The following is a 142,875-nucleotide window of genomic DNA, read 5'->3' as shown; positions in this document are numbered from 1 at the left end:
TCTTTAAAGCTTTCTCTCCACAGTCTATCGCCTTTTAGGCCTCCCTGCTCTTTAGAGACACTGAAAACCAGTTATAAGTCTCTCAAACCAAGTACTCCACACTTGATGGGATGGTGTCATTGGAAGCCTGACTTATAGCAAGCTGGAGAGTGCCACACACAGTGAACAAAAACCAGATCTATGAAGCCATACTACTCTTTCAGCACTTTATGGAGCCCATCTCAAATCCCAGTCATAACAGAGGCATTGTCAGTCCCTATCCCCTGGAGTTTCTCTTTTTTAAGACAACACTTCTCGAAAAAGGCCACAACAGCATTGGCTATAGATCTGGCATTTCCTCTTCAAGTATGGTACTAGAACACCATTAATCATTTCTGTGCGCTGTGTCTTGTGCTTTCTGAAGTGGGTAGCAGCAGTGGAGTATGAGAAAGCAGATCTACATGCTTCTCAAATAGGATCACATCCAAGCATAGAACAGTATTATTAGCGATAGCTAATGCCATGTTGACCCCAGCCTTTTTTGAGTCAATTCATTTGACCATAAATGGCAACTGCTTTTGAGTATGTTACTGAGTTGTCATGTTTTTGTTTTTTTTTTACATCACGAAGTGTGGCATAGAAATCAGACTTACAATACAGGCGGTATGCCCGTATATCATCTCCAATAAACGGCCTCAACAAGCCTTTGAATTCAGCATTTTAATTCCCACTACTTTCAGTATTTTGAGCTAACCAGCTAGATGTTTAGCTTTTGTCACATAGAGGTACACGCACAGTGAGCAAGGCTGACTAAGTGACTGAGGCTGTATAAGTCAAATGCTTAGCGAAGGCTTTACATGATTAATTTTCAGTCAGAAAATGAAGAGAGGTGAACATCTTCTGTCCTGACTGCAGCTAAGAGGGACTGAGCAATGACCGTGCTGTCTGAGTGCTTTAGGACGGGGGAGGAGCAGAAGAATGATAAATGCTTTTACATGTCAGTCTCAAAAAGTCTCTAACAACACTAGAAAAAGTCGCTAGATTTGTTGTTTGTTGTTGTTGGTTGCTTTTTAAAAAAAGACTCACGAGTGGGGTTGGAATACTCAAAGTTGTGAAGTTGACAACACTGGATTCAACACTGGCTTCTTACTTAACTGGTCATACATAGTCACTGCAAAACTGATCATCTATAGATTTGTTAATAGAAGTCAAGCAAAGTGCATCCACTCAATGAAAAATGTTGTACGCACCATGCAGGAATCTGGGCAGACGTGTATAGGGGTCCGTAATCCATTACAGTGGATGGATCTATGTTCTATGATCTTGTTCCTTGGCAGTGAGATTCAGTTTATGATCATTCTTGGCAATGTACAATTCTTCACATTTTCCATCTTTCCTTTTCTCCACCAAATTTCACAATTTTGACCAACATTTTATCCTAACTAAACCAAAGCTAAACAGGGAACAATGGTGGCAAGGGAAAATAGCAAGAGAGCATTCCCCATAAGATGACACTCCGATCCCAAAAACAATATACCTTCACATTCTCTATTCCAAATGGACCGTAAACAAAGGATGGAAACACTCACCATGACATTCCCACCAAAATATTTTTTTGTGACTACTTTGAAGACTAAGACATAAAGAGACAGACAGCAGAAACTCCAGTCATGTAACAACTTGTTTGCTTAACAGGCTATCACGTCGCCCTGCCCGTTGAACATCCTTAATGGAGTCATAACTTTCTACAACGTCCAACAGTGAACAAAGGCAACCAGAGACTCTACTCCTCTTTACACTGCTGCCTTACAAGACCTCTTCTACCTGTCTATCCCACTGACTGAAGTGTCCTCTGACTTGCCTGAATTAATTATCTACATAAGGCCAGGCCTAGTGCAGCTGTGTCAGCATTTTATGAGCATGTCGAGATCTGCAGATTTTAGCATGTTTGGTTTATAGGCCTGCATGTATGCTGACAGTCCTGTCAAGGAACTAGAGAGCAGAGATGTGTGATCAGCTGCCTCTCTGGAATAGCTCTCATACTACAGAAAAGCTCAGAAATGCTCACTTTGGGGTGGCTAGGAATTTACAAACGTACAGAAATAGATTGTTGTTGCAGCTGGAAAATGGCAGCTAATATCTGAGACTTCATACATCAACTAAATGAGCATGTTAGTTTTACTCATTGTACAATAAAAAATGCATCTGTTCCTGATAAGACTATGATTCAGTGCCCTTCGCCGTTTGCAGTATCAGACAGATGCACTGTGTCGTAGTATAGCAAATAACAAATAACATATAACAAAATAACATACTTTTCTTTTTTTTTTTGATGCGTTGTCTCAATTTTTGAAAGTTCCTTCCCCAGTGTGCTCCTGCTGTTTTCTGCATGTTTAATGTATCAGTCATTCAGGTGGGGAGTGACTGGTATGGCATTGTCTTTTAGAAGCGAAGAACTCTCTTTTCCAACTGCTCCACCACGTGTAACTGAAACTGACATGTCTTTCAATACATGGAGGAAATATGTTATTGGAAGAGACATATCTTATTCTCCAGAACTTTACATCACACACAATCTTGGCCAAGTGCTCTGATCTGTATCCCTCTGTGGGCAAAGGGGAGGGGAGGGCTGCACACATACGTGTGTTAGTGTGTATTAAATAAATAAGTCTAAAGCAAATCGATTAACACAGAAGAATGGAACTTCTCTCAAGGAACTGATTTTAGGATGGATATGCTGTGTAAGACTATTGCTGTATTGCACATGCCGATGTTGTATCCATCAAATACATTCAAAGAATTCAAAGGTCACTTTGTAGAAAGCTGTTAGCTTTGTATAACTTATTTATGTTTTGGGATTTTAAGAAATATGAGAAAAATTCTAACATGAACAGAATAAAAGGAAGGGCAACAAATTATGCTATACTTGTAAAATTATAACCATAGGCAGAGTAACTAAAAGCAGAGCAACCGTCTTTGTTGCATGAAACAACACACACGTGCAGAGGGCCTGCGGCCACTCTTGTTTGGGCATCGCTAGCCTTGGGCTCTGAATCGAACGTGGATAACATCTGGACCGTGGCCCAAGCTGCTGTAGGGCAGGCGGGTGAAGCAGGCACAAAATGAGAGGACAACAGTCCTGGAGGCGAGGCACCACTTGGATCTACACACAGAGGGTTTCAGCCCACGATGTTTGAACAAAAGTAATTCAGTAAATGCAAACAGGCTTTTATTACAGGCACATCTGTGCTGGAATGTATTAGAGCTCTTGTGGATGTTCTCTCGCTGTGATCATCTTGCTTAGATGTGTTCTTTCTGGCCTGGTTAGTGTGAATTTATCTTGGACCAGCATGATACATGTGAACAAAGGCTGGAATTTTTTAACTTGATTTTGGCTCTGTCCAAGGCCTCAGGTCGCTATCTTTTTCTCTCACACACCCGCACACACATACACAACAGTTTTCATTCTCACTCCTGGTCTCTCTGGCTCCCATGTGGCCCTTCATCCCTTTGTTGGAGTATGTACAACTGTTGAGAGAGTGCCAAACTGGGCTGAGGCTGAGATGCTGATACAGTAGAAACCGGAGTTATTCCTTTAATGAGTACACACATGCACACACGCTTTCGACTGCTTGGCTATTAGGCACGAAGAACAGGAGGAAAACTATTTGAAAGTGAATTTTATATTTCCGGTCATGGAGCTCTGCCTGAGAGTGGCAGCCAAGCAGAAGCACAAGCAGTGCACACACACACACATACACACAGACACCTCACACACCTCACTGTTTCAACTCCAGTTGCTCTCGCACCCAGCATGGATGATCAAAAGAGGCCAACGGCTGCCGACCATTATGCCAATGACACTTTGAGTAAGAGTCCAGAGAGCGCAGCGACATGACAGCCATTAGGGATTGAAAGTGGGACTTTAAAGGAGGGCTGAAGGATAACTGTCAGTGCAGAATCAAAGGCTGAAAATGAAATCTTCATAATGTATTGCAGTGAAAAATTCCTACTCTAGCTGTCTCTCTAAACTCCTCACTCAAAAGTATCCCATACACAGATACATCATTCAACTCTCCAAAAAGATATGAAACAGCAGGAACAAAGGGTTGATGAGGGTAGTTCAGAGACTGGCACGCTGGTAAATGAAAGTGAACAGAGGTGTGAGCCATTGTGCGGGTGGTAGACAGATAGATCATTAAGGACTGGACTGGGTTACACTCAGAACAGAGGACTACAAGCAGACAACTCTAGCACTGCACCTCTGTTTTCCCCAGCTTAGATCCAGCTGACAAACGTGATTGAGTCAGTATGGCAGCACAATTGAAGCTAATAGATAACACCGTGACAGTTAGACGGAGGACTCAAACTTTTTTTTAAAGTGCCGGCAGAAGCTTTATCACCATGTGTCAAAAATACAGCTCAATGTGTTCAAATTTCATAGAAAATTTAAAAATCAATAAACTGGCATCGGTAAAACTCTCTGTCCTCCACCTTTGATTTGTCCACTCATTGTAGAAATTGACTAAACAGAGGGCAGCTTTGTGTGTTTTCAGCTGAAATCAAGGTCTGCTGCTGGCACTGACCAAACACTCTGCTGCTCTCTCAGCTTGGCAGAAAACTGCCTCTAATGTGTCTCTCTGTCGCATAATCAGGGATTTCACATTATCTTTGATCTGGGAGAACCCTCACTGATGGAGGAACTCTCCAACACTACCACACACACAGACACACACAGACCCCCCCCCCCCCCCCCCCCCTTGGATCTCTGATCTCCCTCCAATTAATGATGTCAAATGAGTGTGTTTACAGGCTCATTAGATTACTGCTGCAGAAGTAGAGCGCCGCCCTGCATCATCCAACACACACGCACCCACACATGCATCCAGACCAAGATTTGCTCTGTCTTGACACAGTCCTTGGAGGGAAGCCTGATGGCAAAGCTCTAAAGTACTAGTGCCATCATAGTGATAACTGTGGCTCTGGGTGGTAACTGAGCCATGGTCGCACATCCACACACATTTAGATACATTTATGCCACACATACTAAATGCTCAAACCAGCTGGACCACTTTGGATGCTGTTCAGTGTCGGGTAGGTTGCAACCAAACAAATCCCCTTAAGAACTCCAAAAGCTCAGAGGCACAGGCTTGGCCAAGGCCTGGAGACAAACTGACAGGTGTAGGACTCTTAAACAAATCCCAAAATACAGAAAAGGAAGCATGTTTATGAAGAGTTGCATGACAGAAAAGACATGAGAATGTGAGGAAAAGCAGCAGAGCTTATCTACTCCACCCGGCAATTTTTCATTTATCCACCAATTAGTTTTGCCTTTACAACTACTTGTTATCATACAAGGCAGCTACTACCCTTTAAAAAGACCTCATGTGTGGAATTGTGTATGCCATGCAGACTGGGTTCAAAACTTCTCCACTGCCCCCTACTGGGATGGAGTCCACCCTCACCCCCCAACTGAGAGCACCGCAGGCTCACATTCTCACCTTCGCTCTCCATAAGGAGTTCGCTCAGACCCTTGCTTTTCAACCAGAGGTAATTATGACACTAATGAGAAGAGTGCAAATCAGATGGTTACATGTGGACAGGAAGACAACTTTGACATGCTGCTTCAATTACAGAACAGTCTGCCTTTGTAGAGCCCAAAGACGAAAGGGTTTGAGAGAAGTTAAGAGGATGAGAGAGAGCAAAGGGGGGAGGGGGCATATACGGCCTCTCTAATTCATATTTAATATTTGCATCTGTGTTTCACAGCACCTAGCAGGCCACCAGTCATGCAATCATCTACTTAATTAGGTAGTAATGATTGTTAATGCATGAATCATGTTGCAGCAGCACTTCAGAGTTTCAAAAAAAAAAAGAAAAGAAAATACAGAAAATGCAACAAATGTGCAAAGTATTCAAAGAAAAGGCTCTCGTTTTTCAGCAAAAATGTATTGCTACATGTTGAGTTATCCAAGGTTGCACTGGACACATTCATCTAAAACCTCTGGTAGTTCTCTCCTTGGGTGAACTCGACAAAAGACAGCATTTCCTGACTGTCTGTGTGACATGGTGACCTCAGCTGGAGTGACATAACCTGTGGAAGAGAGTGCTGGCTCAGCAAACGCAGCTGTAAACAGTCACTCAAAACATCACTACACTCACATGCCTCGAGGAAAACACACAAACAGACACACACACACCATGAAGTGACACTGACAGTGACAAATGCTTCTTTCAGATATAACACTCAGCCGGTCTAGAGTTGCACACATTGTGGGAGAGGCATACAAACAGGGAATGACTGGCATACACACACGCGCACACACACACAACAGTTCTGGCTGGCACATTACTATTCTACTGAGGTTTAGCAGCACCTCCCTCTCATCCCATTGGGAATTCAATAAACAGAAAAATCTCTGCATTTTTCACACACATAATTTTCCTCTCCTGCTGCCTTGCATTTGCCAGTTTTCTCCCTCAAATTTCCCAATCCTGTTTAGGAAAAAAAAACTACTGGTCCTCACAGGCGAGATCACATTAGAGCCATTTTATCTGAGGCTCTTTTCTTCTTTTTTTTTTTTTTTGGCCTGTATGTTTAAGCCCAGGCATCTTTTTTCTATCCTCTAGTCCTCTCTTATCTCGTTACACACTCTTCAGGCTTTGTGGTTAAATTATGTATTAAGGTCAATGTCAAAACACGGAAGATGTGTAATCTGCAGGGAGTTTCCTTTTATTCATTATTACAGTGAAGGCTGAGCACAACTGTCAGCCAGCCAGGGTTGTGCTCAGCATGGAGGCTTATGAGCTCAGCGGGGCCCTACCAAGCCTCTCTCCCTCACTCTCCTCTCCCCTTTTCTGGCTCACCCTAGACTTTTCCTCTGCACACACCCTCTTCATCCTCTTCCTTCTACTCCTCCTTCTCTTGGACAGACCCCTGACAGATTTACACAGCTAACCTGTCTCACTTTGGGATCTCTCGCCTCTACAGCACCAATCTGAGAGCTGTCATGTGCACCTATATGCCAATGTCATAAATGCGAAGGAGAAAAATGTGTTTGCCAGAAAACCAAGAGAAAAGAGAATGAAAAGCAGGAGCAAATGGAAAGGAAGGAATGTTTGCAAATAAGAGCATTTCATCCCATTGCCTTGTAGTTTAGGGAATTTCTGTAATCTGGAATCATGTTAGGACACAGCAATGATAAGTCCTCTTCTTATGCTTATATTGTATTCACACTTGGGCATGAGAGACAAGGAACAAGAAAGGCAATGAAGAGAAAAACAGAGCGAAGCAGAGAGGAAGGTTTTTTTTCTTTTTCTTTTTTTATTCAAGGTAAACTAACATTATTTGTTGGCAAGACAATCATCTCCTTGCATGCTTCTGTCCCCTACAGGGATTTAGATATCTGGTGCTTACACCTTTTCTCTCCTGTCTCACAACAGCTGAACACTTGACCCCTTGTTTTCTCAATTGCTGTCAGTCAATGTCAAAGCAGTGCCAGATATGTACTGACAGCTGTGACACGACCAGCTTTGAGCACTCTGGATGCCTTTAACCTTACCAGGTTTGTGATCTCTTCCATTAAATGCTCACAGGGGCAGGAAACAGTTTGATGAATCAGTCCAGCTTTGTTCCAGCCGGTGTAATTATCTTTCGATTAGATTAATTCAGTTAGGCCTCAGCCGCATTTACAATACTAACAGCATTCCTGGGAGGCGACCACTCTATCATGTTAACCATTACACAATTATGTCTGTAAGTGATAATAACTGCTGCTATTATCAACCGCGTGACATGGAAAGACTCATAAATAAACATAAACAAAGGCAGATGCATGAGAAAAAACAAGAACATACAAATATATTTAGATACATATATGTATATATTTGATTTAAAATGGGAGGAAAGCTCAGAGAAGTTGAAAGAAAAGGCAAAAATCTTAAAGGAGGAGGGAGGAAAATACGAAGCAAGGCTATCACCCTTTTTTTCACTGATGGGGTAAATGATAGTGAAAGGTTATCACCCAGACAGTATAGCAAAGAGGCCAAGGTCAGCTTTTTTCATATAAAAAAAAATGTTCTCTTCTTCAACCTGCTTCCTTTTTCTCTCTCTTCCTGCAGCCTCTCTCCTGGTGGTTACATCGCCTCTCTCTAAGTTCATGTGTTGTGTGTAGGAAAATGCCTCCTGACTGGTGGGCCTAATTACTGGCTCTTCACTGACCCACGCCAGGCCAAGGCCTCGTCAGAACACTGATTCAACATGAGCCCCATACCGGCCGGCACCTCACACTAATGAATGCTAATGAATAATTATCACTTGCTGGCTGGCGTTTCGGCCCACTGCAGGGACACATGTTAGCACAGCCGCTTGAAGAGCTGTAGGAGAGGTGTGGAGGCCCTTACCCTCAGTACAGACAGCTCAGCCAGAGAACGAGGCTATGCAGGAATATGAACGACTCCCTAAAGGGATGCAGAGGAAGTGTACAAACCCTCAAGGTTAAGCAAAAGTAACACTTAGCTGAGTGGAGTGCGCTGACCCTTGTGCAGACTGTTTTGATTGCTATGACCTGTGCACAGCACAGAGAGCAAGCTGTGGCAGGTGATATGGGTTTTCAAGAAGCTTGCAGACTGTAACAGCTTGTTTGGTGATGGTGAAACAAGTCAACTGAAGGGTTGTGTCAACCATCAGAGTAATATAAACCTCTCCTCTGCCTTCTGCTGCTGTACTATAGGAAATCTATATTTCATATGACTGAGAGAAGCTGGTTATTAAATTTCAATCAGTGACAAAGTGACGTGTAAACAGATTGGAAACCTATGACCTCAAGTCGACAATTAAAAATCATTCCAACTACCTGTGTTGGTAAATTATCTATTGATAATCTTTACATTGCTGGGAGGATGGAAACATATGAGTAATTGATAAGTGTAGACAAAATTGTCAATAACTATTTGTACAACTATTTCATGTGAGAACAGGATATTCTCTTCAACAGATCAGTGTTCAGAAATGCACCACCTGTAATTTTCCTGATGGGGCATCGATTTACAGCATGCCTGTTGCGTGGTGATAAAAGTACAACTTGCAGGTTGTCTTATTATTGTCTAATTATACTATATTTTGTTGAAATATGTGTTTGAAAAGTTAGTTATCAATCTGATGTATTAGGGAGACATAAGCAGAGATATTTAGAAGCATTCTGACGAATGCTTTTTATTTCTATCAATGAGTCATTATGTCACGTCTCTGCTTCTACAAAGTGAACAGTATAGGGGACAGTGAAGTTTGTGTAGTTGTATTAAAGTTAGTGGGTCTTTTTTGCGATTTAACTCACAATAAATATTTTGTTAGTTAAAAACTCCAGCCTTTTGGGACACAGAATCTGCAGTTTTCCTGAACCATTAAAGTTAAAGAGCTAGCATTCTTGTCTGTATGCATTTTGACCAAGTGAACGGACGGGTCTTAATTCACATCTCCATAACAACAAATGCAACCATGTGTGGCACTCATTTTAGATCGGAGACTTATGTATCTGGTGATATTACAGAGCCCCAAAGTTGTGTGAGATTTATGGCAGATAGCTGTTCACTTTGTTCAGCTGCTTCTATCGTACAGTCTCTATTGGCATCTGATCCTTGAGCATCGGGCTCTGTTTTTGGTCATTTTTAATTCTTTAATAGTAAATCACTCACATTAATAAAATAAATTCACTCACTGCCCCTGCAATGTTTCTGACTCTATTTGTCCAATGAAAAGGTTTCCAAGTGTGGCACAAACACACTTTATTGTCAAAAGTATTCACTCACCCATCTGAATAATTAAATTTGGGTGTTCCAGTCATTCATGTCATCAGTTTTTCATGGCCACAGGTGTTTAAATTCAAGCGCCTAGGCATGCAGACTGCTTCTACAAACATTTGAGAAAGAATGGGTCACTCTCAGGAGCTCAGTGAATTCCAGCATGGTACCATGATAGGATACCACCTGTGCAACAAGTCTAGTAGAGAAATTTCCTCGCTACTAAATATTCCACAGTCAACTGTCAGTGGTATTATAACAAAGTGGAAGCAATTGGGGACGACAGCAACTCAGCCACGAAGTGGTAGGCCACGTAAAATGACAGAGTGGGGTCAGCAGATGTTGAAGATCATAGTGCACAGAGGTTGCCAACTTTCTGCAAAGTCAATCAATATAGACCTCCAAACTTCATGTGGCCTTCAGATTGGCTCAAGAACAGTGTGTAGAGAGCTTCATGGAACAGGTTTCCATGACCGAGCAGCTGCATCCAAACCATACATCACCAAGTGCATACAACGAGTCGGATGCAGTGGTGTAAAGCACGCCGCCACTGGACTCTACAGCAGAGACACATTCTCTGGAGTGAAAAAGTCTGGGTTTGGCAGTTGCCAGGAGAACGGTACTTATCTGACTGCACTGTGCCAAGTGTAAAGTTTGGTGGAGGGGGGATTATGGTGTGGGGTTGTTTTTCAGGAGCTGGGCTTAGCCCCTTAGCTCCAGTGAAATTAACTCTGAATGCTCCAGCATACCAAGAGATTTTGGACAATTTCATGGTTCCCACACGGTGGAAACATTTTGGGAATGGCCCCTTCCTGTTCCAACATGACCAGCGCACCAGTTCACAAAGCAAGGTCCATAAAGACGTGGATTGCATACAGTTTTGATTAGGTGGAGATAGAAGTGAACTTGTTTTAGTTGCTCAAGTCCTACCCTGCACTAGTGATAAGTGTAATAACACAAAACCCTTTTCAGATATGAGATACATAACATAAATGGCTCCATCAATCTGTTAAAGCGACAGCATTGAATCATTTCTCTGTTGATGTTCCTCGTGTCTTTATTCAGACATTCAGGCACTTTAATAAGACTGTTCAAGAGATTCACATTCTGCTATATTTGTTATTTAAGCAAGATTAAACTGTGAATTAAATTATGTAATATATAAAACATATTTTTAGAAGCAGTTGAACAGTCAGTAGTGTGCTCATTTGGGTTTAATAACACTACAGAAACTGTGTAGTTGTCAATTTAAAAAACAAAAAGTGATGTTTTGCTTCACCTAATGACACTGTCTCTGCACAGTCACGGCTGTTTAGTGGATGAAAAGATGCTGCGCCACACAAAACTCTGGGAGTCCTCACAGAATAACAAGTTTTTTCATCACATGTCTTGCTATAAAAATTCATATGATTCATAACAAGCATGATGTTTTGTAGTATGTAAGAGGACTTGATAATGTTGTCACGTGATATGACAGAGTGCAGAAGCTTTAGTTATAGCTCAAACACTTTTAAATATTTCTTTTTCTCATTCATTTGGCTCAGATACTGTGAAAAACAACACAGTACTGCAGCTAATCATCGTAAGTAAAACCACAAAATAGGAACATTTGGACAGCGCTATTATTTGTTGACTTGATAATGCAACTTAGACCAAAACTAATGCAGCCAAAATGGTATGGAACCTAACATTCAAAAGTCCTCAGATCTATTGCTCAGATAAACAGACAAATATGGACTCTGATCCTAGCCCTCTCTTTGTAGTTGTATAAGTCTAGTAGTCTAGTTTAAATGAAGAATCCAGTTTATTAAGAGGATGACAACAGAACTCCACTCACTCTTACATAGACAATATAGTGTAGATAGTATAGTATAGCCTGCACATGCTGCCAGACCACCTCGATAACATGAGGAAATACAAGGCAAAAAGATGTATGTAACATGGCAGGTATGGAATATTCTCTTTAAGAATTCTCCAAAGTGTCCCCTTCTCAACAGAACCCAAGGCTTTTCAGATTAGCCTTTGAGTTTTGGAGCTGACTGAATCAGAGGATGTTTTTCAGATGGATGTTAAAAAATATATAAATAAAAGGTTTATAAATTATGTTTTACTGTGTTCCTTTTCCTTGAAGAAACAAGTTAGTGCCTAAGCACTGTGTTTTTGTAGTGTCATTTAAGAATCTGAGTGGTTCACAAAACAAAGAAAAATCAACAAAAAAAATCAAGAATATTAGTGTTTTAATAATCTACTGTAAATGCAGAATGTTAGACAAACGATCCGTTTTATTTAGCCAGTTTTCAGCATTTATATCAGATTTACCATTATCCTTATGTGACTTCATACATACTAAAACAAGATCTACAATCGGCTGAAATAATTTAAAAGATTTATTTTAGCACCAAATGATGTAAACATCCATAGGAAGTAGCAGTGAATTTAACTACCATTATATTTCTGAAGTTAATTCACAGTCACAGCAGTGAAATGCCTATGTGCCATATTAGACTACACCCTAACACTGAGTGTGGGAGTGTGTATGTATGTGCAGGAGAGTGCGCATGATGCTGGATTCCCCCTTGTGAGGAAATGTAAAACTTCTTGGTGTGTTATTTTTCTCCCCACCGTTTGTTCTTTTGATCTGTGTGTACATTATCTCCAGCTCTTTGAATTTCAATTCCTCTGTCATGTAAGCTCTTTTCATCACTGCCGTCGGTTGCAGCTCTAATAATATTCAACTTTTAGGTCACAGTGGAATGCTAATTAGACTGCTATTTTAATTAATATGTCCCTGCAGGTTTCCATATCAATTCAGTTTTAACACTGTATTGTGCACTTTGAGCCAATAAATTAAAATGAATCCTCAAAATAAAGCCACTTCAAAAAAGGAAGGATTTTAAGGTGTACAGGAGAAGCACTTGATTGAACTGTGTTTACATAAATTGCTTATTGTTGCCTAATAAACTGTGTGATATTAACCATATTTGGAGGGAAATCTGAAACAATTTTAATAGGTCACAGTAGATGTGTCTTTCTTCTACTAATAAATCCATACATGACTCTGCTCAGAAGATAAAAGGCTCAACTTAGGTGGTTATTTTCAAGGGCAGTAGAGTGTTAAGTGTGCTTTAGACAGAGCAAGATAAGTGCAGGTGCTGCAGTACTACAGACTGTGTGTGTACATATGTGTGTGTGCGCTGCGGGTGGCATTTAAAGACTTAAAAGTGCTTCGCTTTCCATCAGAGTGTCATTTGTCTGTCAGCATTTCTGTGTGAGTGCACGTGCATGCACACGTATCTGTGTGTGCATGTCGCTGTGGATTCTCAAATGGTCATTCTGTCCTACAGCTCAGTGTGTCCCATTCATCATGTTGAGAGGGTAGGAGAGGCCTGGGATATGAGCCCCGCTGTATTCCTCTCATAATCAAAGGTCATATTGGAGACCAGTGTTCAAATTGCTTTACTTCACTGCAGAGAACGCACACACATAAATTAGTTGTCATGCCAAAATGGTGCCATACTAAATATGTTGCATACGTCATATGAATTGTGCTGTAACACCAGCACCAAAACAAGCAATCTTACAAATGACTGGTTATATTTTTATCCTCAAGTTCTCATTCTTATTTGTATTTTTCTAACTTCATTGTTCAAACTAGCAAATATTATGATTAAATGCAGGTGTTTGTCTGACTTTGTGCACCTCAGATATGATCTTACCAAGAGAAAAATCTTTCCCGACCACATTCACCAACCCATACTTTCTGCAGAGCCTCCTTAAGAAACAGTAGACCAAGTCTTTGCAAGCTAACCAAAATTTATATTCATAGATAAGGAGGGTGGGGGCTATTTGGATGTTTATTATACTTTAAAATGAAGTGATCCGCATTTCGCTGCCTGCGAGGTAATTAATGTGGGGAAATCTTGAATTAAAGATGTAAATCCTGACACTTTGGCAGGGGGGCCGGTAAGGGACAGTGGTCTCCAAGGTCTAGATTATTCTTAGCGTATACCAATTAACACCATGTATCTTCTTTTATGTTCACTTCAATTAAGAGCCTTTACAATTTTTAAGTTCTTTTCTTCTCAGTAGTTAGAGAATGTCAGTGAGACTGATCAAAGGCATTAGCTGCCGTCCGCGCACCATAGGTAATGCTGTTTTGCATAAAGAAATCTGCATATTGCTCAGAAGGTTTTCATTTCATTTTGCATGAATTACAGAGCCAGAGTTGCTGTAGTAGATGGAAATGGTGAGGTGGGATCCTACACCTTTACACAAACCTCAGAATGTATTCTTCGTTGAATCATCAAACTTGGTCAAATGTTAGAGGATTTTTGTGTCACTGTGACAATATTTAGATGAAACAGACCAACACCAGTTGAATGCATCAGCTGTTTTTAGCCTCCTGTTGTTGTGAATGTGAAACAGACAGGTTTATGCAAGACTTCTGTTTAGAAGCTAAGCTGTAACTGTTCAAATCTGTACGTAGCAATGTTAGTACCAAATAAGTCCATCTCCTAAAGTAATCATTCCCTGATTTATTTGGGGGATTTTGCATACCAGTGTCACAAAATGCACAGTTTTTTTCCCCTAAATAGTCACCTTTAATAGGCCTGCAAATCATCCCCACTAGTAATAGCATTCTCTTCCACTTAGCAGACTTTTTTAATTTGCTTTTACAGCTTTTTGTATCCCTCTTTCTTTGCATTACCTAGTTTTTAGCCTCAAGACCTACGTCTTTGTTCAGAGGAGGATTCAATGAGAAATTACATTATACATTCAGCATTGGGACCTTTCACATTTTGTTCAAATAATTCAGTAAAAACTGATGCTTGCGCATGTAAAGTGGGTGTATTTTTCACCTGTATAGAGTTTTTCTCGTACCTCTTTAAACCACCGTGGAAAAATACAGGAAAAAAACAAACAACCTGTTCAGTTGTGATAATCACTACTACTTAATTCAATTACACTGTCAATGAAACCAATTACACTGCTACCAATAAATCAATGAGAAAATGAACTGACCGACTATGAGAAATATATCCATCCAGTGCTTGTCTGTATTATTTCATTGATGCTCCTCCAAAGGTTGTCCTAGAGATATTGAATGATCTTTAAGCGAAGTGCTGACATCATAATAAAAGGCCACCACGAACTGGCCGGCTGTGCGGTTTGGGAGCTTCAGGCTAAAGAAACGAACGGCCTCTGAAGGAGGAAGAAGAAAGGCAATCTTCAAAGTCAATACAGTCAAGTGGTCTATGTGGTTGCATTTATTACACATAATGAAACTACAAATAGCCTCTTATACAAAGCCTACACTGCGGATACACAAATGGCACTACAGTCAGAACAATTATATGACAATTGGAATGATAAATAATGTGTTTGGTGGTATCTTTTGACTTTAAAATCACCCCTGACTCGCTACAATCTGTCAGTATACTTTAAGTTTTTCTTTTTGAAAAAATAAATTCTAGACATGTGGAATATATATCTATATATATAGATATATATATATATCTATATATATATATATATATATACACATATCAAATCTGACATTACAGAGTTTATTTTTAAACATATTCAAATACACTTTCACCTCAGAGTGTGTGCATCTGTACCTGACTTTTCTGATGACAGTGTATTCACTTCATTGATCATGTCTTCATAAAAAAAAAAAGGAAAAAAAAGAAAAGGTTGGAAAATTCAAACATCAAAACAGTAATTTGGGTGCACTTGTGTGTACTCATAACCCAAGTGTCTCAAAGCATTATTAACAAAAATCTTTTGCTCAGCTTTGCATTTCTGAGGCCAATAAAATCAGCATGAGGAGGCTGTAACAGTTCAGCACCAGGCATGCACAGCACAGACAGCCATCTAGTGTTGAAAATGAGCAGATGCATGAATCCAGGGAGGGGAAAGGTACTTTACACTATATACTGTTTATCTCTCTATTTAGTTTTAAGGGCTACAAATAAGGGATATTTTAGTTGCAGTAGATAAACAGGAAAGTCTAACAATGAACTAACAAAGGCTGGATTAAGCATCAAGTTATTTGTTGTGTGACATCATTACACCCACAAACTGGGGGAAAAAAGATGCTTGTGCACCTTTTGTACTCTGGAACCAGGCACAGGAGGTACATTAATGGTCAGAACTTGTTTTTTCAGCCCACACAGCATACAATGCACCCTGGTTTAGCCTAATAGCTAGCCCACTGTGAGAGCTTAACCTCTCCCAGGGACACTACAGAAATAACAAGGCATCAGCTTCTGGAGACTGTATCCGCCTCTTTTACCAGAAACCTGTCTTTACTGTTACCTTTTACACCCATTTGAATAACAACAGCATAAAATGTCGTTTTTGTTCATGTATGCAACCGAAATACACAAAATTTATAAACAAATGCGTGCTTCTGTGTGCACATTGGGAGCATGAATATGTATTTTGCTGAGCGTTAAAAAAAAGGCACAAAGGGAGGCCCAACCTGTTGTCGACTCAGCCCCTTTTTTCCCTGCTGTGAAAACCCTGCTCTCTTAATAATCACACATCATTATGACAATAGATGTTAGGCAAAACACATAAACCAGAAAAGCAGACAGAAGTACAAGCAGGCAAACACATAAATACTGCACAACATGCATATCGCAGACTCCTTCACCACATAATGTGAACAGAGTCTGCTCAGTTCTGCTTGAGATATTTAGCAGTTTATCCCCTCACTCTCACTGCTGCTGCAAATGTCTCCGTCTCTGTATTCATGTACATACAAGCCTGCTCCCACAGACTTATCATCTAATTGCTTTTCATTGATCCTGTCCGATCAGGTGCTTAATGTTCATCCTTTTCCAGCATTGTCTCTTGAGGACTTCTGCCATTCGGAATCTAAGAATGAAACATCTGTTTCATTGCTCATAAAGCACCCACACACAAGAAGACAAGACAGCAGAGAATTGTTTTCATACTGTTTGAAAAGGTTCCCCCCAAAATAAACTCTATGAGGGGAACATTTGCTTATGTGTCTATGTGCTCACACATTCTCTCATGAAACAAGATATCTCCTGGCCTTTTGTCAGTTCTCATGCAGAAGGGATGAAAAAATATATGTTCATTTTGAACTTTGGTTATTTTTTATTGCATTATGGATTGGCAGCTAAACAAAGAAGTTTTCTTACCACAAGACGAGCAAAGACTGCGTGTCTTGAACAAGAGAGAATATTATAAGAAGTCTGCTTATTTTGGATGAAAGACAGAGAAGCTCATCCCGTAAGGTGAAACAGATCAAGGATTTGGGACAGGAAGTCCAAGCTCCTTCTGAAGATTAAATCATGTCAGCCTCAGAAGTGAAGGCCGATGTCTGTTGGCAGGCACCAAGCTGGACTTCTAGAGGGTATTACAATTTGTATGACTATCAATGGACAGCACATAATTCTAAATATATATTTTCTTTCTTTTGGTAATACCTTAAACCTGGACGACAGCCACAAGCACACTTAAAGACACATGCACAAAATGTATCCGTCTCAGAGGAGATGTATCGCAGCTTTGGTTTAACATGCAGGCCAGTTCTTGGTGGTATCAGATCAGAGGAGAGTTTTAAATCAGACACAGCCACTGATGCAGACAGAAAAGACCATCTTTGGCGCACATTAAGAGAACGCTTTCCTTCCACTCAAGATCACAAGTTTTTTCTGTGCTATTGGGTAAGATTCAACTGTCTTGCGATGCCCATTAAAAATATTAACTTTAAAGGTGAAGAGATTTTTTTTCTCCCAATTGTGGGCTCGGGTTTCTTTGAATGTAATGGCCTAATTACAGCAACTTAGTGTATTACTATTATACTCTTGCATCTCTGGAGAGATGGTTGTTTCAGATCATTGTTGAGGTCTTTTACAAAAACAAAATCTGCCATTAATACTAGATATCGTTCCAAAAGTGACTAAATTAAATGTTACGGTACAAAACAGAATGATATTTCAGTCACTTAGATCACATTTTCTTTATTTTATCTATTTTTTGCTGAGCGTCTAAGGAGACAGTGTGTTTTACAGTAAAAAAAAAAAAAAACACAATCAAGCCCTCTACAGCATGGAGTAAAAACAACCCATTTACACTCTGATTTGTCATGTAGGTTAGTGATAAAAAATCCAAGATGCTTTATTATCTATTTACTTCACTTCTTGTATATTCTAACTGTTGTGCATATATGGCATAAGGAGGCAATCATCTCTTCTGCTGCCTTCTCCCTTCGGGCCTTCTCCTGTGCATTATTCAGTCTTATCCTGAAGTAACAGCCGTCCTCTACGCTCAGACAAGCCGACCACTAACACGCCACACTAATGTGATGTAAAAATGAATGATGAAATTCAAGGAGGCCAAATGAAAGAGGAATCAATGTGTGTTTCTGTGCGCACGTATGTATGTGTGCGAGAAAACGTTGGCCTTGGTGTAAGGTTGTCTATGTGTATTCAAAGGTGAGGCCTTGGGTGATGGAGAATAGGATTCCCTTACCTACTATAAGTACAGAGGAGGATAAAAGCCAGCTGTAATGACCTTGGTATAATGAAGGCCTCGCTGATTTCCATGATTTTTCTTGCTTTCATGCCTAGAATCTGTTATTCCACATGAGGGGCAAGAAGGGAAAAGAGGGAGCTTTGTCTGCAGCTGACAACATTTGTCCAGAATCGAACACAAACTCTTGTTCCCATGTTCAAGTCATTATGTAAACGATTATTATCTTGAGGCAAATTAATAGATGAAACACATTTTTCCCTCATGGGCTGGTGGTTTTTTTTTTGTTATTGTTTTTTTCTAGGTGACCAATTTACTTGCAATTTTCTCAATTCGTGAAGTTATTTAGAAAGTGATGTAATGGTTGTTTCTTTTTTATCTTCAAACCAAAGGCAGCACGTTGTCTAGGGCTGCTCAGCTAATATGGCACAACGAAATGAAAGGCTTCAAAAGAGCTTTTCCACTTGGAGCTGAAGTAGTGCTGTGGCCGACCTCCAAGTATGATTAGAACGCTGTAAACACAACAATCGAAAATAATAAACAACGCGTAATTGGTGTGATCCTCTGATCCAACCAAATCTTTCTTGATTTGCTATGAATTATGAGCATTATGGCCTTCTGAGGATATCAAAAAGCTCCTTCTCCATCTTGAAGGGGCCTGTTTCATTATAAGAGAAACGGAGGCCAACGCTGGAAAATGATGTTCAGTACACTAATGAGAAAAACTGGCATGAGCTCACCTCTAATTCCTGTTGACTGTGTGCCTAATATCAGATGATCATACTTGAGCTAATTGTTTATGTGCATGTATGTGCCTCAGAGAGACAGAATGAGAAAGGTGGCACTACAGCATACCAGGTGAAGTGCGCCCTCTACAGGCAGCTGTCATTTACTTTACATTCCTGTGCAGCACCTAGTACTAGTTGCAAATAAATGTGGCAGTTTTCAAAACCACATCAATGTTATAAGTTATACACCAAATCTAATATATGAGTAAGATCATATATAATCCTTGCATCTAAAATGAGTGTCATATAGCCTCATATATCACACTAATATGTGAGTCTATTTCATGCCTAAATAGAAATGCAGCTTTCTTGCTTAAGCTCTCCAGCTCGATACATGGCACCTCTTTCATTAATATGTGATGAAAGAAAAAATCTCTAAAGACACCAATAGGCAGAGGCATTGTTTCTCTTTTAAAGTCATCTCAGATGGAAGGAGCAAATTTCAGAGCCTTAGCAGAGAGTCTAATGAAAGAAGTCTCCTCCTCCACGGCTCCATTTTGCACAGCGTATTAGGAATTTAAATGTTGACTGAAGACAGTTTGATTCGCAGTCTGTGATTTTCTTGAGGAATAAAACGGTGTAGCGTGTTTACAGTGCAGCCATGAAAGAGCTATGAGAAGGCTCATCACTTCCCGATGCCATTTTGGGAGGCGGAATATGAGGTTCGCACCACAGTTCATTTGAAAGCCATATCAAAAAGAGAATGTTTAAGAGCAAAATCAAAGGGATTTATGGTCAAAAACATCACTAGACTAGAAACATCCTTGTAAGATTATATGCTTTGTGCTAACAGCTGTTTCAACAATGTTTGGCTATTATTGGAAATAAAACAGGCAGTGTGCACAATGGGCAGCTGCACAAGAACTAAAGTGATGTTTTAGGACTTTCATAGTACCTCTGCTAGCTTGGGTATATTACATGCAGGTAATATTAGTCTTTTTCTTTAACGCCCACAGATGTGCAATGATAAAGGTGCATAAAATCATCTTTTAAGATGTTGTGAGGCTAGGTAGAAAATATCTACTCATGGGACAACTTTTTGAGTTGGGAGGAAGGAGGAAAATCTATACTTCTGGTTTAAAAGAAGATAATCTTAGAACAGAAATGGCCGATATTTCAACTCTACCTGCAAACCAAGTCAAATATATTCATACAAATCAATGAGTAAATCTATATAACATCTAAATAAATCTGCATTTGGACTTTTAAAGTGAAGACATTTTGTTTAATGACAGGTGTAACATGGCAAGTTAACTCCTCTACAATCCGAAAATACTAATGAATAAATAACAACATTCAAATATGTTTTCTGAAACTAATACTGAATCATAGTTAAGTGTATGGGTGATGCGATGTTGGTGTTTTTTTTCACCTGAAGCAACTACAGTCATGTTTTCCACATGTATGTAGTCCTGAATGCTAACTCGTGACCATGACTCGCTGAAAAAAGGTACAGCACTGTCCATATCAATTCTACTTTTTATACATACACACTAGCACACTCTCTAATACTACATATAAACACTCTGTTGCTCTTTTTCAACCCATTGGAACCTTTGTTTACACAGTATTAAAAAAGACCTAACCATTCTGTCATTATATTGTCATGGAAATTGCATTATGAGGAGAACATTTAGATGATTAGTTATTGCAGTCGTTATGAAGATAAGCACATAAATTGCTTATGTATAAATAGACAAATTAGATGAAGAGATTTTATTACACAACTCTTCATTTGTCATGTGTTTCAAAAGGGATTAATCAACCTACAAATGATGAAAAAATACTGATCCCTTTTAGATATCATTTGTACAATTCAAAAGAAGTAACATAACGACGCTCTGTCAAAGGTTCTTTTAAGAGGAACACGTAAAAAACCATAAAACTTTAATGGCATCTTAACATGGTCCATATAACTTTCCACAATGAAAAGTCATTTTTTACCTTTTTATGAGCAAATGTTTTTAGCTCACTTTATGTGCAACATATATTAAGATGACATATATGAATTCAAAACCACAAAAGAAGGAAAATATCAAATCAAATCCATTCTGCATATCATCTGGGAAATCTGTTCAAACTATTTAGGTAATTCTGGAAAATCTGGAACAGATGTAGAACTCATTTGTTTGTCAGACTGTGGTTTGTTCTTATCTCTAACTCACAAAAATGTAAGAAAATTGTCTGCTTGAACAGAGGTTGAAAGACCAGTTCAGACAGAGGTGGCAAAAGCAACTCAAGCAAATGTCACCGTGTGATCTTGAGGTTGAAGTTGAACTGGAAAAGTACCTATTAGAGGTACAGACATGAAATAGTTTTAGCAACACCAAAATCCCCAGATAAAGGTCTGGAATAGACTCAGAGGATCTATAATATCTGCAAAAGTAACCAGCATGGAGAAAAATAATTGTAATTACAAGTGTAATTAATGAATACAATTTCCTTTATTTAATTCACAGAACTTCAATTTAAGCCATCCACATCCTTAATGTCTTTTTACCCTTGAATGGGCCTAAAGTTATTCATTCCTGAAAAACGCTTTGCTTATAATTTATGTAGCACCTCAACCCATTGAAAATCAGTAACGTGAACCAAAAAAAAAAAAATTTAAGAAAGAAAGACAAAACTTTCTAAACATACTAAATTAAACAAATAAAAAAAATCTATCGCCTATTCTAACATGTGGATATATGGTCGAAATAAATCTTAACAACGCATAACTACAGCACAACACTTTCAACTTTATTCACTTTCCTTATTAGAGCAGATTGCTTATCGTCTACTTCACAGAGCACCATATAGCATAGCTGACAGCAGTAAAGGGGAGCTGCACACATGAACTCCTCACTAACACTTTCCTACGCTAACCAGCTGTCCCCCTGTGGATTCAGCCTCAGCCAAACCTTTGAAATGTCCTTCAAGGCGTGAAAAACAGCATGCACACTGCTTTGGGTAAAATCCTATTTGTACACTATAATTACACTTTGAAAAGTTGCAAAGTTTAAAGTTTCGAGACCTTCACTTTTTCTCTTCTCATTTCGGATATTGATTGGGCTGTAAAACGCATGTACTGTAAAGCCGGCAGAACAAAGAGGTTTCTCATTACACGCTTCGCCTCAACTTTGAATGTTTCAGATTTGATTTAGTTGTGTTGTCAGGGGACACAATCAGAAGAATGCAGTCAATAATTTTCACAACAGTGGAACCACTGTTAATCTGCTCTTAAGAACAGGGCTTGAGGCACTTTGAATGTGGTTATTAATGAGACAGAGGTTTGGAGTGATGGGTGTCCCTCATGTCTTTCATGTTGAACATAAAGAGAAACATCTGTAAACCCCATGACAGGCAATTTTGATAAGTTTGCTTTGGTGTGCTTTGGTCTTTCTCAAACATTTTTTGTTCTGAATTATCTTCCAAAACGCATCCTTCACGACATACCTGCGATAACGTGAATAAAAATGGGCAGATTAGTGATACATAGTTGCAAAGGGAAAAAAAGATAATACTGTGGAAAAAAACATTGACAGCTATAATTTGTCACTGCCAAATGGTAACAGATAGGTCAATACAAAATTTGTTGTGTAATTACCCAGCAACATTGTACACAGAAACAAACAGTAATGAAGTTGTTGGTTTTGGTTGCGATGCCTATGCAAGGGGACATAATTCCAAGAGAAATTTGTTTTTGCACCATTAAACCAGAAGTCATTATCATAGCTACTCAAGTGCAACTAAAATATGCCTCTTTATGTCTTCAAAATGCATTAAATAAAGATAACGGCGATTTAAGTCTGGTTACAGGCCTTGAAAAAAATGTCCTGCTGAAATCTATCAACACCATGCCTTTTTTTCTTACAATGGGTGTCAAATGACATACCAATTATTTAGACTGACCTTTACTTATGTTGCTCGCTTTCTGCAGAGAATATAACGAGGGAGCCACGGTGTCTCAGACCACTCCTCCTTAAAGTAATCAATAAGGATATCCAAGTCCACACACAAGAGCCACTTTGAGGAAAAGGGCAAGAATGGAAAAGAGCACACATATTAAGCACAGATGTGTCATTGCAAGTAATGTAAAGAGGGTCTGGATTAAGTTCGTAAAAGGGATATATTGAAAACACAAAACTTGTTACTTAGAAATGAGCAGTGCAGAGATTACCAGCTTTTATTTGGAGTTTGCATAGCCTAAAGCTAACGAGTCATTTTTCAGTTGCACTTGAGCAGCTATTATAATGACTTCTGGTTCTAATGGTGCAAAAGCAATTTCTCTTGGAATTATGTCCCCTTCCATAGAATTAAATGCAAATGTGAGGAATTCAAGGACAGGATCTCGTATCAGCTTTAAAAACATTTTGATTATAATGATAATTAAACTTAACAACTTTTAATAAAGAAAAGTTTTTTGTTTACTTTTTTCTGGCTGGAAATGAAGAAACGTTTGAAATGTTGGGTTTTTAATGTTACTTGTCCGTGAAGACAATGCAGTGTCACTATGTTGGAAATTACCTCTGCAAATATATTTTACCGCAAACTGCAGAATCAGGGCATGATAAGAAACCAGCTGGTCCTTACCAGGTCTTGAAATTAGATCAATACAACCATAGATTAATAAAAACAAATCATACTGTACACCCAAGAACCCCTTTCAGCAGCAACAGCTAGTAATTGTTTTCTCTGTGGCGTTATCGGTCTCTCACATGATTGTGGAGTAATTTTGGCCCACTCCTCTTTTCAGTGTTGATTCAGTTCACTGAGTTCTGTGGGCATTAATGCACAGGTCTCTTAAAGTCTTGCCAAAGCACTGGACTTAGATTGTGACACTGCAACAATTATTTTTTTTTTTTATCATTATTTCTAGCCATTCTGTCAAAGATTTGCTGCTGTGTTTGGTCTCATTGTTCTGTTGCATGGCCCATTTTCAGCCAAAATTTAGCTGTTGGACAGCTGGCCTCACATTTGACTCTAGAAAACTTTGATATAAAGAGTTCATGGTGGACTCATGACTGCAAGGTGTTCAGGTTTTATGTGCTTGCTAAACAAGACCAAATCATGGGCCCTCTACCACCATGCTCGATAGTTGGCATGAGGCATTTGTGCTGACATACTGTGTTTGATTTTCTCCAAGCGTGTGTGCATTATGACCAAACATCTCCACTTTGGTCTCATCTGTTCAAAGAAAATTGTTCCAAAAGGTTTGTTAAGACACAACTTTACAAATCTAAGCTGTGCTGCATTCGTTCAGTTTTGTGCGGTTTCTCTGTGCATTGTAAGGTCTGATCTTGGGGTGAACTTGTTGGAACGTCTACTCCTGGGAAGATTGGCAATGTCTTGAATGTTTCCCACTTGTGAATAATCTATCTCACTGTAGAATGATGGACTTCCAATCGTTTGGAAATTACCTTATAACCCCAATCGGATTAAGGGGCAGCAACAATTACTTCTCTAAGATCACTGATGATGTATTTCCTTTTGGTATTGTGTGAACACACACCTGAATGTCCCAGCCTGTCACACCTTACATACAATAGACACCAATATATTATGTTCTATCAATGCATGTCTCGATGTGTCAGATTTTGCAGAAATAATGTGAATATTCGTCATGTTCAATGCATTGCATCACATAACATAACAAATTTACATTCAAAACTTAACAGTACTACACTTCAACGGGGGGCTTCATCATTAAATTACACTATCATAAGACACACTAAGAAACAAAAACGGTATAATTCATGGCAAGGATTTCGAATCATCTTTAAAAACATTTTGCTTAAACTAAGAATCAAACTGAACAACTTTTAGAATTTTGAATTGTAGGCCTTTTAATATTACTATCATTAATATTACTATCAGTGAGACAACCCAGTGTCGATGTGTGTAAAAATGACCTCTACAAACGTATTTTACCACTGAGTATTGTGGAGTGTTTAATGATGATAACTGAATAATAGTACAAGATGGTCGAAGGTGGTTCTATCAAAAGAAATGTGTGATATTACTATTAATATAATATTCTCACAGGACAGACCTCGTCGAAAATCTCGCGATAGCATTGTGTGGTTACCAGGGGAACGCGAGCTTAAAAAGTTGTCTGCTCTGTTTTGACTGAAAAATGAGCAGTGTTGCCAAAGCGTTATTTTGGGCAATAAAGTGATTCAAACATCCGTGCAGCAGCGTCGCTTATGAAAGAAGAGTAATGTCGTGAGAGACTAACGTATTTGGAACTTCCGTCCGCTCGCTGCAAGGTTGGTATTTTAGTTTTAGATGTAGTATTAGCCTGCTAACGCCAACTAGCTAACATAGTCGTTTTTAGCTAGCGTGGACATTACCAGCTCTATTGACACTGCGTACTCTTTCATATATAGCGAGACCATTTTGAAGTGATGTTACTTCAGAACATATTGACTTATTGCTATGTTGTGTTTGACAGTAGGTTTTAAATTACCAACTTACAACCGGAATGTGGTGGGTTCGTGTATATTTTCGCCTGTGAGCTAAGGGATTGACGTTTCGCGCTAAAAATTCAATAATGCCAATGAGTGCTTGATATATAGTCCAAGCACAATCCTAAAGCTAAACTAAAACCGAGCTAGTGCTAGTGTCATTTTCTATTAAACAATAGCTGTATTCATAATAATACTGTATTAATTCATAATACTGTGTATTGATGTTTGTTTTTCCTGTGGAGACAGAGGCAGGGAGGCGTGCCGTGATGTTGATGCAGTTTTTATTCCCACACAGGTACGCGTGTCAAAGAGGTATTAATCAGAAAAATGCCGTCACCACAAGTCCTCCAACCAGTTCTTAAAAAGAAGGTGGATGAGCTGTTTCTCAACTGGCTGAGTGATCCTGGAACCCAGTCAGTACTCAAAGATTATCTTGACCTGATCAAAAATGGACAGTATTTGAGTGGTAAAGACGCCCAAGATAAACGGTCATTAAGCTTCAATGAGAACAACAATGTGGCATCTCAGAAGAACTTGGTAGAGAAAAAACCTGCGCCCCTCGGTACCCCCTCCAGCCCACCATCTAACAGTACCCTGCCCTCTCGCAGCAGTAGTAATACCAGAGTGACAGGACCCAATGGCAGACTACTGCGGAGGTCTGTCAGCACAAAGAAGGTATGTTACCTATGAAGTACTAAGTTTTAAAACTAACACTGAATACAAAGTTTTGCTAACATGTATCCAAATTGGTCATAATTCTTGAACACCTGGTCCAAACAATAATATATCAGTTGTATATGTTTAGACAAGATTTCAATTCTCAACATGTCATGCCACAGGGTTTTTATCCATGTTTGCTTGTAATAACACAAAAAAACAGGTGTTTCTTGTTCTTGTTTTTTATCCTGAAGCCACCTGAGGTACTTATGACATCAGGGTGCTTCGCAAAACTCATTGTCGCACCTGTCTGTGTTTGGTTGAAAATATCAACACTATAATTTCAGTTGTAGGTATTGAGGGTGCAACAATTCACATGATTGTATGGAGTGGAACTGCTTATAGATTCTTGAGACCAATCACAGATATATTGAGTCATGGAATAATCAGTCAGTTGATTGTTATTTGAAACATAGTCTGCATCACCGGCTGATTATTTCACAAGGCACATTAGCAATGAATGCCTGAAAACCTTCTTTTGAACAATTATTTATTATTTAGCTTTTTTTTATATAAGTACAATGCTGACAGAGTGCTGAACAGATTTACTTAAACTGCCTAAATGCTGACATGACAATGACCGTTAAATGTTCATTCAAGTCATTCAGTATTGTTTCTCTTGTGTTATTTTATCAGATACAAAAAAATAAAGAAAAAAAAACATTGCATGATATCAGCTGTCCTGTTCAGTAAAATATTGACACCAGCCATTGCAAATCTTTTTCAGCTGACCACTAACCAATGCTGATGTTGAACATAAAAAAAAGAACAAAAACAAAAGATTACAATTCACAGCTGAAAAAGCATAGTGGTGTCTCTGCTTCTAAATTATATTTAAGCTAGTTTTTATTTATGTTCTTTTACAGTATATGTTTACTGTGAAAAGGTCTAAAAGCAAAACTGCTGTGAGATAATATATTGACATTAAGGATTGCTTGTCTCGTCTCACATTTAGTGTGATTGCACAATCTGATTTAATTTAGTTTTGTTATTTTTGCTTAACCCCTCGCTTTTGTTGAGGTTCTTTGATATTGACTTATATCACCCATGTTGACTGTTTTTCGAATGATTTTAATCTCTTACACTTTGCAGTAGTGTGTCCTCTGGTGTCTTTACTTGCCCTGGCTGGCCACAAGAGGCTGCTGATAACTCTACAACATCAACGATATTAAGAAGCTGTCCACTCTGCATAGTCCTAGTTGGGTCTTCATGTCTGTAGGCAGATGTCGTTGCTTTTAGTCAAATACTTTCCAAATGTTCAGGCCGCACCCACAAATTAGTGTGTTATGAGAGGTGGAAGCGTCTGAACCGAGCCTATCCCTGGTACTCTAGTTTCTGCCTTAACTTGTGTATTTTAGATTTTATCATCTATTTCCAGAATTATGACTGTGCTCTCCTGAGATAAATAGTAATTTATTTGGACTGGTTAAAATATGGAAGAGATATACCTGTGCAAAACAATTCAAAGCAGCAAAATGTTTTGCATGTTTGCTTAAAGACTCCCTCTTGTATTAGATTATGGAATTTGGTGAGCGTGACGGCAGTGAAACTGCTCGACAGCTGGGTGTCTGTTCTGTTCCAGACACCACCTTCTACATGTTGTTAGCATGCTAAAGATGGGTATTAGAAGAAATTCAAGCAGTTGATGTGACCGCTGCTGTCTATATGTTGGACTACCAAGGCAGAAAGAACAGTTCAGGGGCATTGTAAACCTGTAAAACTCTATAAGGACTTGAATTAGGTCTTACTACACATGGAGCAACGCATTTATGTTTTAATATCTGGGTGTTTTTTATTATTATTTTGTTATGCATATAACTACCTTTAAGCTTTGGCCAATAAGTATGTACATTAGCTTGTTGACATTTGTTTACGAATCATTATATGCCAGATTTGTATTGTTTACAAGCAGAATCACAGAAGAGCCCAAAACAGAGAATAAAACTGAGAATACTGAATAATCCATCTTACAAAATCAAAATGCATGTATTACTTTAAACAAATTGTCCACTCCCTCTCTTCCATTAGTCTGAGGCAAACATGGCTAATTAAAATCAATCAAAGTTAAACATCCGTTCCAGTCAGACATTTCAGGTCATTGTCCAAACATAGTTTAGACAAGGCTGCCAATAGCAGCCTAATGGAAGATAAAGATGTAGTTTAACCAGCTTTGTTATACGTGTTTATTTCAGATTCAGTGTTTCTGAACTATAGTGATCAGTATATTATGAGTCCTTATGATGAGTAAGTATGAAGTTGACTCATGACTGTATATTTTCTTTGGTTAAATCTTTGTCCCTTTCCTATCAGTAACCTTTGCCCCTAATGTCCTCTCACCACAGATTAATATAAAGCTGCTGCTGGACAGCTTGTGTATTCTGCTGTGATGTGTCAGGCCATGAGACCACACTGTGTCACTCAATATTAAAGGGATTGTGAGGTTGTATGAATGTAATACTTCTATTTTAAGACAACAAAATGAATTCCTGTATACAGATGCATTCTTGAAAGGATTACTCAAAAATTCAATTTATGTCACACTGATGCAGCATGGAACAGCTGGTCTGACTTTGACATCAGACACTGATATAGATAGCCTTGTTTCCCTTGTGTTGGCATTAGATACCCATAACTCTGGCAGTGAGATGAGGTGTGGCAGCACATTCATCCTCTCCCTAATTTACTTTGAAACTGCCTCTATTAGATGCTGCTCATTGTCAGGATATGTGGTCGTAGATTGTTTATTTAAACTATGTACTGTAAATATTAGCTCTCCGTGAATGCTTGGCTTTCCTTTCGGCTGTGTAGCTCAATACATAAAATTGCCTCAGTGTTGTGAGTTCAGTAGGTCATATACAAAGACCCAAAAGTTTTAAATATACTGTACTAAAAATAAGTTTTCTTTGAGGTTTTTATTTTGTCTTCTGTACTCTCCTTCAGCATTTAGGATAACAGATTTCTTAAGATGTCTTTTTATAACATGCTTGGTTGTGCTCAGCAACATAGAAGCTATTTGAAGCAGGGGGTCTGAGGTCATGTTATCGGTTGCCTGACCTGTCAGAGAACCAGGTGTTAAAACTGTTTCCCGCAAGTGCTTTTATTTTGGAGTCTTAGTCACTTGTGCTTTGAGAGTGTACAATTGCAAACTTGTTTTTCACCAGTGAGTTGATTTACATTGTACATTTATTGATCCATGCCAAAGCAGAATAACTAAGAATAGAGATAAGATATCTGAAGAAAACTACATATACATCCACATAATACTTAACAAGTAGTGAAGTATTTTGTACCTGCAGCAATTATATTTACTTATCCAGACCCTTTGCTCTACTTGTCTTGCCATATGAGCTCCATAGTTTGTAAACAAGCATTCTAGAGTTTGACTCTCCCATTGCATTATTACTTTTATGCAAGCCAGTTGATCAGCTTACATAATGTTCTACACGTTGGTCCTCCCTGCAACCACCATGTTATCAGTGAATCAGACCTATTTTTGGCACAATATCACATAATATCCAAAATCCTTGTCTAAGATTTTGAATCGTTAGGATTTTAACTGAAGCTTTTTGGATTTTACATATTCTTACTCATGCTTGTGATTCTGCTGTGGCTCCATCTAAGGGGTGGTTTGAGTTACATCTGTTTTAAATGTAGAATTAATTTCCCTGTTCAGTCACGATAATAATGTTGAAACTGAAGCCGGCATTTGCGGGACACCATATATGCTGTTATTGACAGTTTGGGGAAGTGCTTTAGGGATTAATCAGATTGCACTCGTCGCCATGTAATGTATTTTTCCCTCACTGTGGATTCCGGGTCTATATGTTGTCCCTGGAATGGAACTACAACGGTGGCTGTGTGTACTTGAGATTTCTGGTGTGCATGTAAACGTAGAACAGAAAAGTGTGATGAAAAATGGCAAGTAGCCAAAAAAATTCCTCATCTTAAAAGGAAAAAAAAAAGTTTTTTACATTTGCTTTAGGTGGTTTGTAAGTGTCTTATTAGCATTTTCCCTTTGTTACATTCCTAAGTTTGCTCAAAATTCACTTGATTGTAGCATGACTAGTGTTAAATACCTTGTCAGCTGAAGTTCAAGTAAAATATAGTATAACCAACTTGTCATCTGACTAATATTCACTAACCTCAGACGTTGTGTTTCATAATCTCGTTTGTTACGCAATGAAGTGAACATGTCCAGGCACATGTTTGTGTACAAATTAGATTTACTGTAGAAGTTTACAGATTAGAAACTATCCACAGTCATTCTGAGTTCTCATGTTTTTGTTGTTAGTGACCCACCAATCTGTGGACATTGGCTCTTAAGCAGCTCGTCTGACTGATAGCTGCTTGTTGTTTTGGACAACATACCTTCAGTGGCCTTTAGATGATTTAGTTTGTGATAATGCTTGCTGGAGCTCGCCCATTGTGGTTATTTAAAAAGCACACACTTGATACAGTCCCATAGGAGGCTTCTACTCAGAACCTGTGCACTGTGGCTGCTGTTTACCCACTTCAATCTGTATATGAAAACATCAGTGCAGGTATTTTTTTACATAAATAAACATCATACTGTGATCCCTGCTGCGTTGTGATGCCTCTGTTTATGGAACACTGTTCAGATTTTCCCTTCTCAGACATAAAAATGGACTGAACAGAACTGAGAGTTAATGGCTTCATGTGGTTTTCATCAATAACAGTGGAACATAGAAAAGCTATGTTCCACTGTTATTAATGTGCATGAACGTAATGCAGCCCATGTGAAAGCCTTCATATAAACAGCTTATCAAGCATGTGCAGTGTCCTGTGTGGTGGACAACAGGAACTGGATGTGAACAGAAACAACTCAGGTCTTCTAAAAAGTACCACGGATGTGCTATTAGTTTATTATTACAATAACAATGTCGTTTACAGATCAAGGTTTATTTATGTAGTCTTCCAATGTGAACATCGCTGTGGCCTTTCAGATTAATTGTCATCACATCGGTAGGCAGAATGGGATTGGGCTTTCCCTGTGTATGGTCTGTGCTATGAAGACGGATCAAAGCATCTTTGGAGAATTGATGTAATTGCCGTCAATCCAGGCCACAACCGGAAGTGGATGTTTGTTTGAGGGCTAAGGATGCACTCTTGTTTTCACAGATCTAGTCTCTTGGATATCCCACACAGAATTTGGTGGTGCTTTTAATAGGCGCAGACAGGTTCAGTAATCATTCTTTGAATTCCCCCTCGCCCACCCCCCCACCCCCCTTTCTCTCTATTGCCCATCAACTATAATAAGACATGGAATGGCTGGCAGCCCAAGCTTGCAGAGAGAAGGCAAACAAAGATCACCATAAGATGGGATGCAAAATTGTTTAAAATATGTATGTCTTATAGCTGTGTACGTATCATCCAGTGGCAAGATCTCGACTCATATGGTTAAATAGTCAGACCTTGGTTGTTCTCTTCACCTATGCTTCATTTGTTTCATTTGTTTGACTTATGTATTTATTATTTGGGGCGTTTTTGAAAACTGATTTAGGCTGACTTAGTCCAAAATAATGTCTTATCTCATTTGTGTTACATCTCCTGTCCAAAATAAGGTTGTTCAGTTATCAGGACTCATTCATCCCACAACCAAACTTTCTCTGAAGTAGTCAGTTGTGTGGGAGTTTCTCTGAAAATATGTTGATGAACATGAGCAGTGTGTCATTGTGGTCGTGAGATGCATCCTTCAGCTGAACTATATCTGCTACAAGCAGCAACAACAGGTCCGTCTCTTTACATAACCTTCCATGAGCACTGAGGAATGCAAACTGGAAAGGGCAGATCCACCACTCACACCCCTCCCATCCCACACAGACAGCAAGTGAGTCCCACACACATGCACCAAGTCACTCCTTATCTCCCCAGCAGCTTTGAAGCAAGGGCTTCCTGACCCTTCAGTATGCATGTGTGTGTGTGTATGTTGGGTAGAGACTGGGACAGAGCAGCAGGCAAAGCTGAGATTGTGCGACCAGATCTGGAATGGGAGGGAGAGTCGCAGTAGCAGCTGCTCCCTTGCATTAAGAGGCTCTCACTGACAGAGGACAATCATAGGGACATACTCACAGAGGACCTCCACTGCTTCCACTGCCTTTTTACTTGCAGTGCCAATTGCAAGTGGTTTATACGATCAAGAGGACAACACTGGACAGAGTGTTGTTTTCGTGTATATGAGTGCTCCATCCTGTTTGGAGTAAGGATGAGGATGAGGGAGCTGTCTCTGCGCCAGGATCCTGACCTGAGGAAGGAGCTGGCACTGCTGGCACGTGGATGTGACTTTGTTCTGCCTTCTCGGTTCAAGAAGAGGCTCAGAGCTTTCCAACAAGGACAGGCAGGTGTTTGTATGAGTATACCCTCTGCAGCACAGGCTTTACTGGCACATCGGCCATGGCCTGATAATGTTGACAACGATATGCAGGCTTCCTGTCTTCCTGTCATAACTGTACAATAGCTGTTAAAGCAGGAAGAAATGAGCAGTTCTCTTACTTGCAAATTTAAAAGGCGCTTACAAGTGTGATTGTTATGCTGTCAGGAGTACCTTTGCGATGCTTCGCTTACAAGATATTTCTAACTGTAATCAGATCTACTGGATGTTTTGTCTTGTTTTTCCACATTATGCTCAGCTGCTGTGCTGTCCTCTTCCAGACCACATCATTGTGAGTGTGCAAAATGTCATGTGGCTTAACAGTTGTGCTCAAGAGCTCTGCAAGCATGAAGTGAGAGAGGGGACAGTGCAAGGCAACGGGAGATGTTTATGTCCTTTTATAGCCATGACTGATACCAACACACAACATGGAAGAGCAGATGATCAGCAGCATTTGTTCATAATCAGGATGAAATGAGCAGAAATTACAGCAAGGCATTTTCAGTTGGTGTTGAAACACATGCACCTGGGAAGATTTGCTCACTGTTTGTCCAGCTCTTTAAAGTTATTGTTGGGAGTTTTATTGATGCAGATTTGATGTTAAATGTAGGCTTGATCAAATGAACAATATTTTTGGACGACCAAAACATTGACCGATATTTTTAAATGGACACAGTGTGGGTGTGTTTGTATTGTTTATGCAAGGCCACACAGAATGATTCATATAGCATTTCCTGAGCTATGTAAATGGTATTTGGATACAAGATCATAACTGAGAGCAACACATGTTCTACAAAACACACAGTGGAGATTTTATCAATGAATATGGTCTCTTCGTAGCATTTCCAAGGTTACGGTCGTCAGATTTTTGTCAAACTCCTGACATATAGAAGGTTTGTACTTTGTAATGTCATCCTTTACAGACAGTTGAGATTTAGAAAATATATATATTTTATTCCTTTATCCAGAAATAATTCCTACATGAACAGAAAAAGCTGCTGTGCCTCCTGTCTGCAGTTGGATTTGAACACACTATTTTACATCCACCACATGCCTGCTGTAATTCTATTACTAGGTCTGTTGACAGCTACTGTTTGCCTGTAATCTGGCTGGTCGTTTAAACCTAGTCACGGTGGCTCTTCTCACTTCATTATATGTATTACTTTTTGTTTATTAAGAACTCTCATTTCTTGCCTCTTAATAAACGTTGAGTACCAAAGGTAAAGCTCGTCAAGAATTGATTTAGGTTATTATATCATCCCTCCTCAGGTGAATGCAGTCATTAAGACACATGTTTAGGCTTGTACTTGATCCAGTCAGTATACTTTCAGGCGTATGAATAACAGACAAGTGGTGTTGTGTAATACCGGTAGTCATGCTGCTGGTAATATGCACTTGATGATAATAATATGATTTGGGAAAAAACATTAAAAGCAAAACACATCTGGTGTAATTGTTTTTTATACAGCTTCTAGTTCCTTACTGCCTGGTTTCAATGCAACATTTAATTGCCAATAGTCAAAACAAAGATGAATTGGTGTGACGGCAATGTTTTATCTTTTCAAGTCTACATATATTTTGAGAATGTAGTCATTGTGAATTGCATAATGAAAATCAGATATTCTGAATTCTAATTCTAAATCAAAACTTTTTTTGTCTTAATTTGAACAAATATGTATTTTGAACTAACTGTTAATTACCCCAGTTACTAAAAATGCGTGTACTATCTTTATCTTGCCATATGTCGTGTTGTTTATAGCCGCGGTTCTCAAACTGTGGAACATGTGCCACTGGTGGAATGCAAGTTCCCCGCAGTGGTACGCAGAAGAAGTCATTCAGGTTCAACTAACAGCTTTCTGTTTAGGATAAACGGTGAAATGTGTCGTGTTGGTATACATTTAAGATTCTTGATGTTCTTGCTCGCTGTGTGTGGACAGAGACTTTATTGAAAGTTTGGTTAAAAAAAAAACTTTTTAACATCAGTAACTGCCGAGTTAAATATTTTCTCAGGTGGTTCAGTGGTTCAGAGCTGTGTGCAGTTACATCACAGATGATGCTGTTAACAACCTTTATGTCAGCTGCTGATACAGTATAATCCTCATCCAGAAAGAACTTAAAACTTCAAGTCATTTGCCTTTAAAAGGATAAAGATTGAGTAGTACTGTCTGCACATTACCACTTTGCCAGTCTTCTATTATTGTGCTCTATATAGTCTTAAACTGTTTAACCGTTAAACTGTTTGGATGATAATTTGTTAATCAATCCATTAGCAAGTTGTTAATATTACTTTGTCGGTCATGGTTTTTCAACAACTCTGCACATTTTAATGAAAGTTGGCACATTCAAATCTATTTAAGTTACTATCAGATGGGAATGTGAGTTACGAAGTGTCTATTACAGATAAATGGATAATGATTATGAGTGCTGAGTCGTCCCAACTCTTTGCTGATGAGCGTTTGGGCTGCTCAGAGATACGGTTACACGAGGACCAGCAGCGATGTAGTTTGTGTTAAGGCGAGCCTCAGCAAATGTTGGAACACTTGAGCTGTTGGGTGTTAGCATGAGTGGCTAACAGTTTATGTCTCTGTTTGTCTCAGGCGCAGGTTAGGACGGAGGAGCCAGTCACCACTGCACTGAGTGAAAGCATTCCCAAGTTTTACTTCCCACAGGGCCGGCCCCACGCCAACCTCAACGTCGACAGCCTCATTTCCAAAATTGAGAAAATATTTGCCCAATTCCCAAATGAAAGGGCCACCATTGAGGACATGGGGCAAGTCGCCAAGGTGAGAATGTGACTTAAAGCATGGTGGTTCAGCGGCCAACCAGCAAATTATTTTCATTAGTGCCATTTAGCTCCGGACTTTACAAATGTTTGCTGATTTTTTTTAAAACCTCGTGGAAAATATTATTTCCGTGTCGCTGAGGAATGGGAGCAGTGGCCTGAGGGGAGCCTATGAACAATGACAGCTAGGTTTACTTGGGGAAAGTCTTTGAATTATATATTTATGGCTTGTTTTTTTTGTCACTTGTATTTCTGAAGTTTATGTTACTATGGGATGATTTCACTTTTGTATTCTCTATGTCCTCACCACTCTTATTCACAACTTATACACAACTTATTTCTCCTTTCTCCTTAGGCCTGCGAGTGTCCACTCTACTGGAAAGTACCATTGTTCTGCTTAGCTGGAGGCGACAGGACGGGCTTCGTGTCCGTTCACAAGTTTGTGGCTATGTGGAGAAAGTAAGACAATGGCTGCTTTCATTCTCCCTAAACCATCGCTACATTCACTCACAGCCAAATGCCTCATACAGTGTCCTCTGAACAATGATGACCACTCGCTGGGGAACACGCACTGCATGCAGCTCTCTTCTGTGATGACACTTTCTTTTTCACTCCAAACGAAATCATTGCCTTCATAAACACCACAAGGGAGCGTCACTGTGCTTATGCTACATAGCATCTAAATGAAAACGTCAGTTCAGCATCTTTTTGTTTAAAACTGAAAGAAATGCCATAAATCTTTCATAATGGTGGCTGTGTGCTGAGTGATGTTGCAAGCAGTAGACATGGTCTTGTATTAATGTGTGATTCTCCAGAGATTTGGACAGACCTGGCCTTTGACATGAGCCCATGACTGAGCCATTCTTAGATGAGCGGCCTCAACAGACGCTTACATTACTTCTGCATCGCAACCATAACACCCCGTGCCTATAGTCATCCGGCACCAATTCAGAATCCTAATTTTTGAATGCATTATATCTGCACTTGCAGTTTTTAGTGTAGCCATATAAAACTTGAAAGAATGATTTAAAAAAATGGTCGAGGGAACATGAGAGCCAAAGTGGGAGCAACCTTGCAACCATCTGTTCTCTCTTTTCTTCCCCAGAACTCTGCAGACCTGTCACGATGATGCCTCTAAATTTGTGCACCTCTTGGCCAAGCCTGGCTGTAATTACCTGGAACAAGACGACTTTATTCCATTCCTGCAGGTACTGGCTGCAGCACACCCAGGGAGAGAGCTGGAGTTGGCTGTGTGGGGTGGTAAAATTGTACTAACTTGGGTGGTGCAAACCGGGCTTGATTTTTGGACCGCTCTGCTGAGGCAGTGCTTTTTGATGTGGCAGAGGACTAATTCAGGGACAGTGCTATAAGTCAGAAATATAGTGGAGGGGGTGTACTAAAGGAAGATTCCCCTGAAGCAGTATATATGCTCAGCAGATGTTAACTGAGGGGAAATGGAGATAAAAAATGTGTGTCTTGAGTTATAAACAAATCACAGTACCAAAATGATAGCGGAAAACATTAGAGCCATGGTTATTTGTTTTTAAGATGTTTTTTTTTTTTTTTTGTGAATTAGTGGAAATTTGTACCATGCGGACCGCTGTGGTGGCTGTTTGTGTTCACATTCCAGCTGACGAGCTATTTCTGTGCCACACTGGCCCTGCCCCACACCTGATTCATTTTCATGCTGGCAGGCACTTTCAGTCTGAGATGAAAACCTGTTAGCATACCAGCAGAGATGCTTTGTGGCACACGCTGTTTAATTTGTATGGTTCCACTCAGCAAACTGCCTTTGACTGTTTTGATGAATGAAAGGCGGATTGCTGTGGAGTAGATTTGACTGTCTCCGCCTGTTTCCTGTGCCCTGTGATTTATGTGTTTCTCTATGATTTAATTTCTCACAGTGAGAGTCAAAGAGGCACGACGGCTGCCCCGAAATAAGGCCTTTTAATTTCATTGCCGCCTTCGCGTTTATGTCAACAATTCTTCCCTCGGTAGCAGGCAAGGAAGTAGAATAAAGGTAATCCTGGAGGAGTTTCATAGCAGGAAATAAAGCCACAGTTGATTTAGAATAAAGAACAACTTCCTTTGACTTCATGGCATAAAAAAGGAGATTACAGTAGTCACTAACAGATGTCTTTTTGTTTGTCCTTTCTACTTGTTATTCAACCAAAAACGGCATCTCAAAACCAGTTGACCCAGTGTTTTTGTTTTGTTTTTTTATTTTGAAGAAATATTTAAATGGATTTACATCTCCCAGTAAGACCTGGAGTATTTTCTTTGCAAAGCACAATTTTAAAAAGCATGCAATGGCACAAAATATGTACAGTAGACAGTCACTTGCGACTTCTGATGTTTAAATTAGATTTATATTCCCACTCTGACAGCGACGGGTTCTGTCTTCCAGGAAAGAAAGACAGATGTGGATTGTTATTTAGCTCGTCTCTGAAAGTAACTGTAGAATTTAACTGAATGTATCTATCTGTGAGAGTGGTAGTCGTAAAACCTCATGGGTTGATTGTTCCTTTTGATGTGGAGTAAAGACAAAGTGATCTGACTTTATGTTTCCAGGATGTGGTGAACTCACATGCAGGCCTGGCCTTTCTGAAAGAGGCACCGGACTTTCACTCACGATACATCACCACGGTATGCTATCATAACACATATGAGAGCACTTTACAAGCAATAAAACCTTCAAATGGTACAGGTTAAGACTTGTCTGGGATTTTTTCCTTTTTTCTTTTATTTCATTTTACAAGACAACCTTGTTGATTGTTTTTCAGGTGATTCAAAGGATATTTTACAATGTGAACCGGTCATGGACTGGGAAAATAACATGTTCTGAGCTCAGGAAAAGTAATTTCCTTCAGGTAAATCGTCCTATTCTCTCTTTACTAACTTTAGTGCTACATTACCAGCCTGTCTACAGGTCCCCAAATCTTCTAAGATGTCTTCAATTCTACTATTAAGAAATGCCATTTTTGACAATGTCAGTAAAAACATTCTTCTTTTGCAGCGCATTCAGAAAGTTAAAGATAAAAAGATGCTTACATTTATGCTTAGCCAGTCTCAGTTTATAAGTTAAATATATGTATTGGATATTTCTGAGATTGTTAACTGGCTTCCTGCTGGCAGAATGTGGCATTGCTGGACCAGGAGGAAGACGTGAACCAGCTGACGGAATACTTCTCCTATGAACATTTTTACGTGATCTACTGCAAGTTCTGGGAGCTGGACACTGATCATGACCTCTACATAGACCAGAATGACCTGACACGGCACAATGACCAAGGTGCGGAAATGCACAGCACTTGTTTATTATTTCATCTATTTCAGCATCGTGTCAATACAGGGTGGAAAATGACTCTCGAAGGACTCAAGACAAATTAACTTTTCTTTTTTTCCAGTTGACTGAACCTACATGTTACAGGAAAGTTTGTAAATCTTATCTGCACATGGTTCGCTCCTTAGATATAGCCAAGAAAAGGATCCGTCTCCGACACAGCCTCCCCTCACTCCACGCCACATGTTTTCAGTTGATGGTTTGTGAGTGAGGCTGGGGAAATCCGACTCAAGATCAATAAGAGAGCAGCACATATTCTCTGCTCCAGTGACGTCTCGTCTGGAACAATTTCTACCACCATGTGGTCAAAATGGTGACCGGGGGATTTATAGCATTGTCAAAAAGAGCTACGCTAGCTGGTTTGGATTTACTGTCTGAGAATTGGATTGCGTGTGTTGCCCGGTAACTGAGAGAGCTGGGTTGTAATTGACCACTTTGCTGTGTGTTTTTCAGCCATTTCGCAGAAAATGATCGAGAGAATATTCTCAGGAACAGTAACGAGGTCAGTTGGAAGATTTTGTTTGGGTTTCAAAAGATTGAAGTTTAATCCAAACGAGCAGTTTTAATTTAGGTTTTTGTGATTTATTCCAACAGGGACAGACGGGTGTATAAGGAGGGAAGACTGAGTTATGCTGACTTTGTGTGGTTTCTCATCTCAGAGGAAGACAAGAAGACTGACACCAGGTAGCTTGATATCCACATAATCTGATCCAGTTTCCTTTTCTGTAGAGTTCTTAAGTCTTTGTTAAACTCTTTCTCTTTGTACAGTATAGAGTACTGGTTCCGCTGTATGGACTTGAATGGCGACGGGGTGCTCAGCATGTACGAGCTGGAGTACTTCTATGAAGAGCAGTGTCAGAAACTGGAGGCCATGGCCATCGAGCCCCTTCCCTTCGAGGACTGCCTCTGCCAAATGCTCGACCTCGTCAAGCCTGAGGTTGAAGGTCAGACCTGTTTCACATTTATACTCTCAGCACAGTGTGGCAATTTCCACTTTTTCCGGAGTCTCAGTTGCAGACACACAGGCACATTTTCAGGGCAGATCATTGATCATTGGCTGAGGGAACAGTTATAGACGAGAGGACTGACTGGGCTGCCTGCGGCCAGCTGCTGGTGTCATCCACACTGTCAACAGATTCCCTCCTACACTTAACTCTTCTACTGTGTTATTTATGTGAAACTAGTTCTTGGTGGGGGTATGCATGTTTAGTATTGATGGCCCCTGCAAGAATGTGACCCTCAGCCAGCCTGATATTGTGTGTTGCACAAGTGGAGCTGTGTAACATAACATATTATATGAGATGTAATAACTTCTCCACAGTGCTTCTCCCGAACAGAAAGGAAATGGCACAACTGTACAATTTTAACAGATTTAAAGGACTTTTTAAATTTTATTTAAGGAATTTAAGTTGCAATTTTTACATTTGATGAGTTTGAAGACGTTTTCATAAATTCAGAGGATATCTTATGTTATATCTGATGCCGGTTAGATATGCCATGTCCACAGCAGAAGACGAGAGTGCAACAATAAACGTCACTAAAGGGGATCAACTCTATCCCTTGGTCAGTTGACTCGCATCAAATGGAAGAGACTATATACTGAAATATGACATTTTTGCCAGCTGATCTAACGCTAACTGTGTAAAGTCATTCTGTCTATCAAAAGTTTTTTTTTCTGTTACATAAACAGCAGAAAGGAACATTCTTATTCCTGCAAAGATACGTACACCGTGGCAATTAATTTCTTACATATATATTTCATACTTTACTTCTACAATACACTTATTTCTCAGTTTAAGGGGAAGCTCTCCTGCCTTTACAATAACCCACAGGTAGAGCCTCCTATTGAACACTCTATTGTGTACGCTCAGATTTTACAGCCAAACAGTTCTAACCCACCAGAGTACAGACTCTTGTCCTGTGGTGTCTGGTTCTGGGACGTTGGCAGTGAATACTTTTAAGTCCTTTAGGTTGTGGGGTTCAACTGATAGAGCTTGTTTCAAAGCATCCCACACGTTTTACGCCAATTAATCGTCTACTAAGAATTATTAGTGGCGGCAGTCGTAAGATTTGGCATGTTGTTAACAAATCGATCTAATTGGATCGTTAGGCAGCAGAGACAAAGAGACTAACTGGTGTTAAGCCAAAAAATGAATCCATGCAGCAAGACTTCTGAAACCGTTTTAAAAATGGAATTCTCTGTTACAAAGTAAGTGTGCGTTTGAGAACTTTAGTGACTTTTTCATCCCGTGCAGGAAAGATCACTCTGCGAGACCTCAAGAGGTGCAAGTTGTCCCATATCTTCTTTGACACGTTCTTCAACATTGAAAAGTACTTGGACCACGAGCAGAGGGACCCCTTCTCTGTTATAAGGGTGAGAAAGATCAAATCCGGATAGGACGACGCCGTGTACGAAGCAGTGTCACATTCATTTTTACTGTCAGAGGTCAAGCCGACCGTGTAACTTGTCATGTTTTCTAAGGAGGCGGAGACGGACGGCCAGGAGGTCTCGGACTGGGAGAAATACGCCGCAGAGGAGTATGATATACTCGTGGCTGAGGAGGCTGCCAACGATCAGTGTAACGATGTGTAAGTACAGCATTATTCATGGGTCTGTCGGAAGTAGCTGCAGCTAGTTGAAAGTATTGTTTTCACACACTCCTCCACCATCAGCTGGCAGCCTTATCTTATCTCCTTATCTCAGATTATTCTGTCCTTATCTTTGTTGTACATTAATTAGATATTAACTTTTGAACATTTATCAGTAAACAGAAGGGTTTCTCAGTAGTTTTAACTTTCTCACCTCTGGTTGGCTGAACGCACACATGCCAGTCAGTTCCATTTAGCAGGTATTCATACAGCTTGCTTTTGGGTTCATATTTCAAATTCTGAGTTTTCATTTTAATTCTGTTACATTTGATAAATGAGGGCTTTAATTACAGTGTTATCTAGAATGATGACAAATATCTACCATAAGTATTTGTTATTTAAAAACCAACATTGTGTGTTTTTCTGATGTGAAAGCATCTGATTTTATTTCTAATTCCGTGTATGATTCCGTGTATGATTTTGTAGGATTTTTTTTTTGATTCAGCAGACATTTTGACATGTTTGATGATGCCGGTTTGGTACAAAGTTTACATGCGTATACATAACAATGTTCAAGGAGTTTAGATGAAGTCGAGCTGATTTAAATTTTCTGCCAAAGTGGACAGTCTCCGTAGCGACTGGCAGAGCTTGATGCCTTATTGCTTCAAGGATAAAGTGGAGATGCCGAGCCTAGTGAGAGTGAGTCGGTGATAAATGAGGCTGATGATGACAGGCATGTTGTGTGGCGGTTTTAGGAACACCACCGACTTCTAAAGACAGGCTGCCGCCCAGATCAGGTAAGACACACAGGGTACAAGCAGGGATAAGTGTCTCCTCCTCCTCCTCCTCCTCCTCCTCCTCCTCCTCCTCACTGGGCAAGTCTAGTCTTAAACCCACTCCAAGCTTCTACCCACTCCAATCTGAACACACGGTTGACAGAAGGTTGCCGTTTGTCATGAGAGAACGGTGTCCCGTGTAGGTGACCATGTCTTAGAGCTGGGAGTTTGTTTCTGAACCAGACGCCTTCTGTTTTTATCCTTCCTTTCTTTTCTCTCTTAAAAACAGATCAACAAAAGCTCCTCTCCTGCCCAGTATCTGTCCAAGCCTTCTTGTCGTGCTTGTGTCCTTTCCCGTCACACTGGCTTGTTAGAAAACCTCATCTGTTCAGAAAAAGTGGTTTGATGTGTCGGGCGATACATTTATTTGCTCTCTTGCCAAGAATTAAGACGAGATGGACTGAAATAAGAAATGTCCGCTTCAAGCGTCACCTTTAAAGCTGGGTTATTTACACCATATGGCTTGTTTGTTGAGTCGCAGTATAAAAAAAAATGGATTTCTTGGCCTGGTCTTGTCCATTTCCTGCCAGTTAAACAGCAGAAACTATATATTTTTTTATAGTTATTAGTCAGATTTTGTTACCTCTTGATGGAGCCAGGCTGACCCTCGTCTGCTGGAAGTTTTTATTCTCAATAAAACTTTTGGCAAGAAGGCAAATGTGTGTTTTCCAGCTATCTGTGATGCATGGTTGTCCTGGGGCACAGTCACCCACTGTATTACTCTTGCCTATGTTGAAATGTGTTGAACACAGTTTAAAATGTGTTTTGCTGTTGGTCTTAATGCAGTATCAACAGGTCGTGATGCACATTTTTGTCTCTGTGGACGTTATTCTTGCACATTCTGGCTGGTGCAAACTTGTTCTTCCAAAGAAAGATGGATGACATGAGCTACAGCTCTTATTTGGTGTAAATATGTCTTTCTTGTAAAATTGCCTTTTTGTTATTGGTTTCTTTTGACCGATTTAGAAACTTTTCTCTCCAAAGAAAAGAACCGGGTTTTATTCCCCGTTACTTTAATCCGAACATCCTTTGTCGCCAGTATAAACGGACTACTGTTTTCTAACATTGTGAATGTATCCGTTCAACTCATGAACTCTTCTCCTTGTGTCTGTTTAGGTACGATAATCCGCTGAGCCCTTTAGGGCAGCACATCTCCAGCGAGCTGGGTCTGACAAAGAGACACTTCTTTGAGATCCCCAGTCCGCACTGCAACCTGGACGAATACGATTATGAAGATGACTTTGAGTGACGCCTGATGCCGTGGCGCTTGTCACAAACCTGCCGAGCACCTTCTTCTCCCAGACGCAGAAGTCGACACGTGCAGCTGTGTTAGTGGCTGAATCGCATCAAAAGATTGGGGTTTGCTCCTGTCCTGTGCAGCAGGACACACTTTACCAAAATACAGTAATCACAAAACCAGAAGATGCAGTCAAAGCACCGGTGGAGTCAAATTTTCTGTGAAAAGCTGCAGAAACGGACGAGTGATTCTTCAGCACTCGACCAGATGTTCCATTTTCACTATTAACAGCTGACTTCACGACGTCACAAGCAGCATGTGTAAGATCTTTCGCTCTCACATGTTAACAAGCTGTTTTCTGCATGTTATCTTTTCTGTCAATAATGTTCAGGGCGGGTTTCATTTCATCTGAACATTGGTGTTGCGCAACCACGCTCACATGAGCCAAAAATCGCATTAGGAACACATTGGAGCTCCCTGAATTGTTGGACAGAAACCATGTTGATTTAATTCAGGGATCAAACTTATTGGCTAATGTTACATTCCAGTGATCATATCAAACGGTTTCCTATGAGGCAGTAAATGTATAAATGGTTTGTTGAAAAGTCAGATCATGCTGTAAATGCCAAACAAGCCGCCGTCGTCTTCTGTACACAAGCACACACACACACACACACACACACACACACACACACACACACACACACACACACACACACACACACACACACACACACACACACACACACACACACACACACACACACACACACACACACACACACACACACACACAACACAAGCACACGGTTCAGACAGCCACACAGCGTGTATTGTACAGGTCTGTATTCATTATGACTGTCATGTATGTGTGAGATGGGTTTATAAATTATTAGAGATGAATTTATAAAGTACTGTACATATTTATTTTGAGCTTGCTGTGTAAATGAGGTGTTTTAGACATTTTTCTATGTTACAGAGTACTTTAATTGTATGTACTTTGACAGAACAAATGGAACGTTTGCTTTTCTTTAAATTAATAATAAAGCTTTGGGTAATGGAGCAAAGGAAACGGTAATGTACATCTGATCGTTTGATACTTTCTGAACACATGAAGTGATGTCATCCACATACTTTATTTAGAGTAAGATGAGCGCAAAATTTTTATTTTTAAAAAAAGTTGTACAAAATGCATACTTGGTGTTAAAGACTGAGGGGAAGAAAACAAAAAGCACAGCAGAGAATTCTTGAATCAGAGTGTAACCCAAAATGTGAATGAAGAGAAATGTCCTCCGATTCAAGTACAATTTACAGTACAGCTGAATGTTTTTAAAAAAGAAAAATGTATACACATATCAATACAAATGGTCCTTAATTTAAATTCAGGGTGAGCAATGAAAACCTGATAAAAGCCATTATTTATGAGGACAAAAACATCTTGTGGAACTGACTTTCAGTCAAATCCTCAACCAGAGGTTTAACACTATTTCAGTCAGTCCACTTTTGTAAAGAGATATTTAAAAAAAAAAAAAGGATAAACAGAACATAAATTATGAGTTTCAGTAATCTGACAGCCTGAGGTTTAAAGAAAAAAAAAAAGTATCGCTTGTTGGAGTGAGGAGAACGTTGTTTGTTTTCTTTAGTGTCCTTTGAACTCAGATACCTGATTATTTACATTTAGCGGGCGTTTTGCCCAGAGCAACATTCAAGCTTATCTACAGTAAGAAACCCTGCATTTAATGCCGAATCTATTTAAATCTGATAAAAAAATAAAATAAAATACAATCAATATTACTGCTGCTCGTTAGATAAATGCAAATGATATTCTGCACAGTTTTTATCATCCACTACAGAGTCTTCCAGGTTGTGAAAGCTGGGACAGTTTCTGTTTAAAGAAACCTGGCTTAGGAGTTTAGCTTTCCCAAAGTCTAAACACGTCTCCTGAAAATGTTATAACCTCAAAAAGCAGATCGTATTTTATTTCTATTCCAATCAGAAACAGCACGGCAAAAATAACAGGTTAAAACTGGAATAAATAGTGCTTTTGTCGGGGACTGCTTTCAGCTGCAGACTAAAACACTTTCGGTAGACTCAAGTATTTTTGGCAACAGGAAGGTGCTCGTGCGTCTCTTTTGTACATGATGCAGCTCTGTATGATTAGCCAGTTGGCCAATATTTAAATAATAGCTGGTTTTGGTCGTGGCATGGACTAAATAAATCGCCTTTATCCCTTAGGATGTCCTCCTAATAGCATAAAATACTGCATGTTCAAGAAATTCAGCAAATCGGGGTAATGTCAGCTGAATGTCAGCACTTCTGAAAGGAGAAGACACTGGTACAGATGCCCAGTTCGGTTTTGTCCACACAGGAGAACTGATTCACTCCAACCTCCTCGTACTTACAGCTCAACCTCCACAGTGCCATCATCTGGCTCGTTGCTGATGCTGAGGACAGATTCCTCAACGGTGAGGCTTTTTGCAGGAGGCTCCGGAGGGACGGAGAATAGATCCACATCACCTGTCTTCTGATGACTGAGGAGGTGAGGTTGTTACAAGAATCAAAAGTTGGATCAGGAAGTCTATAAAAGTCTATAAAACGTATACACGAAAGCACTCACCTGGGACTGATGCTCGGCCTGTGAACTTTACTAACTTTTGGGTCAACGGCACTGAATGGACAGGGAGACTTGCTTCCTGTTAAAAAATAAAAGCATACGCTCCTGGTGGAGATGACACTTGGTGAGTTTGTGCTTGACTGAGTTGTGAAGTGCCATACCTTCCAGTTTTTGCTTGGAGAAGGGAGAGCGATTGTGCAGGTAGGGCCTCCTGTCTGAGCTTACGTACGATACAGCGTCCTCCGCTTCACCCACAGCCAATAAAGACGCACGATAGTAGATAAGAGGCTGCCAGCACTCCTCCCTGAGGTTAATTATGTGCTCGGCAGTGTGCTTCTGCAGGTAGGCGAGACTACACATGCACAAGGAGAGTTTCGGAAATGTTAAAAGTTAATATTTCTGTTAGTTTCCAAACTCGCCCGTTGCTTACGCCACTTACACTGTCTTCTTGTCTGGTTTAAGCAGCTTGCTGGAGAACTCGCTGAGGATGGTCAGGTAGGAGAGGTACGGCGGTGTCGCCGTGTCTGGAGTCTGACTGAATTCTTGGAACACAAACTCTATGCCGTTCCTAAACGCATCAAGAAAAGAACTTCAGGAACAAAAGATTTGCCAAAACACTAATCAAAGTACTTGAGGTACGACGGCTCTTGCCGACCTGTGGATCATAACCACGCATTCACGAAATTTGACAAGGTCCCCGAAGGTAAGGGCGAATCGCCTGGCCAGCTCTTTGATGCTGGTGAACGTCTGGACGCCTGGGTGAGCCCTCCCGCCACTCTCTTGCTCCCGTTTAAGCCGTACAAACAGCTGGAGAGAGCAGAGAAAAACTCATCAGCCCTATGCTGACCCGTGACGGTGTGTGGCTGAATTTTCCATTTACCTGCTGCAAACTGAGCACCAACGAACGAGCACTCTCGATTTTGTCTATCTGCCTGGTCCTGTACATCGTCTCTTTGATGATGTCTCCAAAGTCATTGTGATACTGGAGACAAAGGGAAGAAATGACACATGACGCTCCATCTACACATGTCTGCAGGAATGAATAAGCAACTTCCATGATTTCTTGTACAGCGTTTGTGGCTGGTTTTGAAAATCCAGACTGTATAAAAATATCCAAACAGAAAACCTTTTTATCCTGTTTCTCAAATTGCAACTAAAACTCTTGTGCCAAGAAGATATGAAAAACTTCTGCGTCCTCACTCTTAAATACGTATAAAAGATAAATTATACAAATATAAGAAAGAAGCTGAGGGGTTTTGTTGTTTTGTTTTAGCAAAGTTCATGTTTAGTGTTGTGACAAATATAGCACAAGAAAGGCACAGCGTCAGCTAAGTTTCCTATTGTTTCTAAGCTTCTGGCTACAGAAAATATGTTTGTTTGGACGGCACATTGTATTCACGTTTGCTCTGAGGCTGTATGCACAGACCCTGAAATACCCTGAATTGAACTTTAGGATCAGCCTCTAAAATCCTGTCCCAGTCCATATTTCCTCCTCTTGCCAAAATGCTAAAAATCTGTCCACTGAAAGTAAAAAAAACTAAAAAAAAACCACATTTTTTAAAAATTAAAACCCATATAGAACCCATATACCCATATAAAACTCACAGCATATGACTCTATAAAATAAACACACACTACTGATACTGAATGTGTTTGGAAGCATTATAATTCCTTGACTTTTTTCAGATTGGCCAAAGCGAGGGTGTCGGATTTTGAGGGGAAATCCGATTTTGGCACAATACTTGCTTATGAATAAGCAGTTTTTGCAAACAGCAACGCAATTCACTTAGTCTCAGCAAGGGCTACCTTCTGCCTCCTTTCCCTGTCTCCATCTGTTCCCTTCTGCTGTAGATTTGGAAAAATTTTACCAACCAAAACAAAAAGTAACCAGGCGACAATATCTGTAGGCAGAGGTCTCAGTGTTTCTAATCTTTATACTAAGCTAAGCTAGCAAGCCACTTACTAAAACATCTTTATTTGAACTATGTTCATTTCTAATTTTTTACTAACGCTCATAACCATGATCTCCTTCCTTGTCACACGCATTACTATAAAGGTTTATTCTGCTGTAGAACATAAATATAAGTGAAACAAGGCTTCAATGTAACGGCTGCAGCGTACCAGTGACAGTCTCAAAAAACAGCCCCAGTTTTATCAAACCAAATGCACCACCTTGCTGAGTGGGACTGGTCAGGGCTTGGTGATCTAAAAGTAGGTCCACTGAACATTGTACCATATTCAGGCTGAAGAGTAAAAAGAGTCAAAGATGGGCAGCTGCAGAAAGACAAGCAGTGGAGTTAAAGGTGGGGCTAAATGCACATTCATACATCAAATAATGCAAAGGTGTTGGGTCGCACATAAGCCGTTATCATTAACATGAAATTCTGATGAATGCAGACTATGTTCAAAGGTAATTTTCATTCATTGTTTTTTGTCAATCTGTGAAAAAAAAAACAATTAAGTTTTGTTTAGTCAAAAATGTGACAAATTGTCACAAATTTTATGACCAACTGGAGTTTTTATGATGATGTGGAAAAACTGGGAAATTAAATAAAATGTCAAACCAGCCTCTTCATATCTAATTTATGGAAATAAAGAGATCTATTTCTGTAAAGATGGTATTTTGAATAGTTGCTGTCATGTGGTTTTCCAAAGAAAACTTAAGTACTAAAAACTGATGTATCAGAAAAATAGGTTTTGAGAACAATTGTCTAGATTATCTAAGAAATAAAAAATATCAATTCATGTTTAGCTTTTTTCATGTTTGAAATATTTCAAACTAGACTTTTATAAGAATAATCAGATTGGATACAAGTGCGGTGTTTACCCTCTTAATGAGCTCTCAGTGGGACAGCAAATAAGTGCAGTTCCATAAGGTGCCAGATTCCAGCTTTATGGAGTTAACCTTTACCTTCATGTAGTACATGAAGACCTCTGCTGCCATGCTCATCTCAAGAACTCCATGTACAATCAGCTTGCAGAAAGCCGCAAGCATATTTCTCCTTCTGTGAAGGTCCTCCAGCCTCTCCCCTTCAGAGTTTTCACTGACTGAGGGAGCGGGATGCAGCCGAGCCATGTCATTGGATGTTGAAAGAGGGCAGAAAAGGGGGTGAGGCAAGAAGGGTGATTAATCACAAGAAATCAAACAACAGAAAGAAAAGAACAAAGCTGACGCCGGACGGAGTGTTTTAGTTAGTTTCAGGACAATGGCTTTAGCAGGTGGAAATCAAAGATAACATCAGACTGGAGTTATGATTGTGACAGCATGTGGCTTCAATCTTTCACAAGGCTAATAAAAAAAAAAAGCTCCGAGGTGAGCCAGAGTTAATGGAATTTTCTCACGGAAAGAGATTGCCCTGATTTTATGATTTAACTCAGTGCCCTTGCCCTCCGAGTGATCTCTGATCCTGCAGCTAATAGAAAACTCCATCTACGTATCAAAATCGTTACCAGGCAAATCCAATAAAACAATATCTTTTTATTACATGTTCAAAAACCAATAATCCCGTATTGTATTTGGTTGAACATTTAAGAGATTCCCACCAGGACAGTTATTGACTTCGCTGGACTCACTCTCCCATATTTGGATGTAATAAGTCTATGAGCATAGAAGCTATTGAAAAGATAATAAAAATGTTTTAGTTACAGTGAATGAATTTGTAAGTTTACCTGCAGGACTTTGCAAAGAGAACCCCCCCCCCCACACACACACACACACAATTCCCACATGTCAGTCTTTTTTTCCTCATTACAAAACAGACAGGGGCACACAGCCGTCATCAGTTTACAAGCTGCATCACTTTGCATAACAAAGTCAAACACGTTTCCATACAAATTACTCAACCTGTTTCAGTCTGAAGAAATTAACAGGGCTTCCTTTGTAATTGAGGGTCAATTGTCAGGTCAGGTTGGAAATCAGAACACATTTACAGTCACCAGGCACTTCTGTAGTGACTTATTAAGCCAAATGCGTGGCCGTGCATTTAATATCTGCATGTTTTTACCACAGCGAGCTGCTGCATGGATGTAGTGCTTCACTCAGAGCAGAGTGACAGTGCCATCTACTGTGGAGCCCTACAATGTTTATTCTAGCAGAGGAAATTTCCAGGAGTGGGAATTATCTTTGGGTACCTTCACTTTGCTTTTCATGCTACTTTACTTTTCTGCAGTTCTAAGGGAAATGTTCCACTTCCCTCTAAGACCTCTTAAGATCTAACAAGCAAAGGAACGATTGAGCTTGCATAAAATAAAGCACTTGTTTCATGGTACTTTGTGGCTTTTTGCCCTTCCTTAGTTCTCCTGGTCATGTTTCAGATGACGATAGGAAACTAAGCGGTTCCACAACAAAAATGCTTTGGTCTCAGATGCTTTCATTTAATATTCAATAATCTAATACGTTTCTCCATAACAAGAAATGTAATCAGATTTCTCTCCCAAGCTGAAAAACCTGTTAAGTTCAACTACCGTACACAGGGTGTCTCTACTTCTCTGAACAGTGAGGCTTCAATTTCTACTTGTCAAGCTGCACAGTAGCTTGTCTTTGGATTCGCTTTCAAACTCCTTGTGATTTTGGATAATCGTGTTCATAGATACACAACTTCAGCTCAGATTTAAACTGAACATAGAGAGAGTTGTGTACGGTCTCTGAACACACAGCAAACAACCAAAAATCATTTTAGCGTGATGGGAAAGTTAATTCTTGCAACTTTCTGTAGATTAAGATCTGCACTAATGTTCAACTGATAAAATGATAAATGGGGGAAAAAAAGCTGAAGTCTCACCCCTGCTTTGGCTGTCACAATCTGGACCGACAAAGACGTGTGTGCATACAAAGGTCAGCAGCGCCCTCTGCAGTTTGGGACTGGGTGTGTACAGCAGCGGACCAAAGGAGGTAGGATCCCACACGTGCAGCTGGTACGAATGAGCCGTCAGGACGTCACAAACGCCCAGAAAAGCCTAACGTGGAGCAATGACAGGAGGTTGGGGAGAGTCTGAAAGGAAGAAGAATATTCAGCTGCTGCTTCTTGTCGTACCCGATTCATCACGTTGTGGTCGCAGTGGGAGAGATAGTGATGACTCCTCTCACAGAAGAGACGCAGCTGGAGCCTCTGAGCCACAGCCTTCTCCTAAACGGGGAAAACAGTCCTTTCAGTGCACTGTGCCATCGACAAATGTGTCAATTATTTTATGCAAACTCTTTCTAGAAGAGTAAGAAATTAGAAAATACAGTAAGATGAGGTCTGTTTTTGTGGTTCTTTTTCTCTTCTATATCATCTTTTTGATTTAATTCTTACATCTATTTTCTGTTGTGCTACAATTTTCATCAGCTGAAATGAATGTGCAACTAAAGAAGGAATCTCAATTACATTTATTTTCATTTCATGTGATAATTCTCCTGTGATCATCTCACCACAAAGCAAACAGAACCAACTAAATGTGCAAAAAGGAATTCTCTGCATAATCAACAAGGGAATACATATAATGCTTTCTATGATAAATGTAGCGAATTATCTTTACTTTTACTTATCTTTTCCTTTTTTTATATAACTTTAACTTTACTTGACTGTGGTTGAGTTTTTTTTTCCCCTGCAGTTTAAATTGTCCCAATAACAGGAGGGAACATCATTTAAAGTCAGTTGCAACGGGAACGTAAAGAAAACAAGAAAACTGCTTGTTTATACATCCGGCGTGTGGAAACAGCAGCTTACACAAACTCTATATTCAACCTGCAGAAGTAAGTGAAATTAAGTATGTGGTGAATGCGAGTTGCTCTGCTGAAGGTTCACAGGGTATTAGTGCCTAAATCCCCTGAGTTACAGAACCTTCCCAGATATCTGCGTCACCCCCGAAAAAAAGAAGCGGATGCAACTCACTCTGCTGGTCAGATTTTCACTGCTCGTGTTGAGAGACCAGAGTATGATGAAGGACATGCACTGCAGTGCCTCCTCCAGCACCTGTAGACGAAAGCAGAAAAAAAGACTAAAGGAACTGAGACATGTTCGATGAAAAGTTAAGTGGCGACATGTGATCATTTAACAGGCAGTGACTGTACCTCGGGTGGCGCTCCTCCCTGGCTTCTCTCCACTGACAGCAGAGGAGACAGCAGGTCAAACAGACTCCACTGACTGAGGTCATGACAGCTAACGCAACATAGAGAGAAACATGTACAGCACTTACTGTAAATAAAAATCAGTGGCACAATGCTGTGGGCTCGCAGAGCATTGAGAAAAAATGGAAAATCTTACTTGTGGAAAGCGCTGAGCCTCTTTAGTGTTGCTACAGTTTCTCTCATCTTTTCCTCATCAGCAGAGAAACTCTCACCCTTCAGATGAGAACAAGATCTAATACATTATCTGGTTTAAAAAGATTACTTAATGTTTCTTACACTTCCTGGCAAAAAGGAAAAAGTCACACAATCTAATATTTAACTGGCCCACATTAGCTTTTTATTATGGCTCGTGTTCACTTTGGCAAATAATGCTCTGTCCAGAGCTGCATTATTTTTTCCCCAAAATCTTGTATTGATGAGAGGTGAACTGATCCATACAGAATAAAAAAATAATTCTTCTGCCCATACATTGTAGTAGCCCCTCACCGTGACTGAGTCACCCAGCAGTTCTGTTAGTCGGTCCACCCACCGCTGAACCAGAGAGTCTCTGGCAGCTCTGGCTGTGGAGCACCAGGCTGCCTCCTCACCACACAGACTGAGGTATGAGCGGGCCGCTGCCTCCAGAACTGCAGGGCCCGAGTGGAGGTCCAAAACAGCTGCCATCTCTGCCATCAGACTGGAAATCACCTGCAGAAATCAAATCCAATGTTTTACTTTGTTTTTTTAGTCCACATTATCTATCATCTAAGGACAATAAATCAACAAGAAGATTGATTAACTGCTACAGATAGTAAGGTTGGGATACTTTTCATCATCGAGTGGATAGTAGGGATATTTCACCATTAATTTCACCATGACTACAGACAAAAAAAAAGAAAATCTACACCACTATGACAGAGCTCACTAATTATCTACAACAATATACCATAATTACTCATTTTAAGAAATGATTCCATAGTAAAACAGACAAATACTGTATTAGTCTATGTGTATTCAGGTCATTTAATCTTTAACTTCATTATTACCATTATTGATACATTTAATTTCAAAATACCTGATGAGTGAATAGATTAAGTGATGCAATATTTCCCAAAGAGACTAACTCTGCAGCAGAGAGGTCTATAATCAACCATTTCATTTCAGCACTCACAACTACAACAGCTGATCATATCTCAGTTTAAAGATTTAATGACCAACACACTTCACTGTAACACTGTGCTAATGATGCTAAACTTAACAACTTCTTTTTGTAATTTGTGCAAACTGAAAGGCAGCAGTGCAGACCTGTGTGTCTTCAGCCTTTGGACAGTCTGGGAGGAAGTACTGAGGAATCCTCATCAGGGAGGCAACAATGTCACAGCTACATGAAAACTGCTCCAACATCATCAAAGCACAGATATCATCATCATAGTTAACTGTGCAGCACAGAAATTTAAGTACATAATCAGCATGGCTTATGTACCAACTGTTGTGTAGAATAAATACCTTGGAGAGTAACTTAGGAAGCACCATGACGAGATGCTCAGTGAGCTTGAGACAGTCATCACTCTGAATTTTCTTTTCTCTGGCGTTCATTACCTGGAAAACACAGTTTATGTGGTACATTTCTATTGAAATACTCTGCTGTCATCAGGTTAGAAGCGAGTTATCAGTAGCTGATGTGTCATCGGTACTGTGTCATACACTGACTTTCTTCGCTCCAGCCCTCCCTGCCAGCGCTGGTCCCTCTGAGGCCTGACGTACAGACGCCACCAGCATCTCAACAAGCACGGCTTGTTCTGCCGGGGTAAAAGCTACAAAACACACAAACATACTTTTAAAATGACTGAGGTAGACTTAGCGCTTGTGGTATAAAGTCATGTGAAAAAGAAAACTTTGATTATTTTTCCTTATCAGGACATAAACAAATAATCATCTGGTCCTCATCTTGTTTTTAAATGATACAACCTCAGATGAACATGAAACATTTACCAAAAACTGAGCCAAAACACAGAAACAGTGAGAGGAAAAACTAAGGAAAAGCAAAGCAAATTCAAATATGTAGCATAATTCAACAACTGGGTGATTCAAAGTGCTTTACAGAGAACATGAAATGCTTTTTTTTTTTTTTAAATGTACCCAAAAATTAGAAAGGAAAAAAATCTGAATTAAAAGAATTAATCAGAATAAAAGGCACAGTGCACTGAAAGTCATTATTCAAGGTCTTCAGTTTAATAAAATCAATTAAATGCAGTGGTGAACAGGAACGTCATAAATTTGATTTAAAAAGGATGAAGAGTTGATGCAGGCCTGCAGAAAAACTAAATGTTTGGTTTTAAATCTGGGAACAGAAAGTATACCAGGCGTACGAGAAGATCTGAGATGTACTTTGTTACAAAACCATTTCAAGTTTTATAAAACAAAAGCAGCATTCTTAAACCAGTTCTTTAATAGACAGGGAGCCAGTGTAGCAAACTCAAGACTGAGAGAGATATGATCCAATTTTCTGGTCTTAGTGAGGACTAAAAACATTCTGAATCCACGGCAGCGGTCTGACCGAACTTTTAGGCAGACCAGTAAAACACACTGTTACAGTAATTGAGTCTGCCGATGATAAATGCATGAACCAGCTTTTCTTGATCCCTTTGAAACGTTAATGATTTAACTCTTGAAATATTCTTCAGGTGATGGTAGGCTAACTTTATAACTGACAACTGTTAAAGTTCAGGTCTTAGTCCATAATAACAGCCAGATTTCTGGCTTGGTTTGTGGGTTTTAACATTAAAGATTGAAGTAGAGCACAGAACTAAGTCCACCCCTACTGCTTCCATAGGAACAGGAGGGTAAGTAGCAGCCAGGTGCTGCCGATCTAATCCAACCCTTTAATTAATCATCAACAAGTGTGAGATGTTCAGTAAGTTTGTTTGTCTGGATTCATACATCTAATTATATTCAAGTAATTTTCCTCCCTGTATCCAAAAATGTCTGAATTAAAGTTTGAATTACAAACAGAATGCTGTTATTTATGTCTTTTGTCTGCTGGGTTCATAAATGTTTGTATATTAGTCAGCTCCTGTTTTATTTAGGAATGGATTGTTGACTTGTGCATATCATTTAGTTTTGAATATTGGATATAGTCTAAAGTAGGACATCAAAATTGAAAGGTTAAATCCCAGAAAGGAGGTCTTTGTTGTGCGGATCCATTAGTCCCGTTCCCATGTCTATTATCATCAGATCCGGCACCCAATCCAGTGGATTTTTGGATATGTGTATCTCATGCATGCACACACACTCTCGTACCTGGACTGTGTGAAGAGGAGTCCTGCAACAGTGCAGATGTGAGTGTGGGCCAGTCCTTCAGCAGAGCTCCACCGCAGTCCCACAGACTGTCCACGAGGAACACAACATGCTTGTGCAACTGACAGTGTACACAGATAGACAAGCTAGTCCAACCATCACAATATATGTATCAAAGACACATGGAACACATCCAGAATGCTCTCTTAGCTAAATATAGAGCATGAATTGAAACATTTGCTGTTTTTTCACCTCTGACTCCCGATAGAAGTGCAGCAGAGCTTTCAGTCTGGCAAATGTTTGTTGTTTATGTACCTCCTCTTCATTTATTTCATCCTGAGTATCAGGTACAGGGGCTACAGCCTTGAGCAGCCTGGCAGAGACAAACAACAGCCACTGTAAAAACTAGTTCACTGTTTCGTAAACCCTTTCCCGTTTCAGGAAAATTTGCCGAAAATGACTTACTCAACGTAAGTTAAAAGCTTTCTTGAGCCATATGGAGTAAATGCTTGAATCTGATCTCTTTACTTCTGATTCTGAGTTAGCGCTCAAAACGTTTTTAAGCTTTTTCTAAAGGTATGTCCAAGTGCCGGGCTGTACGGTGATGTGGTGGTTAGCACCATCAACGCAAGGCAATGAGGTTCCTGGTTTGAATGTCAACTCTCAGCAGGGGCCATGTGCATGTGTGGGTTGTATCAAGGTACTCTGGCTTCCTCGCACAGTCAAAAAACATCCATGTTAGGTGAATTAGTGATCCTAAATTCCCTGTGGGGTTGAGTGTGCATGGTTGTTTGTCTCTGTGTTGGCCCTGTGACGGTTTATTCACGGTATACCCTGCTTCTTGCCTGATGGTAGCTGGGATTGGCTCCAGCTCCACCGCAACCCTGAGCAGGATAAAGCGGGTATGGAAAATAAATTAATGTAACAAGGGGATCTCCAATAACCCTTGACCTTATTTCTAGCATGAAATATGTTCATCTACACCGAGAACAGTTTGGTGAAAGTCGGCTTCCATCCATCCATCCATCATCTGCCACTTATCCGGGGGTCGGGTCGCAGGTGCAGCAGCTTTAACAGAGAAACCCAGACGTCCCTGTCCCTGGCCACTTCCTCCAGCTCTTCCGGGGGGACCCCGAGGCGTTCCCAGGCCAGCCGAGAGATATAGTCTCTCCAACGTGTCCTGGGTCTTCCCCGGGGTCTCCTCCCAGTGGGACGTGCCCGGAACACCTCATCAGGGAGGCGTCCAGGGGGCATCCTAACCAGATGCCCGAGCCACCTCATCTGACTCCTCTCAATGCGGAGGAGCAGCGGTTCTACTCCAAGCCCCTCCCGGATGACTGAGCTTCTCACCCTATCTCTAAGGGAGAGCCCAGACACCCTGCGGAGGAAACCCATTTCGGCCGCTTGTATTCGCGATCTCGTTCTTTCGGTCACTACCCAAAACTCGTGACCATAGGTGAGGATGGGAATGGTAAATAGAGAGCTTCGCCTTGTGGCTCAGCTCCTTCTTCACAACGACGGGTCGGTGCAGAGCCCGCAACGCTGCAGAAGCTGCACCGATCCGCCCGTCAATCTCACGCTCCATTCGTTCCTCACTCGTGAACAAGACCCCGAGATACTTGAACTCCTCCACTTGGGGAAGGATCTCATTCCCGACCCGGAGAGAGCATTCCACCCTTTTCCGGCTGAGAACCATAGTCTCGGATTTGGAGGAGCTGATTCTCAGCCCCGTTCACTCCATTATATGGATCGCGAGTTATCTAAATATCTTCCAAAGGATGCCGACTTTCACCAAACTGTTCTCGGTGAGTAGATGAACGTATTTCATGCCAGAAATAAGGTCTAGGTTTAAAAATACTGGAGTACCCCTTTAAATCCTGTGGACGGTTTATGTGAGGCACTTCATTTTGAAATCACTGAATCAATAATGTTTGCAAGCAAGCAAGCCAAACTTAAAAGAGAGAATATGTCAGAGATGATGCACCAGCAGTCTGTGGGAACATACTGAAGAAATACACTTTTTGAGCTCAAGCAAAAAAATATCCATCAGTGGTTTACCAGGAGGCTTTAAACTGTATGTGAGTGGCATCGTTGTTGTGATTTCTGTTTTGATTGTTGGCATTGTTTGTGGTCAATGTATCATTAAAATGCTTTGTATCGATCAAACTGCTCGTATCTCAGCCTTCAAAAGGTAAGATGGCTTGCCATTGGTCTTTTAAGGAATTAAGGAAGTGATTAGAGGTCTTTGTACCTTGAGAAGAGCAGCTCCCCTGCAGTAACAGCAAGAGGGCGCTGTGAGGAGTAAACAAACTGGAGGAGCTTCTTGTAGTCCTCTGAAGTGAGAACATCATCAGATAATCTGAGGAGTGAGGAGCAGTTTAATGCAAAGAACGTAGAATGTAGGAAAAAATAAAAGAAGATCAGAAATTGATTAAAACAACAAAGAAACTCACTTGGAAATGAGTACCAGTAGTTTCATGGCTTGCACTGCCACCTCATTGTCCTTATCCAGTGTCATGGAGATCATTCGGTCCTGGCACACAAAAAGTACAGTTTCATTATAGTAATAAAAACAACCTACCTCTGCAGCTATATAGAGCTATTTTATCAAACTTTTAACACAGATTAACTGTTTTAACTGCTCTTGTCTCTTATCAAAGCTAGGAGCCGCCTGGTGGAGTACGCTAATCATTTCAGGAGCCAAATGCCAAATGAATATCCACCGTGGATTTGCCAGTTGATTCCAATATTTTCTGATCGCAAAATGTAAGCTCATCCATTAACCTCAGAGTTCCCCTAAAGCAGCTTCATGAGTGTTATGTGCTGTGAAACTGAAGCTGAAGAAGCCACCCCCCTTTAAAAAAAAAGAAGCTGATTGATCTGAGTCATCAGCATTAGCCGATACACCCACATTTCCAAATCAGTTCTGCCAGTGTCAATCCATCAATCAGTTCCTTTCAGGATTCAAACAGGAATATAAGATGCATTTAGATAAACTGCATTGACAAAAATGTTTCAGTTTTAATCAATGATAAAAATGTCAGTGTACTGAAAAAGAAAGGTACACATTCTGTTCTTATTACAACAACTATCAAACAGCTACTTTGAGCTCAGGCGGAGACTTGATTACCTTGAAGCGGCTGGTGAACAAGTCTAGTTTAGGCAGGAGGAGAGGATCGCTGTACAGACCCTGCAGACCTAACACACACTTGAGACGCACATCTTGTGCCTGAAAGATAATTAACACAAGTATTTAGCTTGTCTCCAAATCCACAGCAGCTACCTGAATAAAGACATCTTTATCTCTGATCACCAGGTCCAATGCAATGGACAGCAGTTCAAATACCTTTTATAATGTTATGACAAGGTCGTATAGGTTTTTGTAACTTTTGTCCTGCATCACATTGCGTTTCTTTACCTTGTCGTTCATCATCCAGCCGATGTATTTGAGGTAACTATCATTTAGAAACATAGAGTTGTAGAGCTTCATCCACAAACCCAACTCCTCCATACAGATAGAGCGAATTTCAGGGAGCACGTCACTGCACAACGACACACAAAATGAATCAAACTAATACAGATTAAGACTCGAGCTGGAATAAATGTAATAAATAAATGTAATAAAAAGCGTACCGATATCTCTTAAGAAAAACTCCTTTGAAGATCACGTCCATCATGCTCTCCACCTCCGCTCGCTTCTCCTGCAACTTGAGGAGAATCAGAAAGGCAGCAAGATGCCACAGTCATTAGAGTTTGACTCATTCACACACACAAAGGATAAAAATCCTCTAAATTCCTTCATGTACCAGCCGATATGCCTCTTACTTCTGTGATCTTCTTCTGTATCCTCTCAAGCTGCTGCGTGCTTTTCTGTCTCACCGTCTTTGTCTTCTGCACTTCGTACAGTTTCTGACTGTTTTCAATCCCCGCGCTCAGGCTGAGAACCACGCCCACCAGAGAGCTCAGCAGCTTCACCGCTTATCCACATCAAAATGACAGAGCACAAATCACTTTAATCAACACGTTTATGTAACCCTACACGTCCTCGTTGCCCATCGCTTACCTGCGAGCGTGCAGGTGTGTCTGAATGCTCGCACGTAGGAGTTTGACAGCTCGGTGAGCAGCGAGATGAGAGTGTTCATCAGGTAACTGTCGAAGATGACGCTGTGCTGGCACTGAGCCACAAGCACCGACACAAAGTCACAGAACTCGGAGTGAAACCAGCGGCCGTGCGGTCCAGGCTGCACCAGAGGATACTCCGCACTATCCTGCAGAGGAGAGGGTGAAATAGTGAGAGTGACGTTTACGAGCAGGATTGATCTGAGGTGTCCCCCCCAGTGATGTCATGTTTCCTCATGAAGAATTATGCTGAGGCAGAACACAACATTACGAGAGACTGATGTCTGTGGTTCTATTCATCAAATGTATCGCAATGTAAGAGTGTTCATACTGTTAATAAGAGAGACAATTTTCCAGCAAGGTCCTCACTGCCTCCTGCTGCTGAGGCTTAAATTTATTCATGACATCATCTACCTTACCAATCGACATAAATGTTCATGTTTTTGACCCACTTATGAAAGGATAGATGTGGACATGGTTTTACCGAGAGCTCAATACTGTGCAGGTGCACCTTGGTAAATTAAACATTTCTGAACTTTTTTTAACTGGCATTTTTAAAGGATTTTGATAAATTTGTTCATTTTTCAGACAAAGCACATGGAAAATTGGGACATTAAATAATCCATGTTGAAACTTCAATACCCGGAATTAGAATTATGTATGGCATCAGATGCTCAATGGCTGAAGAAAAAAAAACTTAAAAAGAAAACCCACTAAAGGAGAGTTAGGTGTCAAAGATTGCTTTAGGTTTTTAAGGGTTAAGGGGCCAGAGCAGTCTGCTAGAACTAGAGTTCAGACAATGTTCCAACCTTGCTGCTACTGCTTTATTTCAATGTGTTGACCTGGCACTTCACTCTTAAGCTGCTCCAGTGAAGCAGATCTGAATTCCAGGGGAAAATTAAAGTAACCAAGCAAGAGGGGTATATGAAAACAGGTATTCCTGCAAAACAGGTTTAGTGCTAACTCAGCTCACCTCATTTAAACACTGATATAACAAGGAACTAAAAATAGTGTCATGCAAAAGACTGTGTACCTCTGGTTGAAATTTCTGTTATTTTGAAGGGAGAAAATATAACTCAGCTGATATCCAAAAGGCATAAAATTAACAATGAAACCTTTTTTTCAACACGTTAAACAAAATTAGTGTATCATCTTTGTTGTGTACAATCTTAAGAGTAAAAAATAAAAAAAAAGGAGGAAGACGGATTTAAATTATTTCGACAACCCATGGGATTTTAACTCTAAGAGAGCATTCAACAAGGACTCAGACCCTAATTAGCTTGATAGGAATATGGCTTGTTCACAGTCATTGTAAAGAGAAACCAAACTATGTAAATGTCAAAGTTTTATAAATACCATGACCCCTCAACCCAGAGGGCAGAGAAGTGTTTTGAGGTAGCTATTTCCTGTTTTCCCATTTGACTGGGAAAGACTCTTGAGTTGAGACGCTCTATTCAAATCTGCAGCACCTGTACAAATATGACCATTCATGTAAGAGTCACAAGATGAAAAATCCTTCATGCAGTCTTTCCAAAAAATTTAGAAAGTAAATCTCCCTAAATCCTTTGAACTAATCAAGCTAAAATCCAGCTTTTTTTGCTGGCAAATCAGCAAATGTATTCTCAAATTTGAAAAAAAATCATACAGAATTTCATGAAAACACCTCACCAGCTATTAATCACAGAGGTAGGTTGATGATGGTTTGGGCTCACGTTGTAACCAGTGGAACATTTTACTGGTAAAGGGAGGAATCAGTTTAATTTCATACCTTATATTATGGGGGCAAACATTATACCAGCTGGGAAATGCTAAAGTTGAAAAGAATAGGGCTTCTACATCAGAATAATGATCCTCAACACGCCTCAAAATCCCTTAATCTAAAACATCATAGAAAATCTGTGGATTGACCTCAAAAGTGGAGCGCAAGAAAGACAAGGATCTCATAGAACTAGAGGTCTTTTGTAGAGAAAATATCTTAAAATCCACAGATCAAGAGCTGAAAGACTGTTAACTGACTACAAGAGCCATTGACAAACTGTTGTGCTTTCCAAAGAGGTCGTCGCCAATGACCGACCATTCAAAGTTGCTTTGGTCTCCTCTCCTTCTGTTTATATTTTTGAAAAGGCTGAATTTGAAAGTGACCTTGCTGGAAATATTCAGTAAATGCGGGAGAGTGTCTTAACTATTTGCATGGATCTGCACACCAGAGCAAAAAACAGCGTCACTCTTCTTCCCCTTTGCCTGTATCTATTCTCCAGATTTTACTGTGCCCACATCTTAAGCATAACGCTTAAACACTACCGAGCAACGTCAAAGAACTAAAAGTGCAAACTAGTTTTGTCTCGCAACGTACTGTGACACTTTAGTCACAGAAATTATGATCAGCATTTCTGACACTTGAAAAATCAAATAAAACATAGTTTGAATAGTATAGTTTGAATAGTTTGAATTCATCACGGATAAAAGATAAAAAACTAAACTAAAAAGATCCCGAAGTAGCTCAGAGACGACTGACACATCAAATACACGATGTACTAAAGAAAGAGCAGTAAGCAGGTACTGACTGCATCCAGGGGCCACGTGACTGTGAGGATCCATGGAAAAGCCAGAAACTTCTTATACTGCAGACCAGCAACCTGCAAAACACCCCAAAAGGTGTAAAAACACACCTCGAATATTAATATCACTATGAGGGAGCAGCATGAGTAAGACAGATTGAAATCTTACCTCATCCAGCTCCTCCACCATCTTACTCATGACTTCACTGTCCTCTTTGCTCTGACACATCTCTGCAGTGACCACACCTTCAGAAAAAAAAAAGAAAAACAAGGTAAACATGAAGCCAGTTGTGTGTAATCTGCACGTGCGTGTCTGCTGACATGTGCACGCATACGAGTCCGCTTGCCTTTGCACCCAGAGCACTGGATGAAGAAGCTGATGAGGTCGAGGAGAGAAGAATCTCTGTCCGTCGCATACGCCTCAATCCAGTCATCTATCACCACCTGCTCAGCCATCACAAAACAGTGAGTGCGTTTCCACTTTTATGCTCAATTTTATAAACATACAGGGATTGGTGCCTTCATTTTCCTCATTTCTCCATACTGCACCCATCCTTACCCCTCAAGAGGTCAGACAATGGAACACAAATCCCTCAGAGAGCAGCTTCACTCCACAGAGGTTATAGAAATTTTATTTTCACACGAATAAAATCACATTTCCTTTATTATTAAAAGTCTGTCTGAGGAGGAAGCACCGCTGTCACACGCTCAGGTAAATAGGTTGTGTGTTTATGGGATTGCGGGAAATAAAAGAATTACTGAACGAGAGCATTTACAGCCCTGAACAAACAGCTGACTGATGCACTTTTATTAAAACAGACCACCTCGCAGACACATTCCCTCTGCAGGGAGACCGACAAACAGATGACACGGTCCGGAATCAAACACTGACTCAACAAAGGAGTCATCACTCTTGAACCCCGACATTTCCAGCCTTGAAGACATGGAATACCACCCTCACCTTCCAGTTGATTACTTCCACAAGTTAAACATAAACAGGAAAAAAAAAAGACAAAAACATCACACTTGACATCTCATCCCTGACCAAAGGTATGCAAACTCGAGAGGGGTTTTTTTGTGTGTAAAAAGGTATAAGATCATTCTTTTCATGTGTCTGTGCCCACACAGACTTGATTAGAAGGGGGGCTGCAGCTTTTTAGTAAATGCAAGATGGGGGGCTTCCAGGTTCTGATCTACTGTATCCCTAATCACAGGTTCTGCAACCTTTTTAAACACGATACCACTCCTATACCTTGGACTACACACTCAAATCCACAGCTAGCACCTCAGCTTCATTTCAAAGAATGCAAAGTCGGCGTAAAGGAGTAAAATACATGATAGCAAGGCAGAGGAGAAGTTTGGCAAATCTTTCCCAGATTTTATTGCCATCTATTCTGCCTACGTCAAAGTTACAGCATCACCAGAGGCGAGCCAAATCCAGACCATCACTCCTTCATCTGAGGTCCTTCATCTGAGACTAGACTTCCAAAGCCATAAAGTTGCTCCCCCCAAACAGTTCCCCCTGCCGACCCACATCCCCAAGTGTTTTTGTTTTCAAATTCCAAAAGGCTGAGACAAAATTGCTTGTGGGGAATTCAGTTTTTTTTATCCTTTATCAAAACATATATCCAAATCCAAAATCTTACCTGCATGGCACTCTTGCCCATGGTGATCACCTCAAACAAGGTGACGGCCTCCACATGTTTCCGTTTACCCTGTCTGCCCCCTGCTCTGCTGGCGCTGCTGCGGCTGGCTTTCGCTCTTTTGCGCGTGACATTCTCCGGGAATTTGTGCGTCCTTTTTCTTCGTCTCTGGAGGAAAAAGATCATGAGAACAATATACACGATGCGTCCCCTTTTTTTAAATTCAAAATGATCTTTTTATGGAAAAAAAGTATCTTTTTACAATGAACAATTATCTTTTTATGGAAGAAAAAAAAGAAAGTTTTGCTTTAACACAAAGGAAATTCACAATGTTGACAAATCTGAGAATTTCTAGCACTGTTACTTCATGCATCGGTAACTTGTTTTATCTGGAAAATCATGACAAACTTATTATTCCCCCGAGTTCTCCATCAGTCCGAGCGCGAAAGACGTCACACGACAGAGAAAAACTAGAACTTCACAGCTGAAAGCTGAAGTCAGGGGAGGGTATTTTCTCATAAGAAATGACCGAATCGTTTCCATTCAGCCATGAATAGTTTTCCGTCAGCTTTTTTGTCAGTTATCTAATTAGTCAAATCACGAATCCTCTAAAATCCTCCTTAACATGCCTAAAAAGCAGACTTACTGGGTTTGTTCACATCTGTGTTTTTGACAGAATGCTCACTGTGAAAAACGATCCATTCTTATAACGAATTCTACACGATTCACCTGATAATATCGTCACATTCTGTGCTTTCATTGGTGAAGCCGCTGGAGTTCCTCTGCTCGTACATTTCTTTAGATGAGCGTCAGTGGAGAAAACTCACCACACTCTTCTGTCTGTTCTCATTCCCCGAATCATCCTCAGAATGATTGACAGCTCGAGAGGAGGTTGCCTCTACCTGAGAGTTTGTACTGGGAAGCCAAAGACATCAAATTCAATTGCATAGTAGGAGAATAAAAATATATTAAACTGCACGCGGGAAATCATACTTCTGTTCTGAGGACCTGGTTGAAACTCCCGCTGAGGGCTCTGGTATCATGTCCTCCTTAGATCTTCACACAGGACTCACGTGTGTGTATCAGCATCTGCAAACAAAAATGTGCACGCTGATCAGTAACTAATGGTTACATATTAGAAATAACCCTTTAAAAACCCCTCTACTGGGAGGAGCTGGTATTTGGGTTGCTCATAGACACTTCGGCACGGTGGATGTTTGGCGCCACCAGGGTTGAACTTTACACGTCACTACCCTGACACAAGCTCGTGTTTGTTTGTTTGTTTGTTTGTTTTGAACAAAACAGATGTCATAATTTAGGGGAGAAACGTGAGTGGCTTGTTTGATACAGCAAAACTGGCCCAGATTGACACTGACAAGTGGACAAAAAAAAACGCTCGCGTCGGTCCAGAACTTCTCAGACTTACCTTCTTCGCATAGATTCATCTTTTCTGGAGTGTTCACTGATGCGGGACTCGCCGTCTTCAGGCTGTCAGACAAACACAGTTTAAACGTTTCCTCGGGTATTCTCCGTTTGTGCCCCAGCTCTCACGGTCAAGTTGTCGGACAGCCTAACATGCTTGGATTGGCTACCGAGCAAAAATGGAATCGTATCATTGGGTATTGTCAAAGTCAGTCACGGTTAAGTCCCGCCCCTGGCGGCTGTGACAGGCGACAGGCACCGTCCGGTTTGGTTTTCCGCTGCCACAGCGCTTTGAACATCTGTATAAAAAAGCTCAACAGACGCAAGATACTTGAGCTAGTTGGATCGGTGCATTCAAGGAAAGTTAAGCAGCTGTAATTATACCAATGAACAGCAACACAGTAATAATACTTTTATATCATTAGTGCAGATACTTGGGAATAATTCATCTTTCCAGGCGCCCCAATGCGCCTCCTGTGTATTCTAATTAACCAGCTGGTTGTTAATGCAGAAGGGAGGTGTCAAGGTATTTCCTGGTTCAACGTCTTACAACAACTGAACAACAGGAGGAGACATTTACTCACTGTAAGTGCATTGGCAACAAATCCGAATAGACAGATGAGGAGTAAGGAAATATACCCACTATGATATAGCGGGTTATAGCATTAGCTTCCATTATAAGGATTTTATTTATTTTTCATTGATGTGATGACACATTAACTTTTCATTTCATTTGGCAGAGACAGTGTCCACCAATCAACAGGAGACTGAACTGTTAATCAATCATTCTAAAAAGAAAACAATTCCAATCGGTTTTCCCCTGAAAAGATTGAATAAAAGATAGATATAGATAGATAACACCAATCCAATCCATATGAAAATTATATGAAAAGTTCAAAATGTTTAAATTTTAAATATCTTTTGACTTCTTTAATGTGGATGTGATACGCTTATTCCCTGAAGAAAAGAAATGCCCAATTTTGCCTATTTGTTCCCTCTAGGTTTTGATAAATTTGGGTTATGCATGCTTATGAAGCATGCCCTAGTTTGCACAGCATCACAGCAGAAGGCACTGCAGAAAGTGGTTTTGAAAGGGTGGTCTCTTCTGTATCACTCAAGTACATTGGACAAAAAAAAAAAAGAATATGAGGGATCTTTACCAGGTGGAGACTGAGATAGAGGTAAGTATGCACGTGTTGTCCCTGTGACTTCAGCTGATACTCTTTATAGGTTACTGTCAATTTGCACTTAAGTAAATAACCACACATTTTCACACTTGTATCTTCAGGTCCCACCAATATTGGCCCTTATAGCTGCCAGCTTACCTTAACATAGCACTTAAAGCCAAAGGAAAGTAATGTAATGTTGTCACAGCAGGAAAGCACAAGTGTACCTAATAGACAGATAAGAAAAACAGGCACAAACATATTGTAGTTGCATATGTGGCAGGAGTATCTGAGAAAGTTAGAAGGATCTTCTTCGAACGCAACATTACGGTCCATTTCAAACACCCTCTGACAGAGACTGGCGACCTAAAGGACAAAACACCCAAACACAAACTTGTGGTGTCATATATGCAATACAGTGGAGCGAGGAGTGAACAGACCTTTATACAGATAAAACTAAACCACTAACCACCTCATAAGCACATGGCACAGCACAGAGTCAGCTATTCAGGTCAAGACGCAGCAGTTCACTTACATCTGAAGGAGAAGATACACTCTTTTGAGAACAGCAATGTACACATTTTGGACAGAGAAAACAGCTGGTTTGAGAGAAGAATGACGCCATCTATGTTAAACTGAGGTGGTCTCAGGCATCGCCTTCCCAGCACCTTCAAAGCAGCCTTGACTCTCCTCCAGATTTCACAACTATTCACGTTGGATCTTGTGACCAAAACATGCTTGTTCAGGCAGGTAAATACTTTAAACAACCCACACGTTGGTCAGGTGAGTCACATATGACTTTAACGTCCCGCCACATGTTGAACAGTCTTTCAGCTACTTATGAGCAGATCCCAGCAAATAGTTTAGAGCTGAAGAAGTATTTTGGATAAGAAGGGAATTGTCTTCAGGAACCAAGAAAAAGAAGTCCTGTTGCCCTCATTCAAGCTCTTAGGATAACTACTAAAAATATTATTGATGGCTGCAGGCCTGCATTTCTACAGTTCCCATATTAAACATGCCACCTCCCTGGTAATTTGGGACAGCGAGCGGACATTTTATTGTCAAAGAACAAGTACAGTTATTGACACTAAATTTCCTCTGCTCCGTGCGCAGTAAGCCAGTAAACCATGGCTGTGAGTCAGTATGCACAATCAGAGGACCCTAAAATCTAAGAAGTGAGTTTCTGTCCCTGTTAATAACATTCTGATATAAATGTTCTGCTCTGCCACCAACACATGGTTGTGACTGAGCAATGTGTCGCTCGTAGCAACTGTTGATGTCAGTCCCACATGACAAATGGCACTTTGGTTGATCTGTGTTCAAACACTGAACAACTCATTTTACACAGGCTACTGAGTAGAGGTTTTTGTTTTTTTCTTAATGGCTTCGTTGGGATTTTTTAAAATTTTGTTCAATATGTATCCTGTTGCCTCAAAATAATTGTTTTAGGATCATTTTGCACATTTTTGGTTTCTTTTTGGTCAGTTTGTGTCATTTTATGTGACTTAATGTTTTTGTCTCTTTGTGGTTGCTTTTTGTCATTTTGTGTAATTCATTTTTGCATATTCTCTGTCTGTGGTTGAGTATAGATTCCTTTTTGATATTTTTGTGTCTTTTTCATTTATTCACATCGTATTTTGTGATTCTTTGTGGTTGTTTTTTTTACTTTGGTGTCATTTTGTGTCAGTAGTTTTTGTCACTGCATCTCTTCGTTCTTTTAATCCTACTTAATATAATTTTGAAGCTATTGTAATTTTCTCTTATTCGTGACCATCGTGTGTTTCTTTATGTGTCTGTTCGTGTCCTCTATGTCTTTTGTCTTTATGTATCCATTTCAGACTTGGTTTGTGTTTGTGGTCATTTTGTCTTCTGGAGTCTCTTCTTCTGCGTTACATCACTTTGTGAAATTCATGCCTCTTTGGGCCAGTGTCCAATGACTTCATCTACTTTCACATTTTTCCCAACTGATTGTAAGCCATCATCAGACATAACCATGAATACAAGCGTCATAGCTTTGATTCAGAATTACCAATGATACGTTAAGGGGTTCAAAACAATTTTATCTGATCTGACAGCTACTCTATAGTTTTATGGATCCAACATTTTTCAACACAAAATGATCAACCTTTATTGGAAATGTGTTTAGCTCACTGCACAGCTAGGCATATAAGACACACAGGGAGAGGATAAAGGCTGCTGTGGTTTCAATGACATAGATTGAATATGATCACATCTTCTTGATGTATCCAACCTGCCTGAAGTGAGGTGTCAAAACAAGAGGAGAGCAAACACAGCACCCTCTGGCATTCAATTCATCGTTCCACTTTAATTAAAAAATGTAAAGTTGTTATAACAGTAGTGCAAGGAGGGATTGAACAATCTTACATTCAATCCCAAACTAAGGACTAATCACCCAAAAAAAGAAGGGGGAAAAAAAGGAAAACTACACGAAGTGTAAAGTAGTTTCAAACCCTCGCCATGATTCAGTTCAGTCAAATTGTGTAGCACCTTTTTACAGTCACAATATCATCAGTTCATTGAGAAGGAGGTGACTCCAGGAGATGCAGAGGCGTTTGTCGAGTGACTCAGGACAGATACTGGGACATGAAGCTGACGGCAGGGTGAAGGTCCTCTGTCAGCTCCTCTGGCAGTGACAAAACCACTGACGATAAGCCTTTAGTTATTTCTAATATCCTACATATGGAACAGAGCATAATTGTTAATCAGACTGTGTTTTGCATTGATCATCGTAACATTTAGACTGTGGCTCACCAGTTGATATATTGGGCAGCCAGCTGAGGTTCATGCCTGCAGCCTTCCTCTACCACCAGAGACTGCTTCATCTGCTTGAAGTTAGCCTCAATATCCTTTTTCATTTCAGAAAAGACCAGAATTCCCCCGAAAGAGCTGATGACTTGCTGCCAAACACAAACATTAAAGGAACACTGCAAAGTTTTGAAGATTTAAAAAAAAAGAAAGAAAGAAGACTGCTGAAAAGGGTAAATCTACTCTTCTTACATATATAACTGAGAGCTGGTGGGCAATGTACTTATGACTTCCAAGGTGTCTGATATCCTCTTCAAGCTGCTGACACAGCGCCAGCAGCTGGTTCAGTTTGGCAATATGGAAGAAGTAGTCTGCAACAGAGACATCAGCTTACATTTGTTAGTTCTTTGAACATTCCATATTTTTTTATTTCCACATAACTATTATCAGGTTTCCACACAACTCTTAAAATGTGGTAAAAAGAAACCAGTCAGTCAATTAAGACAAAAAAAAGCAATGTTCTCAATAATTAATTTAAGCAAAATGGTTCACTATTACAGATGTGTGAATGGAAAAAGCTTTGCTACATGGTGTGGTTTCCTTACCACAACCGTAACATTTTTACAGATACATTTTGAATTTCCCACACTGGGGGATGAATAAAGTATTTTTCTATTCTATTCTATTATATTCTATTCTATTCTATTCTATTCTATTCTATTCTAAAACTTAAAATTATTATTTTAAAGTTCTGTTTTGGTTTTATTTGTCTACCAAAATAATAATAATAATAATAATAATAATGATGATGATGATAATAATAACTCAACAGCCTTCTGATTTGTCCCACTTTATATTTAACAAACTAGATGTTCTTCTGATGATGCACTCATTAAAAAATAAGAAGAAAGTTTTACAAGTTCCATGTGCACTTTTTCATGGGTTTCTTGCTGACCTTGCTGACCTTTGCTTTTGGAGTGATCTTTGTAGGCTGACCACTCCTGAGGAGGTCTTTGTATCCATCTGTACACAAACTGTCTGACTGTGGATTGGAGGAGTCCAAGCATGTATTACTTTACAGCCTAATGAGCATCGATAACTCAGTTTTATTGACTCCTTCCGAAAGAGATCACACGCTTCTGCCCCAAACAAGATGCAGGCAATGTCCAAAGAAGAGCTTTGGAATGTCCTTCAATAAGCCTGGAGAACCATTCCTGAAGACTACTTAAAGAAATGACAAGAATGCTTGTGTAAGAGGGTTCAGACTGTGTTGAGGAGTAAAGGTAGTCAGTCATCAAATATTAACTTCCAAGTGTGTTAGAATCAAACAGTCAGTTTTTGACTAATGTACTTTTATCAGCATTTGTTTACTATTCATGTTTCAGTGAACTACATCACATCAATATCAAAAGAAATTATTGGTGGTCCAGGAGTTTTGCACAGTACTGAAGTCCAGTTATTAATACTGTTGTGTTGAGGCATTTAATTTAATCAATAGTCCATATAAAATGTTACAAACGACAGCTGTCGAGGGGAGAAATGGAGGACAATGTTTTCCTTTGATATATACAGTGGTCGGATAGAGGTACAGAAAATCTTCAAATCAAAATACTGTACCAAGGTACAGTTATGACAGGATTTGTTCTTTTTGTATAGCACATAAGTAAATATTCTGACTTCTGGCTTAGATTTCAATAGAAGGGCTTGTTTTGTGTTCAACATTCCCTTTTCCCTTTTCTTTTCTTTTTTTTTTTGTTATTTGCCTTAAAACAAAATCCACCGAACACAGAAAGCTACTGATGTTTTCCAAAATCTTTCAGACACCTACCAAGAGTTGGATCCAAAGAAAAAAAAAGTATGGTTCATTTTTCTGCTGCTGTTGGTTTGATTAGTTTGAGCTTTTCTAAGGTGTATCTCTCACCGTCCATCTGTGGCCTCTCCAGCATGTCGACAGGACTGCCTTGAATGAGGAACACTTCTACACGAGGAAACATGGCTGACAGACCCACTATGTCCAGGTAATCCTGAGGAAACAGATGCCAACTGATTTCTGATTGCAAGGAACAGTCTACTTGACTCACAGTAAAAAAGAAGGTATTCCATTCAATGCAAACCATATACCAGTTTTATTTGGACAATACAGTCAGGTATAATACCTCTAGCTGTGGCATGGGCTTTGGGAGATGTTCAAGGCACTGTAGCATCTGGTCAAGAATCTCTGATCCTTTAAGAATACAGACCAAAAAGAAAAATCAAGCATAAATACGCCACCTAAGGCAGACTCAACAACTTTGTCATTTATACCTTGAGCCTGGAAAGTGTCCGACTCCTCTGGGCTACAGCCTTGTCCTAACTGCTCCTGGAACTGTAACACAGAGACGACAAATGAACAGCTGCACGTAAAAATATGTTGGAACAGGATGGCAAATGACAAAACAAGCTTTGTCCATCTGCTACACAGATGATACTCAGCTATACTTCTCCATGAAGATTACAAGCATGAAGACTCTAAAGACATAGAGGAAAGAGTCTTTCTGCTTTCTCGGCTTCTGAATTCTCTGGCCCCGAGCACCTCAGGAAGACACTGCGAGTCAGTGTAATAGTCATGTAATTGCTCCACATGATATTACCTTCCAGGACTACAGTGAGGAACCTGTTTTTTTTTTTTAACAGACAGTGTCCGACAGTGATGCAGGACAGTAAGTGCATGAATTCGTGACTTCAATATTGGACTGCTTGTCATATTCCTTATTAATGCGCAGTGGTGAGCTTATTGACCTACTGCATGACAGCCTGGAACGGCAACAGTTCAGCAATAGACTGGGAAGCTCTCCGGAGAGTGGTCAATACGGCTGTGACAATTGTTGTTGCAGTTAATTTGAACATCATCTCATTATAGTAAGATGTGTGTAATAACGGTGCTAATTGAGTCACATTGAATGGGTGAGTAGATACATTTGTTAAACCTGTTCATTTGGTTAAGTTATGCTAAGTCTCACTGTGAGAGTGATGGAAAGTGGAGGAGATCAATGAGTGTTTTTCCAGCAGTTGATGGAATTGTGCACTTGGTGGCCACGTCACCCTACCTGCTGCATCTGTGCCCTGATGAGGAGATCCAGTTGCCCACAGAGACACAGCATCTCCAGGCCCACCTGCTCAGGACTCAGCCGGACCGGCATCAGAGGTCTCCTCACCTGTAGCTCCACTGACCACAGCAATCACATCAGTAGGCCTTTCTGATATCACCTTTTATCCTCACCAATTAAAATATAGACACAGCTTGTGACACAATGTGCACATGTCATCTTATTTAAGGGTCCAGAGATGTATGGTTGATGAGGACCGGAGGGGAGTGGTCAGACAGAGCCCGTGTAGCACACTTCTCCAATATAAAATCCGACCCAACAAACAGTAATAAAAGCTGAGACTTACCTTTAAAACCTTCATGGTAGATGCACGGCTGACAGAGTGGCTCCGATATGCTTACTGCCATATCTGTTTCAACCGGCTGTGATTAGCACATTTACTCTTATGTGGCCCCCCTGTTAAAAGCCATACGAATCACATGAAAGCGCAGTCAACATGCTGGATGAAGCGAGAAAATATAGTCTGTTTATTACTGCATTTGGTTGGACGTATCTATCGAAGGTGGTGCGTTCAAGTACCAAACGCTCGGGCGGGTGAATAAAAAATGGTTGATCATCCAGAAATTCGTTGTTTCCTTGCAGGTGACGATGCTCATACGAAGCGTATCGATACATCCTTAAGCCCTGGAGGGTCCATGTAGCTTCTTTAATCGCTTTAATGATAACAATAACAATAATACAACATCCACGCCCTTTAGTTCAGCCGAATAGTCGCTGTTGTTGATTCGCAGTCTTGAACGCCCCTCCGCGCCTCACATCGAGTGAGGACGAGCCTTTTTCTATGATGTCATGTTTCAAGGATTACAGCATCACTTGGTGAGGATGAAACCTTAAAGCAGATGTGTTTCCTGCAGGTTTAAGACAACATTGACCAAACCATACATTTGACTAATGTTCAAGTAATGCACTTTAGGGAAATTTAACTGCCAAGTTTACAAAATTAGTATAATTTTATACCACTCAGAAGGAATAATCTGTGATCTGAATTTTAATGATTCATCTGCAATATTACCAAATAAGTGGATTTTTTTTTAATTGTCTCAGAAATTTAACACAAAGCTATACAATTTTGTTTCCAACCACAATAAATTATCTAAAATATATACACATATATACTTTTTTGCTTATCAAAGCAGAAATATCATATGTAACTAAAAATCTGCTTCACAACAATTAAATTTTTTTGTAGCATCTGTATGTAGAGGTTAGTAATTGTAATTTACAACTATTTTATAAAAATCTATTCTATTCTTTTCAAACCTATATTTTTAAACAGTTCCACCATCTCTCGTGTTGTTTTTTTGTCATTTCTATGAATTAATGCTGTAAAACTGTCATTTCTAAAATGTGCTGCTTGTTCCAGATTTCTTCAGCCTAAAGTTATGAAAAGTAACCATAAGGGTTCAAACCTGCTAGAAATTTAAGTGTACATCTTCACATTGAAATTTGTGTTCACCGATATCAAATTCAATGGCACTTAAGGCTTGAAGTTGCATTTTTTTAGTACTAAAGTAAGAACAGCTGAATCAAGTTTCAAGAGTGAGCAGCTTCAGTGTCTGTATAGAGCATTTGTTCTGTGTTGAATAGCTAGGTTAACTTAAATAATCTTACTCCTTACTGCTCTCAGTGGAAGATCCTCAAAGCACAAACCAACTCTGGGCTTGGTTTATTAAATAGCAAAGTCAGACAAGGTGTCTGAAATTCTTCCATCAGGACTCAAAATGGGTCTTAATAAAAATACAACTGGCTTATAAAGTTTGTCACAGTTTTACAGTATTGAAAGATAAACTTTGAAATAAAAATGCAGAGATATTGACAAAGTCAAGGCAAGGAGACAATTAAATAGTGTGCTAAGGAATCTATGTCCCGATACTACAATACTATCAGTCAGAGGCATAAAAAAAAAAAAAAAAGGAGAAAAAGAAAAGACAGGGCTCTTGCAAAATCTAACAAACCTGATACTTTTCCACAAGCAAATATACAACAATGTACATATTTTTGTAAACAACCTTAAGTCTCAATAGATTATCTCGTTTACAAGTGCACCTGGAGGGAAAAAAAAATAAAACCTTTATATGCTTTTGCATTCATTGTTGACCTCTTCCCAAGATTTGCCTTTACTGCAAATCAAAAATAAAGCCTGTGGCCCACAACTGTACAAAGTTCACTTTGTTTCTTAGAAGCAGTTAAGCATCAGGTCAAAAGTGTTACAGCAGAGGAAGAAGAACACAGGCTGGATTTGGACAAATTGGGACCACAGGAGTTACTCTCATGTTCTATCAGCTCGGGGATGCTTCCTCTTCCATGGCAAGGGACTGCAGTCGGGTTTCAGCACTGTCTCTGAAAGAGTCGGGTTTCTACTGTCGAGTGCCAGGAGGTAGCGTGAGGTTGGCCATCAGCTCATGAACCGATGCAAATATGGTACACTCACCTGGAGGAAAGAGATTGCATCAAGTGTTAGCAAGGCCGCTTAATGTCACATTCGAAAATAAATAAATAATTCAGTTGATTCTGGTTACAGTCAAGTCAATTATTCAGTGTTAATCAGCTGTGAGTGCAGTCTCACCCTGTCTGGCTGGGTGCAACTCATTGAATCTCTTGAGGATATTAGAAACCATGAGTGCCGCAGCCCCAGAGGAGCTGTGCTGCCTGGGAATGTCAGCCTGCTGAGTGAGGCCTGTGGCCATGTCGTACACAATGGGCACAATGATGCTCACCGACTCCTGGGGCACTGGGATACGCTGGGTCAGCTGCAACTGTCGGGCAAATCAGACCAAATACACAGTGTCGGGTGATTCCAGAAGGGCAGAAGTTTATCATTTGTGTCTGTGTAAGGTTGGATGGTTAAAGTGAAGCACCGCTGCAACTTACAAAGAAAAGCATCTTTGACTTGAGCACCACAGCGATGGTCCCAGGAGGCGCGATGGGAGGAGCACTGGGAGGGATGGTGAGACAAAACTGGACATTCCACTTAAGCTGTCCAGCCTGGTCGGGGTACTGCAGAGAGACGAGGCAAGAAAAAAAACAAAAAACAAACATTTTTCTAGCTTCCTTTAAGCACCAAGACCACTTTAAAAACAAGATGAGGAAATACATCATGAGATAATGCAAAGCTGCACAAACAATGTCTCTCCATACATGTTATGACTCTTATTCTAAAGTTTCTGAGTATAGTTTGTTGATAACTGCTAAATATACTGCTGTCATTTTCACATACTTTTTACAGTGTGTGTGGGGGGTATTTGGGGATTTATATTAAGTCCCAAAAAACAGGGTACATAGTCCCATACCTTTTGGTGAGACAAATAAAGAAACAATCACCCACCAGTTCGAGCTTCATGATGCGTACACAGTCCCTAAGGATGTTAGTTGGTGCCCCCAGCAGCTTTGTGAAGGCACTCAGAGTGTTGAATTTAAAAGGAGGACCAGCAACCTAGAAAAGTAAGATGAATTTCATACGTCAATAGGTTGAAATGCGTTCATATGACTGTCCTTCAAGGCACAAATCTATTGCAACAACACATCATCAGTAGGGTAAAACTAACCTGTCTCACGACAGTTTACCCAAATAAACTGACAAATGTTTGGTTTTTTTCCTTATCTTCATTTGATATCATTTTAGATTCCAAAACAACTGCTGCTTTTACTTACTCTGGTCTCAAAGAACCTCTCCAGAACCTGAAGTTCCTCCTGGGACCAGGGACCTGTGTTTTCTGGGGTGACTTTGAGCTGCAGCGTCTGGTAATTCTTTGGATTGAGAGCCACTCGGCACTTGAGTACATCCGTCTTGAACATGATGACTCCTGGCTCATTAGAGTTCACAATGGATAACTGAAGGAGGCGTGACACAGGACAGGGTGGTTACGGTACTGCAGAACACTTACTGTAATTTCAGAAACAACACACTGCAGCTTAAACTGGATCTTTGTGATACTCACATTCGCCTCCTGCTGGATAATCCTCTGAAGGTGCCGTCTCATGATAACTGAACCGAGAAAGCGTTCCAGTGGTGAGCAGAGGTAGCTTCCTGCCAGGCCTGGCAACAGGCTAGGAGTGGGTGAGGGGAGCAGAAGCCTATTCAAGGCACTGTGGGTGAGAATGGTGGGAATGGAAGCAGCCCAGGGGCGCTGAGGTAGCTTTCGAGGTGGAGGCATACTGGTAGGCATGACTTGGGAACCTAAACCAAAGAGAGAAAAGTATAAAAAATTTTGATAGAATTAGACTTCTGAGCTCATTGCAGGTAAACATATACACAAGTACAAGCCCTTTCAGATACACAGAGCTCATACAACTGGTGAAAAAGGCCAGTTCTGTTGTAGGCAGAAGGATAGACTCCCTCAGTGCTGTTGTGGAGCAACGGATGAGGAGGAAATTATATTCTGTTTTGGAGAATAATAGACATCCTCTCCGCAGCATCCTGGCAGGTCAGAGGAGCAGCTGCAGTTAGAGGCTCATCTCACTGCGCTGCAGGGCTGAGAGGTTCAGGAGGTCCTTTGTCCCCACAGCCATAAGGCTTTTAACAGTGACTGCTGACAAATTTATTTATTTATTTAGTCATTGATTATTATTGTTATTATTAGTAGTAGATTTATTATTGTTGTTGTTGTCTAATATACAATCATTGTAAATATTTATATATATTTTTAAGCTGCTTGACAAATTTGAATTTCCCCCACTGGGGGATAAATAAAGTATTTTTCTATTCTATTATATTTCTTTCCATGAATCAGGTGGCAATATTTTGTTTGGATTCTGTAATATATATGCAACAGTTTAAAAAAAGAAAAATGAAGCACAAGTCTACATTGCTGCAGGCCCAGTCAGCAGAGGTGGGTTAATCTGGCTTCTGTTCAGCTCTTTAGAGGAATTCGACAGCTTGTGCTGTCCAAATTCTCAACTCTCTCATGACTTTTCCTATGCTAATTAACTGCAGCGCCGAGTAGTTGTTTGTCAGTGTCTGAGACGATTAAATGAGAGAAGACAACTTAAGCGTTTAAGTTTGTACATTTGTCCGACCACATATCACAATTTACAGCTGTAGCCACCTGCTGCCCTTTTGTTTGTAAGCTTGATAAGAATTCTTATGGAAAAACATGGTGTTATGAGAATACTGTAACTCCATGAGGGCTGACAAACAGAAAATTATCCAGGTGAAGTAAAAGATCCCTTTTTTCTCAAGTTGGTAACTATGATCATTAGTGTATTACAGTTAAACCCTCACAAGAATAATAATGATTGTTTAATACGCTTAAACTTGTTTAAAAGAGGTATTTTCAGCAGCTTCCACCCACCACCATGACAGGACTGAGTGATATGCCTCTTTGGATTCACCGTCCAGTCTCGTGCAAATAGCCAATAACGTGTGGGCACTGTGGTACTTTCTGTCACCTTCTCCTGCATGTCTGAACGAAGCCGTGAGGCAAGTTAACACAAATATGATCAATGTCTGAATGGTCGAATGCAACCCTTTAAAGAGATTGGTGAAGTCATAAAATGTGACGTATCTCAAGTCTGAAAGGTGTACATGTCAACAGATGAGGAACAAATGACTGGGATCAGCATCATGACTCTGAACGATTGACCATTTATGTAAAGAAAATAATAACAGCAAACAGATCGCATTTCATCAAACAGAGTATGAAGATTATGTGAGAGAATATCACGAAATAACAACTTACTTGTCCCGGCACGTGGAGAATGTGGGTCAGGAATAGGTGAGTGTAGCGAAGGATTACCAGGAGACATGCCAGGGATTCTTGCCCCAGGAGAGGGTCCTGAGACTTGAGGTGAGCCAGGCCACTGGCCCCTATGGCTGGGGGACACCATGGTATAGGGAGAGCTGGGGTCCAGAGGACCTAGGGGAAGGGAATGCCAGTCATCGACCAATTCCCAATATACAAGATAATAATAAACACAGATAAATACATTGCTGTGTGCCCACGGTTTAAAAGTCTGCTAATGCCTGCAGCCTGCACAGGTCTATTGACATTCACTTCAGCCCGTTCAAGCCCTTGCCCCGCAGAGCAGAATTATCACCAGGCCAGCATTCACGGCCCCCCTGCTGCTTACCGTGGGGACTGGCAAAGCTGGTCTGGCCCATGGCTATGCCGAGAGAAGATGGAGATGGGGTGGGCCCGAAAGGAGAGGGTGCCCTCAAAGCTCCACTAGGGGAGCCAGAGGCATGGATGTTCCCTGCACACACACACATACACACATCAAAGGGCTCATCAGACTCTAGGGTTGACAAGTGCTCCTTGCACACATGCTCACACTCAATCATGTGCACAAAAGCTAAAGCTGGACGAAGGGGCTGTCGTCCGTGGCCGGCGGGCAGAGATGAAGAAGAATGGAAGGAGCATGACTAAATGCATGCTTAGTTTCTTGGCTGCAAGCTGTATATATGTTGCATGATTTCGCAAAATTAAAAGGGGGCGCAAATGGTTGCTCGTGCGCGTTCTCTGACTTGCACGCACTTTGCTCCTGCAGCAAATACATGAATGAGCAGAGAGGCCGATGACAGCATTGTGACGTAGTCATAAAAACAACTATTGGTTCAAAATGCTGAATGGTAGTCTAATGAGATGAGATGACACAAACAGCACGTGATGACATTCACTCACAAACCCAGACAAATGTCCAGTGCCGTCTATTCTATTACCTGGTGACTGGGTGGGCATCATGGATGGTGAGGGAGTTACATTGGGGTGATAATTCGGTGGCGGTGAAGTGAGAGAAGGATATACACCTCCTGCACCCCCTCTCATAGTCTGTGGCTGCTGTGAAGCTTGCAGCTGGTTCATCAGACTGTCCATCACATCTACACCCACTGGTGAGGGAGGGTTGTCATCTTCATTGACTGAACGCCTGCGAGCATCTTGATTGCTGTCTACAAACATGTTGAGGAATGTCTACAGAGAGGAGAAATGGAGGAAGGGCAATTTCTGATGTGAAAAGCTGAATCAAACTGCTACTGATGCTTACTGCTTCATGTTTGCTTCATAATTCACTTTTATGTTTTGTTTTGGGGTACTGACAAGTCAGTCGGCTAAAATACATGTGAAGGATGTTCTGGACAAACTTAATTCCTTTCGTGCTTCCTATCCTGGTTTACCTTGAGTCCCGGAGCAGGGTAAAAGCCTTCCACAATCTTCGTGTTGTCAAAGAGACTGTAGGCTCCGTCTCTAATGGCGACCACTCCACGGCTCCGGCAGTAAATATCGATGCAGTACATGTTTCGGAATGCCAGTCGGATGTGTGTGGGCGATTGGGGTAGGATGGAAAAACACTGGTAGGCAGTGTTGGTGCGCTGGGTGAGGCCCAGCATGGGCACTGTTGGTAGCTTGTTGATTGAATTCAGAGGAGCCTGTGTGTCAGAGAGCACCTGGACAAACAAAGAAGAAATTCAACAAAACACTCGAGTAAAAGTAGACAGTATGTGGTTAGAGAAATAAAGTAAAAAAATAGGAAAAACACAGCACAGAGAACAGAGTAATGTGAAGGAATGTGAAGGAATATGAACAAAACCAAAAACGGAACATTTGACGTGTAAGAAAAAGAATTACGTGTATTTTGTTGTCCACTGACATTTAAATGAAAAAAAAATAAGAAGAACAATTTGCAAAATTGTAATAGTATGTCCCAGTATTGATTTTTAATTCATTGTTTGAATTTTTTTTTTAAGTTGTGGATTTATTCTGGTAAAACTGAAAAATTAAGCATGAGGTCTGGTTTATTTCTCTGTCCACTGCTCTCCTTCTCCTGCTCCAACAGTCCAAGTAATGGAAATGTGTGTTGAATCCTCTGAAGCTCAGTAACACCATACTTCTACTCGTGGCCCCATGCTTGATGTCTGCTTTATAGTCCACTTGCAACAACCTCAACCCTTTTATTTTAATATCGAACGCTTCTTTTTATGAAGGTTGAGCAAACACATTTAAGAGTTACCTTGAAGGTCATTTGGTATTGTTACTCCACCCAGATCTAACTAGCACACATGCATTTTGATGGCTGTATCTTTATAATTGTGCCACTGTGTACCTGCAGCAGCTGCATCACATTTGGGCTCTTGTTGAACATCTCCTGGAGCTGGTGCAGGATAATATTATGGCAGTTGGAGCAGCCCGAGTTGGGCCCCACGGTTCCCAGGGCGAGGTGGAAACGCTGGCTGCTGGAGTTCCACTGGATGGTGACAGAGCTTCCTTTGGTGGTGCCATAGCATAGCACCAGCTTACGGTAATTATACAGCCGCACCTCTGAGAACAGGCTCAGAAAAGATGACATTTCTACAGGAAAGAAGCCACAATGCGCAGCTATGTCAGACAGGAACTCACTTGCAGATTACCCCGAATTCAAAATGTGATGTCGTAACTCTTTTCTATTTTAACTTCTAAAGATGTCATATATTGTAAACAAAATCAAACTCACACATCACTGTCGGTGATGTAACCAACGGCAACAGTGCAAACAGAATCGTGTTTTTTTGTTTAAGATGGGAAAGCATTTACCTGGCAGTGCACGAGAGAAGTTGAGAACACACTGATAGAGCTGACTAATGGCATTCCAGTCATTTAGGAACATCTCGACGACCTTCCGCCCCCCCACCGGCTCCGACAGTGGGTTTTCATAAGTCAGATACACATGCCGTGTGGAGGCTAATGGAACAAACAGACGGACTCATTTACAGGCTGGGCCAATGCAGACCCAAAGGCGGTGGATTTAAACCTTGATAAAAGACTTTCTATTCAAAACTGTATCCCTCTCTTCATGTTTTGGAGACAAGATAACCCATTCGAAATAGCAAGTACCTTGCTCTTTGCTGTGTGTGCTGTTCAGAGGACAGTTTGACAACACCAGTTCAGCCACCCAAGTTCGGTTATTCCTGCCCTGCAAGCGAAAAGTGCAGTCCAGTAGGGAACGATCCAAGGCCCTCCTGGTCTCCTCTCCCACACCTTTACAGGGGGGAATTCTGGAAAAATATAACCAATGACTTCTCTGTAGTCGAAACACGACGAAAAAAAGATTTATGTGCACATCTTTGTGTGTATTACTTCAGTAGTCTTATTGCATGACTGCTGCCATCTCCCTCCACTTGGACTCCCTGATTTGGAATCTCCATGTTGGACAGCTGTTTGGAGGACAAAAACGTTAAATCATCCGGAGAACACAAGCCTGGAATTCTTTGGAATCAAGAGATATGAGCGTGGTTCAAAGTACCGGAACACCGTGTGGTCTTACCTCTGCTCTGAGGCCGATAAAAGGCATGTTGGTATCGCACATCGCAACAAGGTGAGCCAACTCTTTGTTGAAGGCACACATTTCTCCTGACCTCTTAGGTTTCTTTGGCTCTGTATCTCCTTGGTCTCCAATAATCTACAGAGCAGAAAATAAAAAGCATGTTCAAGGCTTAATTCAAACTAAGGAATAATACTACACCAGAATTATTCATTAAGAAACACTTTTAGAATTGTCTTACACGCATGACCGTTTAAATTAATCATCAAAGCCATTAAATGCCAAGAGAAAAGTTCACTTCCTAACGATGGAAGAGGTTTGTATAACGAAGGCAACGACTACCTTTCTCTTTGTCCCAGGTCGGGCTTCTCTCATTGTTGTCGAGTCCTGCACGAGGTGCTCTAAGTTGGGCTTGAAATGCTGCAAAAGCTGTGCACACATGGGTCCGTCTTCTCCCTCTAATTGAGTCACCGACAGGAAAGAATACTTGTACTGCAACGTTGTGGGACTGCTAGGCACTTCAAGCATTTCCACCACCTATAAACAAGACAAGGTGATAAAAGCCAAGATTATGAGTCTGAGAGAAAACGGGGGAAAATTTCCTTAAGGTGAGTCATTTCAGCCTTTTCGGCAACCTGCGACTGAGGAACTCACAATGTAGTACTGTGGAAGACGAGTGAGCTTGATGAAGAGTTTGTGCTTGGACAAGCTGCCGATGGGGTGTGCAGCTGAGTTGGAGAGGTGAAGGATATCGGTGCACACTGTGGGAAGGTGTTTCACAGACTGTCGGCAGCGCTGCTCTCCCAACCAGAACCTGGTCAGAGAGAAAAGGAGAAGTCAGTCTCTTCATGAAAGCGGAGCTGTAAAACTTTCAGGATTCACAGCTCATAGTCACTGTCTGGATACCGCTTACTAGTGCAAGACTGTCACAGCACAGGCAATTCAGCTCAACACCCAATATCACACCTTCTTAGCCAACTGTATCTACAGACTGTAATTCATTTTGACAAGTTAGGAGCAGGTGTCAGACTCTCTGACCTAATATTGACTCTTTACTCATCGTTACTGTTATTTTCTGAACTGCTCCTGCTGTCACCCAGACTGTCAGCAGTAATTATGCTTTTTTTTTTGTTCATATTCATTAACGTACTTCAGTTGCTGAAGCCAAGATATTATGCGCTTCATATCATCATTGATAGTCTTTTCGATGTCATCCAGCATGGACTGATCTAAAGAGAAGAAAAGACAGGTTTTATGTTCAGAGGGCTGAAAATAGAAAACAAGAAAAGCAAATTGTCTGTTTCAATTGAAATAATCTGAGCTAAATGAGCAGAAAAAAAAAATATATATATATATATATATATATATATGTGCTATACTAAAACAAACACTCCCTGAACACAAACTCATAATAGAATAAAGCGATCGATCGACAGACATAAAAAAAAAGAAGAAGAAAAAAAAGAAACAGTTCTGCTTACCCAATCCATATAGCATAGGTTGAAACATGCCCGAGTGCAAGTCTACAAAAATGTGCAGGCACTCTGATCGGCCACAGGGCTCGAGTATCGGAATAACCAGTGTGGGTAAAGCAGTCTCAACGAATGCTGAAATAAACAAGCACACACATAAACACATCCTTAAAGACGTACTTCTTAATACTGTAAATGACTGAAAAGCATGATTAGAGATATAAGATGAAAAAAGGAACATGCAGGATGAGTGAGATAAAAGATCTTTATGAGCTAGAGGGAGTTTTAGATTTCACGGCTGGGACCACCAATATTGTCCAACTAGAACCACTTCCACTTGTTTAGCTATAAACAAATACCCAAATAAAGTGTTCACTTGTCAGGGATGAAAAAGATGCTTAAATACATACAGTTGTCACTGGGATTGTTAGTCTTTAAAATGGCCTTCAGTTCCTGGAGTTTCTGATGGGACCGCGCATGCACACTGTCAATCAAAAGTTTTTCCACTGACAGGTGGTCAATCTAAACAGCAAGGGAGAGAAAATAGATGCTGCTGAATTTATAATGCAACTCATTTATTTATTTATTTTTAGACACATTGGGCCCAACTTTATATTACACTGAAAATAAACCAACAGCAAGCAACGTGCACTTCACCTTCATAGCTCTCTCCATTAATTTGGAGTCGCATACAGGCAGAGGAGGCTCGTGAGATATTTGTAATGGCTTAGATACATCCGATTCATCAATCTTGATGGTGACTTTATGAACTGAGGCTGTGCCCGTTTTCCTACCCAAGACCTGTTGGCTGGAGACACAAAGGTAACAAAAAGGTAAATAAAAAGACATTTTAAGTCTCATATCTTACTCAACTTTGGTTGCTTTTTGAGAATTCAGTTCTGTATAAGGGAGTGGGGGGGGGTTTACTAGGTCTTACTTCCAGACGGAGAGCGTGAGGTATTTGGCGGGCACATATCTCTCCTCCTGCACCAGGTCTCCCCAGCGCTCCCTGATCAGCATCAGTGTCTGAGAGTGGAGCACCTCGAGCTGCAGTGACAGACAGAAGGAGTCTGGCAGAAAAAAGCTGCAGTTAAAGAAGAAACAGCGTGACAAAATATGGATCAGGTGGACAGAGGTAATGTATTTCACTCATCAACATTCAGAGCACACACACACGCACGTATCCTCAAGACATAGTTCACTAGTTAAAGGGGCGTTTGTGCCTCACACAGACTGCTCTTTGACACAGTGGTGGGTGAGAGGCAGCGAAGAGATGTACTGATTAGCATTGTGATAAGCACAGTTCTGCTCAGCTTGCATGCTTGATTAACCACTTTGATGACAGCATTAATGCTAATACTCAGTTGTTTCTCGCATGAAAGCTACATTTCACAAAAGACCAAGCAAATCCGCAGCACAAGTACACCACTGCCTGGTGCTACAAATAGATAGCACTACTCAGTTTGATATATAAAACAAGAAAGATACTTGCATCATGTAAAATATGCAACTTCGCTGTATTTCCATACACATGGAAGCATACGTGTCCATAAAGAGTTAAAAGACACCTCACCGACCCGGCTGGGTGACAGGTTCAAGTCAGAACAGTGCTGCCCTGTCCTTGTCATTAACAAAAGTCTGTTTTGTTATTTATGAATTAATGAAGGGGAGCCTAAGAAAGCTACAATTCTGCAGCTGTGTTTTTCCATTGGAATGCTGCACTTGTCTGCCTGACCAGTCAATACTCTATATGCTCCAACACACTTTCCTGCCCTACTGCAGTAGTTCAGAGCAGACTGGGATAAAAGCCAAGTCGTTGCAGGCAGGACATACAGAAAATGCCTGTGTGTGTGTGTGTGTGTGTGTGTGTGTACCCAGACAAACACAAAGGATACGCAAGCAGTTGTACATGTCCTGCAGTGGTTTTTCATCTGCACAAAGCCGTGCCTGAACCAACTCGTGGATGAAGCTCACCTGCAAACTGTGGACCAAGGCTCTGCCATCTGTCAAAACAAAGCGGGGGAGGGATAGATGCACAGTGGGACTCGAGCAATGAAGTATACTGGCATACCTTTTCCATATAATCACGATGGTGTGAGGCAAAGGTGAATGAGTGCCCGCCTTACCTCCAGTTTCTTTGTCCTCCACCAGAATCTCCAACTTCAGCAGCCTCCAGGGAATATCAGGGTCATCTCCCATTACAGTTAAAGTGGCCTCGAACTCTCCCTCCACACGAAATTTGACACGCCCATTAGCTAAATAATAGCGGACGCACATAGGATCTTATTGATACAGGTGAAAAATTGCAAGGAGTTAAACTAACAAATTGGGTATACAAAAACTGCTTACCAACGGTAAGATTTGCTAGCTGGGGTGGTAAGTCAGTGGTGACAAGGCGGTGTCGTAGAATCTGATTAAGCTGGCTCAGAGTGGTCTGCTTCTCAGCTTTAGTTATGGGGTCAGGAGGAATGATCTTATCCTTGATAAATAGACAGAAATTGTTACGCAAAGAAACTAAACATACACAAGAAACAGTTGGAAATTCTATCATCTTTTCATACAAGACAGTTTTTTTGCAGGAAGAAATAGAAGTTGAAGACTTACTCGTATGCATGTTGGCAAGCGTGGGTATGACCCAGTGGTCAGCACATCAATTGCAAAGGGAATGGCAAAGCTAGGCAAACGAGCATGTACCAGGGCATCCCTTGCAAGTGATGCCAGTCTGTCAGCTGTATCCACAAACAAGATTGTCTGCTGGTCCAGGAAACTGGAGATCATCTGTCACCATGCATACCACGGGAAAGATGTAAGCTTAAGTTTTTCATTTATCTATCTAGTTTTTTTTTGGCACAAGGTTATTTACAGTGCATTACAGTGAGATAATCAAATTGCATGAAACATACCGCACACTTCTCAACTTTGCCTGCATTGCTTGCCCACTTCACCAAAGCTAGAAGACGTACAAACAGCTGCCTGGTGCGACTTGCAAACTGGACAATCTCAATTTTCCTGAAAAATTAACAGCAATTAAAATCTAAAAGACATATATATATATTTTGCATTGACAGATGATAAAGAGAAATGGGTGACATTTTAAAGAAACATACCTCTCCATGTCAGTTTTTCTGGGGAGCCTGAAACAGAAACATTGATTCTATTATAAACCCATAAATGGTGAGCATTTGCTAATCAGGCTTCCTGACAAGTTATATTCATTCCTGCTTTAACAATAATACTGTTACGCTTAGTTTCATACGTTTGGAGAACGTGGACCACGGCACTAGCGTTGAGACAGTTAAAAACTTATCACTGCACACAAATGCTTATTTAATAGTAACACATTAATAGTAAATATCATCACTTTGTTCTGCAGCTACATGAGTATCTGTTGTTTACCTGTGCCTACATACCAACAGTTGTCTGTACAATTGCTATCTATTTAGATAGAAGTCGTTAGTACAGATGATATGAAACCCAACTTGATTATCCAAACAAGAAGTCCCAATACGGTTTATATTAGTGTCGCTAAGTTTACAAACGTTAGCTGCTTAGCCCGCCAGTTAGCCTAACTAGCTAAGAGGCCTATATCGCCGGTACTTACAGCTCCGCCAGCAGGGTAATTTCATGGTAAGTCCTCTGGAGAAGAAACTCAATAAGCAAGCTCAGTCGGACACCCTGTGTGACGGGGGCCCCGGGAGGTGGTGGCTGTGGACCCGAGACAACCGGGCCCCCGAGTGGGACAAGCTGTCCATCTGACCCGATCTGCACCGGAGCCATTTTAAAATGACGATACAGGCTAGTTAGCTGCGCCGCTGCACACCAAGCGCTACAACGGAAAACCGTACAGTTGTAGTGGATAACTCTTTACAAAAACACTTTTCTCGTAGCCTCACACCATTTCTCCCACGAGAAGGGCTTTTCGGTGTGAACTTGGTTACTTTGATTGAGAGAAAAAACTCGGCAAATGAGTAAAATTCGGTAACTCATTACGGAGAATACTTAAAGCCGTTCAGCCGCCATCTTTGCTGTCAGCGATGATTACCATGGGAGCGGTAGCTGTGAAAACCCAGACAAGAGCTTTGAGGAGTGAGAGTCATGAATTCTCCCAATTTCTATGTTTTCACATCTAAGTGGCTGGTTGTGGGGGGGTTGTAACTATCACGTTTACAACTCAGTCTTACATGTAAAATGTTTATGTTTGCAGGCTTTGCTTGGTCGCTTCTATCAGTTAGTCCTTTATTTTGTCAACGCGTAAGCAAGTTTGTTGCCCAGGTAACAGGTGACACAGTATGACAAACGATAACATTTTGCTTATTCATGAAATTTCCAGGCAATAAATTCAGCTGGCATCTACTTTAAACCAAAAACAACTATAGCAATTAAATTAAGTCATACTTTCAATTATGTGTCTCAGGCCTACCTTGGAATGCAGGAAAACATTGCCGGTTTTAGTGATTTTTTTTGTTGTTGTTGCAATTTTGACTCCAAAATGTCTCTTTTTTTCCACACTTGTGGAAAGAATGGTTTTGTATGTGTGTGTTCCATGTATAAAAACGATGTCATATTCAATTGCACCTGGCACCTTATTTGCATATCAGAACATGCAATCAAATGAAAAAATACAGTATAACGTTTTTTAAGCAATCAGAGGGGAATTTATGTTTTATTATTATTTTCAAAACGTAAACCTGTTCATGCAGAGTTCCAAAAGTCTTCCTGAAAGTAATCAAGGACGGACGGTGTTACCAATTACTTTAAAGACTTTAAATATTCACTCTGTTCAGTTGTTTTTTTTTTTTGTTTTTTTTTTAACATTCCCGAAATTACAATACAATGTACTATCCTTCACAACTTTATCTTGCTCTTAATGTCCACCCTTACAATAAAGGGTTGATAATGGCAATATAAAAGTCTTGTCATCTTTGAGGATAACATCTTTATACTTTGAAAAAGCACTTAAACTCTAAAAAACAGTTAAACAGTCAACAAAGGGTTTGGAGGTTTAAATATGTTTATTATTCCAGTTCCTACCAACTTCCTATTTTCTATTTACTGCTGCATCTCAAATCAGCAGGCAGGCAGATACGTCCAATATAGAACGTCTTTATTGTACAGAGGTTATTTTGTGCAATCAAATTAAGTTTGAGGCTAATAAAAAAAAAGAGAGACAGAATCTAACTATAGATGTAGAATAAATTAGTTGCTATGGGGCTTTTTTTTTTTATGTGTCATCTCAGAAAGGGATCTTGGGGCTGTTTGCAGATCAGTCGCGCTCCCATTTGGCAATACCTTTATCTTTCTCTCCATTTGAAAGAATTATGGAAGCCCATCTAAAACAGTGTTCGACACTGCTGGAACAGATTGCTGTATTGAGAGCGCATGCAGCATGGTAAATGTCTTTCCAAGCAGGGAACACTGTGTAGGTACATAGTTTCATGTCCACTTTAGTGAAGGAACAAACCTTTGAGAGTTGTTTCCCATTTCACAACAGCCACAAAAAGCAGAATGTGGCCTTTCATGCAGACAAATACCTCCGGGCTCTAGCAGTAAAGCCTTGATTACCATTTTTATGCCACAGTTTTAAATTGATTTTTTTTTTCCATTTTCAACAAACTAAATAATTAGTTTATGCTCAGTTGACCTTCAGAATGATCAGTTATTATTATTGGTAATTGGTTGCAGCTTGGTTTGTAATAGTTGGACTCTACTTTCACCAACAACAATAAGATACAGGTTTTGAATTTAATATATGTGTAGTAATAATTTACGATCAGAATCAGGAATCAGAACTGGGATCAGAAGGTTTTAATGCCAAGTAGGTTTAGACATACAAGGAATTTGCTGTGGTGTACTGGTGCTTTGTTTTCCAAAATAATAAATGAAAAACAATAAATAGAAACAGGGTGGTAGGGGTGGGGGTCAGTTTCAGTGGGGGTCTCTGGTCTTGTTTATTTACGATATATCTTTGTGGTCACATGGGCCTTTTTTCCATTATTACTTTTACTTGAAGTACTATTAGTATGATTTTGGACTTACTGAGGTAACACTTTCAGGACAGGATTTCTTCATGTAATGGAGAATTTTACACATTACTAAATGGGCCTACTGGGCTTTGGAGCCTGTGGAATCCAAAACATTTTTTTTATCAATCACAACACCACAAAGAAAAAATAATGAAAATATCAAAAGAAAAAGGACATTAAAAAAACAACTAACTAACCAACTATAATAAAACTAAAGGACTGAAATATACAAAACAACAAACTTTTTTTTTTTCAAAAAGGAGAGATGTGAAATTAACACATACAGGGACGGATAGATTAGAAATAGATGGATACAAATCGATGCAGACAAAAGAATAAACTCAGAAACAAATAAACATAAAGAGATTGGAAACATATTTATTGATAATCTGTCCATGTTTCAACAGTGTTTTTTCAGTAGTTTTACTAAAGAAAAACCCGATAAAACTTATGTCCGTACAGATGAGACATCGCTTCGTAAATTTGAATTGGCTTATTCTGTTATTTCTTAATGCAATGAAAACGTAACTTTTTTATTTATGACCACCCTATGCGATAGGAGGCGATATAATAGAATGCGCCAAGCTGTTCCACTGTTTTAGTCTGGTTTTAGTCAAACTACGGGTTGGATTCTTTTTATTTTTTGCTCGAACCGGAGTCATTTATCGAAACTGAATTTTTTTTTTGCCCTTTACATTCAGCGGGTGTTGTGTTAGCAGAGCTGCTCTGGGTTGCGAGACAAACCAGCTCATAGACATCGCTGGGCTGTTGGAGTTCACACACTTGTCTGGCCTGTTTTACCGACCAGCATTTGTGTCCGACTGCGCTTCCGCCATGTTGAGCCGATTCAAGTTGTGAGTGACTGCTGGGACCGAAGTGACAAGCCCCAGAAACCGGACTAGATAGAGGTAGGGGGCTGTTACCGCGCCGGTGACGCAGGAAAAACACCCAGAAGCAGAGGAAAAAACGTAGGAATTAGATATTTCTAGTAACAGGTTTGTGTCCTGCGAAACTGTCACTGATATAGGCTACGTTTATGTAATATACGACGCCACCATCGCTGAAGGCTGGACGTAGCCCGTGAATAGAGGGGAAGTCGTATCAAATTCCTGGTGAGTTGTTAGCCAACTAGCTCGGTATGTTGGATGGTGATTGTTAGCTAGCCAGTGTTAGCGTCAGCTGGTGGAGTTTGCAAGGTAACATTACCGCTTTTCGTGTTACTTGTGTTTCTAAAATGCTGTCTTAATTATCTCTGTTGGCCTCTGAATATTCGACACTTGCAACATTTTTAAACTGCAATGTATGGTCGTAATAATATATGTTCTGATGAGCTTAACCCGCTAGATTCACCGATTCAAAGCTAATGTTAGCTACCTGCAAGAAGACCTCGATACTGTCTACACACTGAGAAGGAACATTTCCTTTAAACGTCTCATGTTTACAAGTTAGCGACATGTAGATATCATTCGGTCTTATTTTTAAATATTTTCTCATAATTGCTTTATGAAAACAATGCTACGCTTAATATTGTTTAATCACCTATTGCACGAAGATCCCAATTTTAGTTTGTTTTAGCTAAGTTACAACTTAATGGTTACGGGTTAGAACACCCAGTTAAATTTCAGGAAATAGACGACTCCCCTGTCACTATCCTTCACTTGGATAGCTAGCTAAGATGTTTGGGATGTTGAAATAACTACAATGTAACATTGAGCTTAAAAGATTTATCATTTTATAGACTGAATAGTAATAAGTTGTCGAGTCATATCAGCAAGCCGCGATGCTAAATGCATTTTCCTGATATGAACTCACTCAGAGGCTAACGGTTAGCTAACATTAACTGTTTGGATTGGTCCTTGTTAGCACGGCTGCTGGTCGTTGCAAATGGCGTTCTTGTCACATAGTCAGAAAGAACGCTGTGTAAAGTAGTGTTCGGTCGATAATGGTTATAGTTTTAAAGTTGATTGGGTGTTTATTTGAGCTCGTCAATGTTGCAGCAAAGGTTTGCAGGGCAAATATAACGTCAGGCCCGAACGAATAATGAGGCCTGTGTATGTCAGCGCAGTGAGCTTTGGACGACAAGGCCTTCACTGCTCTGCTGTCTGGGCGGATCGCCTTGCAGGCTAACCGTTAAGTACCGTGGCTAGCTAGCAGCAAGCGTTAACTACCAAAACCACCAGCTGTTAATGGTAATTGAAAAGTGCTAGTACGTAACCGTTGTTGGGTTATGTCACCGCGTACTTTTAAATTGATCTTGAATATGTAGTTGGGAAGAAACTCCAAGACAGAGCATTTAACGTAGGGCCTACATGTCAGATTTATCCGTCATTAAGGTGTCTGTAAATAACTTAACAGGTCGAACATGTCAAAGTCGATGTAGCACCTAATTCTGTGATCCAAATCTTAAAAAGAATTCCAGGTGTTTACCATTGCAGTTGTGATTTATGACTCTGGACCCTTTTTTGATGATGGGATCATTGTTAAAGGGGAATGCTTTAGAAACACGAGATTACTAGTTAGCCTGTAATCTTGTAAAAAATTAATAGAAATGAATAGAAATAAACACAAGTTATCAAAGTAGTATAACTTGCCACACTTGATCAGACTCATTTTCTACAAAATTTCTTAAACTGGGCAACAAAAGTGAAAGTCCAATTCATTCTGCAGATGTTTCCATTTCCACTACTGGCAAATGGTTTTAGTACAGGCGATCCTGTACAGCTTTGTTGTGTAACTATAGTACCAGAGTACTTTTGTGTTTTTTCTTCTTTTTTTGTAATCGAGGATAATACTTTAAGCACTAAAGGCATTATTGTCCAAAAACATGTCAGGGAAAAGATGCAAATCAACAGAATGAATGTGAAGTTCAACTTGTGAGATGTTTACAAGAAGAAAATAAGAGTCTAAAATTTGGATGTAATCCCTTTCTGTTGATCAGTACAAAGATTAAATATACGATATTGAAATTGAATATGAATATATCTTAATTTGTGTTAGATGAAGCCCAGAACACATGCCTTGTAGGATTTCAAAACGAGGAGATGCATAACATGAGTTGATGTCATTAAAATAGTGTCAACTTCATTAAATGATGTAAACAATGCAGAAATGTGCCATTTTTGTCAGTTTCTCCCAGCTATTTTTGTCCAGGCAAATTAAAATGCAACCATAATAATTATTTCAAACAACTGCAGTAACGTAATTAGTTGTTATTTGACTGAATCTGACTATAAATCACGTTTTATGGGCTAAATGTAAACACCGTGGTTCCTTTTGTATTTGGAAGTGCCAGTGTCAACGTAAATGCAATGAGTGTGAATGAAAGACTTGAAGTAGTTAAAAAATTCTAATGGGGTCAGATAATCTGACGGGGCTCAGAGCCTGGTGTCTTAACTCTACAGTCCAGAATGCCTCAGTTTTATCTTGGATAGGACTTTGAATGATATTAGCTGTTATGTGTTTAGCTTTAGTGCGCTTTGAAAATAAGTATACTCATTAGCTGATCGTTAACTGTATGAGGTTTTACTATTAGCTTTAGATATGTGAAAAGCCTCTCCGGATATTGCCTGTTTTGAATATATTGTACCGTTTGTTAACACAGGTTTTAGTTGTCAGTATGTACAACTGCTCTGACGAATGCTAATGCTCAAGCAGGTGACATTGGCAACTTATAAAGTAATACTTATTCTAGTTTCACTTTCTTTTAACAGTAGATAAACCGAAAATAAGTTGCATATGCAAAATTTATTATTATTATTCCAAACTTAAGATAACTTGGAATAAATGGAAAATAGACGGTTGGTTTTGACTTTAACTGCTTTTCACCAGTTATTATTCCAGAGAAAGTTCAGCCGATATGAATCTGAGTGATGTCTGTGGTTCAAGTATTACTTTGTCTTATTTGTATTTCTTTTTACGTGTGATGGGCATCAGAATCTAAGCTCTAATTTTCTTCTTATTTCCAATAATTTATTCATTTGGTAAAGTCTTTTTTTTTTTTTTTTTTTCTGGGCAGAAGACTCGGCAGGGCTGTAGCTCCAGGAAATGAGATGAATTGAGATCCTAATGATATCCTGTCATCTGGAGTTTGATTCCATTATATACTATGGTTCACTGACGTTTTCGCTGGTTAAACAACTGGTTTTTATTTATTAATTTTTTTCCCCCGCTTTGTTATGTCCCTTTCTCTTTGTAAAGGTGGGCCTTTACATTTAGTTCCCATACACTTGTTTAAGTTTTATTCATATTTGGTAATTATACCATGGCACACACCGAGTTAATTGCTGAGACATAAATGCAGAAATATTCCAACCAGAGCTCAGATGGAGAACCGAGCACGTGATTGTACTGATAAGACGAACATATTTAGAATAGAAATTGAATGCAAATAATGTCACCCAGGCCTTTTGTGATCCACATCCTCTCCAGTTTTCAGACCAACTCTTTGGCTTCACGCTGACATGCTGCTCTAACCACAGTATTAAATGCACACAGTCGTCCAGTGCAGAAACCGTATTTTTGACCTTATACCTTCCGCCCTGCTGGACTGTCTTATTATGTACTGTTTGGTTTCTTTGTCTATCAGACTATAGAACATAGCACAATAAGCATGTTAACATTATACTATGGAAAAACTAATTATTGAATTAATTGGACTTTTCTGATGCATTTAAATATTTTAGTCTGACTGAAATCGAGTTTCTCAAAGCCAGACTAACATACCCAGATAATTTGGCAGGGGTTCGAATCACTTCTGTATGTATGCGCTCAACGAGACTCAGATGGGTCTAGGCGCTCAAGTGTATATTTCTACCGCTGAATTCCGAGTAAACCTGCTTTCTTTTACATATTTTCCTGCTTCATTTGTCAGATGGCGAAGCATGTGACTGAAAATGAAAACCAAAACCAAACCAGGCAATTAAAACCATACTGAATGCAACCATAAATTGCAGCAGTTACTTTGGCACGAACAGATTCAACCCAACAGTTAACACTACAGTCTTTAAGCTAACATTGGCATGCTATCGTTATGAAAATCGTCTACCAATGTGAAAAACAGCTATCAAAATCTTGCTCATTTGTTTAACTTTCTGCCTTTGTCTTTTCTCTCTATAAAATATTGCCGATTATACAGAAATTTGTTGTGCTACATTCAGTCCTAATGTCTTAATATTTGTTTATATCCGCTTTGTTATGGTATTAGAAGAAGTTTCTTCTGTATGCGATGCAACATTCATGCAACCCACTGTGAGAATCGGATAGGATCTTCAAAAGCTCATGGTTTCCAGAATGTGTCAAGGTCTTCTGCTATTTACTTGATCAATTGCAAAGAGTTTAGTTGTTAGTTAGTTGTGGCCCCAATTGGAAACTTTGCGTCACAAATAACCGAGAGGAGAACTACTTTAATGATAATAAAGTCGGTAGTTTTGAAAATGCGATAATCGTAAAACCGCGCTGTTGAACTCGGTGTACAACAATGTGTTCACGTTACAGTGCTTCGTTGCTACCCTGTCACCATCATGCATACTTGACTATGTTCGTGTCTGCTTTAAAGATGGTGATATTGACCGTGTTGGACTCTGGATGGATTTAAGCAGACGGTATCTCCTGACTCAGTTGTAGCAACTGTTTGGGGCCTGCGGTGTCGTGACGTAACAGAATGTCAAAGTTCAAATGAGTGGGCTTGCGGAGGGTTGCTTTTGGGTTCTATCTGAATATGATGTGTCATGGGGTTAACAGAGTGTTAGAATATTATAGTGAAGGTTTAATTTCCAGACAACTTCAGCAAGAGGCGCATAAAATTCAAAGCAGCATTTTTATTTTAAGGTCAGATGAGTGATGGCTGGCGGTGTCTAAAAGATGTGAAAATGACCTTTTGAACCTTCTCTGCGGCTATTTGGAATACTTTGATTGTGAGATAAGTTTGTTGTTGAAATTAAGAAACGATTCAGGTGTTAGATTTCATTTAGAAGCGAATCAGAAACAAATCCTTGATTGCTACTGCGCACTCTAAATTGAATGGAAAAGCAGTGTTCCTAAGCAGCCCTTCCAAGCCTTGCACATCTAGTTGGTCACAGAACACGGAAGTTAAGTAGCTGTTTAAGGACACACAAACATACTCCAGTTCGGTTGATTCCAGTGGAAGTTTTTAAACAATCTTCTTACCCATCTTGTATAATATGGATAGCTTAAAAAGCCATCTGATGATTCTGACCTTTGCTCCTCTTCCCTGCTACAGGTTATGCAATGGTCTCAGCAGCACACCCAGATCTCCAGGTGCTTGTGTCCCTCTCTCGTGTGTTCGGGCTCTCTTCCCTCTGCTCTACAGCTGAGGTGGCTGTGATTTTCCTCCTTGCCAGCGCTCCCTAAGAGGCCAAGATTGCCAAGATCTGCCCTGTGGCGAGCATGACGGCCACCACGCGTGGCTCTCCGGTGGGGGGCAATGACAGTCAGGGCCAGGGCCAGGCTCCTGATGCTCAGAGCCAACCCCCACTGCCACAGAACCAGGTCAGTATTAACTTTCTACTTTCTGTTTTCTGTTTTTTTGTGACTTTCTTTTGCTTTTGTTCTCTATTTGATAAGTTAAGACACTGCAGCACAGTGTTGTTGATGGTTTTTTTTTTTTTTTTAAACCAATATTGCTTGCACCCAGCTACACACAGATGCCCATAGGGACCAAAAGGGAGGGGAGGGGGTGGAGCGGAAAAGAGTGAGAAAGAGAAAGCGTGAGGATGAGGCATCAATGAACAGAGCCTCCTGAGTGATGGTTAAAGGATGTGTGTGTGTGTGTGTCTGCATGTGTGCACTTGCAGGCCTGTGGTGGTTAGAGATGAGCCACGGTAAGACGTGAGAGCCAAGCTGGCTATGTAGGTCAGCCAAGCAGAAGGAGCCTTCACCATACTCCCCCACATTTAATATTTCTCAGTTAGGTATTTCTCTTGACGATGCGTATTCTTCCTTTAATCTTACAGAGGGATTCTCACACCGTGACTAATGTTGATGTTGTTCGTTGGATGAGGAAGGAGAGAAAGAAGGAAACGATCCGATGCTTAAATGCACTATGACGGATATACATCGTCTTTGTTTCTCTTAAGATGCTTCAGTCCAGTATTTCTGTTCAGCATCACTGAGATACACCCACATACTAATACATTTTTACTTCAAACAAGGCAGCCCTCTCTTTTTGTCTCCTTTTTTTGTCAGCAGGGCTGAAAAGGGCATTGGTTTGTATTCTAAATACTATAGGTATGACGACTTGAATGGCATTGTTAAAAGGCTTTTCAGAAAAAACACCTGTCTCTTTATATTTGTATGTATGTACACTTACTCAACAAAACTATAGAAGCCCGACTACCACACTAGAATTAGCACCTTTCTTTTCACTGGTGTATGGCTGTAGCCATACGTAGACTTAAGCAACGGAGTTTAAAATAAATAAAGAATCGCTCTGGCTTTTGTTTGTCAGTAAGTCATTTCCACTTGGATAGTGCACTCTGTCTTTTTTGCAGTTAAGATAAAAAGAAATCCGAAGAAGCTTCACTGACTGACGTATTCAACATTGTGCGTTGTTCTACCAACCTACGATTCGCCTTTTGTAAATTTAGAGATGAAGTGAGTTATTCTGGTGCATTGAGATTGGAGTCCCCCCTTTTTTAATTTATTTCAAGTTGTTTTTCCCTGGTCAGGACTGCATAAAGGATAGCTTATTTTAGTTCCTTTGTTGGCTGCAAGTATATCGGTGATCAAAAAAAAGATCAAAGATCATCAGGTTTTTGTGATGATACGAGAGTTTTAATGAGCCAATGGGTAAAGCAGCTATTACTTAAAATGGCTGTTTAACCACTGAAACCTGTATTTATACCCAATGGATTCTGCTGTTGGCTGAAGCAAGGCCACTTTAATTCCTTTTTGTCTTTCTTTGTAAATCTTCAGCAGTGTTGTGATTCGGTCTAAATTTTGGGTTCATGTGTAGTTTGGAAATAACTGAGTGATTCAGAACAATTTATCATTCAGTAAAAACAGTAGTACTGTTTCACTGTGGTTCTTTTGGGGCACTGTGTCTCTAACCTTACTGTCTTTTGCCTACTGAGCTGTCAGTTGCCGAGCATGACTGACAGTTTAGCTAACTGATTGTTGAGTGGCTTTGTTGAGTGGCATTGTCGAAACACAAAAGAGCAGAGAAAGGTTGTAGGGCTTTAAAGTTTGAATTGAATGTAGTACTAACGATGAACTTTGTTTTTTGTTTTGTTTTGTTTTTTTAAGGGAAATGGTAATAATGGGAATTGCAGCTTATTAAATGTTTCAAGCTGTTCATCTTGCAAATGTTGTACAGATGCAAGTCCCAGCCAATCTTGTTAGGTTATGTAATTTTTCCAAATGCTTGCTTTTCTCAAAGATGGACACCAAAGTAACAAGAGAAAATGTCCACTTTATCCTATTACTGGTGCTGCATTTTGATATAGCTTAGCTCAGGCTTTTTTCTAATATATGCTGCATGCAGGATGCAGTTGATTATGAATTACTTATGTGTGAGAGGTCTGAAGAACTGACTCCACTTTTCTCCCGAACATCACCTCTTGGAGTTAGTTTTTTTTTTTTTTCAGCTTCTGATTTTCATTTTTCTAGACGTCATCTCCAAACTCATCTAATGAGAACTCTCCAGTGAGCCCACCAGATGAGCAGGGCCAAGGGGATGGGCCCCCTCAGCTGGAAGAGGAAGAGCCTGCTTTTCCTCACACCGATCTAGCCAAGCTTGATGACATGATCAACAGGTATTTACTTGCCTCTTGGCTATGAGGCTGCATCTAAACTCGTTTGTAAGCCAGTGATGTGTTTTAGTCTGATTAACTGCTGGAGCATGCCAAGTGCTTATCAGTTATTTTCTTCAAGGCATCTATCTTTTTCAGTGCGAAGCTATGTGGTTACACAGTTTGCTATATGTACACATTTTTGGATTCAAGTTAAAACTTTGGCAAATCAGGCTGATGGATCTTAAGCTCAGTTTGTTGCATCTCAATCCCAAATCAACTTGCTTCTCAACCACTGACTGCGTCTGAATGTGTTTTGCTTTGTTTGCTTTCCTAGGCCTCGTTGGGTTGTTCCAGTTTTGCCAAAAGGAGAGTTAGAAGTCCTCTTGGAAGCTGCTATAGACCTGAGTAAAAAAGGTAAGAATGTACAGAATGTTCCTTTGACTCCATGCTTTATGGCCTTCATTTCTTACAGTCTGTTGCTTTTAGAATAACTCTGGGGATAATCTTGGAAGACAGCTTAAATTTACCTGTAGGGGGGGAAAAAATGACCGAACTGTTATTTAAAGTTTGAATTATTCTCTCAGATGTTTTTTTGTTTGTTTGTTTTTTTTTTTTTTTTGGAAAAGTGTTTCTGATGACACCTGAAAGACTTAGACCTATAGATCGAAATATTAAATGTAGCTGAAATTAGCTACAGTGTTTGCTATTACAAGAATTTATGACTTTGTGCATGGGTTTTACTTTATATGCGAATTATAAATAATCATAGCTGGATCAGCCTTTTGCAAATGTCCAGAAGCTTGTCACATTGTATATTTGTTGGGGCGGGTGTCGTGTTTATTTTTCATTTACTTACCATTTTTCATCTATGACTTCAAGTAACGTCCCGCACCCATTTGTAGTAGAGAGTTATTGTGTGCCTCAGTCCATGCTGACTGAGAGGAGATCCCTTTCTAATGTAATTGTAACAAATGATTGCAGGGAGGCAGTGATTCACTAGCCATGTTTTTATGAAAACATGTCATTCATATTTCAACCAAGGCTGATAGGCGCCTTCAGCACTCGATACACTCAGAGGAAATCAAGTTATCAATCAAATTATTATTATATCAGCAATATCAATTTGATATTCTATGTACCAGAATTCAGAAAAGAAACATTTGGCAGCAGAGAGTAAAGGCAACTGTGGCAAATGCAGCTTTGACACAGCTGCTTCATACAGCAGATCCTCAATTTTTAACAAATTGTTTTTGTTCAACACTGAATGCATTAAACTGAATGTTTTTGAAAGGTGAAATGTGTTTGTGTAACATGATTCATGTGAATGGTTTGATATCATACAAAGGATCTTTTCTTTCTGTCTTTTCTTTTCTTGCAGGACTGGATGTGAAATGCGAGGCATGTCAGAGATTTTTCCGAGATGGTCTAACCATTTCCTTTACAAAGATCTTGACAGACGAGGCGGTCAGTGGCTGGAAGTTTGAGATACATGTGAGTTTTCCATTGTTACGTTGTCTCTCGCTCAGTTTTGTCAGGTCAAGGAATCAACATTAGACAATCAGCCGAAGGTACATTTAAAAAAAATCTTTATTCCTGTTTTAAGAATTATGGCTTGATTATGTCCGTAAAAGCCTTTTCATAGGTACTTGGTAAATATGGTGGTCTGTGAAACTGGATCCTACTTTCATTTCCCTCTGAGCACATAATCTGTTCTCTGCTTACAAGTGTCAGAAATGACAGAAAATGTCAAAGTTGACACAAAAGGTTGACAGAAATCTGTATTATTGTTAGACGCTCTGTCTGAGCAAATAATGCTTTTATAACCTTGGATATATGCACTGTTCAGAACTGGATTTTTGTCGTTCAGTTGGATTTTCTGTTTAGTTGTTGCAGAGCTGAGGCAAAGAAGCAGAATCAGCAGTGATCAATAAACATTTTGTTAGAAATAGATGAGACTGACTGTTGTGTTGTAATAGAACTTTTTCACAATAGACCAATGAGACACGGGACTATTTGGTTATGAAGGCATATGGAGGAAAAAAAAAAGACAGCTTGATCATACCTGGTGATCTCTGTTGCAGACTTTGGGAATTGTTCATTATTTACAATTATCCATTCCCTCCATAAACGCCACTTCGTGACTCAAGTCTGTGAAAGCTTGTCTGGAATGCTGTGATGAGTCGGCTCCATATTGATTACTCGTAGCTGCTTTCCTCAGACATGTGCAGCAGGCGGGAGCCATGACATTAGCATTGTGCTCGTAGCGTGATGAACAGGCACTGTTTATGTTTTTGTTTTTTTTACATGACACATATTCAGACTGGCATGCAAAGATAAGACACCATAATATTTGTATTGTGAGAATTGCTGTGAAGTCCGTTATTGACTGCTGAAGATAAAATAATCTAAACATTAGTCATCTGTTTGGCTAATCGTCGAAGCTGATCTTTCTTACTGCAATTTGATCTGCATTTCAATGTTGTTTTAACCCTGGTCTGTTTTTAGCAGGACTCTTTACACGAATATTGCTGTTTTTTTGAGTGGATTGACATTATGTAATCTAATTTTAGAGCTAATTGATCGTCTTTTCAAACCCCCGTTAATGTCCCACAGAGGTGTATCATTAATAACACACACCGATTGGTGGAGCTGTGTGTGGCCAAGCTCTCTCAGGACTGGTTCCCTCTACTGGAGCTTTTGGCCATGGCCACCAACCCCCACTGCAAGTTCCACATCTACAATGGCACACGGCCCTCCGAGACTGTCCCTGCTGGAGCACAGCTGGCTGACGATGAGCTCTTCGCCCGACCACCAGACCCACGATCTCCCAAGGTAAAGGACTGTGACGGTTGATGTAGCATTAATAATGATACAGGTTGTGCAAGATGTTGCCTCCCAGTTTGTTTTATATAGTAAATAAGTAGGTGTATGGAAAGTTAGAAATGATTTTGTTGAGCAGTACTGAAGAAACTCTCCCTCCCTTCAAGGACAGTCAGCCTGGCTTCCTTCCTCTTAAAAAGAAGTCATCAAACGGCATTTTAGCCCTTCTGAGTTTACTCGTAAAAAAGACAAGTAGATTCCCTCTTTTGATTAGCTTGATGATGAAAAATATTGAAGTCACTGTCTATGAGACATAAAAATCTCGTTTTATAAATTAGACTGTAAAAGAGAAGGAAGATACACCAGGGACTAGGAATTTTACAGATCAAGAGTGATGAATACAGCGTGGGCACAGGGTCGTTATGAGCAGTACTGTAGCACTGCTTGCCTGTCTGCCTCTGTTGGCAGGAGGCCCAGCACTACTTGGAGTTCTGCTGTGAACTGTCATGTCAGAGTTTGGTACTGTTGGGTTGTTTTGGGCTAGCATCAAATCAGCCGTCTCTTTAAAACAAAACAAAAAATCTTCTTTTTTGTTTTTTGGAGGGGTCATCTTGACTGTAGCTTTTCCTCTTCCAATGTGTCTTTTTTGTTTGTTGTCTTCACAGGGCTGGTTGGTGGACTTAATAAACAAATTCGGCACGTTAAACGGGTTTCAAATATTGCACGATCGCTTCATGAGCGGCCAAGCACTGAACGTCCAGATCATCGCTGCACTTATCAAGTGAGCCTACTGGAAATGCTCCATATTCCACCGTGCCATGAATCGAGCAGTTTTTCTGCACGGTGCTTTTACTGAAAGTGTTTTGATTTGGTTTTCTGTCCTCTGTGTTCCAGGCCTTTTGGCCAGTGTTATGAGTTCCTCACGTTGCACACAGTAAAGAAGTACTTCCTTCCAGTCATCGAGATGGTGCCCCAGTTTCTAGAGAATCTAACGGATGAGGAGCTAAAGAAAGAGGCCAAGAATGAAGCCAAAAACGACGCACTGTCCATGATAATCAAGTCTCTGAAGAATCTGGCTTCTCGCGTACCAGGGCAGGAGGAGACGGTGAAGAATTTAGAGATTTTTAGGTTAAAAATGATTCTTAGGTGAGTACCAAAGCTTTGTCTGAATGCCTTTAAGTTCGTGTTGTTATCCTACCTCCAACCAGCAAGATTAGATGTTAATTGAGCTCTGAATTTTTACCCCCAGGTTATTGCAAATTTCTTCTTTTAACGGCAAAATGAATGCACTAAATGAAGTGAACAAGGTGATCTCCAGCGTGTCCTATTACACTCATCGGCATAACCCCGAAGAGGAGGAATGGCTGACTGCGGAGCGCATGGCGGTAAGTGTGGCTTCTAAAATGTGTGCCTCGATTCAGCGTTTCATACCTCTTTGTTCGGTTAATTTCTCCTTGTCCATTCATCCTGCTCAAGGAATGGATTCAGCAGAACCACATCCTGTCCATTGTGCTGAGGGACAGTTTGCATCAGCCGCAGTATGTCGAGAAACTGGAGAAGATCCTTCGCTTCGTTATCAAAGAGAAAGCTCTTACCATGCAAGATTTGGACAACATCTGGGCTGCACAGGTGCTCTGCAACTGCATTTCATGACTTTTACTGAAATATGCTTAGACCATTTTATAGAATGTTGTAATTAAAGTTTTAAAATGATCATTTTAATAATATTTAAAACCGTGTTACAGTGAGCGTTAGTCAGCAACTCCACATTTTTAATTCTTTAGCTCCTGTTGACGGTTATTTTGCATTTTAAGTGAGGGATTTCCAGCCCCTTGTTCCCTGAAATATCGTATGATCAACTGTGTACCCAGACAGTCGAGAATTCAGCTCTGCCAGTCGGATAGAATGTGTTTAAAAATTGATCTTGGAAGTTGTAAATCAACAATGAAAAATGACTTTTTCCCCTGCTTCCAAGATGCACGGAGAACGGAAATAGTTTGAAATTGCTAAAATCCCGTGTGATCGATCTGTGAAACTGACCCTAAGCTCGTTCCCTCCGTTGGGGCTAGATATGCGTTCATCAAATTATTTCTGGGTGGAGATCGACTGTTTCATAACCCAGTGGATGCATTTTGCTTGTGTGCCTGTGCAGGCTGGTAAACATGAGGCCATTGTCAAGAATGTTCATGACCTATTGGCCAAGCTGGCGTGGGACTTCGCACCTGAGCAGCTCGATCATCTTTTTGATTGTTTCAAGGTACGAGTTACTGTCATCAGTCATAGGATATAATGAATTGTGCCTTGTGTGTTTCTGGTTAAACTACATTGCAGTTCCTTATATCGTTACAGCATTCCTCTGCATCCTGCTTGTAGCTCTGAATTTGCTTGTTCCTCTTCTGTTATACAGGCAAGCTGGACCAATGCCAGCAAGAAGCAGCGTGAAAAACTGCTCGAACTCATCCGGCGCTTGGCTGAGGATGATAAGGATGGTGTGATGGCCCACAAGGTCCTCAACCTGCTGTGGAACCTGGCACACAGCGACGACGTGCCTGTAGACATCATGGACCAGGCTCTTAGTGCTCACATCAAGATATTGGATTACAGTTGCTCACAGGTACATATGGGGCATTGGTGTTAGTAAATACATGCAAAGGCATGAGATGTGTGTAATACATAGTGTATTGAACTCCAAATATAGAGAATATTTTCTTTTCACTCACAGGACAGAGACACCCAGAAGATTCAATGGATTGATCGTTTCATAGAGGAGCTACGAACTAATGACAAATGGGTGATTCCTGCCTTGAAGCAAATCAGAGAAATCTGCAGCCTCTTTGGAGAAGCTCCTCAAAACCTCAGGTAAGATTATGGTAGAAATCTCCTCAGACATTTACTCAGTTATTTCCTTTTGAAACGGTAATCGATGTTGTACTGACTATAGATATTTGTTTTGTTCGACGTGCTTCAACGCATATTAGAGAAGCAGTATTGACATTAAGACGTTAAGATTTCTATCACCTATGCAAAACAGCTGCGATATGAACGGTCTCGCGTTTAAGAGACGAGATGGCCTCTCATTTGAATACTTTACAGTTGAGTTTTTTCAACTTCGCGGTGTTCTGTGAGAGGCAATAAGTCCCGTTAAATCCTGCATTTCAGAAATGCACTGATACACCGAAAGGAGTAGAAGCCCGTAAATGTAAATTTGATGCTTTAACAAATTTCCTTTGGCCATTGAAACTGCCCTCTTTCGTGTGCAGATAACTTTCTAATTATGTCTAGTTTGGAAGTTAGGAAAAAAAATTGGATTTTGGTTGATTTTACTTAACATTTTGAGTTGTAACCGTGACAAACTTTTGTTAGTATAGAAAATAGATAGCATTCAATTCAATTGAAATGTTATAACATATGAAAGAGTACGTTCCCTTAATCCTTAAATCAGTAAAACCCTGGATTTAACCATGCTGAATCTTAGTACTTACACCTGAATTTTTCCTTGCTCGGTTGACCGTTATTCAAAACATACTCTTTTCTGAAGTCATGCCATTATATGGTCGTTTTGTCGGAGAGCTGTAGGTCCAAAGTCTGCAGACTTCTCAAACGTAAAATAACTGCTTTGAAGTTTCGAAGGTAAATTTATGAAATCGGATCGATTTGCGATCATTTTGTACAGTGATCAAGTTGTTTTGATCTGAAATAGTTTTTTAGTCACTGTAGAAAATATGTAGTATACTTGTTGTTTTTTCAGAAAGAAAATGCCAATTAACATACAAACGAACTTAGTCGGGTAAGTTGAGTGCCAATTCCAGGGTTCTTTTTTTCCTTGTTACGTCAGTTCTAACTTTCTCTTTGACATGTTTATGTTATATTTGACATGAAATATAAGTCTCTGCTTCAGCAATTCTTCCTTGGGTTTCATCTCAAATGACTTGTTGCTCATCCAGACCTGCATATGTTAAGTGAAATCAAACAAGGTTGACAACATCGAGACACAATTTTATTATTATTCTTTGGACCGATACGTAAACATGAAGCTCTAAATTTTAAGGGAGGAATAGAAATGATGTCAAAAGAGAATATTTGGTCATAAACCAGTATCAATAAAAGCTGTTAGAGGTCTCTGAATAGTATGATTGTTGTAATTTCAAATGTTTGTTTGGTATTCTGATACTAAATTGATACCAGGGTACTGAGGCATTTTAAACGGTATTATACTGCGCTTGGATGAGACCGGTCTTTTTTTTGCAGTTTATTTTACGTCGCCACGTGACATCACCACGTTGTATTTTGAGTTGAGGCGAGCAAACGGATCAGGAGTCTGGCGACATGGAGAGATAAAAGAGAGAGAGACAGGAGCAGGGAGAGAATGGCAGCTGCTGCAACTTTCACAGCGCCGCAACTCGTAGATAAACCAGGTGCACGAAGTGCTCTATGGTATTACTCCGGCTTTAAAACAAATGAGCACGCAAAGCCATGAACACCGAAGCACCACTGTGCAAACGGTGTTACAAAACATGTCTGGCCAAGGGTGGAAACGCTTCCAACTTGGCAAAACACTTGAAGGACAAGCACCCAGACCTGCGTAAGGAATTCGGAGAACTGTGGGTAATAACTTATATACCCATGAAAAAAAGCAGCATTGTGTGCTAAAAGAAAGCAACTCCAGCCCCCTTCACTCTCCACAAAAGCATTTTATTTATTTTAAAATTGTGCTGTCTGTACATTAGAAAAGCCTGTCTTTGTGGTATTTTATTTTATTTACTGATGCATAGTTCTAGTTCCAAGATTTTCTATTAAGATAAAGTCAATAATGACATTTTTTAAGTCGATGACATTTTTTGTGTTCCCTTCTTATTTGAAGGGTTAGTATTGAAATACATGTTGGCACCGGTATCTTGACAACACTATTTGTTTGTTATTTCTGCTTTTTTTTTTTTTTTTTTTTTTTTAATGTATTTGGTTTTAAAATATGAACAAAACAGGACACAAGTCTAAGTTTAAGGTATAATCTGCAATAATTTTAGCATATTTATGAGGCAACATTTTGAAATGTTGACTGGTATGAAAGTATGAGTGTTCCTTTCGATGAAAAGTGTGCTTTGAGTGCATTCACGTCAAATTCAGCGAGACGGCACCTTCCCGCGGTGCCGTCCACAGGCATAGATATTCCTAAGATTCTAAATCAGTCCCAAAACATTTAGAGAATAACTGTCACGTTTTATTCCTCTTCTTATTCCATTGCTTTGCTCATATTAACGGCAGTGAGCTTGCCAGGAGGGGAGAAGTTGGAGGATTTCTTCATGTCATACCCGTAAAATGCGGATAAGATTTTAAATTGGATCAAATTGGGATGCCGTTACTGCATTAAAGCCAATTCCCAAACGGTGATCGAAAGGTTATCGGATGATTTTTAAGAGCATATATTGCTTGTTAAACGTATCAGTTTTCAAATTCTTTAGAAAGACTTGCTGGAAGTTTCTGTTCAGTTTGTCAGGACTTGGCACAAGCCAACGTGTTCTTTTGATCGAGACGGTTGCACAACTTAATGTAAAGTCCTTTGAGATGAAGCCCCACTCTTTACTATGCCATCTTATTTCAGCTCAAATGATTCTGTGCAAAATATCTGAGGGATTTCATGCCTTGAACCCACTTATTTCAGATTTTTTAAATATCTGTTTAATTGTTTTTTTTTTTTGTTTTGTTTTTAGCATTTTTATTTTTTGCCAATTTATGACTTATGTCACCCCTGCAATCCATTTAAGATTAATTGGACGTGTGGTGACAGTATTCAACAAAATCAAGTCCACTTAATTTTGCCATGACATTGTCCTTAAATGTCTCAAAGGCACTGATGTGGTTCTTTGTACTGTGGTGACTACAGCCTCAATTTAAGGCCTAATTGGTCTCAAATTTGGTTTTTAAACCAAAAATATTTTTATGGAATCGAGGCAAGAAATGGCCTTTATTGATATTTCTTCTTTTGCTGGTTATTCTATGACAAGCAGATGGATACACACATGCACAACATAAGCTGCTTTCTTTGTTTCCTGTGGAAAATTAAACCAGTGTTGCAATGTTTTCTAAATCAGGTGTTTACTGAAATGATTTTTATCCCCGTTTCATTCTCTATCTGTTTTTTTGTGTCTTGCTTTCTCAATCAATATGCTTTGTTGTCTCCCTCACGTCCAACTCTCTTCCTCCTGTTCTGTTTTCAGTCAAACTCAGAGAAGTCCTCACGTGTTTTACCGCCACGACCTGATCAACCAGCTGCAGCATAACCATGCCCTGGTCACCCTGGTGGCTGAGAACCTCTCAGCCTACATGGAGACCATGAGGCAGTTATCCAAAGGTAGTTGAAAAGCTTTTTTTCATAGTTAGAGAGGGTAGGATGAGAAGTGTATGCTGTCTGCAGTCTGATTGTTCATATGTGTGCTTTTCCAGAAGAACAAGCAGAGTTTGACCCCCAAACAGTCAGACCAGGAAGCCGCTACAGTCATGTCCAAGAAGTACAGGAACGACTCAACTTCCTTAGGCACGTAACAAATTGTCCCACAATCAAATGCATTCATAAATTAAAGATCAGATATATTTTTGTGCAGAAACTGCCTTAATCTTTTTTAGTGAAGTGGGATGAATATTCATGTTAGATTGTTTACCAAATTCTCAAAGTTTCTGTTATATTTGTCTAAATGCAAACTTACACTCTGACCTTCAAGCAGCTAGTATCCATAATTGATTTTTATTTTCTTGTTACTTGACCAGGTTCCTATTAAAAGATGGCCAGTTGTGGCTGTGCGCCCCTCAGGCTAAGCAGATCTGGAAGTGTCTCGCTGAGAATGCAGTGTTTCTCTGCGACCGCGAAGCCTGTTTCAAATGGTACAGTTTCATTCGGATTTCTCTCTGCCTTTGCCGACAGACGAATGGAAGGGAATCCATTAATTCCACACGTTTTCTGTGTCCTGTCATTGTCTCCCATCTAATAGGTACTCCAAGCTTATGGGTGATGAGCCAGACCTCGACCCAGACATCAATAAGGACTTCTTTGAGAACAATGTTTTGCAGTTGGACCCGTCTCTGCTGACAGAGAATGGCATGAAGTGCTTTGAGAGGTTTTTCAAGGCTGTCAACTGCAGAGAGGGCAAACTGGTAGCAAAGCGCAGGGCCTACATGATGGATGACCTGGAACTGATAGGCTTGGACTATTTATGGAGGGTGAGCAGTGTATTTGCTACAGTGACAGACATGGTTTTTTTTTTTCACTCTTTTTGTTTCATGCACATTTGTTTAGGAGATTTTATTCAGTATCGTGAGACCAATTTTTTTTGATCCTGCATGATATTGAGTATGTCCCCCTTTTGCTGCTGAAAGAGGTCTGACAAGTCATGCTTTGGACAAACACCATCTGGAGCGTCTGTTAGTAAAATGTTTCAAATAATCTATTTGCTCATGTGGAGGCTGACGCGTTTCTTTACTTTAACGGTATGGGTACTGGGTTTGTGTTAGAGGCAGGTCTATATTTCGACTTCACGTTGTTGTTACTATGACTTGTCATATTTTTTTATATTGACTTAGTTTTACTCTTCAAAATAAAATCTGACAGTTTGCACTTTAAACACGCCTCGGTTCCACATACCATCTGTACAAATGCGAGTCAACCAGATGTCCATTCATGCCTATAAGAACCACTTTATCTCCAATAGGTATGCAGAATCCCAGCGTTTTTTCCCCCAAGCACATTGGGAAAAACACCTGTGGTGGATTGCAGAGAGAGGTTGACAGGATCTTTGAATAGATCAAATAAAAATGACAAATTATGTTTTTAATCTTTTTGTTTTGTATTTTTACAACGCATGCACGTTATAATGGCAGATACATTGATTTTTGTCTCCCCGCTCACATAAAGATTAGAAGATTCATTACCGTGTTTGTAAACTTGAAAGATATTTCATTCATTCACACCATTCCAGATGCCAATGAAAACCAGGCTCGGAGCTCTGAATTTGACACTTTGCCTTTTTGTCAAACCTGACTTTTTGTCCTATTTCTTTTTATCCCAGGTGGTTATTCAAGGAAGCGACGACATTGCAAACCGAGCCATAGACCTCCTGAAAGAGATTTACACCAACCTCGGACCAAAACTGCAAGTCAATCAGGTACCGGAACTGTTTCTTATCATTGTTTGTTAATCAAGCGCTTAAAGAACGCTGCATTTCAAGTAACGGTAAGATGCTATTTTTCACTCTTTTTTTTATTTTTTTATTTTTTTTCCTCCCTTCAGGTTGAGATTCATGAAGATTTCATCCAGTCATGTTTTGATCGTCTGAAAGCATCCTATGACACCCTTTGTGTGTTGGATGGAGATAAAGACAGCATCAACTGTGCCCGGCAGGAGGCCATCCGCATGGTGCGCGTTCTCACTGTGCTCAAGGAGTACATTAATGAGTGTGACAGTGACTACCACGAGGAGAGGACAATACTGCCTATGTCCAGGTACAGTTGGAATGAGATTTTGCTTCATTTTATCTTGACAAAATGTTCAAATAATACTGCACACTAACTGATAGACTTCTACAAGATTACACACAATTTACCAAAGATGCCTCACAGCACTGAATTAAATAACAAGAATGAATACAATCAACTCTGAGACCAATCTTTGCCAATGCAGGCACTTCTGTTTATTCATTTCTTTATATTATTCTTATTTATATATTTTCAAATTTTGTCCCACATTATGTCTTTGTTCCAGAACAAGAACTGTAGAGTCATGGTGTTGTGCCTACACTGTTTCACTGTCTCTATTCTGTTTCTCTTGCAGAGCTTTCCGTGGGAAGCATATCACATTGATCGTACGTTTCCCTAACCAAGGGCGTCAGGTAGATGATTTGGATATCTGGTCACACACCAATGACACAATTGGCTCGGTACGGCGTGCCATTCTAAACAGAATAAAGGCTAACGCAGCGCACACAAAGATTGAGCTATTTATCGGCGGGGAGGTTGTTGATCCAGCTGACGACAGGAAGCTGATTGGACAACTCAATTTGAAGGACAAAACGGTAAGGCTCTGTGCATTCTTGAGCTCAGGGACACAGAAGTCATTTTTTCCAGCCATGAGATCAACATTGGATGAAACACATTGTCATTCTTTTTTGCAGCTGATCACAGCCAAGCTGACCCAGGTGAGTGCCAACATGCCCTCGAGTCCAGACAGCTCATCTGACTCATCCACTGGCTCTCCTGGTAACCACGGAAACCACTATAGTGATGGGCCCAACCCCGAGGTGGAGAGCTGTCTTCCTGGTGTGGTAAGGAGTTTGCACTGATTCTGTGTTAACTATTTAAACAGGCATTTGTTTCTTTTCCATGGATGTGTACCATGATTGCTGTGTTCCAATTAACCACAAGTCACCTTCTGTTTTACAGATTATGTCACTGCACCTGCGCTACATCTCCTTCCTGTGGCAGATCGCTGACCTGGGCTGCAACCTTAACATGCCTCAGCTTAGAGATGGAGCTCGAGTTCTCATGAAACTCATGCCCCCTGGTATTTATGTACTCCTGTGTTCACAATATTGTTTATGGAGTGTGCTTAATCATCTTACTTTCTTACAGTAATGCACATACAGGTTTAAGTCGGTGGTCATGTCTGGGCTGTTTCTGTGTATTTAGATAACACTACAGTGGAGAATCTCAGAGCTGTGTGTCTGGACCATGCCAAGCTTGGTGAGAACAGCCTGAGCCCTTCACTGGACTCGTGTTTCTTTGGCCCCTCACCCTCACAAGTGCTCTACCTCATTGAGGTGAGGCTCAGTGTGCTCTTGTATCACAAATTGTGCTATTTGATGTGTCTTTTTGACCAAATCTTTTAGCCTTTCCCAGACTGACTAGCCTATGTTTGCCACTGTGTATTTACTGTTGCATGAACAGCAGCAGCACTGTAATGCTAGAAGTACCTTTGAATATGTGGCCCAGCTCATGATGCAAGTTTTTGAGTTGGTTAGTTAAAAATTTCTCTGAAAAACGTGGCGGTTTAGGTCTGATGTCTGTTCATGAAGCAGAAGAGTCATGCTCCTCGTGTTCCTTTTGCAGGTTGTGTATGCTTTGCTGATGCCAGCCAGTGCCACGCTGGGTGAGGATGCAAGTGACTTCCAGTACAACTTCTTGAAGAGCGGTGGTCTGCCCTTGGTGTTGAGCATGCTCGCCAGGAACAACTTCCTCCCATCTGCAGACATGGAGACACGCCGCGGGGCTTACCTAAATGCATTAAAGATAGCCAAGCTCCTCCTCACTGCAGTTGGCTTTGGACACGTGAAGGCTGTGGCTGAGGCCTGTCAGCCCAATGCGGAAGGGAATATTCCTGTCTCTCCGGTTAGGCTTCACACATAAGTCACACATAGATAAACCTGTATAACTGGTTCCTCGTTAGTTACATGTCAAAATCTTAAAATGTATGAATCTGTCTCTACACCTGTTTACAGATTAATCAGGCCACTCATGACCAGGCGCTGGTTCTCCAGAGTGCCCTGCAAAACATCCCCAACCCAGCTTCAGAATGCATGCTGCGAAATGTAGCCATTCGCCTAGCCCAGCAAATTTCTGATGAGGTAACAGTAAGTTTACAGGAATTTCCTTTTTAATACGTGTGTAAGATTAGAATACCTTTAAACTTGTAATGATTAAGAGTTTTGATTGAAAGTTTTAATGTATTGTCTTTTTTTTAAAGTCTAAACATAGAAATGGATAGCAATGGTACCCGCTATTTAAAATGAGACATTTAATGTAACAGTGGTCGTTTGTAAAAGGTGAAAATGGACTATAAGAATGATAGTAATAATAGACTTTATGGAAATGTATTTTTCATCAGAATTTCTTCCAGGCATCGAAGTACATCCCAGACATTTGTGTGATCCGAGCAGTACAGAAAATTGTGTGGGCATCAGGCTGTGGTACAGTCCAACTTGTCTTTAGTTCCAATGAGGAAATCAGCAGGATATATGAAAAGGTAAGAAGTCGTTTTTCACATTCTACTTATGACTTATGTATGAAGTTACATTGATGATTGATAACCAAAGGTTATTACGTTAAAAGATTTCAGTCCAACCAGCAGGCTTCAGCAAGTTGTATTTTTTTCTTAATATTTTTCAATGACTGTTATCTTTGTAGACGAATGCAGCGAAGGAGCCAGATGGAGAAGATGAGCAGGTGTGCTGCGAGGCCTTGGAAGTGATGACACTGTGTTTCGCCCTCATGCCCACAGCTCTTGATACACTCAGCAAGGAGAAGGCTTGGCAAACCTTCATCATAGACTTGCTGCTACACTGCCACAGCAAGTAAGTATAGCAGGATGAAATCTATGCTTCTGCTGAAGCATAAAGGCACTGAAATGTCGGATATTGATCACCTGCAGCTTTTTACAGCTCTGTTAGGAAAAACATGACACTAATGTGAAAATCTGACTTTCAACAGATCTGTGCGTCAAATGGCACAGGAGCAGTTTTTCCTTATGGCAACAAGGTGCTGCATGGGCCATCGACCCCTCCTTTTCTTCATCACCCTCCTCTTCACAGTGCTGGGGGTGAGTGGCTTTATTGCTTATGACTTAATGTCCAGCACTGGTTTTTCCCTGGTCTCCTGAATTAATGCAGGAACTCTTAATTTTGTGTGGTCCATCTTTGTGTCCAGAGCACAGCGAAAGAGCGAGCCAAACATGCTGGGGACTACTTCACTTTGCTCAGACATCTACTGAACTATGCGTACAACAGCAATATCAACCTGCCAAATGCTGAGGTGCTGCTCAACAACGAGATTGACTGGCTGAAACGAATACGGGTAAGAGGACCGTTCCAGTTAAATATTAACAATGAAATTTTACTAGATTTTAGTCATTTTGTTGTATTGTGTCCCCTGAAAATCAAATTTGGGGTGGAATTGATGGAACATGATATGTTTTCATTCACAAGGATGAGGTTAAGAGGACAGGAGAGACTGGTGTGGAGGAGACGATCCTGGAGGGCCACCTTGGGGTCACCAAAGAGCTTCTAGCCTTCCAAACACCGGAGAAGAAGTATTACATCGGCTGTGAGAAGGGAGGAGCCAACCTCATACGGGTACAGCAATACCATACCGGAATACCATTTATTCACTTTCCTGTTTTGCCTTATAACTTATAACTGACCGATTATTTATTTATTTCTTTTTGATAAGGAGCTGATCGATGACTTCATCTTCCCAGCATCTAATGTTTACCTGCAGTACATGAAGAGTGGAGAGTTCCCCACAGAACAGGCCATTCCAGTGTGCAGCACTCCTGCTTCCATCAATGCTGGCTTTGAGCTCCTGGTGGCTCTGGCTGTAGGCTGCGTCCGCAACCTGAAACAAATAGTGGACACTCTGACTGACATGTACTACTTAGGTAGGGAAGCGTATCTGGAGCTGTTTCACTCAGGAGTCCCCCTGACAACTTGCTTACGGGTGTTTTTGTTTCCCTCTGCATTCAGGGTGTGAGACACTGACAGAGTGGGAGTACTTGCCTCCAGTGGGGCCACGACCCAACAAAGGCTTTGTCGGCCTGAAGAACGCTGGTGCCACTTGTTACATGAACTCCGTCATCCAGCAGCTGTACATGATCCCTCCCATCCGGAATGGCATCTTGGCTATTGAGGGCACGGGCACTGACGTGGATGACGACATGTCTGGGGATGAGAAGCAAGAGAATGAGGTACTCTCGGAAATTGTGTCTCTAAAACCTTTCAGCTTGATGAAGAATTTCATCCTTTCACAGAATCCAGTTACTGACTAAATGGCCAACTTCAAGCTCATAGGCCATGTAGGCTGAGCTTGGACCTGAGGGTGTCATAGATTTAGTATTAGTTCCAAGTAAATCACTTAGCAAATTGATTTATACAAGTCATCGTGTCGTTCTTTTTCTCAATAAAGATGCTGGACGGCTTTGGATTTGGAAATCATGTGGTCTGATATATTTCACTTGTATGAATGGTCTCCGCAGAGTAACGTAGATCCTCGTGATGAGGTGTTCAGCTACCATCACCAGTTTGATGATAAACCCTCCAGTAAGTCAGAGGACAGGAAAGAGTACAACATCGGGGTGCTGCGCCACCTACAGGTCATCTTTGGCCATCTTGCTGCATCCAGATTGCAGTACTACGTCCCAAGAGGGTTCTGGAAACAGTTCAGGTATTTTAACAACCCACTTACTTTGTTTAGGCCTTGAATGAACAGGTTTAGCAGTTTCTGATGTCATAATACCTCCTGTTGTTTTATATATATATATTTTTTTTTTTTTAGATTATGGGGTGAGCCTGTTAACTTGAGAGAACAACATGATGCTCTGGAGTTTTTTAACTCTTTGGTGGACAGTTTGGATGAAGCTCTGAAAGCTCTCGGTCACCCCGCCATGCTCAGCAAGGTGTTGGGAGGATCCTTTGCTGACCAGAAGATCTGTCAGGGATGCCCCCATAGGTGAGCACTATTATTTCAATTCCCTTTACTAGTGGAAATGACTATTTAAGGCATTTAAAATGTAGACTTTTGAGTTGTTTTAAACTGATAATAATTATGTGTTCAGGTATGAGTGTGAAGAATCCTTCACAACACTCAATGTAGACATCCGAAACCACCAAAACCTGTTGGACTCCATGGAGCAGTATGTTAAAGGAGATCTGCTGGAAGGAGCCAATGCCTACCACTGTGAGAAATGTAATAAGAAGGTGAGATTCTGATGTCCCTCTGGTTGATAATCAAACTTTAGAATGTAATGGCGTTGACTTTTACTTGATTTTTATGTTTTTACTCTTAATTGAAACAGCATTTGGAGGAAGCGGTGGCAGCCAAAGCTAATTTGTAACGTTTTCCCTTCTTGTCAGGTTGACACAGTTAAGCGTCTTCTGATCAAGAAGCTGCCGCCTGTCCTGGCCATTCAGCTCAAACGTTTCGACTATGACTGGGAGAGGGAGTGTGCCATCAAGTTCAATGACTACTTTGAGTTTCCCAGGGAGTTGGACATGGAGCCGTACACCGTAGCTGGTGTAGCTAAGCTAGAGGGCGATGACGTGAACCCAGAGAACCAGGTGATCCAGCAGAACGAGCCGTCTGAAGCCACAGCTCCAGGCAGCTCCAAGTATCGTCTGGTGGGAGTGCTGGTACACTCAGGCCAGGCCAGTGGCGGACACTACTATTCCTACATAATCCAGAGGAATGGGGGTGATGGTGAGAAGAACCGCTGGTATAAGTTTGACGATGGTGATGTGACTGAGTGCAAGATGGACGATGAGGAGGAGATGAAGAACCAGTGCTTTGGAGGGGAATACATGGGGGAGGTGTTTGATCATATGATGAAAAGGATGTCGTATCGGAGGCAGAAGCGCTGGTGGAATGCTTACATCCTGTTCTACGAGCGTATGGACTCACTGGACAAGGACAGCGAGCTTGTCAAATACATCTCAGACTTGACCATCTCCACCACCAAGCCGCATCAGGTCAAGATGCCCGGTGTCATCGAATGCAGCGTCCGCAAGCAGAACGTCCAGTTCATGCACAACCGAATGCAATACAGCCTGGAATATTTCCAGTTCATTAAGAAACTTCTGACCTGTAACAGTGTCTATTTAAACCCTCCTCCAGGTATGCATCGTTTTTGTTTGTGCAGATAAATTCAGCAATTTATCAGCGGATCCCATTTCTTTTTCCTGTTGTATCTTGAGATAGGATAAGTAACTAAGGATAGCCACATAGCCAGAAGCGTACGTACATTAAAAAAACAACAACTGTCTGCTGCTCCAGGTATTTTGATTTGAGGTAGTTTGTTTTGGTCACGAACGCAAGCGCAGTATAGCTGTTCTATTTATCCAGGTAAGTCCGATTGAAGTTAAAAACCTCTCTCAAGAGGGAGACTTGGCCAAGAAGCACCTTGGTGAATAAATGCAGAACAGACGACTCATAAAAACAATACAAAGAATTGCTAAATAAGCCGTGTACAAGAGAAGTAGAAGGGGGTGACGACATTTCAAAGTTATTTTTAAAGTACAGAATCACTGTGGGAGAAAACAAGGTATAAACATCAGAGAACTGCGCTGCTTTACTGATTAGGCCAGAGCCCAGTAGGTCATCGCCACAGAAGCACTTCATTTGGACTTCAGAAAGCAAATCTTCATGGATATGATGTTAGTTTGTTTTCTGCTGATTATACAGCCAGTATGGCAGTTATTCATTGTACTTTACTAAGGGTGCATGACCTTTCTTTGTTAAAACAACCCTTTGGATTGCTGTTTGAGACGAATCCGCCTCCCGTCTGCTTTTTCATGTTTCATCTTAGTTATTGTTTTGGATAAAACGAAGATGGCAAGAATGAGAATGAATGGCCATACAATTTTCTGGCGTATTTTCCCACTAACTCCACAGTATTGTGGCACATGCATAAAATACAATCCATATCGCTTCTGCGTTCCATTACGCTGGATGCGAAACCACTTTTATTTGTGATGGACAAATTGCGAGACATGTACATTTAAAACGAATTGAAACTGGAATGAACAGCCTTTAAGCGGTTGGTTGCAGTTGACGCTGCAACATGACATTGACTGTTTCACTTCATGTCGAGTGCTGGGATTCGAAACAAAGAATGCCTGCCTGCCCTACTAAATACAGACCGGGGTGTAGTTTTATCTAGATTTTTTTTTGTATATTTTTACGCATCTCGTAAAGGTAAATGTGTTATTTCCATCCATCACTGAGTGAAATCTGGTTTTTCATCAGTGTCCAGATGTTGCTTTTTAAGTGGTCGCTTTTATTGCAGTATGGAACACTAATCAAATTACTTAATCTATTTATTCTTTTGATATCAGGACAAGACCATCTTCTGCCTGAGGCAGAGGAGATCGCTATGATAAGTGCTCAGCTGGCTGCTCGGTTCCTCTTTAGCACAGGTTTTCACACCAAGAAAGTAGTACGGGGTCCTGCCAGCGACTGGTAAGCTCCATCTTCCTGTGTTTATAAGACATTTCTGTGCTTTTGGATCTTCTCTGTAATTATTCCCTTCATCTTTCTCTTTAGGTATGACGCCCTCTGCATCCTGCTGCGACACAGTAAGAATGTACGCTATTGGTTTGCACACAACGTCCTGTTTGCTTACCCAAACCGCTTCTCCGAGTATCTGCTCGAGTGTCCGAGCGCTGAGGTCCGTGGTGCGTTTGCCAAGCTCATAGTCTTCATCGCTCACTTCTCCCTGCAAGACGGCCCCTGTCCCTCACCCACCGCCTCACCTGGACCCTCAGCTCAGGTTGGTTTCCTAGAAAAGACTTGAGGCACTTTGGATCACATGTCACTGAGGAATTTCTAAGCCGGTGCTCCTGATTAACTGATGTTTGTGTTTTTTTTATTTTATCTTTGTGTATCAGGGCTGTGATAATCTCAGTCTAAGTGACCACCTATTGAGAGCTGTACTTAACTTGCTCAGAAGAGAGGTTTCTGAACATGGCCGTCACCTGCAGCAGTACTTTAACCTCTTCGTCATGTATGCCAATCTGGGTAAGCAGACCACAAACTTGGTCCACATTTGATCTTAATCTGTTTATCATGGAAGTGTTGTAGGATTTAGAAAGCTTTTTTTCCCCCTACCACACAGGCCTGGCAGAGAAGACTCAGCTACTTAAACTGAATGTTCCTGCTACGTTCATGTTGGTCGCTCTGGACGAGGGTCCCGGCCCTCCTATTAAGTACCAGTATGCAGAGTTGGGCAAGCTCTACACTGTGGTCTCCCAGCTTATTCGCTGCTGTGACGTCTCCTCCCGTATGCAGTCCTCCATCAATGGTGAGTGCATCACTAGAACTCGGCAGTTATCAGATGATGAAAACCTTAGAAGCAGTCTGTTGTGGTGGGAATTGGAGCCCAATGAAGATTTTCATCCTTGCTCAGGATCTAGTGACTGACAAAACAGCCACTCTGAGCCTCTGCTGTGTAAGCATAGCTTGGAGCTGAGGGCGCTCAGGACTGATTCACAGAAGACGTTGTGGCAAGAACAGTGTAAATTAGCTTCTGTTCTTTTCAGGTAACCCTCCCCTTCCTAATCCATATGGGGACACCAACCTAACAACCCCAGTGATGCCTGTGCAGCAGCTGGTGGCAGAGATCCTGTTTGTCAGGACAAGCTACGTGAAGAAGATCATTGAGGACTGCAGCAACTCGGAGGAGACGGTGAAGCTGCTTCGTTTCTGCTGCTGGGAGAACCCTCAGTTCTCCTCCACTGTGCTCAGTGAGCTGCTCTGGCAGGTAAAAGTCCGATGCAGCATCAGACCAACATCAGACCTACTTTGAATTGAATTGAACTTCTTGCTTGTGTCTTTAAGAGTGCTCAGATTGTACGTGTTCCGTTTGCCTTCAGGTTGCATATTCCTACACCTATGAGCTGAGGCCTTACCTGGACTTGCTGCTACAAATCCTTCTCATCGAGGACTCCTGGCAAACACACAGGTTAGACTTACAGCTCGGTGTGCAATTTATGACCACTCCACTCTTTTTAAATGTGCTCATTGTTGAAGTTTCGTCTCCCCCTGTGTTTAATGTAGGATCCATAATGTGCTGAAAGGCATTCCTGACGACAGAGATGGGCTGTTTGACACCATCCAGCGCTCCAAGAACCACTACCAGAAACGGGCCTATCAGTGCATCAAGTGCATGGTGGCCCTCTTTAGCAACTGCTCTGTGGCTTACCAGATCCTCCAGGTACTCATTCTCACAGTTGAAGCTATTTTCTGTCAACCAAGCACAAGCTAACACACTATGCCTGGAATTTAATGTCATTTCAGGTCATTTCTCATGTCGTAAGCTCCCCTTTAAAGTGGTTAAATGTGATTAAATGCTAATCAGCATGTTGATTGTAAACCTGTGTTTGCACTCGTACAGAGTAACGGTGACCTGAAGCGAAAGTGGACATGGGCAGTGGAGTGGTTAGGGGATGAACTGGAGAGGAGGCCATATACAGGAAATCCTCAGTACACCTACAACAACTGGTCCCCTCCAGTTCAGAGCAACGAGACCTCTAATGGATATTTCCTGGAGCGGTCACACAGTGCACGTATGACACTGGCCAAAGCTTGTGAACTCTGTCCTGAAGAGGTAACGGCACTTGCATTGTTCTCTTCACACCCACAGTTTCACATTGAGGATGATGTTTAGAGATGTATCGGAAAAATCCGACAGAAATGTTTTATGACTGAGCCTGAATCTGATTAGTATCACATCAGCCCAACAACCCACTAAATGGCATAACATGACTTATTGGGTGTGTATGTGTCGTAGAGTAAAGGGATTGATTGAGTATTAGGTTCACCGTAATTTCATTATTAACCTTTATGAGTGGTGTTATATAATAATTATTTTTCTCATAAATATACATTTTAGCATGTTCTGTTTTTAGCTTTTTCTTGACCACTCATTCAAAGATGATCAATTTTGTAGACAAAATTCATTTTAGACTCTGATTAATCTACAGCTGTGACCCTTTTGCAAGGCTGAATATGTTTTGTTTTCATGGCTGACGTTCGCAATCCACACAAATATATTTGTATTGTTCTCATTTAAAATGAGTTACTTGTATTTTTAATGATGACAAAACCCAGTAAAATGACACACTTCTCCTGTAATATTCCATACACAGCTCAAGTGTACTCAGGGAAGCCCAGGGAAGGTCAGTATTCCAGGCACCACGACATAAAGGAAGGAAATTCAACTAAATGTACCTTAAGATTCAGCAGAGAAACACTGAACAGTTGATTTAGTGTTTAGACCGCCAACACATTTAACACTTGTTTTTGTTAAGCTTTGAACTTTATAGCTTGGATCATGGTCATAGATTAGACACACTGTCATTTCAAGTCCTCCTTAATTCTAACTCTTGGCATGCATTTATGATACAGATGTTTGGGCACATGAGGTTAGAGTAAGCATAGCAAATTAATTCTTTTGAGTTTACTTTTGGTTCATTACCTCTCAAAAATTATACACATTTGTGTCTTGTTAGTTTTAGCATTTCTTAAGTTCTATTGTAATCATTCATTACGGTTAAAAAAAATGTATATAGGAAAAACCTTTAAAAAAAGTGATCTTGTTGATGGTAATAGTTCAATGAACGCTAGGCTAGGCAGGGCACTGGTGAGATGTGGGGTGCTGTATATTGTAACTGATACGAAAAGTCATGTTATGCAGCTGCACAAATTGAAGAGATCTTTGTTCTCTTCCTTTCCTGTTGCCCAGTACCAGCCTTTTGCCAAAGCAACAGCACTGACACAGCCAGTATTCCATCTAAGTCTAAGTCCCCCCCCATTGCCAGCTTTTCCTCCATCCCCAACCCTGAAGCGTGGTCTGGCTCACCACCTGCATCTCTAAACCTCAGCTGTACTCGAGTATTCACTCGTATTTACAGTCATTTAGAATACTTTGAGAGTTGCGTTCTCTCATGTTGCTACTAAAGCCAGAATATAGCATTTGTATTTGCTTTAGTCGTTTAGTAAGTCACATGTTGCACCTTTTTAAAGGCCCAGTTTGACTAAGTAACCGATAGCAAAATCCTGTCAGTCGTGTTGTATTGACATCGGATCAGAAAACTGAGTCGTCAGCAAGAATTCACTTCAGTCTACAGCTTAATATTAAATGGTTAAAACACGAGCTTCTCATATGTGACGGGTTGCTCATTAGCTCATCTGTTTACATGTGCACTTGACCTTGTAGCAGAGCTATAGAATCAACACTTGTGAAATAAGGCTGGCGTCGATCTCGTACTTCTGAGATTTCAATGACGCGCAACACAAGTTCCAGAGAGCCTGGTTGTCAGAAAAATGCACTCCACGGTGGAGAGGTGCATGTGGCCTTTCCGTTAGTTCCATTTCCAAAGTTTTTCGAGAGGAGGCTCGCAGCTGCACAAGTCCCACCCACACACTCAATGTAATATAATTTAAACCTCATTTAGTTGACGTCACAGTAGGAAAATTGACTTTCCCATGCAACCAACTCACTGTTTTACACTGAAATGCCAAAGCTTAGCATTATACCCAGTGTTCTGTTTGCATAAATAAGATCCTACTTTTGTAATGATTTGGAAAAACTCCAGTTTGATTGGTCTCTTACATTCTAGGAGCCAGATGAACAGGAAGCACCTGATGATCAAGACTCCTCTCCACCTGAGGACACCTCTCTGTACCCACATTCTCCTGGAACCACTCAGTTTCAGCAGGTAGTGTCTCAGCCGTGACACTCGGTGGTGTTTAAAGGCTGTCCTGGTGGCTCTTTCTTAGCTATTAAAGGAGAGCATTAACATGAAAGCGGTGCCAATTTCCCCTAGCCAGTGTCACATTAAAAGTCCATTAAAAGTGACAGTAACCATGGCAATACATAAAAATCTTCTGTTATTTCGCACCTGGCTGCTCACACCATCAGAGGCTCGAGTTTCTTGTCAGTTTCTGATGATACAACACCACAGGCAGCCTTGTGTGCGTTTCTCCTCACAAATTAGATTTTGATTTAGCCCTTTAACACTTGCAAACATCGTCCCACTTGCGATGGTTTGAAAACTCAAAGCCTCGCCACTCTTTACAATATGGGATTTAAAAGCCTTCTACAGCTAAAGGATAGTTTGATAGAACAGAATGCATACAACAAGGTTTGCATAGATAAGAATAAATGAAGGATGAAATGCAGTAGCAGAGCAGACTTATCTATTCGAATCATTTTAGTTCCTGTAGAGAAGCACAAGTACTATTGGATCAGTATGTTGAAGATATTTTCTTAAGATTTCTCACCTTATTTTAAACAATCGTGTCAACAAAGCTCGACAAGCAGAGTCAGACGGTCAATGCCACATGCTAAAACTTGAAGGCTTGCAAAAAAAAAAAAGGATTCTTTAATTAATGCCATTTCAAGAATCTGTCTGCTTTGGCAAGTTTTCATCAAAGGAATTTGTTGCCGATACACGTGAATATTCCTCCAGCCCCACACTTACCTAAAACACTAAAAAGCTGTGGTTATCTTTTAATGAAGTTAATATTTTTGGTTTTGACCAGAACATTTGTTAAAAGGCACAGAAACGCACGCTGATTATTATTTTTTTTCTTCCCATCCTCTGCCACACAGAACAACCACCCACATGGGCAGCCGTACACCGGGCCTGCTGCTCAGCACATGAACAACCCCCAGCGCCCTGGTCCTGCCACTGCTCCAACTCCGGGCCCGACCCAGACACCTGCCCCAGGCCCCAGTACCACTCCTGGTTCAGGCCCGCGAGCACAAGAGAACTGGGAGGGCACCGAGGAGGTCGCCCCCACCCCTGCCTCTACCCCAGCGCCTGCCCCGCCTAAGGAGTAACCTCCCCCAAACCCTTCTGCTGTGCCTCGAGCCTCCATCGTCCCGCTCTCCTTCCTCTCATCCTTCGGTCAACAGAGCTCCTCGTCGGACACCTTCTTTCTCTCTGTTTCTGTCTCGCTGGCCCCAGGACACGGCAGAGCCAGGCCTCCCCCCCCCCCCCCCCCCCCCCCCCCCCTCTCCTGGCTCCGTGCTCTTCCCTGGCCTGGAGCTGCCTGACCGTGCGACAGGGGGCCTGCTGGCGGCTGCAGAGGCGACAGAGTGGACAAGAGTTCTGATAAAGAGAAACAAAATTCACCCAGAGCCGACGATGCTGATGCGCTTGTCTACATGACGAAAAGGTGTACATAGTATGTTAATGTTTTTGACTGTTCAGATCCCCCAGTAGCATAACTCTGTGTGGTTTGCTGTTGGGAGATGTTGCAGATATTATGAGAAACAAAATGGATATTATAAATAAGAAAAAGTCCCCAAAAAAAAAACTGTAAGAAGACAACTCCTCCTTGTTTTATCACCCATGCTCAGCAGTAAAGTTTGTTCTACCATCGGACGGTATCTGGTCATTCAACTGTAGAAGGACGCATTGTTATTATCATAATATTATTATTCTTAAGCTCCTTGGCAACCTTATGACCCAATGCCAAATCGACTCACGAGCTGTGGTTGGTTTTAGAGTGAGAAATGGAATGGTTTGGTGGACTTTAACGATGTTTGGTTGATGTGAAAAAGCAGTGATGCGACATTGTTCTGAAACTCATTGCCTTTCTTCTTCTTCTTTTTTTTTTTTTTTGTTCGTTTGTTCTGGTAATTAATTCAAATCCTTTTCGAAGCTCTAGTTAATATGCTGTAACATTTAGCATGGCTTCTCACCAGAATAGTGTAGCCCAAGGGAAGACTTGTGATCATAACAACCTAAAGCTGTTCTTAATCCACATCTCCAGAGGGGTGGTGTTACCCTTAGGTTTTTTTGTTTTGTTTGTTTGTTTGTTTTCTACTCATCTACCCTGTCAAAATGAGGGCGATACTTTGAACCAATGTAAAAGTGGCTTTTCAATTGCACATTATAATCCTCCAACTTCACATTTGGCAGTCGGTTTTGGTGGGTCAGACAGCTTAGCTTTCATTTATAGGAATTCAGAAAAAAATGAACACATATGCAACAGGATTGCTGCACTGGGCTATCTGGTGTATTATAGACTATGTGGTTTGCTTCTGTCTCTTCCATAGAGCCTAGTTGTAGACAGACTTGTTGCTCATTGGCTCCCTCTCTGACGTGGAGCCGGTCGGGTTGGCATCTGGCTGCAGTTCGGGGGGGATCTTGGGCAGCAGCGAGACCCCTGCCCGCCACCCCCCCCACCCCACCTTCACTCTACGCAGAAGGTCCCAACAGCAGGGTTTTACCCTAAGAATAGCAGCTGGTTAGTCATGTTGCAACCTGAGCTAACTTGTAATTCTGTAGGAGTAAAAAAAGGTAAACATCAGTAAATACTGTATTTAATTGGTAACTTGAATGCGTGTATTTTTTTTTTTTTTGGAAAATTTCTTTTTTTTTTTTTCCTTTTTGTCTAAAAACATACCAAATACTCCTGCAAATGAAAATATTCTGCCCACCGTATTATATTTAAATATTTTGCTCTTATTTTATAGAATTTATTTTGTTGTATTTCACTAAAAAAAAAATAGAATTTGATTTAAGAGGAACATTTTTGTCCTTGTGTTATTTTTAAAGAAGATATTGACTGTACAGAGTTCTGCGCCCTGTTTTTTGCCGACTTTTGTTTTGGCCATGGTGTGACGTTGAATTCTGGAGCTACAGTCGCGATGTGGACTTTCACTTTGTGAGGTTTTTTGTGCACAGAAATATAACAAAAAAAAAAGCATTGCGCCCTTAGCAAATAAAGAACATGGAATCTTGCCTGCGTGTCTTGTTAATTGAGGCTTTCTCCTCTGGAAGCTAACGACTCCTGTTATTATACAAGCTTATATTGCCATGACATTGTGTGAAAAGTTCAAATTTGAACTTTTTTTTGTCTTCTTCAAGCATCAAGTTGCTTGTGTCATCAGTGAACACAATTATCTTTTCATTTTTGCTTTGTTTCTACATTTGCCATTCCCAAGTTTTAGCTTTTCACATTTTGACTTGTTACACCTTAAAAAAAAAAAAAAAACCTGGACCAACATCCCCAGTGGAACAATTTTTCAGTGTCAAACACACTCAGAGCAAGTAATCCTGCTTTGTGTTTTGAGTTGAAGGGACTCGCGTGTTGTTGCATATTCTACAGTCCTGCAGCACGGACCCTCTAGTGTTCGGAAGTGGTTACTGCGATAAGCTTTTGGATTTGGAATGAAGAAATTCGCCGGTTGAGTGGGGTTTAATGGACCACACACTTCTGAAAGCATTGATCGGATGCTGCTCCAATGAGGTTATCCACATCTGATACGATGGGTAAAAAAAAAAAAAAAACAGCAAGTCGACTCATGAGATTAAAGAAAAGGCCAGAAGAGCAACTTTCCACACTGCTTCTATGCTTCAGGGTGAGATTTCAAGTCAAGTTTAAGGCTGGATTAACTTCATTCCACCAAAACATTCCGATTGTGTGCACTAAGGACAGGAAACCAGTTTGTTTTTTAGCACACATCAGGACAACATATCTGTTTTGAGCTTTTATATAATCACCTGCTGCCAGTTAGGTTGACACCTAAGACAAATCTTTACAATACAAACTATTACTTAATCGTTGCTGTAATTGATTGTACTGAAACTTGGGTCATTTGTGTGTACATAGACTCAAAGGAAGCCAGCAAAGAGATGGTTTTGGAACATGTTTATTAACAAGACAGTCAAGTTTAGTTCTCCTTCTCCTGGACGGTCTTTGTTCCACGCAGTCTGCCTGTACGGCGGGCAGCAATAAGACCGACCTTGCGACCAGCAGGTGCATCCCTCCTGATTGTTGAGGGTTTGCCAATATGCTGATGGTTACCACCACCGAAGGGATGCTCAACAGGCTGCAGGAAAATGACAAGGGAAAAACAAATATTTACATATTTATCTCTCTCAGAAAAACATTGAGGGCTCTTTTGTATCCAGTTTTTTGGATCTTATCCTGATTGATTTTGGACAGCGTTTACTTACGTTCATAGCCACACCACGGACACGTGGCCAGCAGTTCCTCTTGGCCTTGTACTTGTGGTAGGCACGACCGGCCTTCAGGATGGGCTTGTCAATACGACCGCCACCAGCGACCACACCTTCAACAGAAGAGCAGAGATGGTCACATTCTGCCTGCACAGCCTCCTTTCACAGCAGACGTCAACCAGCCGGGTTCTTACCCACGACGGCTCTGTTGGCAGAGGCGATGACTTTCTTGGAGCCCGAGGGCAGCTTGACTCTGGACTTCTTGGTTTCAGGGTTGTGGGAGATGACGGTGGCGTAGTTTCCTGACGCACGGGCCAGCTTGCCTCTGTCACCGGGCTTCTCCTCCAGGCAGCAGATGATGGTGCCCTCAGGCATCGTGCCAACGGGCAGAACATTGCCGATGTTCAGCTGAGCTGGAGGGCAGAGTTTTTATGAGACACAGCCAACTAAACAGACTTCCATTCAGTCCTGATCAATTTCATCCCGTTAGAAAAACTGCTGACAGCTTAAAATTAACAGGCTGAAGCGCATGTAGTTCATTCTTACCAATGGAATACTTAAATATCAAGGAAATCTTCTGTCAAACTTTAAATGACTAAAAACCAAATATTCTTATATATATATATATATATATAAAAAAATAATATATATATATTTTTTTTTTAGTAAAATGACACTGCAATACTGACAGATCTGCAACTGGAGCTTGGGTGAACATGTCTTTTAACACAGGAGCAGCTGTACATTGGGCCTGCTACAGACAATAAGGCCGCATACACAAGTTAAAAAAGCCAACAGAGACCAACGGGTGCTACAAAATGAGATTTCACTTCATGTGTCATGGCTCACCGTATCACAACTCTTCAGCTTCACAGTCACCCTTTCAACTTCACTACTGATCTTACCAAGTCACACGCAACAGCTCCTTGACTGCTCAAAAATAATCATTAAGAGTAAAGCATGTTTTCACGAATGATCAACCGATGTCATCATCCACCTCCTAACAGGATAGATCCAGATTCAAGCCAGAAATGTCACCAACTCCTTTTAATCTTTGTAGGTAGACCGGGATTTAACGAATTTAGCCATCACATTTAGTCTACTTCTTGTTTGTGCTGCTGCTCAGCTCTCAGGACAAATGACCAAGTTCCACATTAGTGGCACTTTGTGACATATAAAAGGTCTTGAGATTTGGGTAGTGGCTTAAAGAAGGAGGTCTTCTGAAGAAGGCTGTGGTCAGCCTTACAAATGGGGAGGGGAAGCTCAGAGAGTAGAGCAGCCGTTCCTTTGCAGCAAAGTCAGAATCAGCTAAGGTGGTTCAGTCGAGTTTTCCCAGGCCCATCCAACTGGGAAGAGACCCCGGGGCAGACCCCGAACATGCTGGAGGTTTTGTATATCCCATCTGGTCCAGGAACGCCTCGGGATCCCCCACGGGGAGCAAATGCAAGGATGATATTTTTGACGCAGCCTATCTTTAAAAACACGACATAACTCTCATGGCAGTCACTTACTCGTTCATGTAGTCGAATCAGATTGAAATCCTCTGAGAAATTGGCAACAGCCGTGAACTCTTGAGGACGCAGACAGCAAAAACTGGCCCCGAGTGAAAAATCTGACGTTGAAAGTCTAAAAGCAAACGGTGCAAAATGCACCGCAAATTTAAATGACACATTTTACTATTTTCTATTAATACAGCGGAGAAAACAACCTGTTGTCTGGTTTACGTGACCATAACACAGCGTGTGTACTGTGCTGTTAAAAAGCTTCTCGGTGCTTTTTCTCACAACACGGAGCAGGCAACTTGCGTACGAAAACTCAAAAAGCTTGATTCATCTTTTCTCATTAGTATCACGTTGTGAAAAGATCAAAGACAACAGTGTAGGCTCCAAACAGCTAGGACGCTGCCAAGCGTCTTACCTTTCTTGCCACAGTAGATGAACTGTCCAGTGTGGATGCCCTCAGCGGCGATGAAGAGCTCTGTCCTCTTCTTGAACCGGTACGGGTCACGAAAGGCCACTTTGGCCAGAGGAGCGCCACGGCCGGGGTCGTGGATGATGTCCTGACAGAGCAAAACCAACAAGTCAACACTGAAAACGTCGTGAACCACAGGGACTTTAGTCTGGTGGGTGGGTCACTCACCTTCACAATCCCCTTGATGTAACCATGACGTTCAGCGAAGTCAATATGACGGAGTTTAGCAGCACCTTTCCTGTGCTTGACGTGGGCTTTGAACACGGAGCCCGCACCTTTTCTCTGTCCCCTGATCACACGTCCCATCGTGTACTGAAACAGAAAACAGGATCATATGTAACTAACCAACTTTTGGATGGTGATGTCACAGTACTGCCAATATGACCATTTCAAAATAACTTCTAACAAGCACTCAAGCTGCAGACTACTCAAAGGCAAACAAGGCTAAACATACCTTCAGCAGGTAAGCTTACAATTTGAGGCTCATTAACATGCAAAATTCTAATGGCTTATGGTTAGTTTGTTCAATTAGAGCCTCGTGGGCAGCAAACAAAATATAAAAACCCAGCATTTGTTATGTAGGACAACTTAAATCACCCTTTCGTGAAGGTTTGACACTGTGCAGGAAGCCAGTGTAACTCAACATGATGTCGCTATAGTTAGCCTAACAGCTAGCCCGTATAACTTCTTGGCAGTCAGATGAGGCAACTCTTGGCCGTGGTTTACGTTCTGCCGCAGAGCTGATATTTTTAACATTTCACACTTACGTAAGGCTTCAATTCTGTCTCTTTTTGCTAAACAGTTTGTAAAACAAACAAATGCGCCTATGAGTAGCGGTTACCGGCCTTTTAGCTGTTATCACACCGCTGATGGTGCGCCATGTCACCAAGCGCAGACACAACCTCAAATAAAAGCTTAAAACACAAATTTGCTATTAAAATACCCATCAGGTTATGTTACTATATATATTCTGTGCATTTACATGTGTTAGTTTGAAGTGGATGACCAAGAAAACTCTAGATTAAGTAGTGATGTTAACAAGAGGACCAGAAAGTAGCCATCCTACCTAAACTCCGTTGACGGAAAGAGGAAGTGCAAAGGAACAGCAGAGGTTTTCTTCCGGAGAAATGACCGAGGGGGCTGATGGGAAATAGAGGCAAAACTTCAGCGGTGTGATTGTTCAACTGGTTAAAAATGAGGATAGTACCCTACACGTTTGACCTAAAGTCAAGAGTTGCAGTTATTATAAAGATAGTAAGCTTGTTTGATAATATTGATAATGATAAGTAATATTTTCCCCAATTCTGAGTATGGAATGATTAGAATAATGAGTGCAAAAATGAATTTAGATTTTGTTTTTGGAAAATGTTTCATTATGATATAATGCTAGATAGTGTTTTTTCCAGAGCATTTATCATTGATTGTTTTAAGTAGGTTTTTAGGCTAAAATTATTAAATGATACTGAAAAATATCATAAGAAAATAATTATATAAATAATAAAAGGATTTATTATAAAAAATGGTGATGTATACTGTAAATGATCACAAATTTAAAATGGATTTTGTTGGAGAATTATAAGCAGCAAAGCAGTTGAGCTGTCGGAAACATCTTCATTTGTATTTACTCAAATGCATTCTGGAAGGATACTGAGCATTTTTTTTGTTGGAGGAAGACTTAATGTGTGGATAGAAGAGGCACAGGACAGAAGAGGTTGTTTTCATGTTGCTTGCAGCTTTTATGGGTGATCTGGGAAGCCAAGTATTTTTGAGTCTCAGAAAACCAGAGTGAAAGTGTAAGGTATAAAATGTTATTAGCACAATGGGAATTATCATATAATAAGTCACATAAAACAGGTGAGAACAGAGACCAGGAATGAGAAATTAAATATTACCAGAAGATGGCAGTAATACAACACCAAAGAGGAAGAAGAAGTAGAACACACAGCCACTGAACTTTCATAGCGGAGCCACAGCTGTGCAGTGTTCAGAACTCTCAAAAACTGTTTTAATTGTTGTTTCACTGTTTCAGAGGTGGATGATGCCGATGAAACAGCCAGATTCTCCTTGATTCTTTCTAGAATGGTGAGCCACAAACTGCTGATGGGTCCTTGAACAGATTAGTTGGGTCCTGGTTGTCCTGTGAACCATGTGTCGAGCAGGTGTTCCCGTCACGGGTCTGAGGCCACTTTCTCTGAAGGTCACTAGCTAATTTTTTGGGGTTGGACTGTGCAAGCAGTGCAGCTCCTGTGAAGTCAGTGTGTGGGTTCAGTTTGGTTCAAACTGAGCTGATCTCACAAGTATCAGATAGAAGATCTTCAGAAGATTACCTGTTTGAGACTTTGTTGATCAACTGACTTTCGCAGTGCTGTGTCTGAATGCAGTTGCCGTTGTAGCTGTGTATTCTGACAGCTGAACTGCTCTGCATGAAGAAATTGTACCATACTGCGGTTTTCCTTGAAGATTTATTTTGTGTGTACAGAGTTGCACTCTAGTTTGGATGTTTTTTTTTCTATCAGTAAATAAATCTGGTGGAAAAATCAAAATTCGGCACATGACTGCTTAAGATTTCCCTCTGGCAGGTCAGCGTTTTATCAATTCAGGTGTTTAATGCGTTCAGTCCAATTTGTTTCGTCTCACCGCAGCAATAGAGGTGTTAAGCTACAGATGGTTACCCTCCTGAGATCAGAGCGTCCTGCTGGAGGAACAACGTCGCTGTGATTAATGAGAGCAAGCACACAAGCAGGGCTTACACAGCAGGTGATAAATATATGGTTCAGTTATTGGGATGCTGCATTGTTTTACACAGTCCCACAGGTAAAACATGCATATTACTGCACACCCACACGCATATTCTGGTTATGTCCTTTATTGTTTTCTTCATTTTATTCCTCTGAGATCAAAGACTTCTTTATTGACCTTTTATGTTGTTTCATTTTGATGGCATTGTGAGGCAGACATGGTGTTATTGTTGAGCCATGAATCTTGATGGTATTGTAAAGTATTGTGCATTGAAGCGCGATGGCCCTCCAGATAGCACTGTTATGCGGTGTAGGATGATAAAAACAACACAATTTGTATAGAAGCCTTTAAAAAAATGGACTGTTACAGACCAAAACAGAAGAAATAAAGGAAGAAATAGTGATACCAAACAAGAACAAATTATTACAACAGTATTACCAACTGTAAATACCAACAGGTAAGAAGAATATTTTCAGTTTAAATTTTTTCTTTTTCTTTTGAATTATTGATGATGTTTTAAGTAGATGTTCAAGTACTGTCAACTGATGATGATGATCCAGAAAGAAATCTTTGTGGGGTTCAAAATGCAGTAGTATGTAGTGTTTCTTTGGCCACTTCAACTTTGCAGGTCCAGGGTCCAGGTTGAATAGTCTAGTTTCCCAAGGAACCTTCATCATTGAGTGAAATGACCCAAAAGTATCAAAGCAGTAGCCATGACAAGAGCTGTTTGAATTATCCAAATACTAAGGAGCTAAAAATACTTAAGTTGTTTTTTTCCTTTTGCAAAGGATACAATGGACCATCCTTTATAAAAGAAAGGAGATTGTTCTGTCCCACAATTCCTTGTGAATGCAGTCTTCATTGTTTTCATCCAGTTATACTAACTGTGATTATTGTGAATAATAGTAATAGTAATAATAATAGTAATAGTAATAATAATAATAAGATCACACGAGGATGTTCTCTTTTTATTCTGTTTTTCTTTTTTTAAATCACAAACCTTGATAATAAACTAATATTCCATATAATATAGTGTGATAAGATCGCATTAGATTGAGTATCTAAAGCACTTTTTGTTGAATATTTACTGAACATTTGTAGTTTCTATTGAGGTCAAGGAAAAGTGCTTGGGAAAAGGTGAGAGAAGGTGTTGTTCATTGTTTTTGTTAATTTGTTTGACTATTTGGATGGAACCCAGCATCTTTGTTTTACTGGATGACAATGGAACAGGCCTGATCCAGAACATGGTGTCTCATTTAATTTAATTTCAGTACAGGTTAATGCAGTAGTTACACCTGCTATGGGGCTGATTTTCCAGGCATACAAAGGTTCCCTCTTATTCGTATTACTTGGTTGCTATGAAATACAGCAGTAAGCAGACTTGCTGTCAGAGAAAGCCATCTAACCAATCATCCAAACCTGTACAACTCTCAACCTAGTTCCAACGTGATCGAGAAGAGTGCTTCATGTGCCTTTTTTAGAATTATTTCCTCCAAATTGAACAAGTCCATAGGTTCCATAGCTGAGGTACAACTGCTTAAAAGGAACAACCCCCCCCCCAAGGTTTAAATTGGATGTGGGGAACAGCTAAGAATCCCTGATTACATGAGTTCTAGTTGAAGAGTATTGCTTTAACATTTCAGAAATACATTGAGGGGCTTGACTTTGCAGAGCCAAAAACGCTATTAAGATTAAGATTTAGATTTTATATCTCATTCTGAATTTAACTGGTAATCAAAAAGAAATGATAAAAACTGGGGTCACATGTGCTCTTCTGTTGGTTCTGAGTTAAGAGCCCGGCTGCCACATTTTGCCCTATTTGACGTTGATTTATTTATTTTTGATTAAGAAAAGTAAAGAGTGCATTACGGTAATCTAAACGAGATGAAATAGAAGCATGAATGAGCATCTCCAGTCAAGCCTTAACACCAGCCTTATTATTTTAAAAAAATTCCACTAGTGTAAAAAACTGGGATTTTTCCAACTATTTTAGACCAGTTGTTTAGGGCGACGGTCTAAAGACATTGACTGGACAAATACGACACTGGAATTTGTCAGGGTCATGACAGAGGACCCTAAACAGTCGATTTGTTTCATGACTTGTGAAGTTACCCTATTATTATTATGAAGATTATATTGAATGAGTATGAACTAAAAAGACACTGGAAGCCAAAAGACTAATCTTGTTAATGAACAAACTGAGGGACAAGTTGAAAGATGATGGAGAAAGTCTGTTAACTTTGCTCTGAATTGATGCACACTGCCTCTGAGAATGTACTGATAATACATAATGTTTACTAATTCTGCTCTCCACTGATAGGAAGAAAAAGTTCTTTGTTTCCTCACAGAGCAGCACAAACTACAGTCATGCTGAGACTCAAGTTTAAGCTGTAAGACATCAGAGACGAGGAGGAGGAAAAGCAGCCGTTGGGTGAGGAGGAGACGACCTCTGACCTTTGACCTCCCAGTGGTGGAATAACCTTCGGCCTGTGTATGAAGAAAATGCAAAGAGCTGCAGATGTGACAACAGAGCTCCATTCTGCTGTCCAACAACAAACCGCCGCACTGTGTGTATGTGTGTGCGTGTTAGCCTCTTCATCATTAGTACAGTTAGCTTTGTCAGATCTGGGACAAAACAGAACAATAGGGTTGAAACACCAACAATGCATGCAGACCGTTCTGTTTATTTTATTGTTTCCTGTTTCTGCTCACCAGAACATGTCCAGCAGAGGTTCTGCTTCGCAGCTACCGCTGCAGAGTTACGGAACATTTTTAAATCCACCGTGTGGCAAGAATTTACTGCTGCTGATTCCCAGCAGCTTGTGTGAACAGGGATTTGTGTGCATTTGTGTGTTGCTATACAATGCAACACACTCCCAGTCTCTCCCACGGTCGCTTAAGTAACTCTAGACAGGAAGTACAAATTTAAATCTTAATTAGGAATGGTATTCACACACAAACACACTGTATGTCCTGATTTGTATTCGTCACATTTGAGCTGACCCCTTCTCTGTAAGTGCTCGGCTGATTGAGATGGATGAGATTTTCTTGCAGTTTGTACTGAAACTTTTTTTTTTGCATCAGTTCTTCTTTGTCATTTCCTGTTTTATTTTGAAACACCCTATCTTGGCTTAGTTTTTTTTATGACCCCTGGACGAAATAAGCAAATGTCTTGTTAAGCCAACTTTGACTGTCTGCAGCTCGATGCGGCTTTTCAGAGATCTGTCAGTCACTCAATAAGAAAATCCTGATTAAAGCCACTTTGATAAAGTTTTCCTGGTTTAAAGATTTATGAGAGTACTCTCAATGTCACTTTAATTTTTATGTAAATTGTGTATAATTCTGATGGATTTCTCAAACGTCTGTATGTGTTGTAACCATTCTGATGCTGCTACCTTGACCAGGACACTTTTGCAAAAGAGACCTCGGATTTCAATTAGAATTATTCCTGGTTAAATAAGGACTATGACTTGAATAATAATTTAATGACACAACAGACAATGTGGGGACAAGTTGTGCTTTTGTAGCACTGTTAAATTTCCGGGCAAACGATGAAGCAGTTGCCTTGTGTTGTGTAAGGCTGTGTGTGATCTGTGATTAATTAGAACTTTGAGGGGCTTTAAAATCAAATTCAGCTGCAATTTCTGTTATCGTGTTACGACAAGAGACTGTCTAGATTTCCCTGCCTCTATTTTCAAGGCTCTTGCCCTTGGACAGAACAGCTGTTTCGCTCCAAAGGCATTGTGGGTCTGTGATGCCTCCAGTTATGACAGATGTTCTATCTACTGATGTCAAAATTGCTACTGGCAACCACAATTACAACAACAACAACTTAGTCGATGTCGTGATTGGGAGAAAAAAAATCTTCATCAGAGTAAATGCAGGATGCTCACACCATGTGTATGTGTGTGTGTGAGTGTGTGATGTCTTTCTTTTCCGTCCACTCACTGCAGATTAAGCTGTTTTTTTTTTCTGAATAGAAAGAAATTGCCGTTGAGCTGAGCTGGCAGGAAGTGACTTCACTGCTGCTCCGCTTTCTGACTGGACCAGATCAATAACGTACTTGCAGCTCTTCCCTTACAGGACGTCCCATTCCTGCCATTCTATCTCACATCCTGTTTGTTTATTTTAGCCAAGAAAATAAACAGTGGGATAGGGGTTCTGGGAGCTGGTTACTATGGAAATTGTCGACAAACGCACATTCACACACACTGAGCGCAGCTGTCAGCTGGTTGAGAAGAGTTCCTCGTTGTTCAGAAGAGATGAATGAACAGTGGAGGTGTTGTCAAGAAAACAATCAGGCAAACATCACGTTCAAAGGATGATTCTGGTTTATTTCAACTTAGTGCGTCTCCCTTTAATGTGGCTCCCTGGATAATCTTATATCTCAAGACCTCCTCAAAATTTGCACCATCCAGTTAACTTTTGTGTGATTTCATAAGATGTCGGTGTCACGGAGACCCTCAAAAAGGGTTACTTCTTCAAAGAAGGAAGATGGAGGATGTGTATGAGAGACAGAGGTAAGCAGGAAGACAGCTGTAGATGTGTGTGTGTTTCAGTGAGTATGTTCAGGATGTTGTTTTTCTCCCTGAAAGAAAAAAAAAAAGGTCAGCATGCAGTGCTTTTATTTTGATGTCCTGAAATGGGGGACTTCCTGTGATGACAGGAAGAGAGGGAGAAACAGGGTATGAGCCAACATATGTCGCCATGGGCAGCGGGTACCGAAACCATCCTCCACACTGTAAAGAAGTAAAGAGGAAGTTGTGGGGAGTTGGTATGGTTACTGTGGTATTTACAACCAAATACAGCGTAGAGGATGTGAACTTTGACCTATGAATAATTCAGTTTTTTTCCAAATTGCAGACTCCTTTCCTGGGACTTTCTAAATCGAAATCAGACATGCACAAAAACAACAACAAAAAAATCTCGAATTGGGAAAGAGTTCAGACTACGATCACTGTTAAACCACATGATTTACAAATGGGTCCACAAGTGGTGAATCACTAATATTAGTAGGTTACTAATTGTTGTGAACTGCCACTATCACAGCACAGAGATGAGTGGTCCACAGATGTTTATGTTTATGCATTTTGGCAGACGCTTTAATCGAAAGCGACTTACAGGAAGGCAGAAAGGGTAAGGGGGCCTTGCTTAAGGATCCCTACTGGAGGTAGTACCTTTCATGCAGGGGAACCCATGTGTGAACCCATGTCTCCCACACGAAAGGTGTCAAGATCTATTAGAGAACCGAATGCCCTGGTTATTTTTTCCAATTTATTATTATATTTTTCCTTTGCGCTGGTTAAAAATAGCTTTCATACACCAAATAAATAAATAAAACATCTGCCATGCTTTTGCTGATTTCCTCCTCTGCTTTTTTGGGTCAACTTCCTGTTAGCTCCCCTTTCCCCTCAGGACAAACGTTTTCTGGATCCAATGAGTCAAATAGTGAATTTATGAGTCAAGAGCCATTTCAAGATGTTTTGCTGTTTTACAGTCACTTCTTCCCAAATGACTCTGTGTGGAAAAATGAAATGTTAAACCCTACACGACGGCTCCACGGTGGTGTGGAGGTTATCTCCTAAAAACAGAAAGGCTCCTGGTTTCTAATTTAAGTTTATGTATTCTCCCCCTGCCAGATCCTCTCTGGGTACTTAATTTGTGATTCTAAATTGACTGTAGGAGGTACATGAGATAAATGACACGATGCATTTGAGACAAAAATGGATGAAGGTCTCAACACAGTACTATGTTCTTTCTGCATTGTTACTACTCTAAACTTTACATGCTTACCTTCTTTAATTTGAAGGCAGTCTTTTAAAAAAAGTTGGAGAATTGTACTGTTGTTTGTACTTGTGCTGTTGTCTATCCTTGGGCTTTATCCTTCAAAGGTCATTATAGAGGACTCTTGGAAGCAAGTGAGTTTCTTTAGTCAGCGGCTTCCAAAACTGTCACTTGCAGCAATTCTTCTAACCTCTCTGCTGTCCTCCTTATGTAGTTCCTCCTCAAAGAGAGCTCTGCTGAAATCCTTTCTATTCTGGTTCAATCCAACCTTTCAACAAACAACAATGGTTTGCTGAATTCAGCTCTTTATTTGAACATGGTGGTTCATTACTCAAACACAAAGGAAAGCAGGTGTTTTGTGATTAATAAGAAATCTAGTTGAACTAATTTCGAGTGGGATGTAAGTGGCTGAAATAATAGCAGTTGTTGAGAAGTTTTACTGCACTGACCATCCTGAGGCTGTATGTTGCATTTAAGCCAACATGTGACTCTTGAAAAAACACATAATACAACAGGTAATGTCATTCTTCAACACAATCAGGGACCTAAAGTTTGTGTTTAGCCATGGATTTTGAGACTGAGGGGAGGTGATTAAGTTATGTGACAAGATTTTACATTTTCATTCGCTAGGTGGACTTAATATTGTGGAGGGCAGGTTGAGTTTCACAGTGCAAGCATACATATAAAAACAGCCCAGACAGACGTGAGCAGAAACCTTGTAGCACTTCTTCTGATTGTACAAGATTTCATGATGAAGTTCAGCTGTGTACATTTCTGTGTGAAATTACACAACAACACACCACATATTGTAGGGAACAGACAGTTCCTTAACACAAAGAAATGCTGCTTCACCTCCAGCAGAGTCTGTTAATGAATCATCAGCAGTTGGAAGCCAGTCGGAGCGCTGTGGGAGACATCACAGCTGTTAATGTGAGAGTATGTGCTGTGCAGTTAAAGTCACAGCAAAACATCCCTCTGCAATGTCTCTCAATGCTGAAATAGACACTTTTGACACCCCCCCCCTTCAAAAAAGGCACTGAATAAAAGAGGATCCCATTTGGTGCTGGAAATTTTGTCTAAATGAAGGTTAATTTCAGCTCCATGCTGGATGCTGACACAGTTAACTACATACAGTTTAATAAGGCTGACAGCACATTCTTGTTGCAGTTAATTAAAATCCGTGATGTCAAACTGTGACCCTCCCAATTTAAACACATAACAGATATGTTAAACCCATTTTTAGGACTAATCAACATTTAAGATCCCATTATCAATATAATAAGACAGCTCTGGTTGTATCTTCAGCATTAATCTGATGGATCTAATGTATATCTAATCACAATGACTGGGATTTGCTCTTGTAGCTCTTAGAAGTTCAGGCTAAATGCAAAATTAATTTTAGTGCGGCTGCATACAAAGTCAAGGGTAAAACCAATTTGACACATATGAATTGCAACTAACACTTAGTTTTGAAAACTGGTGCAAGATTCTAAGAAAAGTGTAGAGATCTCTAACTATCAAAACAGCCATTTCAGTTGTGCTGTTACGGACAAAGCACAACTGCCCTTAAAGATTTACATAGAACAACATGTACAGCATGAAAAAACATTTTTCATAAAAGGCTTATGAAAGCCTAAAGACAAACTACTTCTAAAAAAGAATATCATAAAGCAAGCCCTGAGAAATTGCCTGTTTTATGATGAATTTTGTCCTTTTTTTCCCATTCCCAACTTACCATATCATGAAGGAATGTGCGTGTACAAGTTCTGAAGAAGATGTGAGGTAAAGGGAAAAACCTTGAATGAATTAATGAATGAATGAATACTTGTAGAATGGGTTGACTGGTGGCATGATGTGTGTTTTGCACTAAAAGGATTTTAGCAAACTTTGTTGTACATGTATAATGAGAATAAAGATATAAGATTCTACATTCTATTCAGTTCTTTGTGATAGCCAGTCTGTGTGTAGAAAAATAATATGTCTCATGACAGCACACATTTTATGTGTCAAGCATGTCAGGAAGCATAGTTTTTTTCTGGTGCTTCCTGTTCTCTTTGTGTCATTTTGTTTCCTGATAGAATCAGTTTTTGTTTGCATGGCAACAGAGCAAGAACTAATCACAGACCAAGCCAAGCCATAAACCTGTCATATTGGACAGGTTGTGGTTCTAAATTTCCACATCAAGTTAATTATAAAGTAAGCTTTCGAACAGCTCAAGAATATTTCAATAATCAAAGGACTAATGTGAGTGTTTGAGAAAAAGTGATAGATGCATTTGTCTTCTGTAACCTGGATTATTTTGACAGCTTAGTTACAAGTGTGCGGCATAAATCAATCAAATAGCGGCAGCTGATTCAGAATGCTACTGCTTGAGTAATCACTAAAACTAAAAAAAAAACAGGATAATTTCACTTCAGTTCTGAGTTCAGATCTTTACACTGTCCAGCAAATAACTGGGTCTCTATGACTCTCCTAGGCAGCTTGGATTGTTAAACTTTGCTTTCTGTCCCCAGTAAGACTAATCAAGAAAAAAGCTGAATTAGTTTTTAATAATCTTTTATGTGGAATCAACAGAGCTACAGATCTGTTGAAATCTCAGTGGATTAGAATGACTGCATTATTAAAGTCATACATGTTGAGATCTAACATTTGGCTGACCCATCCCTCCATCCTGACCTTCTGCCTGTGTTAACCTATAATAATGTCACACTACTTCCTCCTTTGCTGCCAACAAAGGAGTCATACTTCCTGTGGGCACCAAACCCCTCATAAGACATGTCCTGAACCGTGTCAAAAATCATAACTTAAAAGTGCTTCTAGCTATTTAAAAAAGGCCACACATGGAAGCAGGGGTGAGACTTGATTATGATGTGATTATCTTTATCATGTTGAACTGGGTTTTACAGATGAAAAGTGTTGTAAATAGCTGAGCAACAAATGAGAAAAGGGAGTACGATTGAGTCGTCTGTCAGATGGGAGGAGGGAGTTCCCACTATCAGACTATCTAACATATGGTACAGATAGACCGTAATTCAGCCGTAACTTACAGTCATTATTACAGAAGTTTCATCAAGCCACACTTTGCCTTTCTAAAGAGCTAAGAAACACAAAGATTCTTCTTCGAAATTTTAAATCTGGCGTAATTGAATCTGAGCACAATGTCCTTCATCTGTCTGTATCTGTCTCTCACACACAATCTCACACATGGAGGGGCTCCATTAAGGATGATATTAGCATGAACCCCTTATAGCTTCCTTCCCCCCAGCACACACACGCCCACCACAGGAGGTCACAGATACGAAGCCAACAACTGCATTCAGCACACACAAGGCCTTGTCTCCTGGCAGACAGGAAAGGCTCTGAGTCTGCGTGTGAGAGTCAGTGTGTGTGTGAGGCTGTCAGAGATAAGCAGGTCAGGGCCACAGAGAGATAAAATTCAGGATGACGCCCCTCGTCCACATGCACACACACACACAGTCACACTCACACTCACTCAATCGCTCTCACAGGCTGTAACGGCTGCTTGAACCAACCGCATCGTCTCCCAGCAGTCAGCTCATTAACAGACTATCTGTTTCCCTCCAGGAGAGATTTTAACTAAAGCTGATTAGCATAATTAATTGATGCTCATTAGCTTAATGAAGCTGCAGGTTAACAGACAGAACAAAGTCCTGTTCATTTAACTTTCCGACATAGCCAAAGAGACTGACACTTTCTGAAAGCAACGATACCACAATATTGTCACGAATACAGAAATTTAACATTAGATCTATAACAATAATAGCAACCAGAGTAACATTCAACAACCTTTTCTTCAAAAGCTGTTTGTAATTTGATCAAGAGGCAAGATTTCTTCCCAGACTGTAGGCAGACTCCATGAAACTGATTTCATATGCTCAGTAATTATAGAGTGAGGAATGTTTTGTCCATTAGGGTTCTTTCAGACAGCAGTAGTGGCCACTGCTCCCTCTTTTGTTTCCAGTGTAAACACAAATGCATCAGCGTAACACTCTTAGTTAAGTCAATCTTATCCAGATGAACTTGGCACAACATAATCAGAGGTCACCAGAAAAGGCCTCTGAAATTTGCTGGCACTGATTCTGTAAAGCTCCAGATTACATTTTAGTCATACTTTTGATATCTGCAGATAGCACTTGAACTTCCACACCTTTATAATCCACACTAATCTGAGGGGGAGACTAAAACAAGAAGCAACACCAAATCATAACATTTTCAGAACTATTCATTAACTGTATTCAAAGATTCACCAATTCTGAATGACTGAGAGGACAGAAATATTGATATAAAGCATGACAGAATCTTGCAGACATACTGCAGTGTCCACACTGACTGTCTCACTACATTCATCACAACATCTAGAAACATGGTGGTGTACATATTCAACACTGATTTGGCCAAAAATTCTAATTTGGAGGAAGAAGGGGTGGTGGGAGGTGTGCTAACTGGAAGGCTGAGGTCTAAACCGATCCCACTTAACATTTTTTGCCACTGTACTTTTGCCTTGTCTTCTCAATTGCGTCTATATGCTTGTCCTGTTGGATCTCAGTGCTCCATTTGATACGATCGATCACAGCATTCTGTTACAGAGACTTCAACATGTTATTAGAGTTAAAGGAACTGCATTAGGTTGATTTAAGTCATATTTATCTGATCGATTCCAGTTTGTTCATGTTAATGAAGAAAATTCCACACACACCAGAGTAAGTCATGGAGTTCCACAGGGTTCTGTGCTTGTACCAGAGTGGCTGTAGCTCAGGAGGAGGAGCAGTCGCCCAGCAATCGGAAGGTCGGTGGTTTGACTCTGGCTTCCCCGGGCTACATGTCGAAGCGTCCTTGGGCAAGACACTGAACCCCACGTTGCCTACTGATGTATCAGGGTATTGTGTGTATGAATGGTTAGAAAGCACGTAGTTAAGGGTGAATGTGGCATGTAGTGTTAGAAGCACTTTGAGTGGTCAGTTAGACTAGAAACGCGCTATACAAGTTCAAGTCCATTTACCAAGTCTTTTCACTCTATATATGCTTCCATTAGGTAATCTTATAAGACGGCATTGCATTCATTTCCATTGCTATACTGATGATACTCAGTTATACTTATTCATAAAACCACGTGAAACCAATAGGTTGGTCAGACTACAATAATGTCTTAAAGACATAAAGACCTGGATGACTCAGAACTTTCTGTTTATAAATTCAGACAAAACTGAAGTCGTTACCTTTGAACCTGAGCGCTTCAGGGAAAAACTATCTAGCTATGTGATTACTCTAGATGACATTTCCTTGGCTTCTAGTACTACAGTGCGGAACCTCAGAGTTATTTTTGACCATAATTTATCATGTAAAGCAAATATAAAACAGGTTTCTAGAACTGCCTTCTTTCATCTTCGTAATATTGCTAAAATCAGGAACATCCTGTCTCAGGGTCATGCAGAGAAACTGGCCCATGCATTTGTCACTTCAAGATTGGGCTTCTGTAATTCTTTAGTAATGGGCTGTCCCACAAATTCTCTGAAAAGCTTCCAGCTGATCCAAAATGCTGCAGCCAGAGTTCTGATGAGAACTAACAGGAAAGATCATTTTTCTCCTGTTTTAGCTTCTCTTCAATGGCTCCCTGTTAAATTCAGCATATAATTCAAGATTCTTCTCCTCACATATAAAGCTCTTAATGACTGAGCTCCATCATATATTGAAGATCTCATTGTAACATATTTTCTCAATAGAGCACTTCACTCCCAAACTGCAGGTTTACTCGTTGTTCCCAGAATTTCTAAAAGTAGAATGGGAGGCAGAGTCTTCAGTTATCAGGCCTCTCTTTTGTGGAATAAGCTGCTAGTATATCTGGGAAGTAGACACCTTCTCTGCCTTTAATATTAGGCTTAAAACTTTCAGTTTTGATACAGCTTATAGTTAGGGATGGCTCAGGTGATCCTGAAACATCCCACAGTTATGATACTACAGGCCTAGACTGCTGGAGGACCTCCTATGTCATACCTTTTCTTACTTTGCTCTCTTTTTTCCCCTCTTATTTCTTCAAATGACATCATGTACACTTGACATTATTTTTGTCATTAACTTGTGTTTCTCTCTCTCAGCAGGTATCCATTGAATGGTGTTTCTTTTCTGTCCACTCAAACACCAGCTGGTTGAGGCGGATGGCCATCCTTCCTGAGTCTGGTTCTGTCAGAAGTTTCTTCCTGTTAAAAGGGAGTCGTTTCTCTCCACAGTCACCTCAGGCATACTCAGGGCGGGGGATTGGAGCAAAGAGAAGTTTCGGTGCAATCTGTTGGTTTACATAGCTCGGAAATTGTTTTTGAATTGGCTCTGTATGTATGAATTGGACAAATTTTGAATTTCACAAATTGGATTGGATTATGATTACAATAAATTGGACTCTAATTGGCTTGAATTGGCCTGGATCATTGAAGTGGCTTGAGATTACATTTGTTGTGATTTGGCGCAATATAAATAAACTGAATTGAATATCAAGCCTTACCTGGCCTTTGTGGAAACACCTACAGCACACAAAATCTGGTGCAGAGGTAAATTAACACAGCAGCGAAACTGAGTGGTGATGCTTGTTCATCCTTATGCTTCATGTCGAATAGCAGCATCAAAGTTGGGCTGCACTTAATAACCCTAAGCAGGAAGAACAAACTGAGTGCCGGAAGTTCACTTCCTGGGGAACACAATGCCTGTTGTTCCAGACAGGATGTGACATCATCACCAAGGACTTTGGTGCAGGAAAGGGGCTAGTGTGAATGATACTCTTGTAAAGTGAAGACGGTGTATCTGTCCATCTGCCTCCTGACCAGGCAGGGACTGTCACAGCTGAGGTCAGAGATCAATATGGGTTGTCAAGTCCTACATCAGAGACAGATTTAAATATGTACTGCATTGTTGGTACATTATCGACAGATAGTGTATGTTGTACATCATAGGTTCATGTTATGTTCTCAATGTAAGTTTGTTTATAGTATACTGAGTGGATGAGAGGAAGCACCACAATGAGTGGAAGCTTTATGGAAATAGTTCTGTGAGCAACTCAGACACCAGAATGTCTAACATCGAATAAACAAAAACATGAAAAAAAGAAAAACTTTAGGATGTTTGAATACAACATTATCCGGGAAAAACAAAAGGTTTCTCTCTCCGTGCTCTCAAACAGAGTCATGTTTTAGAGTGTTTATGAGAAGAAATAATGTTCACAATGCTGGAAGTAGAAATTTCTGAAAGCTTTGATTTCACAAGCTATGACATAGAAAGTAAATTTATGAAACACGCACACACACACACACACACACACACACACACACACACAC

General features: G+C 40.5%; 6 protein-coding genes across 17 annotated transcripts; 2 read left to right on the top strand and 4 right to left on the bottom strand.

Annotated features, from left to right (window-relative positions):
• Window positions 1–25,150: 25,150 nt before the first annotated feature.
• On the top strand, window positions 25,151–44,130 carry ppp2r3b (protein phosphatase 2, regulatory subunit B'', beta). 2 transcript variants are annotated; one of them, XM_072396590.1, is made up of 15 exons: window positions 25,151–25,327; window positions 25,824–26,203; window positions 35,231–35,416; window positions 35,771–35,874; window positions 36,521–36,623; window positions 37,987–38,061; window positions 38,199–38,285; window positions 38,551–38,707; window positions 39,212–39,260; window positions 39,353–39,442; window positions 39,527–39,702; window positions 41,014–41,132; window positions 41,241–41,347; window positions 42,103–42,144; window positions 43,300–43,390. In XM_072396590.1, the coding sequence occupies exons 2-14, from the start codon at window positions 25,856–25,858 to the stop codon at window positions 42,119–42,121; spliced, it is 1,620 nt and encodes a 539-aa protein (XP_072252691.1). In that variant the 5' UTR covers window positions 25,151–25,327; window positions 25,824–25,855; the 3' UTR covers window positions 42,122–42,144; window positions 43,300–43,390. The 2 variants fall into 2 exon arrangements, with proteins under 2 accessions (XP_072252691.1, XP_072252690.1); XM_072396589.1 differs by lacking the exon at window positions 42,103–42,144 and having other exon boundaries at window positions 43,300–44,130.
• A 207-nt stretch (window positions 44,131–44,337) lies between these two features.
• LOC140319056 (cohesin subunit SA-2) lies at window positions 44,338–65,424 on the bottom strand. Its single transcript, XM_072396588.1, has 32 exons — window positions 65,166–65,424; window positions 64,733–64,828; window positions 64,567–64,654; window positions 63,743–63,907; window positions 62,444–62,540; window positions 62,266–62,342; window positions 62,103–62,174; window positions 59,483–59,687; window positions 59,245–59,396; window positions 59,053–59,126; window positions 58,838–58,961; window positions 58,550–58,648; window positions 57,873–57,952; window positions 57,671–57,778; window positions 55,672–55,792; window positions 55,423–55,540; window positions 53,833–53,936; window positions 53,629–53,721; window positions 53,428–53,514; window positions 52,630–52,830; window positions 52,280–52,356; window positions 52,087–52,174; window positions 51,908–51,988; window positions 51,068–51,160; window positions 50,816–50,990; window positions 48,946–49,082; window positions 46,915–47,016; window positions 46,690–46,841; window positions 46,474–46,602; window positions 46,196–46,386; window positions 46,038–46,113; window positions 44,338–45,951 (listed from the first exon to the last, which is right to left on the bottom strand). The coding sequence occupies exons 2-32, from the start codon at window positions 64,780–64,782 to the stop codon at window positions 45,819–45,821; spliced, it is 3,549 nt and encodes a 1,182-aa protein (XP_072252689.1). The 5' UTR covers window positions 64,783–64,828; window positions 65,166–65,424; the 3' UTR covers window positions 44,338–45,818.
• A 2,497-nt stretch (window positions 65,425–67,921) lies between these two features.
• LOC140319055 (uncharacterized) lies at window positions 67,922–73,068 on the bottom strand. Its single transcript, XM_072396587.1, has 8 exons — window positions 72,526–73,068; window positions 72,180–72,298; window positions 71,398–71,458; window positions 71,250–71,317; window positions 71,015–71,117; window positions 69,346–69,464; window positions 69,100–69,245; window positions 67,922–69,021 (listed from the first exon to the last, which is right to left on the bottom strand). Exons 1-8 carry the CDS (start codon window positions 72,584–72,586, stop codon window positions 68,913–68,915), a joined length of 786 nt encoding a protein of 261 aa, XP_072252688.1. The 5' UTR covers window positions 72,587–73,068; the 3' UTR covers window positions 67,922–68,912.
• A 792-nt stretch (window positions 73,069–73,860) lies between these two features.
• Window positions 73,861–86,979, bottom strand: med14 (mediator complex subunit 14). Of its 2 annotated transcripts, XM_072396585.1 has the most exons (29): window positions 86,544–86,979; window positions 86,050–86,076; window positions 85,846–85,951; window positions 85,547–85,720; window positions 85,292–85,421; window positions 85,069–85,197; window positions 84,838–84,945; window positions 83,880–84,012; window positions 83,600–83,750; window positions 83,353–83,464; window positions 82,952–83,077; window positions 82,621–82,699; window positions 82,125–82,284; window positions 81,813–82,007; window positions 81,474–81,608; window positions 81,287–81,363; window positions 81,044–81,204; window positions 80,744–80,890; window positions 80,277–80,521; window positions 79,351–79,620; window positions 78,898–79,147; window positions 78,309–78,431; window positions 77,918–78,094; window positions 76,178–76,416; window positions 75,891–76,070; window positions 75,565–75,672; window positions 75,111–75,236; window positions 74,806–74,995; window positions 73,861–74,670 (listed from the first exon to the last, which is right to left on the bottom strand). In XM_072396585.1, the coding sequence occupies exons 1-29, from the start codon at window positions 86,717–86,719 to the stop codon at window positions 74,597–74,599; spliced, it is 4,308 nt and encodes a 1,435-aa protein (XP_072252686.1). In that variant the 5' UTR covers window positions 86,720–86,979; the 3' UTR covers window positions 73,861–74,596. The 2 variants fall into 2 exon arrangements, with proteins under 2 accessions (XP_072252686.1, XP_072252687.1); XM_072396586.1 differs by lacking the exon at window positions 78,309–78,431.
• Window positions 86,980–89,652: 2,673 nt separating this feature from the next.
• usp9 (ubiquitin specific peptidase 9) lies at window positions 89,653–123,820 on the top strand. Of its 10 annotated transcripts, none has more exons than XM_072396576.1 (48): window positions 89,653–89,873; window positions 95,204–95,472; window positions 97,591–97,736; window positions 98,050–98,129; window positions 99,094–99,206; window positions 100,329–100,547; window positions 101,201–101,316; window positions 101,430–101,681; window positions 101,785–101,920; window positions 102,012–102,164; window positions 102,688–102,792; window positions 102,943–103,149; window positions 103,258–103,394; window positions 104,284–104,322; window positions 106,751–106,884; window positions 106,977–107,067; window positions 107,298–107,411; window positions 107,519–107,747; window positions 108,593–108,688; window positions 108,814–109,025; window positions 109,354–109,594; window positions 109,694–109,843; window positions 109,962–110,082; window positions 110,208–110,338; window positions 110,628–110,906; window positions 111,017–111,148; window positions 111,403–111,540; window positions 111,702–111,868; window positions 112,005–112,113; window positions 112,221–112,367; window positions 112,499–112,645; window positions 112,743–112,950; window positions 113,036–113,256; window positions 113,545–113,732; window positions 113,844–114,017; window positions 114,124–114,265; window positions 114,422–115,178; window positions 116,399–116,522; window positions 116,607–116,832; window positions 116,951–117,080; window positions 117,178–117,363; window positions 117,602–117,822; window positions 117,935–118,023; window positions 118,119–118,275; window positions 118,456–118,668; window positions 119,210–119,239; window positions 120,683–120,781; window positions 121,678–123,820. In XM_072396576.1, the coding sequence occupies exons 2-48, from the start codon at window positions 95,371–95,373 to the stop codon at window positions 121,906–121,908; spliced, it is 7,839 nt and encodes a 2,612-aa protein (XP_072252677.1). In that variant the 5' UTR covers window positions 89,653–89,873; window positions 95,204–95,370; the 3' UTR covers window positions 121,909–123,820. The 10 variants fall into 10 exon arrangements, with proteins under 10 accessions (XP_072252677.1, XP_072252680.1, XP_072252678.1 ...); XM_072396579.1 differs by having other exon boundaries at window positions 89,653–90,077; window positions 111,017–111,142; window positions 111,415–111,540; XM_072396577.1 differs by having other exon boundaries at window positions 89,653–90,077; window positions 111,017–111,142.
• Window positions 123,821–124,715: 895 nt separating this feature from the next.
• Window positions 124,716–128,146, bottom strand: rpl8 (ribosomal protein L8). The gene is made up of 6 exons (XM_072396574.1): window positions 128,079–128,146; window positions 127,181–127,324; window positions 126,959–127,100; window positions 125,236–125,454; window positions 125,039–125,154; window positions 124,716–124,911 (listed from the first exon to the last, which is right to left on the bottom strand). Exons 2-6 carry the CDS (start codon window positions 127,316–127,318, stop codon window positions 124,753–124,755), a joined length of 774 nt encoding a protein of 257 aa, XP_072252675.1. The 5' UTR covers window positions 127,319–127,324; window positions 128,079–128,146; the 3' UTR covers window positions 124,716–124,752.
• Between the last annotated feature and the right edge of the window lie 14,729 nt (window positions 128,147–142,875).

The sequence above is a fragment of the Leuresthes tenuis genome, unplaced genomic scaffold (genome assembly GCF_036924035.1).
Source record: "Leuresthes tenuis unplaced genomic scaffold, fLeuTen1.0.hap1 SCAF_12, whole genome shotgun sequence".
Classification (NCBI taxonomy): Eukaryota; Metazoa; Chordata; class Actinopteri; order Atheriniformes; family Atherinopsidae; genus Leuresthes; species Leuresthes tenuis.
The sequence above is the reverse complement of the archived record's forward strand: the minus strand, read 5'-3'. Positions and strand labels throughout refer to the sequence as shown.

Bases quoted from the DNA above. Each gene is read 5' to 3' on its own strand.
- rpl8 (XM_072396574.1), bottom strand. From the start codon at position 127,318: ATGGGACGTGTGATCAGGGGACAGAGAAAAGGTGCGGGCTCCGTGTTC. The intron at 127,101-127,180 runs GTGAGTGACCCA...TTGCTCTGTCAG, and splicing joins ACATCAAGGGGATTGTGAAG to GACATCATCCACGACCCCGG. The intron at 124,912-125,038 runs GTAAGTAAACGC...ATTTTCCTGCAG, and splicing joins TCCGTGGTGTGGCTATGAAC to CCTGTTGAGCATCCCTTCGG.
- usp9 (XM_072396576.1), top strand. From the start codon at position 95,371: ATGACGGCCACCACGCGTGGCTCTCCGGTGGGGGGCAATGACAGTCAG. The intron at 100,548-101,200 runs GTAAAGGACTGT...TTGTCTTCACAG, and splicing joins CAGACCCACGATCTCCCAAG to GGCTGGTTGGTGGACTTAAT. The intron at 112,646-112,742 runs GTACAGCAATAC...CTTTTTGATAAG, and splicing joins GAGGAGCCAACCTCATACGG to GAGCTGATCGATGACTTCAT.
- ppp2r3b (XM_072396589.1), top strand. From the start codon at position 25,856: ATGCCGTCACCACAAGTCCTCCAACCAGTTCTTAAAAAGAAGGTGGAT. The intron at 39,443-39,526 runs GTAGCTTGATAT...CTCTTTGTACAG, and splicing joins GACAAGAAGACTGACACCAG to TATAGAGTACTGGTTCCGCT. The intron at 41,133-41,240 runs GTGAGAAAGATC...ATGTTTTCTAAG, and splicing joins ACCCCTTCTCTGTTATAAGG to GAGGCGGAGACGGACGGCCA.
- LOC140319055 (XM_072396587.1), bottom strand. From the start codon at position 72,586: ATGGCAGTAAGCATATCGGAGCCACTCTGTCAGCCGTGCATCTACCAT. The intron at 71,118-71,249 runs GTATTATACCTG...CTGTTTCCTCAG, and splicing joins AGCCCATGCCACAGCTAGAG to GATTACCTGGACATAGTGGG. The intron at 69,246-69,345 runs GTAAGAAGAGTA...TGTGTTTGGCAG, and splicing joins ACCAGCTCTCAGTTATATAT to CAAGTCATCAGCTCTTTCGG.
- LOC140319056 (XM_072396588.1), bottom strand. From the start codon at position 64,782: ATGATACCAGAGCCCTCAGCGGGAGTTTCAACCAGGTCCTCAGAACAG. The intron at 59,127-59,244 runs GTAAGAGGCATA...ATTCTCCTCAAG, and splicing joins TACAGAAGAAGATCACAGAA to TTGCAGGAGAAGCGAGCGGA. The intron at 53,937-55,422 runs GTACGAGAGTGT...TGTGTTTTGTAG, and splicing joins CTCCTCTTCACACAGTCCAG to CTTTTACCCCGGCAGAACAA.
- med14 (XM_072396585.1), bottom strand. From the start codon at position 86,719: ATGGCTCCGGTGCAGATCGGGTCAGATGGACAGCTTGTCCCACTCGGG. The intron at 85,721-85,845 runs GTATGTTTCATG...GCATGGTGACAG, and splicing joins GCAAAGTTGAGAAGTGTGCG to ATGATCTCCAGTTTCCTGGA. The intron at 78,432-78,897 runs GTAATAGAATAG...GTGTGTGTGCAG, and splicing joins GATGCCCACCCAGTCACCAG to GGAACATCCATGCCTCTGGC.